At 43.9% G+C, this 124567-nt stretch overlaps 1 protein-coding gene across 2 annotated transcripts; it reads right to left on the bottom strand.

Annotated features, from left to right (window-relative positions):
• Window positions 1–3468: 3468 nt before the first annotated feature.
• On the bottom strand, window positions 3469–78756 carry LOC110490488 (muscarinic acetylcholine receptor M2). 2 transcript variants are annotated; one of them, XM_021563897.2, is made up of 3 exons: window positions 78563–78756; window positions 74266–74416; window positions 3469–5133 (listed from the first exon to the last, which is right to left on the bottom strand). In XM_021563897.2, exon 3 carries the CDS (start codon window positions 5067–5069, stop codon window positions 3552–3554), a length of 1518 nt encoding a protein of 505 aa, XP_021419572.1. In that variant the 5' UTR covers window positions 5070–5133; window positions 74266–74416; window positions 78563–78756; the 3' UTR covers window positions 3469–3551. The 2 variants fall into 2 exon arrangements, with proteins under 2 accessions (XP_021419572.1, XP_036800773.1); XM_036944878.1 differs by lacking the exons at window positions 74266–74416; window positions 78563–78756 and adding an exon at window positions 13628–15763.
• Between the last annotated feature and the right edge of the window lie 45811 nt (window positions 78757–124567).

Raw genomic sequence — 124567 nt, 5'->3', positions numbered from 1 at the left:
GCTTAGCCTGAGCTGAATCAGACGTTCCGTTCTGGGAAGCTAGGAGGCTCTTACCAACACCAACCACTGAGACGTGTGACAGATGACACCCAGACATGGGTCCACTTATCAACCTGACGGATGGCTGGATTGTGAACTTGGATGGATGCCTCTCGCACACTGCTGGGCTCGTGCAGTCAAACAGATTGACTGAATTATACGTGCCAGGCTTCCAGAGGATAACCTGCATTTAAATAAGGAAGATTGCAAGGATTCAGATGATCTTCATCCTCTTCCACTTCCTTTGCCATCACTATTTCCATTAAAAGCAGAATTTATTAATAATTACTCATGACCTAAATGTTGTGTTATTTTGACGCCTCTAGTGAATTTGCAGTAGGTTGCGTTGTCTTTTATCTTTCCAATATTGGGGGCAATGTTAGTCATAACAATGTCATTAAGGGGGAGGAGACACTGGGGGACAATGTCAGAGAGAGAGAGAGAGAGAGAGAGAGAGAGAGAGAGAGACATATATATAGAGAGATAGATAGATAGATAGATAGATTAGATAGATAGATAGATAGATAGATAGATAGATAGATAGATAGATAGATAGATAGAAAATGCAAATATGATGTTCCTTATGTTTCACGGGCCTTTAAACAATGCCCTGATATAGTGGACGTCACAGTCACACAAAACGGGATCAGGAGGAAGTGGGACACTAAGTGGGATGGGAGGGGAGGGGCTGTGTAAACCGAGCACGTAATAGCCAATCTTTAATCTCCAGTAGGTGTTCCACATCATTTTATAATCTGATCAGGCTCATGGTGAGTTTCCATTAAAGGCCTGTCCCATATCTCTCTTTAAGGAGACTGCCTTAAGGGGCTGATCAATGCGGGTGTCATTTTCTGTTAAGCCCCCCTAGCAACCAACGTGGCGACCATCCCATGGCTGCTTTATATTCATTACTTAAATTGGAATACATTAGCATGTTAGAGATACATGGACTGTGTTGGAGATCAGCATACGGTGTGGACGACATATATGGACACAAATAGTATGGCACAAAACCATGGGAATTCTAGTGTCGTATTATTTCTAACATCATTAGACTGTGATCTCAAAAACACATACATAAACATTACATATGACTTCATCTATATTCATGTGATGAAACACACACACACACACACACACACACACACACACACACACACACACACACACACACACACACACACACACACACACACACACACACACACACACACACACACACACACACACACACACACACACACACACAGATGTAGATTAATTAGTACATCTAACATCGAGTAGCCCTTATAATTCACAAGGCCATGGCCTGTGATTATTGGTATATAACCCCATTCTGGGGTAACAACAGAAACATGCACTGAAATAACCTCTAAATCTATGACACTCTATCAATCACTCTACAACCTTGGTAACCCCTACCTAACGAATACAAACCACCTCTGATGACAGCAAGACAAAATACAATCCTCTTCAATCTTTCTCTTCATTATCAGTCAGGACTGACATACAACAGGCTCGTCACAGGCGGTAACATCTGCAACACAGCGGGATTAAATTCTGTTGAAAATCCAATCTCAGAGGAATATCCAACTCACCCCTGGAAAAGCACAAGATCCCTTCCTGTATAATTGAATAGGCTTTGGCTCCAAGCCCCTGCCAACTGCCACCCTCTGAATGTATTTACAAGCTCCAAGCATCAACACACTTGTAGAAAACAGGTTCATTAAGGGTTCTGAAGCTGTCCCCATAGGAGAACCCTTTTTTGTTGTCCATGTTGAACTGGGTGGAAAGGGTTCTACATGGAACGCAAAAGGATTCTACTGGATCCAAAAGGGTTCTACCTGGAACCAAAAGGGGTTCTCACAGGGTTCTCCTACGGTGACAGCCAAATAACCCTTTTTGGTTCTAGTTAGCACCTTGTTTTCTAAGAGTGTAGACCATATGACAAAAAAAAAATTCTTAATATACAATCAAATAAACATCAAATTCATAATGTAATGAATTGTTAGAGATCAAATCGCTGATCATCTAAAAGTATGTGGAAAACGAATAGCAAGCTAAATAATGTAATTGAACAATGCCTTTTTGGATGTATTTTTACATGATCTATTTATTTGTTTACTCATTTTCCACCTTTTTCTTTGGTGGGAAGAATCTACTTTTTCAAACAAGTTTCCTAACCTCAGTCCTGCGTTGTGGTGAGAGGTGACCCTGGCCAGGCCTGGTCTCTGTCCTGCTATGCCCTTCAGGGGCCACTTATGGTCCATCCCTGGAGATAGGAAGGCTCCCAGCCATATTACTCAGTCGTATATGAACATGTCAGAGAGGCAGTTTAGACAAGCTGCTCTGCTTTGTGTGCCGCCAACACAGAGTGCCACCGGCATACAGATAACAGTTTGTAGTATGTTCTGTATGTCCTTGTGCTGTCTTTACTGGCGGACATCTTCACTGAAACTGTGTGATGGATCATTCTGTCACGCTCAGACTGATGCACACACACACACACACACACACACACACACACACACACACACACACACACACACACACACACACACACACACACACACACACACACACACACACACACAGATTTTGCGTATACATTGATATATACAGGTTTCTTTTTTTTACACTGAATTTCAAACGGGAAGTTTGTGAATTCAGTCAGCCCTATTTTCCCTTAGAATTTTGTCTTGTGCAGTGCAGAGCTCTCTATCCAACTGTCCTTTTCAAGTTCGGTCTATTTGTTCTCCTGGCTGTGTGCTTCTTTGTAAGTTTTATGTCTCAACAGTTGCATCACAAATCTCATTCATCAGAGCCAAACCCAACATGGCTGTAGGATACATGTTCTCTTATGAGCCGTAGAGTAAAAACAAAGGAAAGGGACCACATCATAAACCTCTCTCTCTCTGTCACTTTCTTTCTCTCTAACTCTCTCTCTCTCTCTCTGTCACTCTCTAACTCTCTAACTCTCTCGCTCTGTCACTCTCTCTCTGTCACTCTCTCTCTCCCTCTCTCTCTCTCTCTCTCTCTCTCTCTCTCTCTCTAACTCTCTCTCTCTCTCTCTCCCTCTCTCCCTCTCTCTCTCTCTCTCTGTCACTCTCTCTCTGTCACTCTCTAACTCTCTCTCACTCTCTCCCTCTCTCTCTCTCTCTCTCTCTCTCTCTCTCTCCCTCTCCCCCTCTCTCTCTCCCCCTCTCCCTCTCTCCCTCTCTCTCTCTCTCTCTCTCTCTCTCTCCCTCCCTCTCTCTCTCTCTCTCTGTCACTCTCTAACTCTCTCTCTCTCTCTCCCTCTCCCTCCCTCTCTCTCTCCCTCTCTCTCTCTATCTCTCTCTCTCTCTCTCCCTCCCTCTATCTCTCTCTCTCTCTCTGTCACTCTCTAACTCTCTCTCTCTCTCTCCCTCCCTCTCTCTCTCTCTCTCTCTCTCTCTCTCACACACACGCACGCACGCACACACACGCACACACACGCACACACACACACACACGCACACTCGCATCTATATTCATCTAGCTGACCTAATGTTTTTGTATTGGCAGAGGAGGAGATGTTTGAATGTCTTTTTGAAAGTGACATTGCAGAGGGCATAGCAGGCGGGGTTGATGGTGCTGTTGATGTAGCACAGCCAGTAGCCGATAGTCCAGACTGTGCTGGGGATGCAGCTGGAGCAGAAGGTGTTGATGAGCACCATGACATTGTAAGGGGTCCAGGTGGCCACAAAGGCCACCAGGATGGCCATGATGGTACGGGTCACCTTCTTCTCCCGAGACGGTGGTGCTTTCTTCTTCCTGGGCGGCTGCTTGGTCATCTTCACGATTTTCCGCGCCACATGGTTCTGCTTCTCCGCGGCGGAGACGATCTCCACCGTGGCGTTGGAGGGCGTGTAGCAGTCCCCCTTGAGAGAACTGGTCTTAATCTTGATGCAGGTGAGTTTGGAGCCGCCTGCCTTGGCCCGGTGGCGGGTTGGCTGCTGAACGAGCTCGGTGTTGCAGTTTGCTCTGGATGGCACCGCTTCTTCTTCTTTGTGGTTGGACGCCGCTGCACTGCCAGATGTAGAGTCGTTGGAGCTCTCTTTCTCCTCTCCGTGGGCACAGTTCTCCCTTCCCCCGTCTTCACCCTCCATCTCCTCCTCTCCACCCGTGGTGGACGGGCCCTTGCCGTTCTGTTGTTTACCTTCGTGCTGGTTTGCCACGTCATCTGTGGCTTGGGTCGTGCCCTGCTCTGTGTCCTCTGCTGTCAGGTTGTTGTTGATGGGCTTGGCAGTATTACTGGCCCTTGCCTGCTCGTGGGACAGGGCCTCTGGGTTGGGCCCTGACGGCTTCCTGGTCTCCTTCTTTACCCGGCTTTTACTGGCTATAGAAATCTGTATGTAGAGAATGACCATGATGATAACGGGCAGGTAGAAGGCTGCGATGGCTGTGCCGAAGGTGACTGCTGCATTAGAGAAGAACTGAATGTAACACTCCCTCTCAGGCACTGTCCGCCCGCCCACGATGAACTGCCAGAAAAGGATGGCCGGGGCCCACAGAATGAAGGACAGGACCCAGGCAGCAGCAATCATCATCCCTGCCATCTTGGTGGTCCTTTTGACAGGGTAGCTGAGGGGCTTTGTGACACAGAAGTATCTGTCAAAACTGATAATGAGTAGGTTCATGACAGATGCGTTACTCACTACATAGTCCAAGGCTAGCCACAGATCACACACCACAGGCCCTAAGGGCCAGTAGCCAATCACTATGTATACTGTATACAAGTTCATGGAACACAGCCCGATGATTAGGTCAGCACATGCAAGGCTGAATAAAAAGTAGTTGTTGACAGTCTGTAGGTTCCTATTGACCTTAATGGAAAGCATGACCAGGATATTTCCAATAACGGTGACCAGGCTGAGGGACCCAGCCACCAATACGATGAACACCACCTCCACAGTCTTGTATGGGCTTTCGGGTTCAGTGACAGGCCCTGCGTCAGTGCCTTCTGAGGCATTCCAGTAGGTGAAGTTGGTGAAATTGAACATCTCCATTGCATCTGGTCTTGGGGATGTTCTTCTATTCAGTTGGAGTTCAGGCGTTGAATCGCCTTTGCACCTATGGAGGGAAACAGGAAAATAATGGATTAGATAATTAACTATCCTACATGCATACATCAAAATTCAAATTTGGGGAAACTACTGAAAACTAGGGCTACTTCCACACATATAACATAATTAACATTTATCTTTATTTAATAATAATGAATGTGTGCGACAAGATGATTAGCGGAGATGTGCTATGAAAACAAAGTTGTTTACAAACAACGATGAGGACTAATCATATTGTCGAGTTAAAACAAGACATTCAACAACTTACTGGTGGTATACTGCTGTTTAAAACAGGCCTGGTAAACAAAAACTATTGTAGCCTACATGGGAGGAGATACTTTCAGCAGGACAACGAGACAACCAGAAGTTGGAGAGGAAGCTACATACTGACAACAGTTACAAGAGAAGACCCTTTTAGTCTTAACAAAAGAAAACAACACCGGAAATGAGATGTGTTTCCACCTATTGTTTACAAAAAAACAATTGAATTGACAGACCAATTCATTTTTCTCTTGTGTTGTGTTAGGTTATCCTACATGAAATGAAATCTATTACTGGTAGGCAGTGATTATGTGTTGGCCTAACAGGGCCATGCAGACCTAGCAGGAGCTCCCCTCATCTACAGTACCAATACACTCTCTCACTATGCTGTTCCTTCCACCATTTCACTTGATGCTTTCACCCTGTACCTGATAAGCTACGTGTGTTTCAGGCAGGTAAGAGCTGGTAGTATTATATCCAGATGTGTTTCAGGCAGGTAAGAGCTGGTAGTATTATATCCAGATGTGTTTCAGGCAGGTAAGAGCTGGTAATATTATATCCAGATGTGTTTCAGGCAGGTAAGAGCTGGTAGTATTATATCCAGATGTGTTTCAGGCAGGTAAGAGCTGGTAGTATTATATCCAGATGTGTTTCAGGCAGGTAAGAGCTGGTAATATTATATCCAGATGTGTTTCAGGCAGGTAAGAGCTGGTAGTATTATATCCAGATGTGTTTCAGGCAGGTAAGAGCTGGTAGTATTATATCCAGATGTGTTTCAGGCAGGTAAGAGCTGGTAGTATTATATCCAGATGTGTTTCAGGCAGGTAAGAGCTGGTAATATTATATCCAGATGTGTTTCAGGCAGGTAAGAGCTGGTAGTATTATATCCAGATGTGTTTCAGGCAGGTAAGAGCTGGTAGTATTATATCCAGATGTGTTTCAGGCAGGTAAGAGCTGGTAGTATTATATCCAGATGTGTTTCAGGCAGGTAAGAGCTGGTAGTATTATATCCAGATGTGTTTCAGGCAGGTAAGAGCTGGTAGTATTATATCCAGATGTGTTTCAGGCAGGTAAGAGCTGGTAGTATTATATCCAGCTGTGTTTCAGGCAGGTAAGAGCTGGTAGTATTATATCCAGATGTGTTTCAGGCAGGTAAGAGCTGGTAGTATTATATCCAGATGTGTTTCAGGCAGGTAAGGGCTGGTAGTATTATATCCAGATGTGTTTCAGGCAGGTAAGAGCTGGTAGTATTATATCCAGATGTGTTTCAGGCAGGTAAGAGCTGGTAGTATTATATCCAGAGGTGTTTCAGGCAGGTAAGAGCTGGTAGTATTATATCCAGATGTGTTTCAGGCAGGTAAGAGCTGGTAGTATTATATCCAGATGTGTTTCAGGCAGGTAAGAGCTGGTAGTATTATATCCAGATGTGTTTCAGGCAGGTAAGAGCTGGTAGTATTATATCCAGATGTGTTTCAGGCAGGTAAGAGCTGGTAGTATTATATCCAGATGTGTTTCAGGCAGGTAAGAGCTGGTAGTATTATATCCAGATGTGTTTCAGGCAGGTAAGAGCTGGTAGTATTATATCCAGATGTGTTTCAGGCAGGTAAGAGCTGGTAGTATTATATCCAGATGTGTTTCAGGCAGGTAAGAGCTGGTAGTATTATATCCAGATGTGTTTCAGGCAGGTAAGAGCTGGTAGTATTATATCCAGATGTGTTTCAGGCAGGTAAGAGCTGGTAGTATTATATCCAGATGTGTTTCAGGCAGGTAAGAGCTGGTAGTATTATATCCAGATGTGTTTCAGGCAGGTAAGAGCTGGTAGTATTATATCCAGATGTGTTTCAGGCAGGTAAGGGCTGGTAGTATTATATCCAGATGTGTTTCAGGCAGGTAAGAGCTGGTAGTATTATATCCAGATGTGTTTCAGGCAGGTAAGAGCTGGTAGTATTATATCCAGATGTGTTTCAGGCAGGTAAGAGCTGGTAGTATTATATCCAGATGTGTTTCAGGCAGGTAAGAGCTGGTAGTATTATATCCAGATGTGTTTCAGGCAGGTAAGGGCTGGTAGTATTATATCCAGATGTGTTTCAGGCAGGTAAGAGCTGGTAGTATTATATCCAGATGTGTTTCAGGCAGGTAAGAGCTGGTAATATTATATCCAGATGTGTTTCAGGCAGGTAAGGGCTGGTAGTATTATATCCAGATGTGTTTCAGGCAGGTAAGAGCTGGTAGTATTATATCCAGATGTGTTTCAGGCAGGTAAGAGCTGGTAGTATTATATCCAGCTTTGTTTCAGGCAGGTAAGAGCTGGTAGTATTATATCCAGATGTGTTTCAGGCAGGTAAGAGCTGGTAGTATTATATCCAGATGTGTTTCAGGCAGGTAAGAGCTGGTAGTATTATATCCAGATGTGTTTCAGGCAGGTAAGGGCTGGTAGTATTATATCCAGATGTGTTTCAGGCAGGTAAGAGCTGGTAGTATTATATCCAGATGTGTTTCAGGCAGGTAAGAGCTGGTAGTATTATATCCAGATGTGTTTCAGGCAGGTAAGGGCTGGTAGTATTATATCCAGATGTGTTTCAGGCAGGTAAGAGCTGGTAGTATTATATCCAGATGTTTGGGGGACTGGCTCTGCAGCTCAAAGAAAATACAAATTGATCCATGTGTTTTCAGGCCCCTAGTATTTTACCTTGTTTCGTGGCCTGTAGTCTATCCCGTTAGCCTGAATCGGACAAAGCTACCAGTGTCACATTCTGACCCTACTTCTTGTGTTATTTGTTTGTTTTAGTTGGTCAGGACGTGAATTGGGTGAGCATTCTATGTTTTGTGTTTCTAGGTTGGTTTTCTGTGTTCGGCCTAGTATGGTTCTCAATCAGAGGCAGGTGTTGTTAGTTGTCTCTGATTGAGAATCATACTTGGGTAGCCTGGGTTTCACTGTTGTTTTGTGGGTGATTGTTTCCGTGTCTGTGTTTGTTCGCCACACAGTACTGGTTCGGTTTTGTTCACGTTTATTGTTTTGTATTCATTGAGTGTTCAGTTTGTTTTATTAAACGATATGGACACTTACCACGCTGCGCATTGGTCCTCCTATCCTTCTCGCTACTCCTCCTCAGAAGAGGAGTAGGAAAACCTTTACAACCAGTCTCACGGTAAAGTGTTTGGAGGGAACATGCTCTCAGAGGGAGGCTCTGCACGTTTGCTACATCTAATAGTGGTTCAGCTGATGGGCAGGGCGATCTCAATTGGTGTACAGCATCTGACTGAGTTACTCAGATTGTCTCTCTAATTTGTCACTTTGAGTAGTTGTTTTGTGATACTGGATGGTTCAGGGACCTGTTTGACTGTCACCATGCACAATTGGTTGATGTGAATGGGACTTAATGAGGAGGTATTGGCTGACAGGTCATTAACTGACACTGAACAGCTCCTTCTATCTTAGGTCCTTCTTTTAGGCTTTTTCCCCTTTAACAGTTGAACACAGCCTCTGAATAACTAGCGATACAGTAATTTACTTATCTGCTCTGACAGAAATCCCTAATCATTGCATTAGGCACAGAGCTAAGCTGGACTAATCCCCATCAAATGTGTAAGTCCACCTATTTATATGTTAAAACATCCAAACAATACAAACAGGACACACTTGTGGTACACTAGAGAGAAGTGGATTAGAGAAAGGAAGTGGATGATTCAGTGAGGATAGACTGAGGATGGGGTAGTCAGTATGTCCCTCGGCACATCTTTGTCCACCTCCAGCTAACATAAGCCTCGTCCTACACCTGAAATCTCTGCCATAACAGCCAAAGCTTTGCCCTTCCGGAATCAAATAGAGACAGTCACAAATCCCCTCTCTGCAGATCCATGGCACATAAATGTTGCTTAAGGGCCTCTAGAGAAAGTCTTCTTCTAAATGTCTCCTCACCTTGTCATGGTGACATCACCCTGCTGAAGACATTGCATTCACACTCTAGGGAGCCCAGCCAGTCAGTATTTGACATTTCCCTTGAGAGGATGGGACACAGATGCCTCATGCCTGACCCGGGGCTGCAGTCTGGCTGCTCATTTGACTAAATGGGTAACACTTTATTTATAGATGCTCTACAGACTATCAGTAACATTTCAACTAACTATCTACTAACCCTAACCGTAACCCTTATCCTAACCCTAAACTTAAGCCTTACCTTAACCCTTATTATAAACCTAACCTTAACCCTAACCCTAACCTTAGCAGGCAGTTGCTTATCAACAGAAAATGTGTTGATAGTATGACCATCTGTAAAGTATCCACACTATCCAAATAAAATGTGACCTAGATGGTATTCAACAAGTAATATTTATTTTCTCTCTAAAAGCTAAGGGTCCAAATCATTGACCTTATAAATAAAGTAGTCAAAAGTTTTTCGTCCCATGTTCATAGCACGTAATGACGACATCAACCTTGTGACTACAAACTTGTTGGATGCCTTTGCAGTTTGTTTTGGTTGTGTTTCAGATTATTTTGTGCCCAATAGAAATTAATGGTAAATAATGTATTGTGTCATGTTGGATGCTACCATAATTACGGATAATCCTGTGAATAATGATGAATGAGAAAGTTACAGTGTCAAAGATCACACCACCAAGACATGTGTCTTGCCCAACTCACGCCTCCCCCTTGAGCTTAATGAGCTGGCCTAGATTATCCCTGCTTCAGGCCTATTACCAATGGGCATTGCCCTTCCAGCCCAGTCCCGATCCCAGCATCCCACTGATACCAGTGGCGTAGAGCTCGGCGGCCGACAGCTGGAGTGGAAGAAACCTTTTTACTAAAAACCACTCAGTGGGGTGTCCAGCTCAGGGGCAGGACGACCCATAGTTCATCAGGCTCTCCCAGGACTATAAGACCAGGGAAACTATAAGACCAGGGAAACTATAAGACCAGGGAAACTATAAGACCAGGGAAACTATTCGACCAGGGAAACTATTCGACCAGGGAAACTAAACGACCAGGGAAACTATAAGACTAGGGGAACCATAATATCAGGGAATCTGTAGGACCAGGGAAACTATTAGACCAGGGGAAGCTTTTTAATTTTTAATTTCACCTTTATTTAACCAGGTAGGCTAGTTGAGAACAAGTTCTCATTTGCAACTGCGACCTGGCCAAGATAAAGCAAAGCAGTGTGACACAGACAACAACACAGAGTTACACATGGAGTAAACAATAAACAAGCCAATAACACAATAAACAAATCAATGACACAGTAGAAAAAAGAAAGTCTATATACAGTGTGTGCAAAAGGCATGAGGAGGTAGGCAATAAATAGGCCATAGGAGCAAATAGTTACAATTTAGCAGATGCAAGTAGAGATACTGGTGTGCAAAAGAGCAGAAAAGTAAATAAAATAAAAACAGTATGGGGATGAGGTAGGTAGATTGGGTGGGCTGATCGGTTAGCTGCTTAGATAGTTCACAAGGGTAAGGTTGGTAAGGGAAATAAAAGTCTCCAACTTCAGCGATTTTTGCAATTAGTTCCAGTCACTGGCAGCAGAGAACTGGAAGGAAAGGTGGCCAAATGACGTGTTGGCTTTGGAGATGATCAGTGAGATATACCTGCTGGAACGTGTGCTACGGGTGGGTGTTGTTATCATGTCCAGTGAACTGAGATAAGGCGGAGCTTTACCTAGCATAGACTTATAGGTGACCTGGAGCCAGTGGGTCCGGCGACGAATATGTAGCGAGGGCCAGCTGACTAGAGCATACAGGTCGCAGTGGTGGGTGGTATAAGGTGATTTGGTAACAAAACGGATGGCACTGTGATAGACTGCATCCAGTTTGCTGAGTAGGGTGTTGGAAGCTATTTTGTAGATGACATCGCCGAAGTCGAGGATCGGTAGGATAGTCAGTTTTACTAGGGTAAGTTTGGCGGCGTGAGTGAAGGAGGCTTTGTTGCGAAAGAGAAAGCCGATTCTAGATTAGATTTTTGATTGGAGATGTTTAATATGAGTCTGGAAGGAGAGTTTACAGTCTAACCAGACACCTAGGTATTTATAGTTGTCCACGTATTCTAGGTCGGAACCGTCCAGGGTGGTAATGCTAGTCGGGCAGGCGGGTGTGGACAGCGAAAGGTTGAAAAGCATGCATTTGGTTTTACTAGAGTTTAAGAGCAGTTGGAGGGCACGGAAGGAGTGTTGTATGGCATTGAAGTTCGTTTGGAGGTTGGTTAGCACAGTGTCCATGGAAGGTCCAGAAGTATACAGAATGGTGTCATCTGCGTAGAGGTGGATCAGGGAATCGCCCGCAGCAAGAGCGACATCATTGATATATACAGAGAAAAGAGTCGGCCCGAGAATTGAACCCTGTGGTACCCCCATGGAGACTGCCAGAGGTCCAGACAACATGCCCTTGGCCAGTTCGATGAAAACGGCTGCACAGTACTGTCTTTTATTGATGGCGGTTATGATATCGTTTAGTACCTTGAGCGTGGCTGAGGTGCACCCGTGACTGGCTCGGAAGCCGGATTGCACAGCGGAGAAGGTATGGTGGGATTCGAAATGGTCAGTGATCTGTTTATTAACTTGGCTTTCGAAGACTTTAGATAGGCACGGCAGGATGGATTTAGGTCTGTAACAGTTTGGGTCTAGGGTGTCACCCCCTTTGAAGAGGGGGATGACCGTGGCAGCTTTCCAATCTTTAGGGATCTCGGACGATACAAAAGAGAGGTTAACAGGCTGGTAATAGGGGTTGCAACAATGCGGCGGATAGTTTTAGAAAGAGAGGGTCCAGATTGTCTAGCCCAGCTGATTTGTACGGGTCCAGATTTTGCAGCTCTTTCAGAACATCTGCTGTCTGGATTTGGGTGAAGGAGAAGCTGGGGAGGCTTGGGTGAGTAGCTGTGGGGGGAGGCGGAGCTGTTGGCCGAGGTTGGAGTCGCCAGGAGGAAGGCATGGCCAGCCGTTGAGAAATGCTTATTGAAATGTTCGATTATCATGGATTTATCAGTGGTGACCGTGTTACCTAGCCTCAGTGCAGTGGGCAGCTGGGAGGAGGTGCTCTTGTTGTCCATGGACTTTACAGTGTCCCAACATTTTTTGGAGTTAGAGCTACAGGATGCACATTTCTGCTTGAAAAAGCTGTGTGTATTGGTTCCTGACTTCCCTGAACAGTTGATATCGTGGGGACTATTCGATGCTATTGCAGTCCACCACAGGATGTTTTTGTGCTGGTCAAGGGCAGTCAGGTCTGGAGTGAACCAAGGGCTACATCTGTTCTTAGTTCTGCATTTTTTGAACGTGGCATGTTAATAAGACCAGGGGAAAAATAAGATCAGGGGAAAAATAAGACCAGGGAAACTATAAGTCCAGGGGAGCTATAAGACCAGGGGAGCTATAAGACAAGGGAAACCATAAGACCAGGGAAACTATAAGACCAGGGAAACTATAAGTCCAGGGGAGCTATAATACCAGGGAAACTATAAGTCCAGGGGAGCTATAAGACCAGGGAAACTATAAGTCCAGGGGAGCTATAAGACCAGGGAAACTATAAGACCAGGGGAAAATAAGACCAGGGAAACAATAAGTCCAGGGGAGCTATAAGACCAGGGAAACTATAAGTCCAGGGGAGCTATAAGACCAGGGAAACTATAAGACCAGGGGAACTATAAGACCAGGGAAACAATAAGTCCAGGGGAGCTATAAGACCAGGGAAACTATAAGACCAGGAGAAAATAAGACCAGGGAAACAATAAGTCCAGGGGAGCTATAAGACCAGGGGAGCTATAAGACAAGGGAAACCATAAGACCAGGGGAAAAATAAGACCAAGGAAACTATAAGTCCAGGGGAGATATAAGACAAGGGAAATCATAAGACCAGGGAAACGAGAAAAAAAGTGAAGGGTTGCGCGTCACCAACCCTTCACCTGTGGACCTGGAGGTACTCCCCGTTATGGGACCTAGTGTCTCACGAGACTAAATGGTATAGTCACCATGTCATGACTTAGCCTAACTAACATCATAGACATTGCTACACACACCCCAAGCATGGGCCCACACAGTAACAGAGAGGAAGCCCTCTGTTTTATTTCGGTCAGTGAGGAAGAGGAAATCCACTCCCTGTTTTTATTTAAGCAAAGCCATTTACAATCAGTCTACTTGTCCTATGGATACCTTTGTCAATCCTAGGGTATCCAACCCAATCCTGTTCCTCCTAAAGAAACATCCTAATTATATGACCCTGCCCGTGTGGGTAAAAGAATGGAGGCTTACCTCTAACTGATGTCTTAGAAGAATTCAGAAAAAGGCTCAGCCCCCAACAACAGTGTTCCCGAAAAGTGAAGAACAAAAACAGTAAATCATTAGCAAAAAAATCCCCAAAAAGAGAGAGGTCCAAAAAATAGGCCCTGAAACAAAGCAGACCCCTTCTAACCTGCAAAGACATACAGTATAATCATGCCTCCATTACACACTCCTCCCCACAAACCGGTTACATCAAATTCATACAATACTGTAATTTCCGCTCATTCAATCACTCCCTTAAAACTGGTAACATCTGGTCCATAATGGACTGCCCCTCCTCAAACCCCCAGTCCTCGTTGTTATTCTTTGACGTCTCCTTCCAGAAGGACGTCAAAGAAGGGGGTTAGTGGAAGTTCACGTTTCACTGCACACCCCCCCTGTTCTGGTAATTCCCCGGGCTCCACTTTTGGCTGAAGGTGAAGGTGCTGACGATGGAAGTGAGCCTGCTGATGCTGCAATCCCTGGCTGACCGCGGGCGGAGCTGCTTGGCCTTCTCCTTCTTTTTTTTCTGTTTTTCACGATGAATTCCCGCCTTTATGGCCTTTTGCTCCCTCTGACCGAGAATTAGCTGTAGCTCAGCAGGAGTGAGAGTTACATACAACCCCCGAGTCACGGCACATGCTCACCTCTCACCATTACCAATAACAGGGGAGGTTAGTATGTCTTGGGGGTATGACCGTTGACCCTGTGTAACTTTTTCACTCATCATTATTCACAATTAATTTCTCCATTGTTTTCAGCATACAATATAGCTCAGTATTTGAATTCTTTATTTTATACAGTCTTTATTGCTCATCTTTATCAAGGGTGTCAATCATTTCTGAACTCACTTTATATCCCCCAGTGATTGGTGCTGAGGCACAAAACGTGACAGAGAGATAATGGTGCCATCCCAGCCTGTGAGGTGGATAATGACTCCCTTGCAGTCGTTGACTTTGTTTTCTATTGCCCTGTCATGTACACCGTTTTCTCCTTGGCTAAAACATATTTTTTAATGTTAGATTATCTTATGAATATATCTATATTTGTATTGCCTTCCTGTGATTTGTGGTGTAGTCCCATCTCCCATGTCATTGATTTCCACTGTCCCCATTTCCCCATGTTTAGTGTGTTTTTTTAAACGCCAAGGAGAGCCAGTTGCCACTGTGGGGTGGATGTGTGAATACATGAGTTGAGTATTGTTCCACCATTGGACTTTGCTGCTCCTGGAGCTGGATCACTAGAGCTGAAAATTGCCTGTGCCCCTTTGGGAGGCAGGGAGGGCCAACCTCTCCCTTTTTCTGCATTTGTGTGGGTATCCTTCCCTTTCTCTTCACTGTCTAACAAGTCAGATCACCAGTATGCAAAACCAAAAGAAAAGTTTTCTTCCGAAATCTAATAAATCAAATTGATCGTTTTGACCAAGATTTTTTTTTTTAGGCATACTTTCCAGGTCACATTTGTTAGATTCACAAGAGATATTCTGTCTTCACCTATGTCTTGGGAGACACACAAACATCATTTCATCTGGATTCTGTATAAAACATGCAAGGGAATGTGATTACAGATGTGCGGGTTATTTAGCTGCACTTAAAGTGATGCATTATGCTGACTCCCCAGGGTACAGATTCTCATTCCCATCTCCGAGCACTGATTCAAGGTAAAGCCCAGGGCAGTTACCCCCTGTTTCAGATGATTAGATGCGTTTTTATTGCCTGCTCTCCATGGGAATACACAGGGTTAAGGCCTTTGTTTACTGCGCTGTTTGTGGTGAGGCATGCATGGAATACACAGGCCTTCCTCGCTGCACCACAGCCGGAAATTCTTTTCAGGATAATAAAATGTTTTCAGTGTACACTTAAATGACTAAAATCAGATATAAAGTAGGTAGAAAAACAGATAATGAGAACTAACAATCTCCTAAATTAAAGTCAAGGAGAACCCCATTCATTTTGTTATAATGTTTGAGTCACTCAGCATAAGAACATGACAGAAGCCGTGGCAAAATGTATAGAAATGCAGGAAATAAGCTTTAAAACACATCTCTGCGGCCAAGAGAACGGCCTCAAAAATGTTAGCTCAAATATTTTTAAATCATGGTCAGATTTGCCAAATGGAGGGCGAGGGTGTCACGTTCTGACCATCGTTCTTGTGTGTTTTCCTTGTTTTAGTGTTGGTCAGGACGTGAGCTGGGTGGGCATTCTATGTTGTGTGTCTGGTTTGTCTTTTTCTATGTTTGACCTGATATGGTTCTCAATCAGAGACATTGTTTCTGATTGGGAACCATATTTAGGTAGCCTGTTTTGTGTTTCGGGTTTTCATGGTTCTTGTTTTTGTAGTTTATTCATGTATAGTTTCGTTATTAAAGAACCATGAATTATAACCACGCTGCGTTTTGGTCCGCCTCTTTCACCAGAAGAAAACCGTTACAGAGGGAGAGCTCTGTGGGCAGTAAAGGTGTTCTAGAGCTTTTTTCCCTCTCTGGTTGCACATGTGACATGCTTGTAGAAATGAGGTAAAATTAATTAAAGTCCCCAGCCATCTGGAGCACACTTCTGGATGAGCATTTTCTTGTTTGCTTATGGCCTTATACAGCTCGTTGAGTGCGGTCTTTCAACCAGCATCGGTTTGTGGTGGTAAATAGACGGCTACGAATAATATAGATGAGAACTCTCTTAGTAGACAGTGTGGTCTACAGCTTATCGTGAGTTATTCTAACTCAGGCAAGCAATACCTCAAGACTTCTTTAATATTTAACATTGCGCACCAGCAGTTATTGACAAATAGACCCCCCCCCCCACCCCTCGTCTTACCAGACGTAGCTGCTCTGTCCTGCCACTACATGGAGAAGCCAGCCAGCTCTGTATTATCTGTGGCGTCGTTCAGCCACGTCTTGGTGAAACATAAGATATTACAGTTTTTAATGTCTCGTTGGTAGGACAGTCTTAATCGTAGATCATCCAGTTTTTTTCCAATGATTGCACGTCAGCCAATAATATGGAGGGAAGTGGTGGTTAACCTACTCATCGGCAAATTCTTACAAGGCACCCCGCCCTCCTCCCCCTTTTACTCCATCTTTTCTTCAAGCTGATTACGGAAATTTGGGCCTTCGCGTCGGAAAACATCTTCATCCAGTACACAGTGAGTAATCGCTGTTCTGATATCCAGAAGCTCTATTTGGTTATAAGAGACGGTAGCAGCAACATTATGTACAAAATTAGTTACAAACAATATGAAAAAACAAACAAAAAAGCACAGCTGTTTAGGAGCCTGTAAAATGGCAGCCATCCCCTCCGGCGCCATGTTTCCTCAGCATGGAAATGTCTGAGCAGGTGTGACAAAGCATACAGTTCACAGGCGCCGCTGAAGTGGCAGAGTGGACAAAAAGCACGAGGGGTTAATGGAGAGTTGACAAGCAGTAAATGACATTCAAGCCTGTGGAAAAACACTCTGGGGTGTGCAAACACTGTCTGCTATCCTCTCCAGAGAACACCTCCTCATCAGCTTTGGTCAGTCCCCACATTGAGGGTTAACAGAATCATTAAAACACCTCTGCTCTCCCTCCATTGCTTCCATTGCTTTAGATCACGTGTCAAACTCATTCCACAGAGGGCCGAGTGTTCCGCTCCAACCTTGGACTTGATTGATGAATTAAGGTCACCTATTAGTACGGAACTTACATCACCTGGTTGTCTAGGTCTTCATTGAAAGGAAAGAACAAAAACCAGCAGACGCTAGGCTCTCTATGGGTTGAGTTTGACCCCCTGCTTTAAATAAACCCTCTCTACTCCTTAGAAGATGAAGAGCCCACAATCTGACCTTTACATGCCACTTCCTAGAAATTACATTCATCCTGATTTACCACAAATGATACTTCCGGTATATCAGGTCTGTCAGTTTAAGGTGCCCTCTATTTCTCTCCCCTGTCTGCACGGCTCTCTGAGAATGCACATAGATTTGCCTATTGATATTCTGGCTAGTTTTCTACAGCAGTCTCCAACGCCATCTGTGAAAAATGACAGTGTCATGTACGACCTCTGTCATCTTGTCAGACCACACCACCAATAGGGCTCTGCTGATTTACAGCATTAGAGGAGGAGCTCTTTATACAGGAACAACTTAGCAAATGCCACAAAATAGATCTTGGACAATGTAATTCAAAGGTTCAACTCATAGGTCATTCCTGAAGATGAAGCATTAGCTAACTATAGGACTAACTAATGTTGTCCTTCCTAACCCAGTTATGCAAATCACCACAGTATGACAGTATGAATATGCAAAGTTGTTTTTGTCAGATGAAGGGCAAGAGAAATATAATCTATTCCCTTAGCCTACTTTCACTTGGTAACAGTTTCTGAGCCAGGTCAAAATTGCTATGAAAAACCAAGATGCACACAGCCCAAATTCTAATGACAAAAAAAAACAAAGTCCTCAAGCAGATGAGTCAATTTCCTCCTGTCACATTGTGTCCCTGTGTGACTGCCGCCACTAGACAAACACAATCACGCTACTTACCCAAATGCTACCAATATTTCCTTTCACTACACGTTACTGCATTCATAATTTACCTGCAACTGAAAAATACTGGATGTATGTTTCCTGTGTTAGATGAGCAGTAATTAGCAGTCTTTCCATTCTTTGTTTATTGGTGAAGTTCGGTGCATTTTCAGTAATCTTGCGATCATTTAAAATCTAAACTAGATACCATGTTTTTGGGGTTAGGACAACCATTGTTTATGCACTGAAAGAATACAGACCTGTACAAACAGGGATACTTCAGTCAAATTAGGCCTATGTTCAGACTTCATAACACAGCAAGACTTCTGACACGGCAGAAAGTAAGAGTTATTACCTCTAGTTAAATCTTGTTTTGGCTCATCCTCTGTGGAAAATGTCCCAGGTGTCATTGTTGGCAGAAAGATGTGCCATTTTTTCCACTGGGCTACAAGGACAGTAGCGGCACCCCTGAAATAGCTCATTATCAACAGGCAGACATATTAACGGTAACATCTGGCAGCCAGGTCATTACTCTGCTGGAGTGCCGTAGGCGACAACTGCCAGGACAGGCATCATGTTTGGGAGGGGGTAATGGCACGGAAAGAATGTGCACAATGGTAACTGTCACTGGTACACCTTGATGGGCTAACACTCTAAAAACAGACACTTCCCATCAGCTTGTCACTATATTTACAGTATTCTTCCCGGCAGTGCTAACGACTGGCAAAAAAACTAATATTAGTTTTTGAATCGAAAGATAAGTAAATCCTGCTGTGGCACGTAGCAAGATATAGTGCTGGGTTCAGCCTCATTGGAGAAGACCGAGGTATCCTGGAAAACAGAATCACTACAGGGTTGTGCTTGGCTGAGGCTACGGTCATGAAACCCATTACACTTGGTAATGTGACGCTCTACATGGCCACTGTCATCAGTTGAGCGTATCTCCCAGGTACTACGCTCCCGTAGAGAATGACAATATATCCCGTTTCCTTTTTTATACTGCTGGGGGACTCTCCTGTTGTCCACAGCCATCCATACTATGCATGGCAATGAGTGGGCCTGCCACTGGCTCATTGTGGTTTTCACACGGTGCCGCACCGTCTCTCCCCTCTCTGTCTCATGGGTGTTTGTGGCTCAGTAGTCGTATCAGGTTGCAGAAATAACCCATTGGCCCTGCCCTGCGCTGGGGCCTCCTCTATAAAGCTTGGTTCCATTACGCCATGTTCTACTGTGAAGGTCCAGAGCCAGCTGTCTCAAGGGTACAGGGAGAGGAACAGGTGTCTGGATCTTTTACAGATGCTGGGAACAAACTTGGAGCAACATGGAACTAGGGAATTAATGGAAACAATTTGGTCTAGTAATTAGATTATGGAAATGAATCACACCTGGTGTGAAGGAGCACATCCTCCAATCTGATGAACAAAGTCTTCAGTGATTATGAATAGAGCAATCTACAGTACACTACATATACACAAGTATGTTGCCTATTTCAGCCACACCCTTTGCTGACAGGTGTATAAAATCGAGCACACAGCACACAGCAATGCAATCTCATTGTCAGTAGAATGGTCACTGAAGAGTTCAGTGATTTTCAACGTGGCACCGTCATAAGATGTCACCTTTCCAACAAGTCACTTGTTGGAAAGGTGACTCTGCCCTGTTCCAGTGAAGGGAAATCTTAACGCTACAGCATACAATGACATTCTAGATGATTCTATGCTTCCAATCTTTGTGGCAACAGTTTGGAGAAGGCCTTTTCTTGTTTAACATGACAATGCCCCTGTGCACAAAGCGACGTCCATACAGAAATGGTTTGTTGAGATTGGTGTTGAAAGAACTTGACTGGCCTGCACAGAGCCCTGACCTTAACCCCATCAAACACCTTTGGGATGAATTGGAACACTGACTGCGAGCCAGGCCTAATCGCCAAACATCAGTGCCCGACATCACTAATGCTGCTGTGACTGAATGGAAGCAAGTCCCCGCAGACAATGTGGAAAGCCTTCCCAGAAGAGTGGAGGCTGTTGTGACAGCAAAGAGGGAATCAATCACATATTAATGGCCATGATTTTGGAACGATACGTTCGACGAGCATGTGTCCACATACTTTCGGTCATGTAGTGTACGTAAGGACTTTGGAATGTGATGATTTGGCGAATCGTTAGTATGGTGGTTTTGAGGATCTATAACGACTCTAGTCTCATTCTGTGCATTGCCTTTTCACTGCATTAGCTCATCTCTTTCTCTCTCTCTCTGAATGTGTTACATTGAGGACATCAATTGACTTTGGGTAATGAGCCCTTATCGTACGAGTGCAGTCAGTTGTTGTACAGTGCATGGTTCAGTCTCATAATGTGTGGGATGTGGAGGACTCAATGCACAATCCACTTTATGGGAGAGACAAGGACAAGAGATATGCATTCAGGTCAAGATGGAATGCTTCCTTTAGTAGATTAAGGCCATTCGAAATGCCTCGTCTGAGTGGTTTTACTCTCAGCACCAAAATACCAAAGTCATGACTCGTGGAGTACTTTAAGGTTTATGCAAATATGAACTGCCAGGACATCTTGGTGATTGGATGAGTCAAGTGTTATTTGAGAGTGCACAGTGAATTGCACACCGGATTCAGCATGGTACTCAGGGGACAGTCTTTCCCAGAATGTGTAATTAAATGTTAACTTTCTGGTAGGTACTATGATTTACCTGTCATACAGCACAAGCGGAGTCCTCTCACACATACAGTGCATTCGGAAAGTATTCAGACTTAAAATAAATAATATGTATGTCACAGCCTTATTCTAAAAATGATTAACTAAGTGTTTTTCTTCATCAATCTACACACAAAACCCCATAATGGCAAAGTGAAAACAGGTTTTTCAAAACAGAAATAACTTATTTACATATGTTCTCAGACCCTTTGCTATGAGACACGAAATTGAGCTCAGGTGCATCCTGTTTCCATTGATCCTCCTAGAGATGTTTCTACAACTTGACTGTAGAAACATGATTGTAGATTTGGAAAGGCACACACACGTCTATATAAGGTCCCACAATTGACAGTGCATGTCAGAGCAAAAACCAAGCCATGAGGTTGAAGGAATTGTCCATAGAGCTCAGAGACAGGATTGTGTCGAGGCACGCATTTCTGCAGCATTGAAGGTCCCCAAGAACACAAAGGCCTCCATCATCCCCGGGCGTCGAAGACGTGGATGTCGATTAAGGCAGCCCCCCGCACCTCTCTGATTCAGAGGGGTTGGGTTAAATGCGGAAGACACATTTCAGTTGAATGCATTCAGTTATACAACTGACTAAGTATCCCCCTTTCCTTTCCTTTCCATTCTTAAATGGAAGAAGTTTGGAACCACCAAGACCCTTCCTAGCGCTGGCCGCCGGCCAAGCTGAGCAATCGGGGGAGAAGGGCCTCGTTCAAGGAGGTGACCAAGAACCGGATGGAGCTCCAGAGTTCCTCTGTGGAGATGGGAGAACCTTCCAGAAGGACAACCATCTCTGCAGCCCTCCACCAAATCAGGCCTTAATGGTAGAGTGGCCAGACGGAAGTCACTCCTCGGTTAAAGGCAACTTGACAGCCCGCTTGGAGTTTGACAAAAGGCACCTAAAGGACTCTCACACCATGAGAACCACGATTCTCTGGTCTGATGAAACCAAGGTTGAACTCTTTGGCCTGAATGCCAAGAGTCACATCTGGAGGAAACCTGGCACCATCTCTACGGTGAAGCATGGAGGTGGCAGCATTTCAGTTTTTATGTTTAATATATTTGCAAACATTTCTGAAATCCAGTTTTTGTGTGGTATTGTGTGTAGATTGATGAGGGAAAAAACAATTTTACCCATTTTAGAATAAGGTTGTAACGTAACAAAATGTGGGAAAAGCCAAGGGGTCTGAATACTTTCTGAATGCACAGTACATAATCAGTATAATGGAGTTTATTCTACTTCAATCACACATGGAATCTTAACCTTGTAAGCTGATTGAGTAACAGCAATCATTTAAATTCACACCATTGATATAATAAAGCATTAAAACGTTTTTCTCAAATATAGGCTTCCTCTTTAAAGAGAACACAGGACGCCTGTGTCGTTCTCCTTGCCATGATGTCACTCTCACTCCTTCTCTGTGAATCAGCGTGGCTGTCTACTCAATCTTAATTGCCCTGTATAGTGTTCTGCCAGCATCGCCGTCACCACGCTCCTGTCCTCTCCCTGTCCCCTCTCTGTGTCCTGCTTGTGATGTATTGCTCCTGCACTCTCCGTAGATGGAAAGTTCTGCTGCTCATTAAGATGGAGGAAGATAGCAGGAGTGGAAGGAAAGGCAGACGAAAGGAAGGAGATAAAACATGGGCCTGTTGGATTTGTTCCACTTCATTGTTTTCGTATTTTCAGCCTCTTCCTCTACCTTTCTCCTTTGACGCAGAGCTTGACGACAAAGCCAAGCTACATTGTCCTTGAGCAGGTTGTTCCATTCACATGAATGTTCTTGCCTGCTTTCCTAGCTCCTCCCGTTTGCACAGGTCAGATAGAATAGATGTATAACACATAGGAATAGGTCTAGGGAAAATGTGCTATAGTTAAAGGGAATACCTATAACCATACTACCCTGTTCACATTACTTGGCAGTTTTTCCAACAGGTTCAAGTTGTCTCTGAACCGCACCTTTTGTTCTGTAGCTTGACTCATTTTGTTACCGCCAGGTACAATCCAGGACACACACTTGCAACCTGTCTAGTTCCCTCATTGGGTTGTGGGAATTGCGGTTCAAGAATCATTGATGTATGAAGGTTTTCTGTGGTCATTGACCTGCAGTAGAATCTGTCTAACACTTGTAAAGAGACAACTTCAACTGTGTCAGATAAGGGAGGAACAAAATGTGCAACATGCCAGACAAGTGGGCGACAACATTCCCTTGCAGTAATCTCCAGCCCAAAGCCCTGTGGGGTGTGATGTGTGACTGGAAATGAAACAGGCTGAAGGAAGCTAATCCACGGAATACAACCTTGATCCAAGCATCAGATTCCCAATGCACAGCACACAGACACTAAGACTTTGAGAGGCGATGTCAAGACAGGTGGGAGCAGAGAGGGTGATCGTGAGAGTAATCACTTAGGTAGGTCTTATCTCTGCTTCATCTTACTGTCATTACCTCTCATTCCCCTCCCAATGCAACAGCCTCAGTATAGATGAATACATGACAGGTTGTATATAACCCGACCACGCATGCTGCTATTAGCACAGACTCAAAAAGAAGATGGAATTCACACGGTACCTCAGAGCCTGTTAATGGGATTTCTCACATTGTATGCTCTCCTGACCTTAAACACGCCTGCATAGTGTGTTAATCAGCTTCCATCAGTCCCTCAACATTGTCTGCTCTCCTGACCTTAAACACGCCTGCATAGTGTGTTAATCAGCTTCCATCAGTCCCTCAACATTGTCTGCTCTCCTGACCTTAAACACGCCTGCATAGTGTGTTAATCAGCTTCCATCAGTCCCTCAACATTGTCTGCTCTCCTGACCTTAAACACGCCTGCATAGTGTGTTAATCAGCTTCCATCAGTCCCTCAACATTGTCTGCTCTCCTGACCTTAAACACGCCTGCATAGTGTGTTAATCAGCTTCCATCAGTCCCTCAACATTGTCTGCTCTCTTGACATTAAACACGCCTGCATAGTGTGTTAATCAGCTTCCATCAGTCCCTCAACATTGTCTGCTCTCCTGACCTTAAACACGCCTGCATAGTGCGTTAATCAGCTTCCATCAGTCCCTCAACATTGTCTGCTCTCCTGACCTTAAACAGGCCTGCATAGTGTGTTAATCAGCTTCCATCAGTCCCTCAACATTGTCTGCTCTCCTGACCTTAAACACGCCTGCATAGTGTGTTAATCAGCTTCCATCAGTCCCTCAACATTGTCTGCTCTCCTGACCTTAAACACGCCTGCATAGTGTGTTAATCAGCTTCCATCAGTCACTCAACATTGTCTGCTCTCCTGACCTTAAACACGCCTGCATAGTGTGTTAATCAGCTTCCATCAGTCACTCAACATTGTCTGTTCTCCTGACCTTAAACAGGCCTGCATAGTGTGTTAATCAGCTTCCATCAGTCACTCAACATTGCTTATTGTTTATTTATTTTGCTCTATTGGACCCAACATTATTACACTTGGCTACATATTTTCACCAATACCAGGTATTCTTGATCAAGTCTTCTCAAAAAGATGCTAATGAATGTCCTAATACTCATTGACAATGTCAGAACAAGCTTTCAAAATTGCTCAAAAACAAACTCCAATTAGCTCAGTCTCGAAAGCCCCACTATATATTTCACAGGCACTGTCATAAATTAATCATGCTGTATATTAAACACTTCAGTTTCCCACTTTTCTCTCAACTCATTTGCATTACAGAGAGGAATGCAGGAATAGCTGTCCAAAACGGTTACTGCTTCGTTAAATGATGTTCACAGAGTTTACTAATAGTGACTGATTTCTTAGACAATGATCACATAGTTTACTTTTCAAACATGAACGTCCACAGGGGAAGAAGTGCAACAGAGATGTTTGAGCAAATCCTATAATTGAGCCAGGTAAGCAGTACGATCAAGGGACTTTCCACTGAGAAAGATCAGCCTCTGTATTTATGAAGTCGATATAGTCTTGTCTTAGGTTTTCATGGGACCACAAGCAAACAGTTCTTCAACAGGGACGGACAAACCAATAAGCCGTGAAGCCAGAACAAAATCAGCCTTATTAATTAGGAATGTGGATGCAACAAGAACTTATGATGCAGCGCTTTGGCAATTTGAAGACACAAGGTCTCGGCCGCAAAGTTAGCCTCCCTCAGCTCTCTTGCTCTCTCTATCTTTCACTGTTAGTCTGTAATGCTTTTGCCAATTGTCCTTTGTAAGAGGATGAGCAGAAGAGAGAGGGGGGGGGGGGATTCATTGGCAAACATCCAGTCAAGATAGGGTAAACAACAAACATTACAAACTGATATTGATCAAAGTCTAAGAAACGAGACAGTGCAAGCAAAAGGTTGGACATTAAGAGAAATGGTCGATCCACGGGGGGAGAAGAGCTGGATGGAAATACTTCATAACAGTAGCCTGTTTTGTTTTCTGAGATGGGGCTGTGAAAATGATGTGGCATTTTCCAAGCTAAATGAGCTCTGAGGAAAATGGAGGCTACATTGTCGTATTAGTCAGTCTCATCTGCGGCTACAGTACGTGATCGGCAGAGACCTATAAATGATAGACGTTAAAAGCTGTTTTATGTGACAATGGAAGTACCTCATAGCCTCACAAAGGCCAGTAGCCCCTTTTGAACATGGTAACACAAGTGATGAAAAATGAAAGAGGCAGAATTCTCTTTCTCTAACTTTTAAGCTTTGAACACAATTGACCTATTACTCCGGTGGGGGAGATAATAGATTCGGATTAATTCAAATGCATGCAGCCCTTTCTGCAAAAGCCAGACGAGGATCCATCCTTCACAGAGAAATTGCTGTGATTTTGATCCCCCTCTTTGTAATGCAATTCAGATGAGGGTAACTGAAAAATGATAATTGACCAGAATGAAAAAGTCCTTGTCTCTTGAGATTAAATTCACTTCTGTCTCAGCCATTGGTGGCAAGGCCAACTGACCAGTGTAATGGTAGTGAATCAGTCAAACACAGAGAAAAGTTGACAAGCTGAACTGTGAGGTACTTCCATTTTATCTGTAGTCTAACATCCCTAATATTTCTGTTAGAAAAAACATGATTTTAGTAGTTTTCTTACATAGTATGATGGTAGATGATCTATTATTGTACAACACATTCGGTAATGTATATAAGTGTTTACAGTATAGCAGCACTTCCTTCACACGCAAAAAATATGAAAATGACCCTTTTAAAAAATAGTTAATCTTGTTTCCTTTATGTTAGTAACATGTGCTCTCCCCAGGAACGCTAGCTGTTAGATGTTCCAGTGTTACCGGGAAAGCATCAAAAGGAACACGGCAATGCAACATGTTACAGTGTTACCGGGAAAGCATCAAAAGGAACACGGCAATGCAACATGTTACAGTGTTACCGGGAAAGCTTCAAAAGGAACACGGCAATGCAACATGTTACAGTGTTACCGGGAAAGCATCAAAAGGAACACGGCAATGCAACATGTTACAGTGTTACCGGGAAAGCATCAAAAGGAACACGGCAATGCAACATGTTACAGTGTTACCGGGACAGCATCAAAAGGAACACGGCAATGCAACATGTTACAGTGTTACCGGGAAAGCTTCAAAAGGAACACGGCAATGCAACATGTTACAGTGTTACCGGGAAAGCATCAAAAGGAACACGGCAATGCAACATGTTACAGTGTTACCGGGAAAGCATCAAAAGGAACACGGCAATGCAACATGTTACAGTGTTACCGGGACAGCATCAAAAGGAACACGGCAATGCAACATGTTACAGTGTTACCGGGAAAGCTTCAAAAGGAACACGGCAATGCAACATGTTACAGTGTTACCGGGACAGCATCAAAAGGAACACGGCAATGCAACATGTTACAAAAAGGAACACGGCAATGCAACATGTTACAGTGTTACCGGGACAGCATCAAAAGGAACACGGCAATGCAACATGTTACAGTGTTACCGGGACAGCATCAAAAGGAACACGGCAATGCAACATGTTACAGTGTTACCGGGACAGCATCAAAAGGAACACGGCAATGCAACATGTTACAGTGTTACCGGGAAAGCATCAAAAGGAACACGGCAATGCAACATGTTACAGTGTTACCGGGACAGCATCAAAAGGAACACGGCAATGCAACATGTTCCAGTATTACCGGGAAAGCATCAAAAGGAACACGGCAATGCAACATGTTACAGTGTTACCGGGACAGCATCAAAAGGAACACGGCAATGCAACATGTTACAGTGTTACCGGGAAAGCATCAAAAGGAACACGGCAATGCAACATGTTACAGTGTTACCGGGAAAGCATCAAAAGGAACACGGCAATGCAACATGTTCCAGTATTACCGGGAAAGCTTCAAAAGGAACAAAGAAATGCAACATGTTCCAGTGTTACCGGGAAAGCATCAAAAGGAACAAAGAAATGCAACATGTTCCAGTATTACCGGGAAAGCATCAAAAGGAACACGGCAATGCAACATGTTCCAGTATTACCGGGAAAGCATCAAAAGGAACAAAGAAATGCAACATGTTCCAGTGTTACCGGGAAAGCATCAAAAGGAACAAAGAAATGCAACATGTTCCAGTATTACCGGGAAAGCATCAAAAGGAACACGGCAATGCAACATGTTACAGTGTTACCGGGAAAGCATCAAAAGGAACAAAGAAATGCAACATGTTACAGTGTTACCGGGAAAGCATCAAAAGGAACAAAGAAATGCAACATGTTCCAGTATTACCGGGAAAGCATCAAAAGGAACACGGCAATGCAACATGTTACAGTGTTACCGGGAAAGCATCAAAAGGAACACGGCAATGCAACATGTTCCAGTATTACCGGGAAAGCATCAAAAGGAACAAAGAAATGCAACATGTTACAGTGTTACCGGGAAAGCATCAAAAGGAACAAAGAAATGCAACATGTTCCAGTATTACCGGGAAAGCATCAAAAGGAACACGGCAATGCAACATGTTACAGTGTTACCGGGAAAGCATCAAAAGGAACAAAGAAATGCAACATGTTACAGTGTTACCGGGAAAGCATCAAAAGGAACAAAGAAATGCAACATGTTCCAGTATTACCGGGAAAGCATCAAAAGGAACACGGCAATGCAACATGTTACAGTGTTACCGGGACAGCATCAAAAGGAACACGGCAATGCAACATGTTACAGTGTTACCGGGAAAGCATCAAAAGGAACAAAGAAATGCAACATGTTCCAGTATTACCGGGAAAGCATCAAAAGGAACACGGCAATGCAACATGTTACAGTGTTACCGGGAAAGCATCAAAAGGAACACGGCAATGCAACATGTTACAGTGTTACCGGGACAGCATCAAAAGGAACACAGCAATGCAACATGTTCCAGTGTTACCGGGAAAGCATCAAAAGGAACACGGCAATGCAACATGTTCCAGTGTTACCGGGACAGCATCAAAAGGAACAAAGAAATGCAACATGTTACAGTGTTACCGGGAAAGCATCAAAAGGAACAAAGAAATGCAACATGTTCCAGTATTACCGGGAAAGCATCAAAAGGAACACGGCAATGCAACATGTTACAGTGTTACCGGGAAAGCATCAAAAGGAACAAAGAAATGCAACATGTTACAGTGTTACCGGGAAAGCATCAAAAGGAACAAAGAAATGCAACATGTTCCAGTATTACCGGGAAAGCATCAAAAGGAACACGGCAATGCAACATGTTCCAGTATTACCGGGAAAGCATCAAAAGGAACAAAGAAATGCAATACGTGTATTTTTTTTTCAGTCAGACTGTCTGGGCAATTCAAAGGCACTTTATAAGCATTTCGAAGTGTTCACCTACTCACTGTACTTCTTGGAGCACAATTTTGCGCTTTTGTGCTTGTAATATATCCCAACTAATAGTTATATCTTTCTTAGACCATCAATGGAGTAAAGAAAATGTTCCAACTCTGCCATTTGCCTGAAAGAAGTCTGCAACCTTGATTTCCAAGTAAGTAACCTTTTCACTTCTATCAAGTTGAAATGTCATCCTAACAGAAGTAGCTGTGTTTGCTGGTATACCTAAAGATAGCTCTGCAATGCTGCTATAGGGCACCACCATTCACCGGGTCAGATTAAAAAAGGGAAGGAGCGAAAAAGACTGGAACCATGTGCAGGTAAATGAATTGAAACTTTTAGTGTAGGTGATTTGATATGGTATAGCTGTGTGTATACTGTACACTGTATATCTCTGGTAACGACACAGGCGTCACACATCAGAAATTACATGCATCATTCAAGTTTAAAGTTTTAATGACACATGCGCAAGTACCTTTGAAATGCCTTTCTTTGCTAGTTCTAACCCAGTGGTCACCAACCAGTCGATCACCAAACATTTCTGTAAAAAACCCAATGATAAAGCCTTGCATTCCTATTGGTTTTATTCTATTCACAGTGTTGATGGTAGGTGCATTTGATTCAGCAGCCCTAGCTCCGGGAAGGCAAAGTGTTCACATTTTCAACCATTTCATGTGTCTGGAGGTAGAACTCCGCCTTCCCGGCAGGCCCACTGAGCAAATCAAGTGCACCTATAGGCCTACCGCTTGCCAATCAGATAGCTCATATCACCTTGTCTGCACAGTTTCCCCGAGCCATAGACTGTAAAAAAGATGCCTGGAAGGCAGCGAAGTTGATAATGTGAGACTTCAAAACGTTTAAAACCATTACTAGAGAGAGACTCAACGAATACAACAAAGGAGCTGCTGTTTTTATGAGTAGGTTCATGTTTAAGTTGTTATTCAGCACTGTCAACACTTTCTTCAGCACTTTTATAAGCCATAAAATGGGCATTCTCCCTACTTCCACTCACGCTACAACCATCACTGCAGCTGTAATGAATGAGTAGCAAAGTGTTTCAATAAGCTCGGGTTGTTATTATTAGTGCCTTGTGTCTTTTTACATATCGAAGAACAGTTCACTTTCTCTGGTCATAGGAGTAACAACATGAATTGGTGCATGAAGCAGAAGTAATAGTGTGACTTCAGTTTCGTCATCAGCTGGAAGACTGTGTCCCCTTCTCTCAGGGGAGGGCGGGAGAGAGGAGGGACGGTAAGTCTGGGGAGAGGCAGCCTCACTGCTGCTCACTCCATTCCTCAGATGGACCCATCAGATGCAGGCCATCAGTCCAGTAAAACAATAAGCACATTGTGATGCTCACTCAGCTGTGCCTCACAAGTAATACCACACAAACTCTATTACCAGGGTGATCATATACCTACAGTTTTGAAATACAGTTTCAAAATGGTCTGAGAAGAACAACATTGGCAGGGCAATCCAAGCTTAGCCAATATGTAGTGATAATGTATTGGGTCTATAACATACCGCACAAACCTCATTGCTACAGAACTGTTTTTAATTGGTTAATGTTGCTTGCAATTGGTTAAATATGCTTGCATTTTGACTCAGAAAGTGATCTTGACTCAGAAAAGGTTAGTGACCACTGCTCTAAACTCAACAATGCAGTAGTCAATAACAATGTAATACCAAAAATAACAACAACAACAACAACAACAATAACAATAACAATAACAAAAACACAAGATATACAAATAAGAAATAATAACACAATAAAGTAAGTAAGCATACTATACACAGGGTCAGTTCCAGCACCATTTTTATTTTACCCCTTTTTCTCCCCAATTTCGTAGTATCCAATTGTTTTTAGTAGCTACTATCTTGTCTCATCGCTACAACTCCCGTACGGGCTCGGGAGAGACGAAGGTTGAAAGTCATGCGTCCTCCGATACACAACCCAACCAAGCCGCACTGCTTCTTAACACAGCGCCATCCAACCCGGAAGCCAGCCGCACCAATGTGTCAGAGGAAACACCGTGCACCTGGCAACCTTGGTTAGTGTGCACTGCACCCAGCCCGCCACAGGAGTCACTGGTGCACGATGAGACAAGGATTTCCCTACCGGCCAAACCCTCCCTAACCCGGCGATGCTAGGACAATTGTGCATCGCCCCACAGACCTCCCAGTTGGTTACGACAGAGCCTGGGCGCAAACCCAGAGTCTCTGGTGGCAAAGCTGGCGCTGCAGTACAGCGCCCTTAACCCCTGCGCCACCATTTTAACAATGTGCAGGGATACTCTAGGCTCTGCGTGTTCATCGTTTAAGCTAAAAGTCACACATTACACTAGGAATGACTCCTGCTGAGAACCTCAATGGGCCAAAGGGGAAACACACTGCTCTCTATTCTGGGCAGTTGTGAGATGCATTGCTTCCTGTTTACCTCAATGCTAAACTAAGGCACCTGTTGAAATCCTTCAACTTTTATATTCACCGGTTTCAATCACAGCACCAGGTATTCCTGCTTATCTCCACACAACAAACAGTGCTTGAGAATGACATGTCTCCCCAATAAAAAAGAGCAGATTAAACAAGTACAGATATTTATTTTGAGGTGAGTAATGGATATTTAGCATTCTTTAAAATGCTCCCTAGGTTGTGTTGGTTTGCTTTAGAGCTTTTGATCGGTTTGTTTATTCTCTCATCATGTCTCAGCGTGATTTCTCCTTGTCCCCCGTTGAGCTGTGCCAAATGAAGTGTAGCTTCTGCCACCAGCTACTTACTTCCAGGAAGTTTGGGTTTTACTCAATGCAGATCCCCTCGCAGAGGGAAACATGGATTTCTGTTTGTTTATGTGTTATGAATGCTTGGCAGCTGCAACATTTTAGGAGTCAGGCCTCAAACTCCTCTCTTGTAATGTGTTCTACTCAATGTGAAACTATGAGGTAAGGTTAACTATGTACATATAAAGTGTATGGTGTCGATAGAAATGGATATCTACATGTATGACTCCGGTCCGTTCCCAAGTCATCATAGACCCCTGAGGGACTGTGAGGTGTAGAAACATGCTGATAGTAGAATTTAAGCCCAGTTAGACACGGGTGCTGTCAGCATTGCCAGTGAAAAATGACAAGATTTGTTCATTTGACCTGGCAAGTCAGTTAAGAATAAATTCTTATTTTCAATGACGGCCTAGGAACAGTGGGTTAACTGCCTTTTTCAGGGGCAGGACGACAGATTTTTACCTTGTCAGCTCAAGGATTCGTACAGCACGCTAACCACTAGGCTACCTGCCGCACCGTAAATTTCCCCATGAACTGGATATACGTATGAGGAGGTTCTCCAGCAAGAGAGATCTTGCTCATGAGCACAGTGCCTCAATTCAGCAATTAAACATCTCCTATGTTTGGTATGTCCTTGTAAAAACCCTAACCTCTCCTATGTATGATAAGTCCTGGTAAAAACCCTAACCTCTCCTATGTATGATACGTCCTGGTAAAAACCCTAACCTCTCCTATGTATGATAAGTCCTGGTAAAAACCCTAACCTCTCCTATGTATGATAAGTCCTGGTAAAAACCCTAACCTCTCCTATGTATGATACGTCCTGGTAAAAACCCTAACCTCTCCTATGTATGATAAGTCCTGGTAAAAACCCTAACCTCTCCTATGTATGATAAGTCCTGGTAAAAACCCTAACCTCTCCTATGTATGATACGTCCTGGTAAAAACCCTAACCTCTCCTATGTATGATACGTCATGGTAAAAACCCTAACCTCTCCTATGTATGATAAGTCCTGGTAAAAACCCTAACCTCTCCTATGTATGATACGTCCTGGTAAAAACCCTAACCTCTCCTATGTATGATACGTCCTGGTAAAAACCCTAACCTCTCCTATGTATGATACGTCCTGGTAAAAACCCTAACCTCTCCTATGTATGATACGTCCTGGTAAAAACCCTAACCTCTCCTATGTATGATACGTCCTGGTAAAAACCCTAACCTCTCCTATGTATGATACGTCCTGGTAAAAACCCTAACCTCTCCTATGTATGATACGTCCTGGTAAAAACCCTAACCTCTCCTATGTATGATACGTCCTGGTAAAAACTCTAACCTCTCCTATGTATGATACGTCCTGGTAAAAACTCTAACCTCTCCTATGTATGATACGTCCTGGTAAAAACTCTAACCTCTCCTATGTATGATAAGTCCTGGTAAAACCCCTAACCTCTCCTATGTATGATAAGTCCTGGTAAAAACTCTAACCTCTCCTATGTATGATAAGTCCTGGTAAAAACCCTAACCTCTCCTATGTATGATAAGTCCTGGTAAAAACTCTAACCTCTCCTATGTATGTAATGTGCTTTTGATTTGACATCCCTGGGTCGCTCGTCTTTTCAGTTCGCTCCACCTAGCGACTGGAACAAACTGCAAAAAACAGTTTTATCTCCACCTCTTCATTCTAAGACTCAATCATGGACACTTTTACTGACAGCTGTGGCTGCTTCGCGTGATGTCTTGTTGTATCTACCTTCTTGCCCTTTGTGCTGTTGTCTGTGCCCAATAATGTTTGTACCATGTTGTGTGCTGCTACCATGTTGTGTTGCTACCGTGTTGTTTTCATGTTGTGTTGCACCCATGCTGTGTTGTTGTTTTGTGTTTTTTTTTATCCCAGCCCCCGTCCCCGCAGGAAGCCTTTTACCTCGTTGTAGGTCGTCATTGTAAATAAAAAAATTGTTCTTAACTGACTTTCCAGTTAAATCAAAGTAAAAAAAAGTCTAAATAAATAAATAATTTATAAACCCAGATTAAAAACCCTGCACTTTTTTTCACTCTCCCTCTCTCTTAGCCGATCCGTCTCCCAGGTTAGCTAACTGTGCTTTCTCATAATCTGATTAGGACATCCCATTTGAGGTCTGATTAATCAGCCTAATAAGGGCTCTCTCTCTCTCTCTGAGCCTTCGTCCCCGTTAGCAGATTAGCATCAGGCTGTAGCTGTATGATTGGGCCTAGTGTAGAGACTGACTGTGTTGAATCTGTTCAGCACCGATGTGATGAGGAAGGCTAAGCAGCCAACTCTTAGGTGGCCTATTGATCCGATCATTTCCAAATGAAGAAGGCTAACAAAGCGTAGGTTAAAGGTGGGGTTTCGTCTTGGCTGCCGTTGATTTCACATTCCCCTCATCTCAGGATGAAAGCAATTGCTGTATTGGCTTGACAGCAAACAGTCATTGTGGGTGGTGTTTTGGCCGTGAAGGGAGGTGAGTTTAGGCTCATCAGGCGTAGATGACAGAGGTATGAGAAACATTCAATAGTAGATTGGTTACAGGAGCCAGCCAATACAAATGCTTAGGAATCAGGGTGAGTGCAGTCTTTCAGATCTGGCATAATGTTAGTGTTACAAATGGATAATATCATGGCCTAACACACTGGGCGCACCTTGGCTGGGACAGAATGCAGGACATTTAGAAGGGCAGTGTCGGGGGAAGAAATATTGTTTGTTTGGGTGAGGTAAGGAAATTTGATTATTCCATCTGGCTGTGACCCGGTGTTATGAGTATTATCATATATATTATTATACTCAGTTATTCATTTATTCTGGCAGTGATGGAGCGGAGTGTGGTTTTAATCTGCCAGCGTCCCGTTGTCACACTTTCATGCTGTGGTTGGTTTGATAAACTGGTGCTAAGAGCTTGGTGCTATGCATGAGAAATGGGAGAGAGGGAGTTGGCCGCTACCAGGCAACTGTCCAGCTGGACAGTTCCCTGCCCCAAGTTTGGCATTGGTACACTGCTTCCTTATCATATGTGACTGGGTTGGAAAGCGAAAAATAATGGATATCAAGCCAGTATACAAGTTTTACATGAAACTATTGAGGACTCCTTAGTTGCATTTTACAACCATCCCTCTTGAGCAACCATTGTGTTATCTAAAAGGAAAAGGTCAAATGTATTACTGTTACAGGAATTATATTCCTCTATGTTTTAATACCCAATTAAAATCAAACACTCTGTCAATTCCTAAGAATTTGTAAGACTCTTATTTGCATAAAATGGACAGAGACCAGTCTCAAAAATCAACCAGCAGCGTTTATTCTCGAGAGTACTGAACATGATACAGTTTACCACAGGTTATAAACTGAAAATGACGTCATTAGTTTTCAAACTGTCCTGTCTCTTCTTGACCCTGGTACAAAGGCTGTATAGTTCTCAAGCCTTCCCACATCGTCTATCCTGATTTAGATTAGTTACGACCGAGCCAAGGCCCGCCTGTGTATATAAGCATTCTAGCCAGTCTGGCGATATAGTTCATTCATTTCTACCAAGGAACAGACAGTCATTGTTCTAATTCTTGATTATATTTATACACATTATATTCAGTACTAGGATTAAAAAGAAAATTCATACATATACAGTAACATAATAGTATTCCGATTAGTCAGTCCTGATTGAAATGTATACATAATTAGTCATTATTGATAAAGATTCCTTTAACATATTACCCAGGTTTTCAATATGCATGTTTTACACTTAGATTGGAGTATTGTCTTGGGTCACAGGCCCAAATCTGCAGTGTACAGGAAATGAACCGCAATATATATATATATATATAAAATATCAGGGCATTGATTCACTCTCTCTCTCTCTCGTGTCTGCCTGTGTATAGCTGAGTAGCAGGGTTAGTGGGCAGCCCTCTCTATTCTGAGACAGAGTCATGAAAGGATCATTATCAGTGACCCCTGCAGTAAGAAAAGCACTGGCTTCAGTGATGGTTCACTACAAGCAAAGGGGCCAGGATTCAGTGATGGGTCACTGCACGCTCTTAGCACAGTGCTTTCAAAATTTTTTTCCCCTCCCGCTGCCTTCACAAGTGGGGGCAGTTTTCTCTCACCGCAATTTTCACTGGAGTAATTACAAAGAGTTTCAAAGTGAAAATCTGTCAAGTTACAGCAAATGTGCAGGGTAATTTATACTTCATATTCAGTGGGTTTGAATTATAATTATATTATTTTGTTGGGAAAAACTATTTGGGTTTTGTGATTAAATGTTTTAAAACCTTTAGAAATGCCTATTGATGGATGGCATAGGCCCTAGGGTTACATTTTAGAAATACTTTAGAAGTATTTATCTCTCAGCCTAATAATCCAAGCAATCAGAAAATGGAATGCCACGTGTGAGTGTTCGGGTGTCACAATGAGGTGCATGGTGATGATTCCATCAATGTTGACATCTGGAATCCGTGTGGACATATGATAGTGTATTCTACATGCTCGTGTAGATGGGAGACTCTGCACTCAGCGGATGTTACAGATAATCTGATTGACAGTTGGCTCCTGGTACCAGCCTGCCCCATACTGATACCAGTTCAACATTGATACCTGAGAAAGGTTGTCTACCCATGTTCTCTGTTAACTTTGAGGGATGGAAGTGCTGTATGTATAGGTCACACATGAATCTAGAAGCATTAGAAATATCTCTTGCCATACAGGTTGATTGATATACCAAAGTTTTATTTTATTTTATTTTTATTTTTTTTCATGTGGGAATGAAAGCTGGTGACCAGATAGGAGCGCCTCCAGCGTATATTTTGCATATAAGGCAGCTGTAATTGTAACGATCACTCTGGGAGTCAGGAAGCAAGTGGTGAGTTTATTATTAATAATAATGATGATCATCATCATCATCATCATGTGTAATCAGGGTAGTTATGGAGTCCAGGTGTGCCTCATGATGGGGCGTAGGTGTTCGTAATGAGGGTTGCCAGGTTTGTGTAATGATGGGTTGCCAGGACCGGTGGTTAGTGAACCGGCGACGTCGAGCGCCGGAGTGGGGCAGCGGGGGTAGACATGACAGTAATATACATCAGATTCATGAGCAGACAATGTTCCCAGCTCTGACCAAAGCGCTTTCTATTTCTACCTACCTGTCAAAAACACATTTAAAATGGGGAAATACCGAAAAACTAGGTCTAATGCCTTTTTCCTTTGGCACCTATTTGGTCACAGAGAAAGGGCATCAACAAGATCACATTCCATACTGCGATGTGTTAATTATCTGGTAGATTACGATGTTAGGATTCAGTCTGTGCCTACAGCCCTCTGTTGGGCAGCCAGTGAGCTCGGAGAATGATTCATCAGACCATCAAGCATGTCTTTTGAAGGACACTCAGAGCAGATAGCTATGCCAAAGCCACAAAGAAGGAGATTCAGACAGCCCTATTGGATGACACTAGGAAATATTGTTCTTGAACTGCCGACGTGGATAGATAAAAATACATACTGTCCCTCTCGTTGGCGTTGTGTCAGAACACTAACACAGTTTATTAGCCTGAATATGACTAGGTGTTGTGATGCTAATGGGGTTGAGTAATGCTCAGAGAAATGCAGCAACATTTGGCCACTGATATTGAATCCCTAAATTGCTCGATGTGCCTTGCCCATCGTCATTTCAATATAGCCTATAATATCTTTTGATAAACTCAAATCTTATATGGTTTCACAGCCGTCAAACAAGTACTCCACAATATTGTGCAAAAAAAATCCATACAACTAATTTTCATATGCCTTGAGCTAGGCCTATATATTCTATTCCTAATTGCACTTCTCTTTGGGGTTTTCTCTCATCAGACCCACTGATTGGCTGAGATGATTGGGGGCCCAGGGTAATGGCTAGTGAGAGGATAGCAATTTTCCATTATGCCCAAGTCAAAGAGAGGGCATCTGAGAAATGACCACATATGTGAAACGTTGATCACATCCAATTAAGTCAGCCTCTCCACTCCCCCTGCCTGCATGGCCTGCCTGCCCTGCCTGGCCTGCCTGCCCTGCCTGCCTCCCTGCCTGGCCTGCCTGCCCTGCCTAGCCTGCCCTGGATAGACAGAGGCCTCGGAGGCTACCCAGCTCATCTTATTCTCATCAAGACTATCCCCCTGTTTCCCTCTACCTCAAAGTCACTCATCTGTCCACATATTCATTCATTTCGTCATTCTGTCAATTTGTTATTTATGACAGGTTGGCTTATTCATTAAATACACAGATTGATGATCAGCCATTGAAGACTCCCTGGAGGCACCAAGACTATAAAGATCCATCCTTTCTACTATATTCCATTACAAAATCCATTGCCAGTGGAAGGAACCACTACTCCATCACACTGCACAGTACAGGGATGGCCAATGCAGGATAACAAACCCCTGTCAGCTGAAGGTTAACCAGCTCCAATATAACAACAGAACGAGACAATTAGAGAGGGGGAATAGAGTCATCTCTGGCACTCTTCCACCCTCTAAGCGTTGGGGGAAAAGTTCCTTGACAATGTCCATCCTGTTGCATCCATTCAGAAGCAGGGATTACTTAATGCGATTACCAGGGCCGCCAAATCAGCCGTGGTGAACAGAGCCACGTAATTACAGCCGCGAGACGAGGAAGGTGTTTGACAGAGATTAGGAAAGGTGAACTGCAGTGTCTAAAAGGAACACGATACTTTTAAAACGAAACACTTTCACTAAAAGTTCAGGAAGAGTGCGTTTATAGATACAAAGAGCTTCTCGACAGGTAGATGTTTTGTCTCCTTACAAAGATCACACTGTGTCCTATGCTGCTCTGGAATGTAAGTACCTTTGATAGTCTACATTCTTCAACATAATGCTGAAATGATTGATGATGGTAATCATAGTAGGCTATAGCTGGTTTGACCCAGATCTGACATGACCAGATTAGTTTACCTGAAGGGAAGTATGACAGTAGGTTTGCATCCTCAATGAGTTCGGCCTTGACAAACCATGACAGTTAGTCAACCACCCCATTCACCCTGTTACTCCCTGGCTAGATGTCTTTCATATGAGGAATGGTATTCATTCTCTCCCGTCATATGGGCATTGCCATTTCATTTGCTAGCGAAGGCCCTCCTGTGGATACGATTACATGTCTTGAGTTTCATTGATGAAAATGAACTCTGGGAGATTGAGACCTTCTTAATGATACATGGATGAACATTTGATTTGTAATTACGCAGACTGAATTTGCTCGGTGATATGAGCGCTATCATGTTGCTTCTCCACTAAATGGATTGGATGGGAGAAGTAATTAAGTGGTTGCCTGTCTCTGAGATTGTTTAACCATTTTAACTACATGTCTAAGCAGTCTATCATAAGGCCAGCAGCTAAACTGCCCTGCACCCTCCGTTAAAGTAATGAGCAAGATATCAATACTCTATTGCTTTTCTAAATAAGTACTGATGACCGTCTGTTAAGGTGTTGACAGTAAGATGGAGAGGTCACGACCCTTTAAGGTGCCATTAGCGTAACACTACAGGGACTCTATGTGAAGCAAGTTTATGTTTAGCGTGCACATGGCTGGCCGATGTGGAGAAACATTCAACACCTTGTTTTTTAGTTTGGTCTTTTCCTCCCTTAAGCACTTCCTTCAGAACACGTAATTACTTTCCCAGTTTTTCTTCAAGTGTGCCTTTAAGCTTTATGTTGAGTCAAGCGGTTGGCAGCTCATTTGAATTGGGAGACATCACTTGCAATGTGTGTGAAGTAGCATTGCTTCAGTTACTTCACTTTGCAATAAAGGAGCTTAATGCCCAGGCGGCTACAATAGTTGTTTTCTTTGGTTTGGGACAGAGGAGGCTGTGAATGGCTTAGTAGTCTTGTGTGTTGGTGACATGCTACGCTTGTTGCTTACATTGGAATTTAAGAATAACAGAGAAAAGGGTCATGTTTAAGTGTTAAATTAAACATCAACTTATCAGTCGAGTTTGAAATGTATCCTATTGGCCTCCCGGGTGGTTAAGGGCGCTGTACTGCAGCGCCAGCTGTGCCATCAGAGTCCCTGGGTTTGCGCCCAGGCTCTATCGTAACCGGCCGCGACCGGGAGGTCCGTGGGGCAACGCACAATTGGCCTAGCGTCGTCCGGGTTAGGGAGGGCTTGGTCAGTAGGGATGTCCTTGTCTCATCGCGCACCAGCGACTCCTGTGGGGGGCCGGGCGCAGTGCGCGCTAACCAAGGTTGCCAGGTGCACGGTGTAGCCTCCGACACATTGGTGCGGCTGGCTTCCGGGTTGGATGCGCGCTATGTTAAGAAGCAGTGCAGCTGGTTGGGTTGTGTATCGGAGGACGCATGACTTTCAACCTTCGTCTCTCCCGAGCCCGTACGGGAGTTGTAGCGATGAGACAAGATAGTAGCTACTACAACAATTGGATACCACGAAATTGGGGAGAAAAAGGGGTAAAAAAAATAAATAAAATAATTTTAAAAAATTAAGAAAAATAAATGTATCCAATTGGCCTAAAGGACAGTACATTTGAACTATCCCAAACCCATCCCAGGGGGACAAACAGTCACCCCAATGTGCTCGTATACAGGGCCACATTGTTCTCAACATATTATATTCGGGTACATCTGAGTTAATTAAACGTTTAGGTCTGCATATGACACCACAGGGACAGTGGTTCACAATGCAGGTCGGGGCTCTCAGAAGAGTATGCCGCCGCATCATCTGGTACTATATAATCTGGCTTACCTGCAATAAATTAATTATGTATCTATCTCTGTGACTGTAGCCTGCATCTTACCCTCATCCAACCACTGCCAATCATTATTTATTGGGGGAGGGTGAGAAGGAAGGCAGACAATGAGAGTATAAGGGAGTAACAGGAAATCGTGTCCAAAGTGACACCCACAAGGTCTCTGATTTACAAAAAAAGAAGATTCACTTATAACAAGGAGAGACATGAGGCCTATCGCCAAAGCAGTCGGCCATCCATCAGCGATTTCTCTCATTTTCTCAGGTTGCCCAATTCGAAACACACACGATGATGTCAGTTTATCAGGATGCCCAAGTCAAAACATACACGATGATGTCAGTTTATCAGGATGCCCAAGTCGAAACATACACTATGATGTCAGTTGATCAGGCTGCTCAAGTCGAAACACACACGATGATGTCAGTTTATCAGGCTGCTCAAATATAAACAAACGATGATGTCAGGCATGAATCAAATGATGACACCTCACATTCCGAACTTAGACGGGTGCCCTTTCTCCATTCCCAGAGCTGGCCACTGTCCCTGCGGTGTCTCTGAGAACCACTTTAACCACTATAAATATGAGTACCTTGCATGTTGAAGCACGTTGGAGCATGTCGGAGCATGTTGAAGCATGTTGGAGCATGTCAAAGAATGTCAAAGCATGTTGAAGAATATTAGAGCATGTTGAAGCATGTTGAAGGATACTGAAGAATGTTGTAGCATGTTGTAGCATGTTGTATCATGTTGGAGCATGTTGTAGCATGTTGGAGCATGTTGTAGCATGTTGTAGCATGTTGTAGCATGTTGTAGCATGTTGGAGCATGTTGAAGGATACTGAAGAATGTTGTAGCATGTTGTATCATGTTGGAGCATGTTGTAGCATGTTGGAGCATGTTGAAAAATGTTGGAACATTATGGAGCATTTTTAAGGATGTTGGAGCATGTTGAAGCATGTTGGAGCATGTCAGAGCATGTTGAAGAATGTTGGAGCATGTCAGAGCATGTTGAAGCATGTTGAAGAATATTAGAGCATCTTGAAGCATGTTGAAGGATACTGAAGTATGTTGTAGCATGTTGTATCATGTTGTAGCATGTTGTAGCATGTTGTAGCATGTTGGAGCATGTTGTAGCATGTTGTAGCATGTTGGAGCATGTTGGAGGATACTGAAGAATGTTGTAGCATGTTGTATCATGTTGGAGCATGTTGTAGCATGTTGGAGCATGTTGAAAAATGTTGGAACATTATGGAGCATTTTTAAGGATGTTGGAGCATGTTGAAGCATGTTGGAGCATGTCAGAGCATGTCGAAGCATGTTGAAGAATATTAGAGCATGTTGAATCATGTTGAAGGATACTGAAGAATGTTGTAGCATGTTGTAGCATGTTGTATCATGTTAGAGCATGTTGAAAAATGTTGGAACATTATGGAGCATTTTTAAGGATGTTGGAGCATGTTGAAGCAAGTTTAAGCATATTAGAGCATGTTGAAGCATGTTTAAGGATATTGAAGAATGTTGGAGCATATTGAAAAATGTTGAAGCATGTTGTAGCATGTTGTAGCATGCTGTAGCATGTTGTAGCATGCTGTAGCATGTTGAAGAATGTTGTAGCATGCTGGAGCATGCTGTAGCATGTTGTAGCATGTTGGATCATGTTCAAGCATGTTGGAGCATGTTGAAAAATGTTGGAGCACTATGGAGCATTTATAAGGATGTTGAAGCAAGTTTAAGCATATTAGAGCATGTTGGAGCATGTTGGAGCATGTTGGAGCATGTTTAAGGATATTGAAGAATGTTGGAGCATGTTGAAAAATGTTGAAGCATGTTGTAGCATGTTGTAGCATGTTGGAGCATGTTGAAAAATGTTGGAGCACTATGGAGCATTTTTAAGGATGTTGGAGCATGTTGGAGCATGTTGAAGGACATATAAACTTGTGAGTTGTGACTTGGGTTCTGTCACTGTATGTAAACTCAGTCCAAAAAATAATTGTCCTCTCACTGTCAACTGCATTTATTTTCAGCAAACTTAACATGTGTAAATATTTGTATGAACATAACAAGATTCAAACAACTGAGACATAAACAGAACAAGTTCGACTGATGTGTGACTAACAGAAATGGAATAATGTGTCCCTGAACAAAGCGGGGGTCAAATTCAAAAGTAACAGTCAGTATCTGGTGTGGCCACCAGCTGCATTAAGTACTGCAGTGCATCTCCTCCTCAAGGACTGCACCAGATTTGTCAGTTATTGCTGTGAGATGTTACCCGACTCTTCCACCAAGGCACCTGCCAGTTCCCGGACATTTCTGGGGGAATGGCCCTAGCCCTCACCCTCCGACATGCTCAATGGGATTGAGATCCGGGCTCTTCGCTGGCCATGGCAGAACACTGACATTCCTGTCTTGCAGGAAATCACATACAGAATGAGCAGTATGGCTGGTGGCATTGTCATGCTGGAGGGTTATGTCAGTATGAGTCTGCAGGAAGGGTACCACATGAGGAAGGAGGATGTCTTCCCTGTAACGCATAGCATTGAGATTGCCTGCAATGACAACAAGCTCAGTCCGATGATGCTGTGACACACCACCCCAGACCATGACGGACCCTCCACCTCCAAATCGATCCCGCTCCAGAGTTCAGGCCTCAGTGTAACGCTCATTTCTTTGACGATAAACAAGAATCCGACCATCACCCCTGGTGAGACAATACCGCAACTTGTCAATGAAGAGCACTTTTTGCCAGTCCTGTCTGGTCCAGCGACGGTGGATTTGTGCCCATAGGCAACATTGTTGCCGGTGATGTCTGGTGAGGACCTGCCTTAAAACAGGCCTACAAGCCCTCAGTCCAGCCTCTCTCAGCCTATTGCGGACAGTCTGACCACTGATGGAGGGATTGTGCGTTCCTGGTGTAAATCAGGCAGTTGTTGTTGCCATTCTGTACTCGTACCGCAGGTGTGATGTTCGGATGTACCGATTCTGTGCAGGTGTTGTTACACGTGGTCTGCCGCTGTGAGGACGATCAGCTGTCTGTCCTGTCTCCCTGTAACGCTGTCTTGGGCATCTCACAGTACGAACATTGCAATTTATTGCCCTGGCCACATCTGCAGTCCTCATGCCTCCTTGCAGCATGCCTAAGGCACGTTCACGCAGATGAGCAGGGACCATGGGCATCTTTCTTTTGGTGTTTTTCAGAGTCAGTAGAAAGGCCTCTTTAGTGTTATACATTTTCATAACTGTGACCTTAATTGCCTACCGTCTGTAAGCTGTTAGTGTCTTAATGACCGTTCCACAGGTGCATGTTCATTCATTGTTTATGGGTCATTGAACAAGCATGGGAAACAGTGTTTGAAGATCTGTGAAGTTATTTGGATTTTTACAAATTATCTTTGAAAGACAGGGTCCTGAAATAGGAACTTTTCTTTTTTTCATGAGTTTAGTTAATAATTGCATTGGCAGTCATTTTTTTGTTTTACTTATTCATGTAAATACAATTTGATGATCTTAATCTAACCTTGGATTAAATAATGATATGAGAGAAAGTTGAGGTACTCTCACCACTCAGTTTCTTGTGATTCCTATTGATCTCTGTAGTGTTAATCCTGTATGGAAGGTGGACATTTCGAATCCCCAATTCATTAGTAAGAACCAGAAGTCACCAAAACGTCCATGTTTTTCTCCTGAAATAACAGCGTGCATAACTTCCCTTTGATTTCCAGTTGTTACCAGTGATTATGAATGAGCTGGGAAAAAAGCTTGTTGTTCCTCCTCCTTCACCATAACAACCTGCACATCTAAAGGACTGCTGTATATGCACTATACCCTGCCTGGAACAATCCACTTTCATTCAGAATGCAGTGGAATGAGGAAATGAGAGTTTCGGGGGAAGGGTAGGGTGCTGTCTCTTATTTTTAGACTCCTTGCTGATCACTCACTTTCTGCCATCTATAAATTACCACGACAGCTGTTCCATTGATATGCTTAACTAGATCATTTATGACAGTAACGGTTGTCATTAATTTAACATCAACCCAATGTTGTACCTTTTGTAGCTCTTTGTAAATGAGCAGATAGTTATTTGGACTCACATTTTTCTGGACCCCTTTAATACTGGAGGAAGTTAATTATTTAAAATGGAGATATCTCTGGGAATGCAAGGCAGGGAGCCAGCTGTGACCCACCCTGCCACACATACTTCTGCTCTCTCTCCCTCTCTCTCTCTCTGTATCCCTGTCTATCAGCACCAGAGAGCGGATGTTTTGGATGCCCCATTTGTTAAACTGAAATTCTTTCTATGAGGAAGAGGCAGAGAGAGTGGGTGAATCCATTGTAGCGCTGCAGGGCCTCCGAGGCTGCATGTCACTCGGGTTCACCATGTACATGTTCACTATAACCCAAAATGTCTGCGCTGCACTTTGCCAAGATCAGACTCTTCCGAGATCAGACATGAGCGCCACACTCTGAGGGCCAAGTGTCTCGATAAACCTCCTGGCTGGTCTTCCAGCGTCGGCTTCGACATCTCTAAGCGGGGAAGTCACCCAGAAAATTACATTTTTACAAGTTACACACTCACTGGCTGTCACATGCAAATTGTAGTGTGCGTGACTCCTTTACATTTCTTAACTCACTCGGAAGGAAAGCTAAAGGCTTGTAATGGAAGATTATGTATACATACAATTGGTGTTGAACACATACGCAATATTTGTTCTTGGGCCATTATGATTGTGGCATTGTAATTATAATAGTGGTGATAAATGGTAATGACCCACAAGTGTATGGCCTTATCGTGTTCCCCCTGCTAATGCCCTTGCTAACAGACTCTTGTTGGAGTCCCTTTATGGCTGCACACTCCTGTCTCAGAAGACAAACAGCCTGGATAGATAATTCAATATGTTTTCTTATTAATGTACAGCTAGGGGCCCATTTAGATTGACTCAAAGCTACATGTCTTTCCAAGGCGGATTTTGGGCTTCTTTTCTACACTAAACTTTAATAAGAAATAGCTGCAGGAAGAGTAGACGTGGCATATCCAGTCACTCTCATTGGGTGTTACAGGTTGTAGCATATCCAGTCACTCTAGTTGGGTGTTACAGGTCGTAGCACATCCAGTCACTCTCTTTGGGTGTTACAGGTTGTAGCACGCCAGTCACTCTCTTTGGGTGTTACAGGTTGTAGCACACCAGTCACTCTTGTTGGGTGTTACAGGTTGTAGCACACCAGTCACTCTCATTGGGTGTTACAGGTTGTAGCACACCAGTCACTCTCATTGGGTGTTACAGGTTGTAGCACACCAGTCACTCTCATTGGGTGTTACAGGTTGTAGCACACCAGTCACTCTCATTGGGTGTTACAGGTTGTAGCACACCAGTCACTCTCGTTGGGTGTTACAGGTTGTAGCACACCAGTCACTCTCATTGGGTGTTACAGGTTGTAGCACATCCAGTCACTCTTGTTGGATGTTACAGGTCATAGCACATGCAGTCACTCTCTTTCAGTGTTACAGATGCATATTTTGGGACAGTCCTGTTGGGCTACTCTTTACCAGTGCTGTGGAGCACTCTGAAACAGATCGTCTGCTGTGTGACTGTACTGTACACCTCAGGTGTTGGTGGGATGAGCCAATCTCATACCTGATCTAACTTTTATTGGACAGCTATCACTGTTCCCTCAGCAACTAGCCTCTTATTACCCATCAGTGACCCCGATCAATCCACTGATGATGCAATAACCCTTTTCATTAATTCAAGTGGGATTTTTGGCTATTTATATGCCCATGTGGAAACTTCCTTAATGTGTTAGATGCTCGTCCAATCATGGCTCCACCTTCTCACTGTGTGGAGGCCAAATCTATAGGACATGCATAATTCACTGAGCGTATCTGAACTCTGGGAATATATTCATCCCCACAAAGGGAATAGATGGCAATGTTTGATTGGTCACATGTTGAGTTGATAGGAACTCTCATAAATCCTATGCCTTTATAACAGTCCAATGGAGGTTGGAGACATTCATTTAATATACTGTATATTAATGTTATGTAGAATAGTATAATATTCTGCCGAGTGGTGCAGAGTTCTAAGGCACTATATCGCAGTGCTTGAGGCGTCACTACAGACCCGGGTTTGATCCCAGGTTCTGTCACAACTGGCCATGACCTTCATGAGGTGGCTCACAATCGGCCCAGCGTCATCCGTGTTAAGGGAGGGTTTGGCCAGGGGGGCTTTACTTGGCTCATTGCACTCTAGCGACTCCTTCTTGTGGCCCGGGTGCTTGCAGGCTGACCTCGGTGGTCAGTTGAACAGTGTTTCCTCCAACACATTGGTGCGGCTGGCTTCCGGGTTAAGCGGGCGGGTGTTAATAAGCGCGGTTTGGCGGGTCATGTTTCGGAGGACGGATGACTCGACCTTCGCCTCTCCCGAGCCCGTGAGGGAGTTGCAGCGATGAGACAAGATCGTAATTGGATCGCAATTGGATATCACAAAAATTGGGGAGAAAAAGGGGGTAAAATACAAAATAATATTATAGCAACCCATATTATGTGTTGATACACTGTTCACAATTATGGTGATACTGAATTCCGCATGACAAATTAGGACTATTTCCAGCATTCGTGTAAGCCTGTAATTGTGTTTAGCGGCATAGCCCAATCAAGCAGATATTCTGAGACATTGCCCTGTGAAGAAATCCCCACCGGGCCACTCGCATACCTGACTGTAATCAATGACTTGGTTCCTGTAATTACTGTTTACCTTGGCTCATTATTCTCCCAGCTTTAATTAAACCATGCAATAGTCTTCATGCCGAGGAAATGTGACCTTAATTGGGTAGTTTCTATGGCGCATATATCCTGCAACGGTGGTATTGTACACTGAAGGAATAGAGGTCAGAGATCAAAGCCGCCTAAGGCAGAAGCTTTTCAATCACCCTCCCACACATCTGTCCTCTCTCTTCTCTCTTTGCCGTTGTGTCCATTTAGAATCTCTTTATAATTGTCCACCGGGTCGACCAGAAACAAAAGATGAACAATAGTTATTTGGCAGACTGAGCCACAGCAAATTGCTCACACATAGCGGTTCAAACAGTAGAGGGATTCATATCTTGACATTTAGAACCTTATTAAAAGAGAGGAGGGAAATGACCCAAGCACGGGTCAACCACTTATTACAAACACACACACATGCACGCACAGGCATGCACACACACACACACACACACACACACACACACACACACGCACAGACACACAAACACAGGCACGCAAAAACACAGGCACGCAAAAACACAGGCACGCAAAAAACACAGGCACACACACACACACACACACACACACACACACACACACACACACACAAACACAGGCACACACACACACACACACTCAGGCACACACACACAGGCACACAGACACACACACAGGCACACACACACACACACACCCACACACACACACAAGCACGGTAGGGCAATAGAGATTAGTTTGTCACATCTGATTTATCTAGTGAGAGAATGCCTCACGGCCACTTGTTTCAATCACAAATAAGCAGGCTTCACTGGACATAAACCCATCGGCCGAGTGGTGACTGGCCCTTTATGCAACAGACCTGATAAGGCCACATAGAGCTAGTTGTATAGAAATAATAGTTTGATATTGATTTCCATTTCTTCATGGTAGGGTGTTCTGTATAGAACTCTGTAAGCTGATATTGGTATGAGAGGGTATAAATAAACGGTGGAAACAAGTCCTAATGCTCTGTGGCCTGGAGTAGAGATTTACAGTATAATAAGGAAATTGTTACCATTCAATAATCTCCACTACCCTAACATCCCCACCCCCTGTTTCTCCAAATATTCTCAGGGTGCTGTGTGGTATGGCCTTCCATTCAAGGCCTATCAAATAAGATGACATGAGAGACATTATTTGTCATCCCATAGTGACTGCCAATGCTGTTTCTTTCCTGTGCTCCATTCATTAAAATGTTCTCTGTAAGTACAGTGCACCTAAAAAAGAACAAGATTGAGGACAGCAGCAGACATTTCCGTTTGCCGCCCCCACACTCTTCTAATGATACACCGCCAAGTCATATTTGTGCATGTAGAGACTGCTGTTGGGACATATTCAATATAGAGTACATCAAGCATAACAAAAGCCAGGGTTTAGTAGAATATTTTCCAATGTAAATATTACTGCACCATCTCTATTTAGAAAAGGGAGCCGGTTTGAAGACATTTTCTTCAGGAAGATACAGCTGAAATACTTCACAAAGTTGTAGACAGACAATGGATAAGTCAAAAGTGTCTGTAACTATAAATTAATCAATAACCACTTGCAGTAATGAGCTCAGCTAGCATGCTTCTGGTGTCCTCATATTGAAAAGCAGAAATTTCGTAATTTCGTTATTTTCCATTGATAGAACTGTAGGTGACATACAGACGTTGCCAGGTCCGGAATCCAAACTGAACTCCAGCCATTGTTATCTCAGGCTGCTGAGATATATGGTGGCGTACAATTCCACAGCATTCTAACCCAGCACATTGAAATATGCCAAATCTGCTCACTAGGTGTTAATCACGTGAGCGTTTAAGTATGCAACCTGCTTTAATTCTCCCATTTTCATGCCTAATTGGCTATCCAGCGCACACATTGACAGAAGCAGAAACCCGTGGACACTGTAGATGAGAGGCTAAAGCAGTGTAAACTAAACAGAGATCACTGAAGCAAGGATCTCCGGCTCCTGGCAGACAGTTATTTAAAGGTGCTGCTCTCTTTTCCTTCCTTCTGTTTCTTCTACTTCTAAAGACTCAACTCTCCATCTTCCTCTCACCTCACATCTTCATTCTGCCCCCTCCGTCCGTCTATTTCACATAAGTCAAAATATCCCTCTTGAGACATGTCCACATCTGCCACTCCCCCATCCTGATTCTGTCTCAGATTCCAGACCCCATACTCAACCTCTTTACGTCATGGCACAATTAGCCAGCTGAGAATTTTCTCATTGTGTCATTAAGATTCCAGCGATGGACAGCCAGCCTAGACATCAGCTGAACATAAGGGGGTAGCTAGGAGGGAGAGGCGTTGGATGCCTCCCCTGGAGACTTCCAGAGACCTGGATTATGCAGCAACAAGCGGCTTCAGTCATGCACACATAGACTTGGACCTTCACGGAGTAGGCTTGCTCATTTCAGCAAAGTGTGGCCCTTAAGATTACCGGGGCCAAATGACACAGGAATCCATTTTAAAAACACACTTATGAGGAGTAATACAAAGGCGACGTTGCCGTATAACCATGTACAAATGGGCTAGTCCTGGAATACTCTCTCCCTCCACTGAGCCCCTCTGAAGGAGAACACAGGCCCCTGCACGGCAGAGCAGTTTTACCCAGTAATCATGTGTTTCTCTGCCAGTCTTCATCTGTTATTTTCAGCCTGACAGCTTAATGTTGGGAGAAAGCAATTTCACCTGATGGATGATCATAGGAGGAGAAGAGGCGGAATCCCCGAAATTACTCCGTGTTGAATTATGCAGAGCAAATCCCATGAAAACCCAGCCTCTCCAACACCTGCCTTTGAGAAGAAATAACCTTTCAGTCAGTGCATGTGCTCAACAGTATGTTATTACAAGCAGCACTGAGGACCTCTCACCCTGCATGTGCACAGGCCTTATTTATTTCCATGGTGTTTTCTTGTCTCTTTAAATCACCATGTCTGCCTGTCATTGGATACACTAGTCCAGAAGTATGAAGGTGTGATGTACTGTTATATTTACTATAAGTCACACCAGGATTGATTCATTGCTTCCAACCCATTCACATTCGAGGAACCATCCGCACTGTGTCCCTTTGTCCAACGCTCTATTTCTACCGGGACAATAAGCTCAATATGGGCCTCCTCAATCTTGTCACTTTAAGCGCAATCAATGCGACTTTCCCTCCGACTGAATGCAATTGGATACCAGCTCTCCTCTGCTTCTCTCTCAGTGGATACAACATAACAATCAATACAGTCTGCTGAGGGAGAAACACAGCAAAAACAAACTAAGAATGCCTAGGGCTGAATGAAATGCTTCATGAAGCATTTTTGGGGGGGACATCACCGAATTTGAACAATTAGTTTTATGGGTCATCCCTCTTCCTAATAGGTGAATAGTCTTATGACACATCTTCGTGGTGTTGATCAATGAGCGGTCAGTGGGTTGCAGAGTCCTCCACTCCAATGAGATGGAATGAAGTGAGCCTTGGACCACAACCCTCAGTAATGGAGATTCATCTTCATGAACAGTTCAGCCTCCTGTTGGGGGAGATGTATAGGTGCAGGGTGTTTGGGTCTACAGATTAGTGTTAGTTGTTTGTCTTAAGGATTCCATTGAACATTGTACATGTGTGGATGGTGTTGGGGGAAAATGGTTCTGCTATGTAAACACTTGAGTTGAATAGTACTAAATCTACTGTATCAACTGGTAACTGTCCAATACCCTCTTCACACACCGCACAAAGGAGTGAGTTGCTGCTGGCTCCTTATCGCTTTGGATACTAGAGGTCCAGTACAAGGCCAAATTCTTCTTCTATCTGAATAGGCTTTACAGAACTCATTACTCCCCTCTCTAAGACACGCAGGCTGTGAGAACCTGTTCTTGTTTGTTCAATGCATTAAGGAAGTGGAGCCAAGTCCCCCTTATCTCTCATGTAAACTTGCCTTCCCCTAGGAGAGGCAAGCAGCTCTTCGTGTAGAAGAAGAAAATCATGACTGTGTGATTCTGTAACTTTTCAGTTCCTCTCCGGTTTATCCTGAGTGTGATCTCCCTTACAATTGCTTGAATAAACTTCTATTAACTTGATCATGAGCTCTGCCTGATCCTTGGAATGAGTATTCATCAACACTGTAAACATATCTGTGTGTCTGTGTGTGTGTGCCAGGTTTACGTGTGCCTCCCTGTCTGGCCTTGGAGCCGGGCTGAAAGCAGGGCAGGGTTGGAAGGTTACTGGTTGCTAATTGGAAGGGCACTCCCACTGAGCTCTCAGTCAGCACTTGCGCTGCCCTCTCCTGTCAATCCCTGCCAGGGAGCCGACGAGCACAGCACCACACTGACCTGACAGTCCTCTGGGAAGTGCTCCCTCTCACACGGCAAACAAACCACCGCTTTGATGCTGCAGCTCCACCGACAACACTACTGTTGAGAGGCAAATACTGCCACTGCATCACCATTTACACATAGACCTATCTCCATCTGAGATGCAGAAGAGCTTTGAACTGAGAGGGAATGTGTGACTGGCAGGGTGGACTGATACTGTGTCCTCTGTTGATATGAAGCACTATGCGAACACATTGCTCTTGTTATTATGAAGCACTATGCTAACACATTGCTGTTGCTGATATGAAGCACTATGCTAACACATTGCTCTTGTTAATATGAAGCACTATGCTAACACATTGCTGTTGCTGATATGAAGCACTATGCTAACACATTGCTCTTGTTAATATGAAGCACTATGCTAACACATTGCTGTTGCTGATATGAAGCACTATGCTAACACATTGCTCTTGTTAATATGAAGCACTATGCTAACACATTGCTGTTGCTGATATGAAGCACTATGCTAACACATTGCTGTTGCTGATATGAAGCACTATGCTAACACATTGCTGTTATTTTTATGAAGCACTAGCCTAACTAATTGCTTCACACATTCACTCTTTTGTTTCAAAGGTTCATTTTGACAGTGTTATGAGAACTGCTCTCTGAAAATTGGAGAGCATCCATTTACAGCTGTAGTTGGAAGTTTACATACACTAGGTTGGAGTCATTAAAACTCGTTTTTCAACCACCCAAAACTATAGTTTTGGCAAGTCGGTTAAGACATCTACTTTGTGCATGACACAAGTAATTTTTCCAACAATTGTTTACAGACAGATTATTTCACTTAGAATTCACTGAATCACAATTCCATTGGGTAAGAAGTTTACATACACTAAGTTGACTGTGGCTTTAAACAGCTTGGAAAATTCCAGAAAATGATGTCATGGCTTTAGAAGCTTCTGATAGGCTAATTGACATAATTTGAGTCAATTGGAGGTGTAACCTGTAGATGTATTTTAAGGCCTACCTTTAAACTCAGTGCCTCTTTGCTTGACATCATGGGATATTCAAAATACATTTCCAAACACCTGAAGGTACCACGTTCATCTGTACAAACAATAGTACGCAAGTATAAACACCATGGGACCACGCAGCCGTCATACCGCTTAGGAAGCAGACGCGTTCTGTCTTCTAGAGATGAACGTACTTTGGTGCGAAAGTGCAACAGCAAATGTCCTTGTAAAGATGCTGGAGGAAACAGGTACAAAGTATCTATATCCACAGTAAAACGAGTCCTTTGTCGACATAACCTGAAAGGCCGCTCAGCAAGGAAGAAGCCACTGCTTCCAAACCGCCATAAAAAAGCCAGACTACGGTTTGCAACTGCACATGGGGACACAGATTGTACGTTTTGGAGAAATGTTCACTGGTCTGATGAAACAAAAATAGAACTGTTTGGCCATAATGATCATTGTTTTGTTTGGAGGAAAAAGGGGGAGGCTTGCAAACCGAAGAACACCATTCCAACCGTGAAGCACGGGGGTGGCAGCATCATATTGTGGGGTGCTTTGCTGCAGGAGGGACTGGTGCACTTCACAAAATAGATGGCATCATGTGGAAGGAAATTTATGTGGATATATTGAAGCAACATCTCAAGACATCAGTCAGGAAGTTAAAGCTTAGTCGCAAATGGGTCTTCCAAATGGACTATGACATACTTCCAAAGTTGTGGCAAAATGGCTTAAGGACAACAAAGTCAAGGTATTGGAGTGGCCATCACAACGCCCTGACCTCAATCCCATAGAACATTTGTGGGCAGAACTGAAAAAGCTTGTATAAGCAAGGAAGCCTACACACCTGACTCAGTTACACCAGCTCTGTCAGGAGTAATGGGCCAAAATTCACCCAACTTATTGTGGGAAGCTTGTGGAAGGCTACCCGAAACGTTTGACCAAAGTTAAACAATTTAAAGGCAATGCTACCAAATACTAATTGAGTGTATGTAAACTTCTGACCCACTGGGAATGTGAAAGCTGAAATGAATCATTCTCTCTATTATTATTCTGACATTTCACATTCTTAAAATAAAGTAGTGACTCTAACTGACCTAAGACAGGGAATTTTTACACTCATTAAATGTCAGGAATTGTAAACTGAGTAAAACTGAGTATAAATGTATTTGTTAATACAGGTAATGAGTGGAGAACAGGAGGGATTCTTAAAGAAAAACCAACAGGTCTGTGAGAGCCGGAATTCTAACTGGTTGGTAGGTGATCAAATACTTATGTCATGCAATAAAATGCAAATTAATTACTTAAAGATCATACAATGTGATTTTCTGGATTTTTGTTTTAGATTCCGTCTCTCACAGTTGAAGTGTACCTATGATAAAAATTACAGACCTCTACATGCTTTGTAAGTAGGAAAACCTGCAAAAATCGGCAGTGTTTCAAATACTTGTTCTCCCCACTGTATATCACACACATATTTCAGATAATGAAATACAACCTGCCAGCCTGTTGAGGAGGACGATAATGATCTACCGACCGTGAAGTCTATAAGATTTTATTTCCGATAAAAATTCATAAAGACGATCTAAGCAAACGACAGGCAATATACCAGGCCAGACATATGACTTTTCAAATAAACATTAAGGTATGTACATTTCAAATCCATAACGACACAGCAGGGTGTATGCCTCACTGTCAGTTAGAAGTTAACTAGTTCTGTGTAGCCAAATAAAGGACTTAGGATTTAGGGTCTCCCTTAAGTTGCTGTAACTCATTGGTTGAGATTTAAACACGACCCGTGGCTGTGCACATTTTTAAGCCAACCTAAGGCTGCGCAATTTCACACATGAAAATACACAGAGCTCATGCATTAAATATCTGCTTAGCTCAGATACAGGATGGATGTTAATGGCCCAAGCTTGAGGGTGTGAGCTTTGGCAAACAGATAATCTTCTCTATTTGCGATGAATAAAACTGGATCATAGGCCATATGTAACTTTGCTTGACAAAGAACTTCAAATGCGAGCAATATGCACACTTTTGAAGCTCCATTTCCAATATATTTGACCAAAAGTCTTTCTCATTCAAAGACAAAATGGACAGGTTTCCTTGGGTCAGATGTGAAAGTCCATTTGGAGTGAGGAGCCATTAGCGTGCAGTCATGATCCAACACTCTGTTTGTCGTCACATTCTGGGTGTCTTTGTTAGATAAAGCACAAGCGAGATTAATGGAGCAGGGGCCAATGCTAACAGTAGAGCCACCTTCACATACCAAACATTAGTTGTGAAGAGTTTCAAGATATTTTAAGGGAGAAGGAGTGGTGAAAGGGAGGTATTTGTTGCTTGAATACTTTCATGAGTAGAACTGATAATTACAGTTGTGTATGATGGCCAGGGACTTTGTTCAAGGGTGGAACATGTAACTGCCATGGGATTTGCTCTCTCAGCCCTACTGCTTGAATTATAGTCTCCTTCTCCGACCCTAAAGCACCTGTAACCCACGATTTACATAATACATACACTCCACTAGACTAAGCTAATTATGATACGCAAAAGTGGCTTTGGCTGTCTCACATGTAAATGAGCACGGTCTAAGTTCAACATGCCACATCTATAAAAACCATGCCACTTTGAGAGCATTTCCCCCGAGCACTCCGTTACCCATAGTTCCCTATATGGTGCTAACAGGCAGCCTAACAGGCAGCCTGATGTTTAAATGCTAATTTTGTGTCGCAGCACCTTGCAGAAATCAAAAGACTTCTGAAAGCTCTTTACCAGCCGCCACATGCCTGTTAAAAACACTCCTGGGACTCTACCTTAAGTGGAGAATGAATGTAACACCTGCTTGTGAACCGAACCGCAGGCTGCTAAAGAACACAAGGTATTCAAATAAGGAATAAAAAAGACAACAGTTATTAGATGAGACATAAGTCCTGTGGCTACGGTCGTGTTTTGTACACTGTCATCCCAGAGCAGATTCAAATATGATATCGTGTTCTGTTTATGGGACGCGGGTGTGCGTGTTACGACGCATTCTGCCGGACAATATCCTACTCTGCCTGTTATGAGTAATCACACTGAAACAAGAAGGCAGTGAAGAACTCACAAAGCCCCTCAGAGATGAAATGGCACCCTTGAGGCGTGGCAGGAGTGATGGACGTAATTTTCTCTTCAATGCAGATAACGTAACGAGTCCATATGTAGAACCAGATCGTTTCACTTCGCATTGTGCAAAGTCACATTGTCCAAATGATTTGTCCCCTGGTGAAAATGTGCTTAATGATCTTTGTTTCTGTGGCTATAATTCATTAAATTAGTCTAATAGGAGACGTCGTTAGTTCGATCAGACACACGTAAAGGAAAGTACACTCTGGTGAGAGCTGATCATGTGGAACGGGTTGGAGGAATTTGCATCACTGTGAGAAGTTCTTATTCCTCTGGTTAAGGTATTTCTGGCTCTTCAGGGAACACCTCAATTCTGACAGTGACGGTCACATGATGACGATACTGGAAATTCATTGAGATTACATGACATTTTGACATTTTGCCCATTTTGCTGATGGAATATTAGAAACCATTCAAGGCCTTACATTGGTGTTTTGCACATCCTCGCTATTTTGAACATAAGCTATATTTCTCAACATCTGGTTAGTTCCTGATGCAGATTGCTAGCTGACTAAACATACAAGTGAGGCAGCTTGTAAAGTACAGATATGGTGATGAAAGACATAAGGAGGCAGCTTCTGCTGACTTCCAATAAAGTTGAGTTCTTCTTCTCTGTCTGTGGCGCTCTTCTTCTTTGTCTGTGGCGCAAGCTATATCTGTCCTGGTTGGAGAGTTATCTGTGTGTCAGTGAGAATGCCCATCAGGGCAGTGAAGTGTGGTCTTTGGTTCTCCCTGGATCCTGTCTGGCTGTGGCTGCTGTCTTTGTCCATACTCCATCACCTTAATCTTCCCTCATATTTTACCCTGCCCTCTGGGGAGGGGGCTTTGATTTAATAAAGCTGCCTGCCTGTCCCAACAGACTGTGATCGCTGATTTACTCTGGGCCTGGCTGGTGCATCGCTGTGTGTGTGTGTGTGTGTGTGTGTGTACAGGAGGGTCATGTGTAAAAATGAAAGTGTGTGTACGATTATGTGACTGAGTGGTTTTGTGAGGTCAGAGCTGGTGTCCTTGTGTTGGGTGTTGAACATAATGATCTGAACTACTGTAGTAGGTTAGAGGTCATCTGGTGGTTGAGGCAAGGTTTAGATTATAGCCTATCACTTGTACATACTCTATTACACTTTGTAGCTGAGAATACGCAACTCAAGATTGAATTGAATCTACTAGGGTTTAGCTGCAGAACATCTGAAACTAATTACAATCTAGACTTTACCCCCCTGTGATTTTAGTGGTAAACAGAAGCTTTTGAGGTAAACAGTAAATTAAATTGATTCTGATTAGGCAGATTTAAGATATTACGTAAAAGTAAGCTTATGCTATTTCTACCACCAGTGCCTGTAAATTTAAGCTGTTAGTTTAAGTTACCCCATTCAACCTTGTAAAAAAGCTGCTTTCGGGTAGCAGATATAACGGAGAAACTACACCCTACTCCTTTACTCTCTCAGAATCACCCTTATAAATATGTCAGCGGCTCCTCTCTCTCCCCTGCCGGTAGGTAGAGTACAGGTGGTGAAGTAGGAAGGCCCAGAGGGCTCTCTGTACTGAGAGGATGCCTACCATCATCACCTCTCCTAGGTCAGTACAGCTCCAGAAGGGCCAGGGGAGCTGCGGTGCTGCGCTGGCTATAAGACGTCTTAATGAGGCCCTCTGTCTCTCTGACATGCCTCTACTGCGTCCTGACTGGGTGACAGAACCATTTATCTGGGAAATCAGCTTAGCCCTCCCTGAAGAGGGGTGCAGACTGCAGATAGGTGCGGAGCATGCTCACACAGTATAGCAGACCTCCATGGGTGTCTAAATAGGCTGTTTCCATATGCACTGGCTTACTGTGAGTTGACGTTGCACAACAGCTTGCTATGACATTGTGCAGAGAGCGATAATCTCAAGAGAGATGTTAATACGCGGCAAATAGGAGACATGATGTTATACTTCAAATTGTCTCTGGTATAACCATGCAAATGGTTTCATCGCTATTCTACCCAGGGGGTGCCTTGGAAACCCCCCAGGTAGAATAGTTTGCATCATGAACAATGGGGGATTGAACCCATTTATATTATGTTTTTAGAGTCATTGCAATTTCCCCTCACACACTCCCTGGTGAAATTGATGTTTTATGTCCAAAGACTCTAGCATTTCCATTTGATATCCCTTAGAGACTAGTTTAATTCTCCTTTTACAGAAAAATATGCTTGCACCGCTATGAACTATGTTAAGTGCTTTGAAAATACCTCATAGAAAGCATAACCCATTAAACAGACCTGCCAGTGTTTCCATTTTGAAATTCTCGGGATGGAGCACCCACAATGCAATGTTCTAGTATTCGGCGTCCCTCAGCGCCAACTGCCAGGGCCTGTTCCAAGAATGGGCTGCTGCTCTATCACGGTTCAGTACGACGAGGCTTGCCTCTCAGGGTTCTGGGGCTGTTATAGATCTTAGGGTCTATTCTTAAATGTTTGTCAATGAGAATCACCGATTTAGCAGACGTCTTAACCAGCTCTCCCTGTTGTCTACTTTGTTCCTTCCTCCCAGCTGTAGTGCTTGTCTTTGCTCGCTTCCTTCTTTAACGTCTTGATTATACCATTTGGAAAAGCTGCTCGTCAATCAGCCTCTGCTGGTGTGTGACGATAGGCTACATCTCTGCAATGCAGAGCTCTCACTGCTCTCTATTCCACATCTCTGTATATTTGTTAAAATGATGGATATCTTTGTATTTACTTGAATTGTTATTCTCAGACTGCCTTCCCTAGATATTGATCAACCTCAAATGCTCTCAGCAACCGTTCATCCGTCACAGATGAGTTGCTTGCAGTTGTCTAAGAAAGTGGTGCATGCTATTTTACAGGCACATACCGTACAGATGCGTTTTGGTGTTTTTCTCCATGGGTGAATATGTCTGCAGCAGCTTGTTTATTCCGACGTACCGGCTCAGACACCGGGGGCTGGAGTTGACTGTGTTCAGACAACACATCTTCTCGGCTGCTCCCTGTATGAATACCAATGCAACTGAATCAAAGAGATTGATTAGAGGGGTATGTTGTTTAACCCCAGGGCCGAGCGCTCCAGTTATTAGTTTGTTTACTTAGCCATTAGCATTGCTTTCTGTTTTTCTCTCCCACTCAGTATGTCCCAGTATATTCCTGCTTTGTGTTAACTGCGCTCATTAAGGAGAACGAGGAGGCGGAAGGCCTTTCCCGTCACGACGCCAGCGAGGTGATTTAGAGAATGACAGAGAATGACAATGCAAACATCTTAGTAGTTGACCCTGGCGCAGGTAGAAAACTTGGCTGGCACTTGTTGTCCTTGACCTTGTCACTCATAGAGTTGTCATACCTATGACTGATACAGGTTCAGTTGAAGCTGGCCAAGTGAGCAGTCCCTACACTGATACCATGAATTACGGAATGGTATTCCATGTTTTCCTGACTGACTACATCAACTCTTTTTTTGTGTGTGATTAATTTAGCATGCGGGAGGAAGATTATGTTGAAACAGGTGTTGATCTTGTGTAGTGCTGTTTGGAAAATGCAATGTGTTCTATTTTGGACTTCTAATATTCTTGATTTGATTTAGAGACTCTTCTCTCATCAACTGAACAACAACGAATTTGGCTCTGTACATAACACTGGAGATGACTGGCAATCCTCAAGCATGACATCCATACAGAAACTAGCCAAATGGACTGAAGGATTCATTTATGTTGGTGGAAGAGGGGTGATTGCTTTCTGAATCTTTCTCTGGAACTGGCGTATATAATTGTTCACAGTCATAAAACCTCCATTCAACCAGTCTTCTATTGCAACGTTTCAATCAAACGCTCCCCTCTTGTACGTTTCCCATGTAATCTGTTTATGAGGCAATTTCAGATTTATGCGTAAACAGCCCAACAACTGGACAATTAGCTCAATGCCAGATGAATATCAAAGATGATTTGTCCCCCCTGGCTGCCGTCTGACTACTAAAATGGCCAGTTGGAGAATGGACCCCCCATTTTAATGGCTAAAGGAAGCAGGCAGTGAATACTACAGGCTAGTAAACCGGCCGGATAATGACATTCGGAGGTCAGGGGATTTTTTTTTCTTCCCACATATTATCTAAAACCCGATAAGCAGGTCTGTTCACTCTGTGCTCTCGGACAAAACCATGCAGCCTCTGCATATTTATTCAACCTCATCCCATCCCCCTAGAAATCCCTGCTATTGAAAAGTGGGCTTTTACAGTGTTCATCATCCTTTGGAGGAAAGCAGTCTATTCTGCTGAGCTCTGACTTTACACTGGGATAAAAAGATTTCTGCCTTAAGTTCAGGGGAGCGCCTGAATGGTGCGAGGGTTAGCCAGCCACAGGAGGGCTTATAAGAAGTGAATAAATATTCAATCCAAGTCATAAAGGTTAGCTCACACATTATGGCCAACCACTGTCTTTCACCATCCAGGTCAGTGAGGTTTGATTGAACTACGACCCCTCTTTGATCAGGCTAATCTTGATGGCATTACTGGACTTTCCTTTCAAACCTACCAGTATTAAATCTATGTAAATCAGACCTAAACATCTGAAGGCTGTGAGAAATAGGAACGGTGCGTGTGGAGCGCTGTATGAACTCATCATCAGGCAGTAGAGTGAATCAACGGTGGCACTCCCAGAGGTTTAGTAGCTGATGGGAAAAGAACGGAGGAGGGGTTTTCTCTGAGATAATAGAATTACATTCACAACTTGAAAGAATTCTGGCGAGGAGTCCTTCTAAAATTACATTTCCCTCTGCAAGAGGAATAGCAGGGGATATTCCTGGAAAAGCAGGCGAGGATATCTGGGTGAAACAAAGTTTACAGGATGGAGAGGACGTCTTCTCTCTCAACTCTGATGTAATACTATCTGAGGTCAGAGGTTACTACAGTGACAGAGATTTAGGCTATTCTGTTCCCTTTGAAGTTTACACGATGCAATTCTCATAGCTTTCCTGTGAACTCCTGGCAGGAACATATAGGAATATACAGCTTTTTTGTGTGAATGAATGCATTGTTTACGCTGTTGATTTGTACTCTGTGAGAACTTGTACAGTTTGTATGTTTGACGTTGCAATTGCTGCAATACCGATGGCATCTCATTGGCTCTTATTAGATATTGCTATTTTGCATTGTTTGGTTCCGTTTCCATTGAGAATTGGTTTGTGTTTAATGGATGAAACACTTATTTTAAAATTGACTTTTTGTTTTCTAATTTCCTGCCATAACAATGGCCATAGTAAATGCAAATGCTGTTGTCTTGAGAGAAAGTATGGGAATAACTACTGAACCTAGTAAATGTATTTCGCTTGTTAATGAGGTCAGGACATCCCATCTCCAACATCAGTGACACTCCCACGGGCTAAGACCAGGACATTGTGTTGCCATCTACAGTGAACAACGCACTGGGATGGATTATCAGAAAACAAAAGGAACTAGAATGTTTAGTATTCAGAAGGTCTGGTCACAATCTGCCAATGGCAAAAACAAATTTGTCCTCAGTCCTCTCCCCACCTCGGCCCTATCTTCAGGCCCTTCAGATAAATATCCCAACACATTCCTTCAGCATTTATTATTTCACTGTTTTCCACTGTAATGTTTATCTTGCCCGTGCAGAATAGCCCTCTGCTGTCATGTCCATGTGGGAGAATTGAATTCTTCAGTAAGTGGTGAAGAGGACGTTCCTGCATGGCACTGATAACTTTCTGCATTTGACCACGTATTGTGTCGAGCCGAGTGGCTCCTGAAAGCAAAAGTACTGTAAGTTGCTTCTTCCCGAAAGGACGCTAAATAGATTCAAATGCGGACAAAAGTTTTGAAAAGGAAACAGATGAGATTGAATTAGGGCAGACTTGAAATGTGAATGCGATTTTATCTTTAAATTTCCATATTTTGTTGCCATGTTTAGGTACTCTTCAAGGAAATAAAAACAATTTCACACACGCTTTCCGTACAAAAAAAATGAATTCATAATGAAATCGGAATGCATAATGCATTACCTATCCATTGTGATCAAGTTTGGAAGGCATGTTTCGAATAGTCAGCAGTTTATTTCTCAGACTCAGGTTCTAACAATGGAAAGTTCTGGGACTCAGGTGGCTTTCTAATGAATTAGTCAAGCCTTGATATGAAAACCTTGGCTGTCAACTGGATGGCACCCAGGTCTGCTGCTTTTGCAAACGGCAAGAGAGAAAGTTCTGGAAATGCTCCATTGACATCCCGGTGATTGGTCATTTTTTGCCTCTGTCTCGCTATTTATTTCCATCTCTCACTCTCTTAGCTGGCAATCCTATCTACAAAGTCATATTTTTCTCTGAATGAAACTTTCAGGGCAAAAATAATAGCTTAATAATCATGAACTCTGTAATCTGAGTAGGTTTATGTGTACGTGGGGTTTTGACCCCAAAAGTGTGAAATACCACTATTGGAACTGGCCAAAACAGGTGGCTTAGACACCATTTCCATGCATCAAGTCACCCCTCCCAAACTCTCTCCATTCCGCAGCCATTTTCCGGAATGATTTCTGAGGATAATAGCACTCACAAATCATCCGCTGGGCAGTGGAGTCTGGGAAATTGATGTCCCTTCATTTCAAAACAATGGAGGTGCCTTATGAGGGGGCTCATGATGTCATAACTTCAGGGGCTGACAGACTGGGCAGGGAGAGGGAACGTGGCCCATGGATGGGTGCAGGGCCAACGGAACCCTATGCAGGTACGACTCAATCAATCCCTGTACTGGGGAGACGCGGGGCTGTGGTCCAAGTAGCCAGAGACATGCTCAATCACATCTCCTCACAGTGAACAAATTGACAGCCTTTACTCTGGGTATCAGCCCCTCCTAATCCCCCCAGTCTGCCAGCCTCTCTTTCTCCTTCCCAATCTTACATTCACAGAAACAGGTAATTCAAAGGACAATCTAAGACCATGTACCTCTTTATTCTTCACACTGCCTGCCCAACGCCTCATTGGGTCAACCGGGCAAAGCATTGAGATAAAACGTTTTTCAAAGTTGCATGATGTGAGTGAGTGAGTGAGTGAGTGAGTGAGTGAGTGAGTGAGTGAGAGAGTGAGAGAGTGAGTGAGTGAGTGAGTGAGAGAGTGAGAGAGAGAGAGGTGTTATCGCAGCAGTTTGGTTTTATATGTCTCTCAGTCCACCAATATAGAGTCAGGCAGGCTAATATCAGTGTGGATTAAAGAGCTGCTGGAGATTGTGTGAGAGACATTGACTAATAAATAATTAATGCAGGCCAGTGGAGGAAGACGATAAATCTCCCGTTTTTGAGTCCTGCATGCAATTTAGATGTCTGGGCATCGTTGGAACGGACGTTCCACTGATTTAAACCCACAGATGAAATGAATAAAACGTCATATTTAAGGGGAAATTCAAATCATCAAACCCCTTCTGTGTTCTTTTGATTAATGTTGCTCCCCTGTAGGTTTATGTGAGAGCAAGGGTTACCACACCTTCCTAAGAAAATATTTAAAAAGCCACTTACATACTGGATTACTCCAAACCACGGGTGAATTGGACGTTGATTGACTTGGCTGGGTTCCTGGCTACACACCTGGTCTCATACATACGTTTTGAACGAGTCACCCCACGGTAGTAGAACATTTTCACACCGGAGGCACTGTGTCCTGCCTCACCAGATCCAACCATCACTTCAAAGAGACAGGACAAGGGTGATCTTTGCATGACGGATGGGGCTTTCCTGGCTCTAAGCACTGGGGAATGAGTCGCTATGCATATCTGGGTCTCGCACACCATGGCATTCCAACAGTCACAAATAACACAGACACTAGAACGTCACCCAATCAGGATGGAACCAGCCCCCACCGCCGTTCAATGTAAAATGGATGCCTGGTCTGGTTTGTGGAGATCATAGCAAGGCTGGCAGGATACGCATCCGGGGGAATGTGAGGAGACGGTGTGTGGAGTAATGACGTGCTTTTCCCTGTGCTGTCACCGAGGCTGTGGCATGGATGGCTGCTTTACAGACTCTGAGCCGGGGACTGATGGCAGAACGTGAAGAAAACAGACGGGGGAATCTCTGTCTGCTTACGTTCGTCAGCGAGGGTCACTGTCATGACCAATCCTCCAATGTAAATGAGGCTAACCGCACCGTCTGGAGACACACACACACACACCTATCTTTCTCAGAACAGAGCACATCTCCAGGGCTGTCAGACAGGGTCGTGAGGTTAAGGGAGGTTGGCGCGGCAGAGCAGGCTGACTGTCAATGCTGTTGACAGCAAGATGGATGAACCAATACTTGAGGGAGCAACGGGCCCACTTTCCCTGTTTCGTTAACACACTGTCCTGTTAGGCATGGATGTCTCCCAAATGTACTAACCCTCCTTCATCATCCTTCATGACGTGCTATCATCCACCTTCATTTCTTAAGACATCAGTATACACTCATACACATCCTATCATAAACACCCTACTCCCCCCCCCCACTCCCCCTCCTCTAAACCCAAACAGTACGCTTTTCCCCCGTTCAGGCCTCCGGATCCATATATGAGAAGTTATTGGGCCAGGCCGGCTGGAGGTAGCACAGTCATTTCTCACCACTCTGTGCCTCGGAGGAGAGTCGGTGATCCCAGTCAACATTAACATCAGCTTTCTGGAGCAGGGCCTCCATTAAGAACCAGCTGCATGGGAAAAGCCCATCACTGCGCTAAGAGAACACACAAGGGGAGGGAGGGAGATGGAGACAGACAGGAAATATGAGGCGACTGTGGGGAGAGGAGAGGGAGAATAATGAACAGAAACAGAGGAGGAAGGAAGTCAGGTTGCGATGGAAAGGAGAACAACTGAAGCAATAAATCACAAGTTAATAGATCACTGGAAAGACGTCCCCAAGGGATCTCTTTCCAGAGCCACGAAACTACACAGCTTAATTCTCAATTAACTCGGGTTAAGAATCCGGTTCCCTTGGGATTAACCAAGGTATGTGATGCCTGATGTGATGGCAGACATAATGATTCTATCCAGCCTGTTTAACATCATTTTGCTCACAGGTTGATACCGGGGAGTCACTGTCAACACACTAGGAGACAGGAGGCCAAATTGGTTTGGATCTATGGAGATGTATTCCAAATCAGGTATAAGTCAACTAGGAAGGCTGATGCAGAGTAATAGTGTTACTACTGTACCTTTCCATCATAGACAAAAAGTGGTTGCGTTTGATCCTCAAAGTCTAAGCCACTGTCATCCTGTTCACACAGGTTAAAATGTTATTTATTTTTTAAACAATGAATGATTCTCATTCATGCCACCTAGGTTTAATGCTCTCTCCTGACATTATCGCTGAGCAGAGTTTGAGTGCAGTTTGTCATTCCACTGCCCAAAACTGAAGCTGTCACACGCCTCCAGACTTCAGTCAATAAGCAAGACCATGGTGAGTCACCACTGGCTCGCAGAAATGTTCTCTCACCATGCACATAATAATGAGATGGATCTGAGTGACATTAAAGGCAAAATGAGGCAGTTGGGTCGACAGCACCACTCTGCCAACACCAGCCAATTCAGAACCAACGTCTGTGGAGTAAAGAATGCATTGAATGCACTTACGTTTAGCCTACTACATCTACACAGTGTTTGTCTGATGGAATAAAGAAGAGCAGATTTCGCATTCAACTTTTTTCTGCATGTATTCATCTTTATACAAGCCTATTGTTATATATCCACAGACTTTCTGTTATTTACAGAAGAAAGTAGTTACTCTTTGGCAACCAATCCCTCCCTTTTCCCTGTAGTGCCGTTTAACTGCAACAAAGACAGCATTGCAGCCTGTTTATACTCACAGCGGGATTTGCTTGTTGAAACGAGCTGCAGGCTTTTCTCTAATGAAAGCCAGGAGTATTTAAGGATGGGAACTGACTAGTAAAAACTGCAAAACAGGATTTTGTCTGTACCTACCGCCACCTCAGTAGGCCAATACGTCACAGACACACTCCTCACACGGCATCTGGTCTGATATATCTAGGATGATATACCATCCTGACTGATGAGATAGACCAGTAGGACAATACCCAAATACCTTCCACCTCCACAGAACACGTTGAAATGGTCTCCTGCATTCTTACTGCTCCCATTTATCTCTCGACTCTGAGCTGAAGCCCCTCTGATTTTGTCCTTGAGTTCCTTTTTCATCGCTCGCTTGCCTGTTCACTGTTCTCTACTCGTCTTCGTATCACCTGGCCTGACAAGCCCAGAGTTTTTCTCTGGTTGTGCTTGTTCTTTTTCTTCAGCGTACTGACTCTTTCTGGAGAGGTCTGTCAGAGGGTGTGAATTACGGGGTGCGGAACGACACCGAGAATATATTCCTGACACACTGTATTCTCTGGGCTCCCTCTGCAACCTTGTCTCTGTCAACTCAAGTAACAGCATATCAGACGGGGCCGTTCAGTTTGACACGGCTAGCTGACTCAACGGGGAGTCTAAAGATAATAACGGAAATAATAAATCCTTTCAAAAACCCACAGAACTCGCATATAAATACCACATTGAATCAGCGGGGGGACGGCCGGGCACAGTTCCTAAAACGCACACAAATGGCTGAAATACACTCTTTCTCCATGGCATTTATTCCAAATGTCAATTCAGCCACCTGGAAAGAGTTTTGTCCACAATGGTTTCTTCATGAATGTCGGGTCGAGTCATGGATCTGTGTGCAGCAGGTCTATAGGCCAAATGGCTGGTCGTTTCTCTCACTGACAGCCTGAGGTTGAGAAAGTTAGCTAGATATCTAGGTATTGGATGATCCGGACATGTTGTGCTTATGGCTTAGTCTCTGAAATCTCATGTCTGGAGTCGTCCTGGTCTTGTTTTGATCGTGGAAGTATCTCATGACCCTGTTTCCTCTTCGTCCCAGTCGCTCTTCCTCCTTGGGATATATCTACAACCTCCAGTGATTTCCCTCCACTGTCCCCCCGGGCACAGCTAGACACACATCTTTCCTCTTTCTGAGAAATAACAAGAAAATAACAGACATCTATGAAATGCCACCCAAGACTAACAAGACAGCGGTTTTTACAACCATTAACTGGTTTACGTTTACGTAGAGTTAGACAGAATGGACAGCCGCAGTAAATCTAACCAGCTGAGCACATAAAAGAACTGGGCTTTACTACACAACATAGTGGATAAAGACACAAAAGGTGAGATGAGTTATACCTGAAGCTACAGTATAAACAGGTCTGCACTCACAAATGCACAAGAATCAACTGAGGCACTGCTGAATCTGTAACCTCAAATGATCATTGCCTGCATTATTAGTATTACTCGGTTTTAACACGCGTTCAACATGATCCACCACTTCTGGGGTAGGAATGTTGGGCCAGTAACCGAAAGGTTGCTGGATCGAATCCCAGAGCTGACAACAACAAAAATGCAGAAGACACATTTCAATTGAATGCATTCAGTTGTACAACTGACTAGGTATCCCCCCTTTCCCTTTCCCTTTCTGCTCCTTAAATTAGCCAGCATCTTGGACAGGAGCATTTTTCTCTGCTATGATTCCGTCATTATCTTCAGTTCAGGGCCTGTGTTTAGCTGGTGAGAGCGTGTGGGCCTGTACAAAATGGAGCTTTTGTGTGAAGCAGTAGTCTCTCCACTACTCTAATTGAAGTTTAATTTCGCACATTGCCTTTTTTTCTTCTCTGACACTGGGATAGGAGAAGCACAATTGCTTTGTAAAATTGCATGGGCAATTTTGCTTCTTTGACACATTCTGCAGTTCTGAATATTCCCTAAAAAAAAATGATAGTATTTATGTTGCAAGAGGCTCGCAACAGGACTAAATGGAAAAATGGATTGATGCTGTAATTTCGTGCCACTTCCTTTCAATGGTACGTTTTGGCAGTATCTACTGAACAGAGAACTAAATAAAACATTCTAGTTTTGACGAGAGTGGGGGGCATTTAGGGCTCCTTAATGGACGGAGGACAGGACCAGGGCAAAGGTGACAGAATCACAGAGGTTTACAATAATAGGATTTGTAATTAAGATGTTTAGGCCTTTTAGGAAGACAATTGAATTTAAAGTGTGAGAATGACCTTTAAAACCATGTTAGTCCTTTAAATAGGGGCTGAAAACACTTAGTTCTTGAAAGTGAATGGCTGAGAATGGGAAAACAACAGATCCACTAGGACAGGGGAAATGCTGAATTAATTAAAGAAATACACATGATTAACCTATCACCTTGGTAGACATGTCAACCTTTGTGGGGAGCCCAGTATCCAGGAGAAAGAGGGCATCATTGTAAGGTACACTCTTAGAAAAAAGGGTTCCAAAAGGATTCTTCAGCAGTCCCCATAGGAGAACCCTTTTTGGTTGCAGGTGGAACTCTTTTGGGTTCCATGTAGAGCCCTCTATGGAAAAGTTTTTACATGGAACCCAAACGGGTTCTACCTGGAACCAACAAGGGTTCTTCAAAGGGTTCTCCTATGGGGACAGCTGAAGAACACTATTAGGGTCTAGATAGCACCAGATGATGACAGTGATCCAGGGAATGTTGAATGAAGAAAAAAGGACCGGCAAAGGACGGGCGTGTGTGTGTGTGTGTGTGTGTGTGTGTGTGTGTGTGTGTGTGTGTGTGTGTGGTGTGTGTGTGTGTGTGGTGTGACTATGAGTGTAAGTGTGTGTGTATCTGTACGTGCTTCCTGGAGTGTGTAGGTCAAATGTTTGAGATGCTATAGTTCTTTCTGACATAACACAAACCCATTCAGACAGTCTCACTGGTCCTGTTAGTGGCTGTGAATGATTAAAGGCCCAGTCCTGTCAGACTCTGCCTGAAAGAGCTCAAACTCACCAGGACTTTAGGGAGACATTTTTCAGCCTCGTATCATCGTCCCTCTTCCTGTCTCATTGCTCGTTAGTGTTCATGACCCGAAAGAGGAGAAATTGTCACAAGGCTCACTCACAAACATCCACAGGGTCAGCAGCAGCAACAGCAGTAGCACTGTAGTGGAAAACGTCCCTATAGAGCAGTATATTCTGTCTGGGCAGAGTTGATAACAATAACAGCCAGATGAGCCAGGCTGGCTGTATCATTATCTACCTACTGAGTCTAGGGGGGGATTGGGAAAAATAATCACCCCTTAATACAGTACTTTCCCCTCTTGGACTCATTCTCTGTGACCCTCGCCATCAAATGTAACTCCAATAGCCAACCTGTGTGTGAGAGGTCAGAAGGCAGGGAGGGAAAACCATTTCTCCATGTCTTCTGTCATCCAATCTTCCAATCCTACATCATGGAGGAATTAGATCTGGCTGGAAAATTACAATGTCACTGCTCCGCCATGGTTCCAACGGGAGCGGGGACTGCTGAATGTTTATGGAGCCAATAATAATGGAGCTAGAAGAGCAGGGCCGGATTTATCCGGTACCGAGGCTTAGTGCAATTAAGCACCGGGAATGGCAGCCGGAATTATTACTGGATGAGTGGCAGGACTTATGAACACCTGAGGCTTCCTCAGCTGTGTCTGAGAACCGAAAACAGGCAGAAAAATATATTGTGATATCGATGGCACTAATACTTAGTAGTACTACTATTACTAAGCAGTCTTGGTTCTCTGTTATGGTACAACAAAGGATTCGGCACTGTTTACAGACAGCAGTGGGGAAGCTCGTTCTTCCATCTCTAAGCTGTGTCCCAACAATAGCTGATAGGCTAGCTGCTAGCCCACGGGTAAATGCAGTGAACCCTCTTGATTAGAATGGAACAGTGTCACGGTGCACCACAAAAACACTGCAAACTTTTAGAAGCCTGCCTATTTCAGAGGGAGGGGACCAGGAAAGAGACTTAGAGAGAGAGAGAGAGATACATTGTGGATGATTCATTACAATGATATCAACAGATCTTACAGTTTCTCCGGCCATGATTAAAGCATGTTGACATTTATTGGAATGAATCTTGTCCTGGAGGTGGAGCTGAGCGATTTCCACTAGATGGGCCAGCGGCAAAGTCAAAATTGGCTATATATTGTTAAGAAACCATGAAAACCAAAATGTGCTTTTTGGTCTGAATTTAAGGTTAGGGTTAGGCATAAGGTTAGCAGTGTAGTACAGGTTAGAGTTTCGGTAAGGGTTAAGATTACGGTTAGGGATGCGTTTAAAATCCGATTGTATGACTTTGTGGCAGTGCCAGCTAGTGACTACCCCGCAGAGCTTCCTCCAGTACATGAGTCATCCCAATAAATGCCAACCTGCATGATTTAATGTATTCAGGTCTCCCCCTGTGGGACACTAAACAGATCACCTAGAACCAATTTTGAAGAGTTATGGCTTCTGATGTATTCTATCAAGCTTTTACACTACAATCATCACTGGGTTCGTCTGAGGTAGTGTAATTCACCACCGTATAGACTAGAGAGCCCTGAAATACTAACCAGCAAGCTTGGGTTTTACAACCAATTACAGGGTCACTACATCTCTTCAACATTTGTTATGCACAGAAGAAGAAATACGACATACCGCTTAGTTCAACGACCTTCTATAGTCTTTGTAGGAAATGCAATGACACTATTTTATTTGATCCATACTTCACAGTGCTAGACGAAGATCTGGAGGAGCATCACTCAGTGCTGTGGAGTTCCTCCGGTACACCCCATATAAGTTCTGACTCCTTCAACGTCAGATAAATAACCCATCACCTGCTCCAGGTGTAATGACTGCTGTTATGACAGCACAATTCAGCTGGATTGTATTTGCCGTGACAGGTTTGATTGTCCGATTTTTTCGATGTTGCTTGAGCTGAATCGCAGGCTTGCGAGAACCCTATTGTTACAGGATATAGGCTACAGAGTTGTATCAGGAAATCATGCAACGTGCAACGTAAGTACTTATTTGGAGCGGAGATGGGCATGCTGTATCTCAACACATCTCTGTGTTCTGAGTGATGGTGACTAGCATGGTCAATGTAGCTGCTCAAGAAACCGTCTGGAGAGGACTTCCTTACCACTCCATTGTGCTCAACACGTTAGAGTGGAAGATTTGCACATGCTCTTATTCCATTCTCCCATTTTAGCTTAATTACATACTCTTCCTTAACAAGCCTCCATCGCTGCTGCCTCAGATTATCCATACAAAGCAAGAAATACAATTTTATTTCACTACTGCTCGATTAGCCCCACCACCGCACCACTGCTCGATTAGCCCCACCACCGCACCACTGCTCGATCACCACCACACCACTGCTCGATTAGCCCCACCACCACACCACTGCTCGATCACCACCACACCACTGCTCGATTAGCCCCACCACCACACCACTGCTCGATCAGCCCCACCACCGCACCACTGCTCAATCAGCCCCACCACCGCACCACTGCTCGATTAGCCCCATCACCACACCACTGCTCGATCACCACCGCACCACTGCTCGATCACCACCGCACCACTGCTCGATCACCACCGCACCACTGCTCGATTAGCCCCACCACCGCACCACTGCTCGATTAGCCCCACCACCACACCACTGCTCGATCACCACCGCACCACTGCTCGATCACCACCGCACCACTGCTCGATCACCACCGCACCACTGCTCGATTAGCCCCACCACCGCACCACTGCTCGATTAGCCCCACCACCGCACCACTGCTCGATTAGCCCCACCACCACACCACTGATCGATTAGCCCCACCACTGCTCGATTAGCCCCACCACCACACCACTGCTCGATTAGCCCCACCACCACACCACTGCTCGATCACCACCGCACCAATGCTCGATCACCACCGCACCACTGCTCGATCACCACCGCACCACTGCTCGATCAGCCCCACCACCACACCACTGCTCGATTAGCCCCACCACCGCACCACTGCTCGATTAGCCCCACCACCACACCACTGCTCGATTAGCCCCACCACCGCACCACTGCTCGATCACCACCGCACCACTGCTCGATCACCACCGCACCACTGCTCGATCAGCCCCACCACCACACCACTGCTCGATCACCACCACACCACTGCTCGATCACCACCACACCACTGCTCGATCACCAGCACCACCACACCACTGCTCGATCACCACCACACCACTGCTCGATCACCACCGCACCACTGCTCGATCACCACCGCACCATTGCTCGATCACCACCGCACCACTGCTCGATCACCACCGCACCACTGCTCGATCACCACCGCACCACTGCTCGATCAGCCCCACCACCGCACCACTGCTCGATCACCACCGCACCACTGCTCGATCACCACTGCTCGATCACCACCGCACCACTGCTCGATCACCACCGCACCACTGCTCGATCACCACCGCACCACTGCTCGATTAGCCCCACCACCACACCACTGCTCGATCACCACCGCACCACTGCTCGATCACCACCGCTCGATCACCACCGCACCACTGCTCGATTAGCCCCACCACCGCACCACTGCTCGATTAGCCCCACCACCACACCACTGCTCGATTAGCCCCACCACCGCACCACTGCTCGATCACCACCGCACCACTGCTCGATCACCACCGCACCACTGCTCAATCACCACCGCTCGATCACCACCGCACCACTGCTCGATCAGCCCCACCACTGCTCGATCAGCCCCACCACCGCACCACTGCTCGATCACCACCGCACCACTGCTCGATCACCACCGCTCGATCACCACCGCACCACTGCTCGATCACCACCGCACCACTGCTCGATTAGCCCCACCACCGCACCACTGCTCGATCACCACCGCACCACTGCTCGATCACCACCGCACCACTGCTCGATCACCACCGCAACACTGCTCGATTAGCCCCACCACCGCACCACTGCTCGATTAGCCCCACCACCGCACCACTGCTCGATTAGCCCCACCACCGCACCACTGCTCGATTAGCCCCACCACCACACCACTGCTCGATCACCACCACACCACTGCTCGATCACCACCGCACCACTGCTCGATCACCACCGCACCACTGCTCGATCACCACCGCACCACTGCTCGATTAGCCCCAACACCACACCACTGCTCGATCACCACCGCACCACTGCTCGATTAGCCCCACCACCGCACCACTGCTCGATCACCAACACACCACTGCTCGATCACCACCGCACCACTGCTCGATCACCACCGCACCACTGCTCGATCACCACCGCACCACTGCTCGATCACCACCGCACCACTGCTCGATCACCACCGCACCACTGCTCGATCACCACCGCACCACTGCTCGATCAGCCCCACCACCGCACCACTGCTCGATCACCACCGCACCACTGCTCGATCACCACCGCTCGATCACCACCGCACCACTGCTCGATTAGCCCCACCACCGCACCACTGCTCGATCACCACCGCACCACTGCTCGATCAGCCCCACCACCGCACCACTGCTCGATCACCACCGCACCACTGCTCGATCAGCCCCACCACCGCACCACTGCTCGATCACCACTGCTCGATCACCACCGCACCACTGCTCGATCACCACCGCACTACTGCTCGATCACCACCGCACCACTGCTCGATCAGCCCCACCACCACACCACTGCTCGATTAGCCCCACCACCGCACCACTGCTCGATTAGCCCCACCACCACACCACTGCTCGATTAGCCCCACCACCACACCACTGCTCGATCACCACCGCACCACTGCTCGATCACCACCGCACCACTGCTCGATCACCACCGCACCACTGCTCGATTAGCCCCACCACCGCACCACTGCTCGATTAGCCCCACCACCACACCACTGCTCGATCACCACCGCACCACTGCTCGATTAGCCCCACCACCGCACCACTGCTCGATCACCACCACACCACTGCTCGATCACCACCGCACCACTGCTCGATCACCACCGCACCACTGCTCGATCACCACCGCACCACTGCTCGATCACCACCGCACCACTGCTCGATCAGCCCCACCACCGTACCACTGCTCGATCACCACCGCACCACTGCTCGATCACCACCGCTCGATCACCACCGCACCACTGCTCGATCACCACCGCACCACTGCTCGATTAGCCCCACCACCGCACCACTGCTCGATCACCACCGCACCACTGCTCGATTAGCCCCACCACCACACCACTGCTCGATTAGCCCCACCACCACACCACTGCTCGATTAGCCCCACCACCACACCACTGCTCGATTAGCCCCACCACCACACCACTGCTCGATCACCACCACACCACTGCTCGATCACCACCGCTGGGTTACTGCTCTAAAGGCCTCCGTCCGTTGATTCAAACACACAACCAACTAAATGTAAACTTTTAAAAATACACCTTTGCTCCTCGCTGCTATATCAAATGCACCCCTGGTGCCAGCCTCTCGAACTTTCCATTAGAGCCTGGGTTCATTTAAAAGTGAGCATACATGGTGCGTACATGGTGGGAATGTATAGGCAAAGCTAGGAGTGCATTATGTGTTAATTTTGCAATTGTATTAAACAAGTGACTAATCATCATGCCTGTTCTGCTCCCACCCTCAGCGGGGAAACATCCTGTTTTCAGGGATACAGTATTTTCAAACTAGCTTCCTTTCCCCTTGAAAACAGAATGTGGCGACCCCGCTCAGGTGTTTATTTTATGCCTGCTACCTTAGTTTGCTCTGCTTCTTAACAGCTGCTCTATCAAGTGAGGCAGGGAACCTGTAGGACTTCAAGAGCTGTTCAAGTGGCCCCTCTCAAGCAGATACTTGCTGCTCTCCTAACAGACCATAACTCTATAGATGGCATATATGCAAAACATGAAATCTATCTAGGAAAAGTTGAACTACCTAATAGGTTCTGGAGCAGCAACAACTTAAAAATCACACTAGGTCATTAATCTTAATTACAATTGTCCACCATACCTGTTAGTGGCATCGGCTCACTGCATGTCATGAAGGGGTGAGGAACTCCAGCTGAGCTACTGTACAGTAAACCTCCACTTCCACTGTCAAACAGTCTCCATTGTGTTCAGCCCAGGAAGAAGTCTCCGGATGGGGTCAACTTGGGGTGCCCCTATAGAGAAAACACACAAATAGCATCTCACTGAATGGTAACTCTCTGCCAAATAAACATAGCCCGTCAATATGTCCCACCTTTAGGGGGATGACTTTGAACAAACTCCACATCTATCTCATAGTTGGTGTAGATATGTTGGAGAATGAGTGTAAAACAAAAATGAACAAGTATAAAAAACATCCTCATAGGTAAAAATGAATAAATGAATAGCTCCCTACACACAAACTCAAATCCCATTCTTCCTCTTTACTCACATTGTTAGTAAGCCAGCATGTCATGCACAGCAGCCAATATGCAACATAACATATTCACACTGATACAGATCTCCAAGTCTATAGAATATAGGTTATGAGCCCTATACAGCGTCTTACCCTAAGGGTTAGTACATGCTTTTACAGTACAGTATGAGATAATCATGGTCATAAACCACAACGGCATAGGGAAATTATGCTTACTCTTAGTGGTTGCGTCTCTAATGTGATATCGATCATGTATAATGATGGGAATATATTGACAGTCCGATCCAACAGGTCCCAGACGTGCTCAATGGGATTGAGATCCGGGCTCTTCGCTGGTATGGCTGGTGGCATTATCATGCTGGAGAGTCATGTCAGGATGAGCCTGTAGGAAGGGTACCACATGAGGGAGGAGGATTTCTTCCCTGTAATGCACAGCGTTGAGATTGCCTGCAATGACAACAAGCTCAGTCCGGCGATGCTATGACACATCGCCCCAGACCATGACTGACCCTCCACCTCCAAATCGACCCCGCTCCAGAGTGCAGGCCTCTGTGTAACTCTCATTCCTTCAACGATAAACGTGAATCCGACCATTACCCCTGGTGAGACAAAACGGTGATTCGTCAGTGAATAACACTTTTGCCAGTCCTGTCTGGTCCAGCGACGGTGGGTTTGTGCCCATAGGCAATGTTGTTGCCGGTGATGTCTGCCTTACAACAGGCCTACAAGCCCTCAGTCCAGCCTCTCTCAGCCTATTGCAGACAGTCTGAGCACTGATGGATTGTGCTTTCCTGGTGTAACTCAGGCAGTTGTTGGTGCCATTCTGTTGCTGTCCCGCAGGTGTGATGTTCAGATGTACGATCCTGTGCAGGTGTTGTTACACGTGGTCTGCCACTGCGAGGACAGCTTTCCATCCTGTCTCCCTATAGCGCTGTCTTAGGCGTCTCACAGTACGGACATTGCAATTTATTGCCCTGGCCACATCTGCAGTCCTTATACCTCCTTGCAGTATGCCTAAGGCACGTTCACGCAGATGAGCCGGGACCCTGGGCATCTTTCTTTTGGTGTTTTTCAGAGTCAGTAGAAAGGCCTCTTTACTGTCCTAAGTTTTTATAACTGTGACCTTAATTGCCTACCATCTGTAAGCTATTAGTGTCTTAATGACCATTCCACAGGTGCATGTTCATTCATTGTTTCTGGGGCATTGAACAAGCATGGAAAACAGTGTTTACACCCTTTACAATGAAGATCTGTGAAGTTATTTGGATTTTTACGAATTATCTTTGAAAGACAGGGTCCTGAAAAAGGCCCGTTTCTTTTTTTGCTGAATTTAGGTTACTCGTGCATGTTATTTTGCGAATATTGCGCAAAGGCAATACAAATAACCATTCTGTTAAAGGCTCTTAATTGTGAGCACCAGAATGCACCCTATCAGCCAAGCTGTACCAGAACTAAATACACTTTGCAAGAACCAAACCACTACCAACAATTATTCAGTATTCAATTGGTCTAGTGTTGTCTGCCCAGTCTTTATCTCACAAAACCAATTAATTTCAACAATGAATTCAGGGTAACATTGTTCCTAATAATTACCAGTGCACTTACGCAAGTAAAAGAGAGAGTGCAGAGTCCGTGCCTTTATGTTATAAATGATGACCACGCTTTTCAACCTGCACCTGGACCTCAAATGCATCAAGTGCACTAATTAATAAAACACACCAGACACATTAACAAGAGGTACATTTGCATCCGCCTTCAAAGGGTTCGCCCCCTATCCAATCTGTTAAATGGCCAACGTCATTTAGAATTGGGAGACCAATAAGTAATGCAAGCACAGATTCTTCACCTATAAAATAAATGTTTTTTTTTCTCATCACCTATCAACTCGATCAAAAACAATCATATTCCACAGGTTACAGGCGGGACAGTCGAGACAGTGTGTCTTTAACCCGATCTGATAAATGCATATCCTTATGTGAGTCTATGGGGCTATTTATGAATAGCCAGGCACGTTTATTCTCCCGCAGTGTGACCAGAGTTTTATTGGAGATCACAGGGACCCATACATCACATGGGGATGGTAATCGATGCAAAGCATATTTTTATTTTCCAACCTCAAAAGGCTTGACACGACTGTGACGTTATCGTGAGGAATTGCACCAGCTTCCAGCGACCTCAAAACACAAAAGCAGTGGCTCATTTCAAAACTTGATTTTGACGCAATTTCGGAACACATCATGCAACCTAGATAATGGGGCAAGCCCCCTTATTTGATCTGTTGAGAAATATGGAATCGCTCACTGATTTCATTACTGTTAATGCTGTCAGTTGTACAATCATACAATCTGCTAATCTGTGTCAAAACGCACCAGCCATTTTCCAAACTCATCCTTCGGGGTTGCTCGCGCAGTGCCAAGCGCGCTTTTACGCGCACATTCAGTGAGACATGCAGCTTCATCACAGTTGAACAAACCCTGTTGTTTGTCGTTAAAACGATCCCCTTCTCCCATCACCACTGCAAAACAACCATGAGTAAAGTCATTGCGCATTGGGTGAAATAATTGAAAATCCTCTCTTGAACATATGAACGTATGTTCATGCAGCGTGCTGTCCATTTATAGTTATGATGGTGGGATGCATAAATTAATGGAGTCTGACGACGAAATCGACAAACTATTCCCTGTCTTCCTTTGTGGGGTAGGGGACACAGCAATACCATTCTGTATGGACAGAATCGTATTTGCACGAGGTATGAAGGTTTCCAAATCAAGGACATCGAGTCAAAATCATGAGTCAACTTCCGAATGCTTCATACTTCACTGCAAAATGACTACGATTCTTTTATATTTTTATTTAAATATATAAACACATTAACATATACAAAACACAAATCAATGGCATATTTAAATGGTATACCCTCTTTGTGTCGCACAATAGAATAACATCTTAGAGCAATACAGTTGTACTAGCCCAAGCGGGAAATTCGATACTGTTGAACTTGCTTTGAAAAACAATTTGCCAACTCTCACGAAATGCTTTCTGTCTTGCTGGAGAGGTGCCTGGCACGGGGATGCGCAATACCATTCCTATAGAGAAAGGAACCGCTCCATGGATGGATCGGCAACAGACATGCAAATGCTGGAAAATGTAACATTCCATTTATGATCATTGTAATTATTAAGACAACTAATGAAAGATGTATTATCGTAACATTGTATACCACATTTGTATATATCGTTTCATTTTTGTTGGATGCAGAAACAATCCACTGAAAATAAGATATGGATCATATGAGAATAAAATAGTTTTTACTTTTCCAAAATAAAAGAGAATCATTCCAATATTGACGACAACAGAAGGTAATAGAAAACAATCTCCATAGCACTATGATCATTTATTTATTTGCTAAGCTGAATTTCATTGCGCAATGTGACAATTCCATTCCGCATCATGGCATGGCACAATATACAGATACCCATGTCTAAAGCGCAAACCATCTCCACTCCCATGTCACTGATAAACACGTTTATTACATCCCCCGATAGGAAATATGACTCCTATGCGACATTGTCTATTGTATAGCATCGGTTGATTCAGTATAATGTGGTGAATGCCCAAGAAAGACCCTCATATACCATAGGTCAAGTCGAACTTTGCTTGTAGCGCACAAAGTTCTGTCACTATCCTGCCACGACTGATGCTGATACATTATGCATGTATCCCAAGTAAATTGATATAAAAACTTCCAAAGGTACAGACTACTATAAAGATTGCACAATTACATTACACACGAATGTTATGCCCCGGTACACTGACTGAGCGAATTTTTATCGTGTGCATTTCTCTCCATTCTCTAACCAAACATCATTAAGTTTTGCGGGACATATGTTGTTGAGTTAATTACCTGCTCTCAGGCTTTTCTGCTACTCGTGCAGCGGGTTTCCTTCACCCGGTGCTCTCTGGAAGTCAGTTGGTTCGCTTCATCACACGGCTGCAAGTCTGAGGACATGCTTGTAGAGTAAAGCTGGGGAGGCAAAGATAGCTTCTTGGCTGGAGAAAGTGGCGAGGGAGGAGATAGCGTATGTGAGAGACAGATAGAGAGAGCGGGAGAGTTAGAGGGGGGCGGTGCACAGTGCAGCATTTCATAGAATATTTGTTGCCGGTGAAATCCACTGCGTACCTGTCTTGCTTTTTGACGAACAAAACCAACGGTGATGTTATACACTGATTGTATGCAGAGTTGCAAACTGAGTGATAATTATATTGTATACTACACAAATGATATATGTCCTATCATGGTTGCATTGTTTGTATGTTCCAAAAATTGATTTGAATTACTTGTGAAATGGCGTCTGGGTAGCCAAGGCTGTTCGTTTCAGCGGATTACGTGAATGCCTTTCAGCACCATGGAGAGCGCACACGACGCCTGAGCAAGAAAACTGGGGGAGAAAGTCAATAAGAAGGCAAAGCTGCTGGCTGATCGTTTTCAAAACACACCTCTGCAGAGGAGGATATAAAGGAGTTTAGCCATTTGCCCGTACGTGCTGAACTGCACAGCACTCTCAGTGATATGAGATTTGTTTAGCCGCTGGTTATAACGATTTAACCTACCCCAGAACAATGCCTACTCATGCTCTATGAGCGCAGCTTTGACTGCGCACAGAGCCGTCAAGACCATAGGGAGCACATGGGCGTCCTCAGATTTGTCCTGTTTCATTTTTTATTTATTGTTGTTGTTTCTTTGTAATAATACTAGCTACCAAGCAATTTTGATGGCTTACAGGCTATCAATCAAGTTAGAGTAGCTAGCTTGTCTAACTATCTTAACTGGCATGATTCTGACAAGGTTGGTACACTTTAGAAAAGCAAGCAATTACAAAATGTACTGAAGAAGACTCACATTCATATACATCTTTTACCCCGATTTTAGCAGAGATGCAGAGAAGCATATTTAGAAGCATATACAGACAGCTCAAGAGGTATGTTTAGACATGCATATAATTAAACATAATGATTATGGGTCAGGTGTTTCAGGTGTTTGAAAAATGCAAAATGCTCCAACCAGCACCCAGCCACCCTCATGTACAGTGCATTCGGAGTGTATTCAGACCCCTTGAATTGTTCCACATTTTGTTATGTTACAGCCTTTTCTAAAATGTATTAAATAGTTTTTCGCCCCTCATCAATCTTCACATAATACTCCATAATGACAAAGCAAAAACAGGTTTTTAGAAATATTCAGAGCCTTTACTCAGTACCTTTAGGTATGACGCTACAAGCTTAGCACACCTTTATTTGGGGAGTTTCTCCCATTCTTCCCTGCAGATCCTCTCAAGCTCTGTCAGGTTGGATGGGGCGCGTTGCTGCACAAATATTTTCAGGTCTCTCCAGAGATGTTAGATCGGGTTAAAGTCCAGGCTCTGGCTGGGCCACTCAAGGACATTCAAAACTTGTCCCGATGCCACTCCTTTGTTTGTCTTGGCTGTGTGCTTAGGGTCGTTGTCCTGTTGGAAGGTGAACCTTCGTCCCAGTCTGAGGTCCTGAGTGCTCTCGAGCAGGTTTTCTTCAAGGATCTCTCTGTACTTTGCTCCATTCATCTTTCCCTCGATCCTCGACCCTTTTGGTAACTCCAAGCGGGCTGTCATGTGCCTTTTACTGAGGAGTGGCTTCTGTCTGGCCACTTCACCATAAAGGCCTGATTGGTGGAGTGCTGCAGAGATGGTTGCCCTTCTGGAAGGTTCTCCCATCCCCACAAAGAAACTCTAGAGCTTTGTCAGAGTGAACATCGGGTTCTTGGTCACCTCCCAGACTAAGGCCCTTCTCCAGATCTGTATCTCGACACAATCCTGGCTTGGAGTTCTACTGACAATTCATTCAACTTCATGGCTTGGTTTTTGTTGACATGCACTGTCAACTGTGGGACCTTATATAGACAGGTGTACTGTATGCCCTTCCAAATCATGTCCAATCAATTGAATTTACCACAGGTGGACTCCAATCAAGTTGTAGAAACATCTCAAGGATGATCAATGGAAACAGGATGCACTTGAGCTCAATTTCGAGTCTCATAACAAAGGGTCTGAATACTTATGTAAATATGGTATTTCAGTTTTTTATTTGTAATACATTTTCAAACATTTCTAAAAAACACTTTTCACTTTCTCATTATGGGGTATTGTGTGTAGATTGATTAGGAAAAAAAAGATTTAATACATTTTAGAATAAGTCTGTAACGTAACAAAATGTGGAGAAAGGGAAGTCGCCAGAATACTTTCCCAAAGCACTGTACTTTGTGCCACCTCATATTTTTGGGGTGCCCGACGACCCTGAAAAGCTGGTGTTAGTAATGCTCTTGTTAAATCTGTTATTAATCAAGTCTGACAAGAACCAGGAAACATAGGACAACAGTCTGATGCATGCTGCGCACACACACACACACACACACACACAGTGTCTTACACACGTGCGTAAAGAGTGTCACCCCAAACAGGTGGATTAAAAGAGGAGAGAATGATCAAGAACAGCATATTGAAGTGGCACACTAGAGACAGCTGAAAGGTTGGCCTCAATTAGAGGGTAGATGGAGAGAGTGTCTTCTGTTGATGGACTGTCTTTCATCAAATTAAGATGTGTTAAAGACACGCACGTGAACCCAAAGATTAATTAAGGGGCTATTCTTCCACTCTGTATGTATTCAGAGCCCTACTGTATGTTCTCAAGCACAGTGTTGCAAAATATAGAGGATCATGTGAGTGAAAACTTTCTTCCATCAATCCAGTCCAGTGTAATAACCCAGTAATGCTCTTCTTTCCCAAGAGCAGGCCTTGGGGAGGTGGAGTATAGTGGGGAGTCCCAATGGAACCCTAGAGCCCTGTCTGCAGCCGTGTCATGATTGACATCAGGATATCAACATGGCCCTCTTCAAATACTCATGTTCAAGTGCTCCCCTGGTTGACACAGTGTGTTTGAGTTACTGGACACTCATTAATCCTGGGGCTCAGAGAATCTTAATTTGACCTATATTGTGATAGCTAAATAATCCTGCAGCAATACTATTGTCATTTTTTGTCTATAATGTTGCTTGATCGGTAGTTAGGCTATTAGCTGGCCGACAGTAGGCTACATGAAAAGTGCAATGCTGTTAATATAACCTTGTGTTAGTGTGGAATTGCAGCTAATTTATTTAAAATCAGAAAGATCATCTGCATTGGGGTGCAGGAAAATTGTCAGCAACAAAAGAGTGATCAAGTTAGTTTTTTTTTTTTACAATCGCTAGGAGCCATTTCTCAATACTTAGGTCACTTTTTCAAAACTCTTCACACTGTGTGCACAACAGCAGTATATGTGGGCTAAACTGTGGATCATTTTTCATTGCTTTGGCACAAAATGCATTCAATGACTACATCTTTCAAATTTCATAAATTATTTTCTCACTCAGACACAACCACCACAAAAACTCTATGCAGGACAATTTGCACATGTTTACATACTCTTTTCAAAACTGTTAAACTTAAGTTCAAAACCTAACATAACACAACATTGAATAAGACAGCAATTTGCTACATTTCTACAGTAATACCGTGTTGAAATATATTCCAAATCTAAAAAATGAAATACTATCAAAACAATTAGACCAACCACAGCTGATTCCCATCGTAGCTGAACACCTACCCAGGTCTTTCAATTGTATTACCGTCTATACAAAAGGGGACATTTTAGGAATAATGCTGTACTGTAATGTAAACATGGACCCAGCCAGAGATAGAGAAGTGGCTGACAGAGGAAGAGTGGTTGGGAGAGGAAGAGGAGTATGTATGCGTGGTGGAAGAAGGCAGAGGAAGATCAAGAGCTATAGTCTCAGATGAGATTAGGGCTACTATGATTTCTAATGTAATAAATGATTGTATATCAATGAGAGAGGCTGGTCTGAGAGTGCAGCCAAATCTGGAACTCTCAACAGTGGCATCTATTGTGAGAAATTTCCAGCAAAACAACAGGTAAGATGTGCATTCTGCAAGGGCATCTGAGTGAAATATTCACAATGTAAGCATAAAACTATTTCTAGTTTCCTGAAACAACATCAAGTCAGGAGGAAGCAGTTGTACACCCTTTCCTTTGAGAACACAATGGCATGTTTTTAGTTATAATGAAAGCTACCGTGATAGCCTAACTCTTATGTTGCCTTGTGGATTCATTTTAGAGAGTCATGGGGATTGAAGCCAGGCAAACATCCTACATATTCATCTTTGTGGATGAGGTTTTAACTTGGCCAAAACACGGAGGCGAGGAAGGAATGTGATTGGGAAAAGAGCCACAGTGGATATCCTGGGCCAGAGGGGTGCCAACATCACAATGTGTGCAGCAATATTCTCTGATGAATTGCGGTTACACAAACCACTAATTGGGCCAAAAAACACAGAGCATCTCATTTCATTCCTGGATGACCTCTATGGAAGGTTGTGCCAGGTGAGGAAAGGGTTGCAGTGAGGCGAAATCAGCCAACGTTTGTAATTGTATGGGACAATGTGGCATTTCACCACTCCGGTGCAGTCACAGAGTGGTTTGCAGCCCATCCCAGGATGGTGTCACTTTTCCTTCCACCTTACTCTCCATTCCTCAACCCCATAGAGGAATTATTTTCCTCCCACCTTACTCTCCATTCCTCAACCCCATAGAGGAATTATTTTCCTCCTTTCTTACTCTCCATTCCTCAACCCCATAGAGGAATTATTTTCCTCCTTCCTTACTCTCCATTCCTCAACCCCATAGAGGAATTGTTTTCCTCATGGAGGTGGAAGGTTTATGATCACCATCCACATGATCAAATGTCCCACATGGACACAATTTTTCAAGTTTTAAAATGTTATATATATTTTATTTATTTAACTAGACAAGTCAGTTAAGAACAAATTATTATTTACAATGACAGCCTAGGAACAGTGGGTTAACTGCCTTGTTCAGGGGAAGAACAACAGATTTTTTTTACCTTGACAGCTCGGGGATTCCATCTAGCAACCTTTCAGTTACTGGTCCAGCACTCTAACCACTAGGCTACCCGTCGCAATGAATGCTGGATGACTAAACCGTAGAGAGGTGTCATTCTTGTTTTATAAAGACATTTTACAAAAGAAAACATTGTGTAATGCTACCGGTTGTTAGTGTTTTTTAGGTTATTGTTTTATGAGTGACAAAGTGTTGGGTGACATCCTTTGCTAGTGTTATGGAATAATTAGTTGATTTCAGACATGTATGAAGTGTTTTGGTAGTTTTAGTGCATTTTGGATGTGAAATTAACTGCTGTGCCAAGCTGAAAGTTGGTTAGGAGAACTGTGTGAAGAGTTTAAAAAAAGTGACCTACGTATTGAGAAATGGATCTTAGCGATTGTAAAAAAAAATGTAAGATCCTGTATCTGTAGCCGTCAATAAATGCCCCCAGAGAGAATGGAGGGAGTTGCACTTACAGGAGACCCCAAAGCAATGCTCTCTCAAGGAGATGAGAGGCAATGAAAATCTGTTCAATTTCTTAACAGCAGTGTAACTTACATGTCAGGTGGAACTCTTTGGGCCTTCTTTATCATTCATCACAATTAAATAAAACTTAATGAATGTGTCTTCGTAGTCTCACATTGACCAGTTAAAAACTACAGTAATAATGGCCTAAATGTGATTCATCTCAACTAACGCTGTAGGCAACATTCTAGCAAGGTTTCAAGAATGTCACTGGAAATATGGAATATGTTGTCATTTTCTCTTCCGCTGGACACCATGCCCTTGGGCTGTTCAGTCAGAGTCACAGTCCTGTATCCCTTTGGGGAAGGATAGTAACATATGATTTCCCTTTTCCCTGCTCCAGTATCAATACATATCCTGGAGGGCTGCGATGTATGCAGCTATTTGACCCAACCTAGTGCCAAAACACCTATTTCTACTTTTCAACGGATCATCCAGACCTTGACCAGCTAAAGCAGGTGTGATAACCATACACACACTGTGGACTATCGGGGGCAGGGGTGAAGAGCACTACAATACTGTTGGGCAGTGCATCCTAGAGAGTACACATGATATTATGGTACTATCATATATTTTTACATGAACCTCTAACATCAGCAATACATTGTAACGTACGTATACCCTCAGTGAGCCCCTGACCCAGAATCCTCAGGGTATGGTGTTATAACAGATAAATGAGCATGGAGCAGTTTGTCTTATTCAGGCCTGACAAGTCAATGACAAATTGAGCTGCTCTGAATCCACCTGGGATCTTGGCGACGAGAGGTGTAAAGGGAGAAAGAGAGAGAGTGAAACGCTACATCTCACAAAATATGCACAAATCAATGAAGAGGCAGGTGGAAGACATTTACATGGAAGCCAGGGACAAGCATCTGACACAATTTGTTCTGCTAGGTTACTCATTGGTTTAATCCACCACTGAAAAGGAAGGACATTGGTTTATAACCAAATCAAACATGTAATATAACATAGTTAAGTGCAAAACATCACATAAAGCGAAGGGGATGAGATGTTGAAATTATTCATCCAATTCCATTGGTTATACAGCTCTTGCTGCTTGAAGCATGACCAATCACATTTCCCGAAGTCTCCCGCCAGCTAATAAGCACTCTGCTGAACAGAGCTTGTTGACACATGGGGCCTGACTATCATGCAATTACAACACATATTAGCATGAATGCATTGCTGTTGCAACATGGACGAACATTGCTTTCTTCAGAAATAAGGTGCAATGTTCTTTAGTTCCCGCATTCCCTAATGGTCTCACTCAAATTTCTGACTGGTGGGTGACAGTAATGAGTGTATGTAACGTTTCGTTAGCATCAGCCCATAATAGGTGTATTTTGGTGTCAGTCAAGTGCTCTCAGCTTCAGCAATAAGACGCATATGCCTATAGTGTATAGTGTGTTTACAGTAAATAATACTGTACATATTCGTATCTGTCACATCTGTCACGTATCTGTCACTTCTGCCAAAGTCAGTCCCTCTCCTTGTTCGGGCAGCGTTCGGCGGACGAAATCACCGGCCTTCTAGCCATCGCTGATCCACCTTTCATTTTCCATTGGTTTTCTCGTCTTCCCTCACACCTGGTTTCAATACCATCAATTACATGTTGTGTATTTAACCCTCTGTTCCCCCTCATGTCCTTGTCGGTGATTGTTTATTGTAAGTGTTTGTGCACGTCTGTCCTGGTGTGCGTCGGGTTATGTACCCATTTGTTGATTGTTCTGTTTTCCGCTGGGTTTTGTTATTAAACTGCGCCGTTGGAAACACAGTTTTTGCTCTCCTGCGTCTGACTTCTCTGCCGCCAGTACACACCCCTTACAGACCGGCTGGACAACCTGCTGGCTACCCATGGGTGTTCAGATCAGGGTCTGTTTTTTCCATCCCCACGCACCCCCTCTCCAATACCCATGGAGCTGGGAGGGGCAGGGCGCAGGGAGTCCGGAGGGGGATCCAGCTCATGCACCATCTGTGGTCACACTGCCGGGTCGGTGCCGGGTTGGTTTCGCTAGGTATCGAGGCAGCAGGCAGGGCACTCTGGCATCACCCCAGGTGAGCCGCCACCATTCTCACCCAGAGCCCTTTTTTGCTCATATGTTTGTGTATGTCACTTTCCCTGAGTTTTCCCCACATTGCCTGCATAAGACGCTCATCGATTCAGGCGTGGCTGGGAATTTTATTGAGAGCATTCACCCATAGTTTAGGGATCCTCACTGTTCCCGTGGCTGTGCCCTTCCCCGTTCACGCTTTAGATAGTCGACCATTAGGGTCAGGGTTGATTAGGGAAGTCACTGCTCCTCTGGGCATAGTGACGCAAGCGGGTCACAAGGAGAGAATTAGTCTCTTCCTTATTGACTCTCCTGCATTTCCCGTGGTGCTAGACCTTCCCTGGTTAGTCATAACCCCACTGTTTCTTGGACACAGAGGGCTCTCACGGGGTGGTCGCGAGAGTGCTCGGGGAGGTGTTTAGGGGTTTCCGTTGGTGCTACTATGATGAAGAGTCCAGACCATGTCTCCACCATGCGTATTCCCCCTGAATATGCAGATTTGGCTCACCTTCTCCAGAAAAAAGGCGACTCAATTTCCACCCCATCGACGTGGCGATTGTGCGATAAATCTCCTGGTAGACACTGCATTTCCCAGGAGTCATGTGTATACTCTGTCACAGGTGGATACGGTGGCTATGGAAACATATGTCTCCTAATCCCTGCGTCAGGGGTACATTCGGTCCTCCACTTCACCCTCCTCCTCAAGTTTATTTTTTGTGAAGAAGAAGGATGGAGGTCTGCTATTGACTATCGAGGTCTGAACCAGATCACTGTGAGGTATAGCTACCCTCTACCACTCATAGCCACAGCGATTGAGTCAATGCACGGTGCACGTTTCTTCACCAAACTAGATCTCAGGAGCGCTTACAACCTGGTGCATATCCGGGAGGGAGAGGACTTGAAGACGGCTTTCAGTACCACCTCAGGGTACTATGAGTACCTCGTCATGCCATACGGGTTGATGAATGCGCCATCAGTCTTCCAAGCCTTTGTAGACAAGATTTTCAGGAACCTGCACGGGCAGGGTGTAGTGGTGTATATTGATGACATTCTGATATACTCCGCTACATGTGCCGAGCATGTGTCCCTGGTGCGCAGGGTGCTTGGTCGCCTGTTGGAGCATGACCTGTACGTCAAGGCTGAGAAATGCCTGTTCTTCCAGCAGTCCATCTCCTTCTTCTCGAAGAAGCTCAGCCCGGTGGAGCGAAACTATGACGTGGGGGACCGGGAGCTGTTGGCTGTCGTCAAGGCATTGAAGGCGTGGAGACATTAGCTTGAGGGGATTACCACCATAATCTGGAGTACATCCGGGCGGCAAGGAGACTGAACCCTCGCCAGGCAAGGTGGGCCATGGTTTTCCCCTGTTTTGTGTTTACCCTTTCCTACAGACCAGGCTCCCAGAACGTGTAGGCAGACGCATTGTCTCGGCTGTATGACACAGAGGAGCGGCCCATGGATCCCACTCCCTCCTGCCTGGTGGCGCCGGTAGTGTGGGAACTGAACACGGACATTGAGCAGGCGTTACATGCAGAGCCCGCTCCCGTCCAGTGTCCCATCATATTTTCTACAGCTGTCGTCCTACGCTACATGTTTTAGACAACATGGTCTCGTTTTGTAGCTGTGTTCGACAGTATGTTCTAAACCTCTGCGTCTCTGTCTTCATGGCTCCTTTTGTTGTCTTGTTGGCCATTTTGTAGAGGTGTCCATCCATCTTCCATATTTCCAGTTTCCACCGAAAAGTCTTGATTCATTTTATTTCAATCATTGAATCCCTCCCGTTGCATAGTGAGGAGACGAGCGGCAGACAGGGCTGACAACAAGCTTAGGGTTCATTATCCTCCATTCACCATCTCTGTTTCATTCTTCAATGTCCCTAAATTAGCTTATTAGCAATTCTTTAGATGGAGGGCTGGTTTATAGCGTCTTAATTGAGAGTAATTAATTGAAGTGATAGCGATGGTAGGTTGGACAAAGCACTGAAATCTGCCTGAATAGATGAACCATGGATCTGTCGCTAATGGTGACCGCTCAGGAAAGAAGCCTTCAAATATTTATTCTATTGTTTGAGATTGCTAGAGGTCAGGAAGATCTACATATCTGGAACATTTCACTGTATACCAAAGCTACTGTATCGATTATTAAATGGAATGTTTTCACAATAGAGACAAATGGGTGTCTTCATAAACAGTCTTGCAGTCAGTGAGACGAATAGAAGAATAGACAACAATCAGCCTGTTTATTGTCACTGTTCACCTCATATGAGTGTCATATGGGGGTACCACAGGGTTCAATTCTCGGGCCGAGCCTTTTCTCTGTATATAATGAATGATGTCGCTCTTGCTGCGGGTGATTCCTTGATCCACCTCTACGCAGACGACACCATTCTGTATACATCTGGCCCTTCTTTGGACACTGTTAACCTGTCTACGATACTGGTTCCCAATTGGGAATCAACCCTCCCACGTTCAGCTGAAACGGTGGCGCATGGAACGCAAAAATATTCTTAAAAATATTTAACCTCCACACATTAACAAGTCCAATAGCTCAAATGAAAGACAAACATCTTGTTCATCTAGCCAGCAAGTCAGATTTCTAAAATGTTTTACGGCGAAAACATAGCACATATGTAAAACCACCACCAGACACAGCTCATTTCAATAGCCAAAACATGCAATCAACAAACGCAGGATTAAAAAATAAATCGCTCACTAACCTTTTGAAAATCTTCATCAGATGACAGTAATATGACATATTACACAGTACATTTTTTTTTTTTCAATAATATGCCATTTATATCCATAAATGTCCATTTACAGTGAGTTCACCTTCAGAAATTACTCAAAAATGCCCGCAGGAAATCTATGTAGCGCGGCAAGATAACGTAAATAGACATCATAAACTTTGACTAAATATACATGTTCTACATATAGTTAGAAAGATACACTGCTTCTTTATGCAACCGCTGTGTTAGATTTATTTTTAACGTTACAGAAATCGCACACTATTCCATATGCTGAGACAGCGCTCAGTTCCAAGCTACATTTCCACGTAATGTTGGAGTCAACAGAAACACAGATTTAAGCATAAATATTCCCTTACCTTCGATGGTCTTCGTTCAGAATGTTCTGGAAGGCTTCATACTTACCCAATACATCGTTTGGTTTCAAGTCTTGCGTCTTTGTATTAGCTACTGCTAATAACATCAGCTGAAATGCACCCAAAACGTCCTCTGGTCCGGATAAGTTGCGCATCAAAACTTCAAAATTACACATTATATGTCGACTAAACAGGTCAAACTAAGTGCAGAAGCAAGCTTTATGATGTTTTAGACGTGCAAAACAAACTTCAATTCAATCGGCCATCGTCTGCCCTTCTCTTGAGTGCTGGAAACAAAGGAATGGCTGGGACCAATTCGCGCCCATACGCACAGCCTATTCTCTCGTGGCACGCACTAATTTCACTCCCATAGGGTCAATTCTCGCGGGATTTGAACGATTGGAAGCTCTAATGAAAGAGGACATCTAGCGGAAGAGATAGAAAGTGTCCCCAGAATCATAGCTGGTTGGGAAGGGTGGGGGCCATGACGTCAAAGTTGCTCCAACTTTCATGGCCACAAAAACTAGTTTGGAAGAATGCCTGCCCTGTGAGTTCTGCTATACTTACAGACATAATTCCAACGGTTTTAGAATCTTTAGAGTGTTTTCTATCCAATAATAATTTTTATTTGCATATATTAGCAATTTTTGACAGATTTTTTTTCCAGTTTACTAGGGGTACCCAATCTCTCCAAAGGGGGCGTATGTCTGCCATATCCTTAACAGGTTTTAACAAACCTGCAAACGAGCTTCAATGCCATAACACTCCGTCCGTGGCCTCCAACTGTTTTTAAATGCTAGTAAAACTAAATGCATGCTCTTCAACCGATCGCTGCCCGCACCCGCCCATCCTAATGGCATCACTACTCTGGACAGTTCTGACTTAGAATATGTGGACTACAAATACCTAGGTGTCTGGCTAGACTGTAAACTCTCCTTCCAGACTCACATTAGGCATCTCCCATTCAAAATGAAATCTACAATCAGCTTCCTCTTTCGCAACAAAGCCTTCTTCACTCACGATGCCAAACATACCCTCGTAAAACTGACTATCCTACTGATCCCCGACTTCGGCGATGTCATTTAAAAAATAGCCTCCAACACTCTACTCAGCAAACTGGATGCAGTCTATCACAGTGCCATCCGTTTTGTCAAAGCCCCATATGCCACCCACCACTGCTACCTGCATGCTCTAGTTGGCTGGCCCTTGCTACATATTCGTCGCTAGACCCACTGGCTCCAGGTCATCTATAATGCTTTGCTAGGTAAAGCTCTGCCTTATCTCAGCTCACTGGTCACCATAACACCCACCCGTAGCACGCGCTCCAGCAGGTATATCTCACTGGTCATCCCCAAAGCTAACACCCACTTTTTCCGCCTTTCCTTCCAGTTCTCTGCTGCCAATGACTGGAACGAACTGCAAAAATCACTGAAGTTGGAGACTTATATCTCCCTCACTAACTTTAAGCATTAGCTAACTGAGCAGCTTTCCAATCGCTGCAGCTGTACATAGCCCATCTGTAAACAGCCCACCCAACTACCTACCTCATCCCCATATTGCCTTACCTCCTACATTTGCACACACTGTATATATATTTTTTCTATTGTGTTATTGACTGTACTTTTGTTTATCCTATGTGTAACTCTGTGTTGTTTTTGTCGCACTGCTTTGCTTTATCTTGGCCGGGTTGCAGTTGTAAATGAGAACTTGTTCTCAACTGGCCCACCTGGTTAAATAATTGTGAAAAAAAAATATATATATGAATGTGTGTTCATACCCCAAGTGCACACCTGCTGTACCTCTAGTTTTTCTGTTCACAAACAAATGGAAGGAGATCCTTGTCTGTATTTGCTACTTTGGATCATAAGGCTATATTGGGATCGGATTGGCCTGTCATATTCAAAATAGTCAAGTTGTTTGAACAATGACACTTAGCAGTGCAGCGCACTGAGGAGTTAAAGTCTGTCTGTATTGTGGTGTTACTGTTGAGGTCATTTAGTCTGAGCCTGGTAAATACACCTTATGTGTATGTTCTGGAAACTCTTAGAGGTGACTTATCGAGACAGTTGCCGCGATAAACTGCACATGAGCCAATTTGGCCTATGCTCCCCTCCGAGCTTAGTGATGTTTCTGCCGCGGCTTAGCCGTCTTAGACTACCCTATTATCTGAAGAATATAAAACATTTGCTGCAGTGGTAAGACATCTTGTGTGCACAATGAAAAGTGTGTCCGTGCACGCAGAAGGGGGGATATTTAAAAGTAAAAACTCCCTGTCTTTTAAAATCAACCGCAGCAGAAGGCTTTGCCATTTCACTGCAGACTGCGAAGACGGACAGAAAAGTCTACAAGCCCAGAATCAGTGAAGAAATCAGGAAGTGAGAGAGCCTTACTAGAATATCTCTTTGTGGGGTACTTACCATGACAAGGACACTGCCCTAATTACTAGTTAGAGCAGGAGTTTAAAAACACTCTGCGGCATAGTTGCATACATGTGAGGATAGTAATGGCACGCTGACTTGAAGAAAAATCTCTGAAATAAACTGTGTCCATTGATACAGAACCACATCTGTATGTCATGCTCTCCAAAGACAGCATATCCTTATTAAAAAGTTTGAAAATAAACTTCATTTATCCCAATGAGTCCCACCGTCGCCCCAGCATGATTTTAGACTTCTACCACTTTTAAACATTCTGTGTTTGAGCTACAGCCTTCTGGGTTGTGCCATTGGATTTGCCTATTTATTTTGCACCAACCATTGTGTGATTAACAGTGGCTGAGCTAGAGAAGTGTTTGTGAGAGAAGGGCGGATCCCGAAGGGGCCCGGGGCCAGGTCATTTTTACAAAAAACGTCGGTAGAGTCAGAACAGTTTGTGCTGCAAACTATCTATGAAAAGCTATTTTGCTTTATGATGCTCACAAGCTTTACAAGAGTTGTTAGAAGGTAAGAGGTTCTTCTACATAGAAGATCATAGGAAATCTCTGCACATAGTGTCTATAACACTGTAATAAGCTCACATAGTTGCTGTCACAAACTCCACACAGTTGTCACTGACTAGTTATTCATTTCCCACTAAGCAAACACTTAATTTTCTTACAGCATTCATCTAAATTCATTTTTTATCAGGTTTTTGCTTCGGCTGATATTTTCGGTTTTTGAATTTTGTCAATAAAACTTAGGAATGCAACTGTTCATGTCAAATTGCATTCTGCTTGTAGCCCTGGTGGTCCTAAAAAGAAAATGATAAAAAACTTCATTGCGAGGCTAAATATGCAGATAAATACAAGTATCAGAAATGAAAAGCCAATTTTTGCTGGGGTCTCAGGACTGATAGGGTTAACAACTATCTGCCAGTAGTACCTGTCAGCAAAAGGACAGTGGCTTCATAAACATGTGTTTCTCGCTACAGATTATGTATCATTCAGTGATGATATTCTCTTTGACCGACTTCATAGGAAACGGCAGACACACATAACAGACTCATAAAAATGCAAATGTTCTGTTATGAGAAATGCTGTCCTGCATCCGCTCATATTGTCACTTGGACAACAACTCACAGGAAATGGGAATGGGCACTATCCCGTTGTGCCAAATTGTGCATATCAGTGTTAGGAAGATGGGATTTAATTTGGAACCAAGGTTCAGATTGTTGTAATCAACCCCAAACTATAAGGAGCTCTGTCAGGCCTGGCAACCACACTATAGGTATCATTTAGGATCGGAGAATGGAAGAGAAAGTAGGGGACAACCAACAGTCACAGTCAAACACGAGTGCAGGTTATTTGTGACAAACAGGGGCTGAGGATTGCATAGAAAATGCAGCTTGAGGGAATAGCAGCCTTTTTATGCGATATTGCGCAATTTTTTCTCTCCCACTGATCTTAACTTTTTTTGTCCATAATATTACCCCCATCGTTTCCTATGACCGAAAAGAGCTTCTGGATATCAGAACAGCTTCACTAACCTTGGATGAGGTCTTCTACTTCAATGAGTCAGAGGCGAATGACATCATTTATTGATTATCCCGGAGTAGGTCCAAATCTCTGACACTTGGAGGAGGAGGCGGCGTTATAGAGGCCAGCGTACGGGATACCTGATGAGACTACGTCGGAAAGAGGATAAACCGACTCTACCCTCCGTTCTACTGGCGAACGTGCAGTCACTGGAGAATAAACTGGATGAGCTCCGTTCGAGACTATCCTATCAACGTGACCTGAAGAACTTCAATATCCTATGTTTCTCAGTCGTGGCTGAACGAGTTCCTGTACAATATCAATCTAGCTGTTTTTTCTATACATCGGCAAAACAGAATGGCAGCGTTAGGGAAGCTCAGGGGAGGGGGTGTATGTATTTTTGTTAACAACAGCTGTTTCGTAATCTTTAAAATTAAGGAAGTATCGAGGTTCTGCTCAACTTAGTTAGAATACCTTATTATAAGCTGTAGACCATTCTATTTACCAAGAAAATGTTTATTTCTATTTATAGCTGTCTATAAATAGACAGCAATATATAGCTGTCTATTTACCACCACAAACCGATGCTGGCACTAAGACGGCACTTAACAAGCTGTATAGGGCCATAAACAAACCACAAAATGCTCACCCAGAGGCGTCTCTCCTAGTTGCCGGTGATTAAATCAGTTTTACCTAATTTCTACCAGCATGTCACCTGTGAAACTAGAGGCGAAAAAACTCTTAAAAGTAAAGGTTTCCTTCACTACACACACAGAGACTAATACAAAACTCTAGATCTCCTTTACTACTCACACAAAGACTCATACAAATCTCTAGAGCTCCTTTACTACACACAGAGACTAATACAAAACTCTAGATCTCCTTTACTACACACACAGACTCATACAAAGCTCTAGATCTCCTTTGGTACACACACAGAGACTCATAAAAAGCTCTCCCTCGCCCTCCATTTGGCAAATCTGACCATAACCTTATCCTCCTGATTCATGCTTACAAGCAAAAACTCAAACAGGAAGTACCAGTGACGCGCTCAATACGGAAGTGGTTACATGAAGTGGATGCTAAGCTACAGGACTGTTTCGCTTGCACAGACTGGAATATGTTCTGGGATTCCTCCAATGATATTGAGGAATTTATCACATCTGTCACTGGCTTCATTAATAAGTGCATTGACGACGTTGTACATATGCCAACTAGAAGCCATGGATTACAGGCAACATCCACACTGAGCAAACACACCAACACAGTCGTGAAGAAGACACGACAATGCCTCTTTACCCTCAGGAGGCTGAAAAGTTGTGTCATGGGTCCTCAGATCCTCAAAATGTTCTAAAGCTGCACCGTTGAGAGCGTCTTGACAGGCTGCAGCACCACTTGTTATGGCATGTGCTTGGTATCTGACCGCAAGGGGCTACAGAGGGTAGTGCGTACGGCCCAGTACATCACTTGGGCCGAGCTCCCTGCCATCGACGACCTCTATACCAGACAGTGTCAGAGGAAGGCCCTAAAAAAAGACTCCTGCCACCCAAGTCGGCAAGTGGTAACGGACTTGGACCAAAAGGCTCCCGAACAGATTCTACCCCCGCTCTATAAGACTGCTGAACAGTTGATCACCTATCCTATGTATGTGTATTTTTTTTAAATGGCTACCCAGACTATTTGCATTGACCCCCTTTTTTTTGCACGGACATTCTTGCACTGGCTCTATGCACACACTGGACTCTACCCACTCACTCACACATACTACACTGACACTCCTACACACACAAAACACACACACGCATATTGACGCCACACACTCACACATAGACACACTGTCACACTCTCCAAGTGTTCTTCTGCTAGTCTGTTTATTATCTATCCTGATTGCATAGTCACTTTCACCCCTTCCTAGAATATTACCTCAATTACCCCTGCACTATAACTCGCTATCGGTACTCCTTATCACGTTCGTCATAACAGGGAGACCAAGGCGCAGCGTGATTGGAATACATTCTTCTTTTATTAAAACGAAGACCACTTACAAACTAACAAAACAACAAAACAAACGTGAAGCTATAAACAACTAGTGCTGACTTGCAACTACACAGACAATAACCCACAAAATACCCAAGGGATATGGCTACCTAAATATGGTCCCCAATCAGAGACAACGATAAACAGCTGCCTCTGATTGGGAACCAATCTAGGCAACCATAGACATATAAGCACCTAGATATACAAAACCCCCTGGACATACAAAAACCACTATACAATACAAAAACTACACATACCACCCTCGTCACACCCTGACCTAACCAAAATAATAACGAAAACAAAGATTACTAAGGTCAGGGCATGACAGTAACCCCCCCTCCCCCCCAAAGGTTCGGACTCCCGGCCGCGTACCTAAACCTATATGGGAGGGTCTGGGTGGGCATCTAACCTTGGTGGCGGCTCTGGTTCTGGACGCCGACCCCCTTCTTTACACTGGGTCCGCTCTTGTAGCACTGACCCATGGATCATCGTCAGAGGCTCTGGACTGCGGATCCTCGCCGTAGGCCCCGGGCTGGGGACCCTCGCTGCGTGGATCACCACAGGATGATCTGGACTGGGAACCTTCGCTGGAGACCCCGGACTGGGGACCGTCGCTGGAGACCCCGGACTGTGTCCTGTCGTTGGAGGTTCCGGACTGTGGCCCGTCGTTGGAGGTTCCGGTCTGTGAACTGTCGCCCGAAGCTCTGGACTGGGTACTGTCGCCGGACACTCTGGACTGGGTACTGTCGCCTGGACGCTCTGGACTGGGTACTGTCGCCTGGACGCTCTGGACTGGGTACTGTCGCCTGGACGCTCTGGACTGGGTACTGTCGCCTGGACGCTCTGGACTGGGTACTGTCGCCGGCCGCTCTGGACTGGGTACTGTCGCCTGGACGCTCTGGACTGGGTACTGTCGCCTGGACGCTCTGGACTGGGTACTGTAGTATCACCGTTCCACTTTCACTGCCTCTAACTCCTCCTTAGGACAGCGATACTCCTGGCTGTCCAGGGTCCTGCTCCATCTAATATCTCCTCCCAGGTCCATTTCCCCATTAAGCGCTGTTCCTCCTTTTCAAGCTGCTTGGTCCTGGTTTGGTGGGTTATTCTGTCACGTTTGTCATAACGAGGAGACCAAGGCGCAGCGTGATTGTAAAACATTATTATTTTATTAAAACAAAGACCACTTAAACAAAACAACAAAACGAACGTGAAGCAATAAACAACTAGTGCTGACATGCAACTACACATAGACAATAACCCACAAAATACCCAAGGGATATGGCTACCTTAATATGGGTTCCCAATCAGAGACAACGATAAACAGCTGCCTCTGATTGGGAACCAATCTAGGCAACCATAGACATATAAACACCTAGATATACAAAAACCCCTAGACATACAAAAACCCCTAGACAATACAAACTACATACACCACCCTCGTCACACCCTGACCTAACCAAAATAATAAAGAAAACAAAGATAACTAAGGTCAGGACGTGACCCTCCTTGTATATACACGTCTACACCTGTTATATTTGGTGCATGTGACAAATACAATTTGATTTAATTTCTGAGGCGGGCGGGGATAGATGAAATAGTTTCAGCCCAACTTGGGGTCCCTTTGTCTGAAAACTAAATGAGAAGTAACAATCAATCGTGCCAAGTGGAGCAAGACAGGTATAAGGAAATAAAAAAAGAGTCCCTGTGCATGTAGCAGTTGTTCCCAGACAGGAAGAGACACATTCATCAGCCAGCTCTGGTCTCGACAGTAGGCATGACTGAACAGGAGCCATGGAACCATCTCCTTAGAAACCCATTGTTATCCACCTTTCTCTGGCTTGAAATACAAAACCAGGCTTCCCATCACAAACAATATGGATGACTATAATCTATACTCACTAACTCAATACAGATCATTTCTCAATTTAGAAAGAACAAAATATTCCGTAATGTGTTCCATTTATGATGTGGTTTGTCATACTTCCATGATCAATTAAGCAAAAAACTAAATCATTGCTGTAATAGGCTTTTTCTGTCGCCACCACATCAACACCAATGTAAAAAAAGAGATTTCCTTTTATGATGTGCCTCACTGCTTGTGTACATGGAAGTGTGTTGCATGTGTACAGCCATTGTTAAAGTTTAGCCATATGGATGTGGAGGTGTAAAAGAGATGGTGCTCTTGGCCATGAGTTTAAATCACTTGGCATGATGGCAATAACAAACCATTGGAGAAGGCAAGAGGGATGGCCAGGCCCTTTATATTCCACTAATGATGCAGTACATTTGAGTGGTGGTAAAATTAAGCATGTTAAGCACGTCTATAGAATCTGAAGGGAAATCATGCATCACAATTAATTGGGAATCAGGGAGTTGGTTGAGTTTGCCATTTTCTACTCATGGTCAGGTTTTTAGCTATAGCCCTTGTATCCGTTTATTACCTCCTAGGTTTAACGATCACGGAGGTTAGCAGTCCATTCTCCTCTTCTTGGAGAACAGAGGAGTTTCCTAGGCAGTCTTGACAAGCCCTAGGCCAGGCTATCTCAAGGGTGAGGAGGGATGGAGATCTAATGAGGAAACCTCACATCACGGCTAGAAGACCGGTGACGTCGACCGCAGAGCACCGCACGAACAAGGAGAGGCATCGACTTCGGCAGAAGTCGTGACAATAATAATAGCTGGAATGGAGTAAATGGAAAGGCATTGAAACATGGTTGATGTTTTTGATACCATTCCACTTATTCCGCTCCAGCCATTACCACAAGCCCATCCTCCCCCATTAAGGGTGTCACCAGCCTCCCATGGTCTGGACTGTATCTAATTTGGCATTTAGGAGCAGTTAGATTTGTGCCTTGTCTGTTTACTTTAAATCAAAGCCAGATATCAGTCACATTTGGGTATAAAATAGCCTACGTTTGTGCAGCAGAAAGTCATGAGACTGCACCGCATTTTGGCAAACCGTTTTCTGGTGTCATCTCACATGAACCTCATAAGTATGGTAATGCCTTCTATCATTCTGCCACAGGCTGACAAATTCCATCATTACTCATCATACGGCATCCATTCTTGGTACATACAATATCCCTCAAGATATGTTCAAAAGTATTTCTTTTTTTACACTGATGACATCTTAATGCTATTGTGAGTGACAAACGTGCTGTAGTTGCTGCTAGATGTGTATACTGCAGAAATGCACACACAGACATAGACATAGCCAGACACATGACAAACAATGCAGGATTGTATTACGTCATGCAGGCTTTTAGTACACCAGACAGACATTACACCTGTTGATTTATGTACATTTATGTACAGTTCCCATTTCCAGATTCCGTTTCTTCACCGCTATTTCTAGTCCCTGCAGTATCTCTTCCTGCCTCTCCTTCCCCACCCTATCTTCTCTCCCCTTTCATCCTCTTTCCCTCCCTCTCTCCTTCACTTCTTCCTTCTCTCTCTCCTTCACACTTCTTCCTCTCTCTCTCGTTCTCTCTCTCTCTCTCTCTCTCTCAATTCAATTTAAGGGCTTTATTGGCATGAGAAACATAAGCGAAATAGATAATAAACAAAAGTGAAATAAACAATAAAAAATGTACAGTAAACATTACACTTCCAAATGTTCCAAAATAATAAAGACATATCAAATGTCATATTTTGTATATATACAGTGATGTAATGACGTGCAAATAGTTAAAGTACGAAAGGGAAAATAAATAAGCATAAATGTAGGTTCTATTTACAATGGTGTATGTTCTTCACTGGTTGCCCTTTTCTTGTGGCAACAGGTCACAAATCTTGCTGCTGTGATTGTACACTGTGGTATTTCACCCCATATATATGGGAGCTTATCAAAATTGGATTTGTTTTTGAATTCTTTGTGGGTCTGTGTAATCTGAGGGAAATTTGTGTCTCTAATATGGTCCTACATTTGGCAGGAGGTTAGGAATTGCAGCTCAGTTTCAACCTCATTTTGTGGGTAGTGTGCACTTAGCCTGTCTTCTCTTGAGAGCCAGGTCTGCCTTCAGCGGCCTTTCTCAATACCAAGGCTATGCTCACTGAGTCTGTACATAGTCAAAGATTTCCTTAATTTTGGGCCTGTCACAGTGGTCAGGTATTCTGCCACTGTGTACTCTCCGTTTAGGGCCAAATAGCATTCTAGTTTGCTCTGTTTTTTGGTAAATTCTTTCCAATGTTTCAAGTAATTATCTTTTTGTTTTCTCTTGGTTGGGTCTAATTGTGTTGCTGTCCTGGATCTCTGTGGGGTCTGTTTGTGTTTGTGAACAGAGCCCTCTCTCTCTCTCTCTCCGTTACAATCTCAAAGACCCTGAGTCTGGTTACTGGGATGGTTAGTGGCCATGGTGAATAGCTGATTGCTCATTCCCAATGAGTCCCAGGATCCCTCCGTTCCTGACAGCTAATTGGGTGGATCTCTGGGCTGTCTGGAGGGACTGCTCTTAAACGCTAGTAAAACTAAATGCATGCTCTTCAACCGATCGCTGCCCGCACCCGCCCATCCGACTAGCATCACTACTCTGGACGTTTCTGACTTAGATACGTGGACAACTACAAACACCTAGGTGTCTGGCTAGACTGTAAAGTCTCCATCCAGACTCACATTAGGCATCTCCCATCCAAAATTAAATCTAGAATTGGCTTCCTACTTCGCAACAAAGCCTCCTTCACTCACGCTGTCAAACATACCATTGTGAAACTGACTATCCTACTGATCCTCGACTTCGGCAAAGTCATTAACAAAATAGGCTCCAACACTCTACTGCAGCAAACTGGATGCAGTCTATCACAGTGCCATCCGTTTTGTCACCAAAGCCCCATATACCACCCACCACTGCGACCTGTATGCTCTCGTCTGCTGGCCCTCGCTACATATTCGTCGCAAGACCCACTGGCTCCAGGTCATCTATCAGTCTTTGCTAGGTGAAGCTCCGCCTTATTTCAGCTCACTGGTTACCATAACGCCACCCACCCGCAGCATGCACTCCAGCAGGTATATCTCACTGGTCATCCCCAAAGCCAACACCTCCTTTGGCTGCCTTTCCTTCCAATGACTAGAACGAATTGCAGAAATCGCTGAAGTTGAAGTCGTATATCTCCCTCACTAACTTTAAGCATCAGCTATCTGAGCAGCTTACTGATCGCTGCAGCTGTACATAGCCCATCTGTAAATAGCCCATCCAACTACATACCTCATCCCCATATTGTTTTTATTAATTTTTTTGCTATTTTGCACAGCAGTATTTCTACTGGCACATCATCATCTGCACATCTATCACTCCAGTGTTAATTTGCTAAATTGTAATTACTTCGCTACTGTGGCCTATTTATTGCCTTACATCCTTTCCCCATTTGCACACACTTTATATAGATTTTTCTATAGTGTTACTGACTTTTGTTTATCCCATGTGTTACTCTGTTGTTGTTTTTGTCGCACTGCTTTGCTTTATCTTGGCCAGGTTGCAGTTGTAAATGAGAACTTGTTCTCAACTGGCCCACCTGGTTAAATAAAGGTGAAAAAAATAAAAAATAAAAGGGAAGCCAGCCAGGCCAGCAGAGTCCTGCAGCGACCAGGGAGAGACTCACTCTGCACCACTGTTCCTTCCTGCCACTCCCCCCCCGTCCAACATCTTTAGGAATCCTCTTTACCCCACTAGTTTGGCCAGCACTCAGGACATTCAGATAGAGTGCTCGAGAGTGAGGCGGATCACTTCAGATTGGCACAGCGGTATAACCTCACTGTTGGACTTTGAGAATAACTTGTAGATGTGTGATACGACAGTACAGAGAAAGGAGTAGGGGAGTGATGCAGGCTATAGATGGGGGGAAACAATCACTCTGCAGTAACGCAAACAGCAACAGTGCCTCTTAATGTCCTTGTATAGTGACAGTCCCTGGCATGAGGGTACCCCTAACATCAATGTTTAAGATGGCTGTAAACGTTATATAGGGCTTGTGTTTGCTCTCGGCCCTGAGCAGATAACAGAGCCTTGAATAAACCCACCTCCTCCAGGAAATGTGTATATGAACAAGTAAAGTCGGTGAGATTCTTTGAGTAGTTAAACAACTTTCATGAGTCGATCAATTTCACGCTTGGTGAGAAGAAGATGCAATGGTAAGAGAGAGGAGTTTGTTTTTTTAATGAACGATGTGGGACGTCGAGCTGTTGGATCAATATTACTGTGTGAATCCTGGTCGAGTTTCGCATTGTACATTAGTCAACACTGAAAGGTGTAAATAATGTAGCTGACTTGTAGACCACTGTCTAGACTGTCTGCTCAGTCTGATACATCTATTTCTCACCTTCAGGTTCAAAGGATATAATTCCTTTTCCAGTTTTCTCCTCTGAATGCGCTGACTGGAACTGCATGTTTTGTCAACTAAGTCAACTGCATTGACAAAGTATGTATTATCTACAATTTGAGTCTGATAAACTGTTTGGCACTGAATTGTTGGAAGCACTTCAGTTTAGGTATCTATTTCTGTCCTACGCAATGCTGTATATCAACCAGTTTGTGCAAGAGATGTTGGTATTTTTGTGGTTTACTATAGACACAGAACTCACCTTAGACCACTGTTTGTTGACTCATATGAAAAACCCACTGTATACATCATGCTGTAAAAAGATGTATAGGAAAACTGAGAAAGCAGATAAAGAATGGGATGTGAGAAGGTGGGATCGTCATAAATCGTATGGATTTCCATGTACACCTTTGTTGTTTAGTTTACACTCTTTCAATTCCTCCCAAGAAATGATGGCCCAACCTGACTCTGTGTGTGCATGCGTGTGTGTATGGATGTGCAATTGTGTGTGTGTGTCTGCATGTGTGTGTGTGTCCCTGTTTGTCTAACTCAGGCTTCATCCGTGTTACGAAGGTGGATATTGATCCTGCACCTGCTGCCAACTCAAGCCAGGCTTGTAACTGCGTGTGCATGTCACACATGGATTGCCCAACGAGTCGAAAGCCGAACTCTTCATTGAGACAATGTTGAAACAGCTATCAATGGGCGAGTCAGTGACACATTTTCATTTTTGAATAAATAAATGAAAGAGAAGTAATTTAATCTATGGTGGGAGATATTTTTTATTAAGTGTATCATTAATGCCGTCTTTGGTGTGTTTTATCAATGAAGGAAATGTACCTTTTTTCCACTACTATCGATAAAATCCTTGTTTATAGTCGAAATGAAGTTACTGTGCGTGAAGTTGCAAATGTGTCCCGTTATTACTAAATGTGTGCAGTGTGATACATATTTTAATATTATTATTTTTAACACATAACATTTTGGAATAATAAAATGAAAATAAATAAAAGGTATTTTTTTATTTATTTAACTAGGCAAGTCAGTTAAGAACAAATTCTTATTTTCAATGACGGCCTAGGAACAGGCAATGTTCAGGGGCAGAACGACAGATTTGTACCTTGTCAGCTCGGGGATATGAACTTGCAACCTTTTGGTTACTAGTCCAACGCTCTATCCACTAGGCTACCCTGCCGCCCCCTGCCGTATGATGACTCAATCTTTGCGAGGGGGAGGGAATATGATTTCATTGGTCCTCAACTCACAGTTCAGACACTTCATTCAGGATTAAATGGCGTTAGCCTTCCCTGAAGCATGTTAGAGTTTAGGATTTGTTGCCATAGAAATGTACCTGGCTAAAACATGAGCCACCTTTGTGTCAACGGTTATCCCGAGTTGACCAAAGTGAGCTAGCAAACTCCTCTATCCTGTTTTGTGGTATACCCCTGGCCTCTGAACAGAACATAAAGTTCTTAGCAGCACTAGAAGTTGGTCCTAATCATGCTCAGTATGCAGCGGAGCCTTTTTGCAGTCTCATAATCTGCTGCATGAACGCAAATATTGGATATTTAAATGAAGTCAACAAATGTATTGTCCCCACTTACGTTGATTCTGGGTAGTTGATGTAGCTACAGCAGAGAATACCCAGCCTGCTCTTCACCAGATAAGAAAAACATCTTATGGTGAACATTGATCCATTCTCCTACCTCAAGTCTTCTGAGCAATTACCTGATTAACCCAGTTAGTTTATTATGGTTCTCTTCCTGTGGAATGCTTAGGTAATGGCTAGGGTATGCTTGGTTTGGCTTGCACCAGGTCTATCTGTAACAGGAGAGAGATAGAGAGACAACAGAAAACTTAAAATAAAAATGTGAAGAAAATCATGAGTCAACTTCAGGTCTTATCTGAGCTCCATCTCTGTCTACTCACTCTCCATATCCCCCTCTGCCCTCATAGAAGACAGTCTGTAAATGTAATTGCAGAATGAGTAAATGGCTACAGATGTAGGATCATAATTTGATCAGCCTGTTGCATGAGAACTTTCCTGATTAAATAGTCTATTTGCCGGGGGGCTAGGGTCAGTCTGTTGTATCTAGTGAAATTCCCCTGTCTTATCAGGTGTCCTGTGTGAACTTAAATATGCTCCCTCTAAATAATTATCTCCCCTCTCTGAGCCCTAGGATGATGCCTCAGGACTACTTGGCCTGATGACTCCTGGCTGTCCCCGTCCCCAGTCGTGCTGCTGATCCAGTTCCTGCTGTTTTGCCTGTGGCTATGGAACCCTGACCCGTTCTGCAGACGTGCTACCTTGTTGTGGTGTAGCTCCAGCGTCAACTTTTCTGCCTGTGGCTATGGAACACTGACCTATTCACCAGAAGTGTTACCCGAAGTGTTACCTTGTTCTGGAACTACTGTTCTCTCTCTCTCTCTCTCTGAGTTCCTGCCTTTCTAGGGAGTATTTCCTACCTGTATTGCTTGCTGTTTGAGGTTTTAGGCTGTTTTTTTGTGTAAGCACTTTGTGACATCTCCTGATGTAAAAAGGGCTTTATAAATACATTTGATTTGATTTGATCCTGCAATGCCAGAAATGTAAAACTTGTTGTGCAATTGAGGTTTCAAATGGCTTCTGAAAGTTTGTATTTTCCACTTAGAAATGTACAACTTGAAAAATGTATCATCACCTATAAAGATTTCCATTAATTATAAACCGTATAAATATTAAAATGTCCTGTTGCTGCAGGGTTATTTTCCTGCTGTAGCAGACTGGCTCAAATTAAGTTCATACATCTGTATGATCAACAGTGAGCCATTAGCATGACACTACAATGCTCCTGGCTTTGCACTCTGATCTATATTTGAACTGCACTACAGAACTGTAGCATTTACACTTGTTTGGGGATTGAAGGGAAAGAGGGATCAAGGAAATATAGTAACCTACAACAGTAGCTCTTGCCGCTGGTACAGAACATTATCCTTTATGAGACAACTGGGCTATGATGGCTAATACAGAATACCACTACTTGTCTGCCCCCACCAACATGTTCATGGGTAGAAGGATAACAAATTTTGTCAAATTTCTACATTTTACCTAACCCTAACCCTTTTCCTAACCTTAACCTAATTCCCCTGACCTCCTATGTTAATTATCCTAACCTGCTGCGTAAGTTCTCCTACCCTGCTACAATAAGTCAAATCTGACAAAAGCTGTATCTAGTCAAAACCCACCAACGTTGTTTCTGATAGTGGTTAGGTGGTATATAATAATATACAATAACAATATATAATACTAACATATACGTAGACTATTAAGTATGGAATGAAGATACTTTTAAAACAATAAAAAGAAAAGCAACAAAACAAGAGATGATGCAAAACAACTGTCTAACTCCTGAATGAAAAAAGAAACATAGAGATATGTTTTTCTTTAAGCTAATCTTGTAAAAACCTGTTAACTACCGTGGTCCGGAAGCATCAATCCACCTGAATGACAGGCCAGATGAAAAGTACCTCAGCCAAAGCCTTTTTTTCTCATTCTCGCCTGTCTTTTCCTCCCTCCTAGTTTCCGGCGATAAGAATGCACAGAGTAATTACAGCCCAGGGTTACTGGTTTTACGTCAATAACGCTTCTTTGGCTGAATAAAATAGGAAAACGACAGCGTGTTCCCAGACAGATAAAAAAATCCTTTGGTCTTCACTTTTCAGGCTTTTAATACAACACATTCTTCGATTGCCGTGGCTGTATTTATTATGCAAGAGGAAGTGACCACTCGAGAGCTTCCCTACATGAAGGTTAAGTGATAACACAGGGCATCACACAGTCAGGAAATGGCAAATATTTGCTCTTATTGATTTAATGTATAATAAACATCTAGGAGGAGTTACTGAAATCTTGTCTCTATAGCTCTGGACTGCAGTTCATAAAATAATTAAACTGTTTCACCTATTTCACCTTGTCCAATAGCATCCAATGGGTCACCAATCTGCCTCCATTGAATACATTGACAGTTATCCAAAGCATTACAGGGATTTTTTACAAGCGTCCAAGTCAACCCTGTGTACACACGGTGTAATACATTATCAAATTACTCTAAACCCATTCGGTTGGATTACGATATGGTAATATCAGGTTTGTGTCTCTCCCTCCTCTGTTTCCTGTCGGAGGACGGATAATAAAAAGCAGATTAAAGCAGTCTCACTTTTTATTGTTCCACGGCAACTCTCCGTGAAGGACAATAAAGAATGGAGGGAACATACAGTACGTTTGCATACCAATGAGCTGTGACTGGGTCCCCCGTGGCCCCGCCGCGCTCAACCTAACCGGCTTCCTGCAGCGGCTTCAGAAGCAAGGGCTTGTGGGTAGACAGAGAGCACTGCAGTCAATTAAGACTTTTAAGAGCCCCTTTATTCTCCCATAATTCAGGGAAGCACTGACCTCAGTCTACTTTCATAAATCATGATTCTCCACATCAGAGTTTTATTCAGCAGCCTAATGTATTGACCTCAGCGACAAGCTGATTGAAGATGCTGAAGTAGGAAGGGGTCCTTCCCCATGACTAGAGTGTGGTTTGAGGTCTGAGTTGATGGAAAAGCACCAAAGCACATTGTTCCATTGTGACAGCTGCTATCACAGTAGCAGACAAACCCAGGCAGCAGCCGCACGATTAAAGCATAGCTGTTAATGGTGTGTACTCTTGGTGCCTTGCAGAGGAGAATATGATGGTCTCAAAGAATATGCTTGTCTCATTAGTTGAGAATAATGAAAACTAATGAGCACAAGGCAAGACAATAATATTATTGATTGCTTTAGAGGGAAAAGATGGCGTTGTTTTCCCACAGTACTGTATGTGGAATACATGCAATATCATTGTTGTAATTGTCACGACTCCTGTGTCTGGGGCATTTTGTTTGAGCACCCAAAAGTGGGGTGGCCGTGGTTCACCGTGTGTGCATTAAAGGAGCACTTTATTGAACTCTCTGCTTTCCTGCGCCTGATTTCACCCTCACGACACCCAGGACCTTACAGTAATGGACCGTCTAATCTAACAGCCATGTGGTAATGTCCATTGTAAAGTTTAACCGATCGGCCTAATCTTGCCCTGTTGATGTTTGATGACAATTAAACACTTTATACTCAATTATGTCCTCATGAAGTAAATTATGTTAGGGTGTGTTCATCTCTGTATGAATTTGTATTGATGTGTGTGTGCGCGTGTGTGTCTGTGTGTGTGCACTCTCCCACACACCTACTTGTGTGTGTCCTACACAGGTGATCGATTTCAAATTTCAGTCCCTGATAACGTCTCCGATCACTTCACTTGATCGCTTCGGTGGCAAATTATGTATGAGAATATGAAGCGCCTCAAATTGATCTGTGAAAATGCTGCACCAGGATTACTTGTAATCGCTCCGGCAGGAACACCCAGGTCCGCTCGATAGGTCTGGGACTCAGGCTGAGTATCACATTATACAAGTGCCCGATTCAATGGGGGCAACATGGGAGCACTACTCAGATGTCCTGATGAATTTTCGATGGAGACATAATTGTGTTGTGTTTACCTGTGCATCGGAGTGGAAGATGACTTAGAGGCCTGGCCTGGCTCCAGTCATGTGGGCCTAGATTTATAAAAGCAGCCAGAATGAACACAGGGAAATTCCTGCTCACTACAAGTCACCACCATCAACTCAAGGCAGAGCTGCCCTGAAGCTTGATGGCCCACAAGGGCACCGCATGCTACATTAGACGGATGGCAGGCTTCCAGGTTAGCTCACTCATTTAAGCATGTATTATTAAACAGGATGGTGGGTGGTCTCTATCACTCTCGCACCAGGAAGTAGAATTGTCATAGTATCAAAAATTATAAGCTTTAAGGTCATGTAATTCAGCAGCTGTCAGAAGGTCAGAAAAATACATAACATGCTAGGGCCATAAATAGCAATATTGTTGCTTTTACATAACTAGGCCTTCAAATAGTCATATTGTTCTCATTGCATATCAATCAGTTGATCTGGTTTCCAGCTGGTGTTTCCTCATATGCCACCATGTACAGAGGGTTTAGTGCATATTTAACTTCTTATGGCTGCAGGGGCAGTATTGAGTAGCTTGGATGAAAGGTGCCCAGAGGTGCCCAGAGTAAACGGCCTGCTCCTCAGTCCCAGTTGCTAATATATGGATATTATTATTAGTATTGGATAGAAAACACTCTGAAGTTTCTATAACAGTTTGAATGATGTCTGTGAGTATAACATATCTCATATGGCAGACAGAAAACTGAGAAAAAATATAAACAGGAAGTGAGAAATCCGAGATTGGTCGATTTTCAACCCATCCCCTATTGAATTCACAGTGGGATATGGATGAAGTTGCACTTCCTAGGGCTTCCACTAGATGTCAACCATCTTTAGAAACTTGAATAAGGCTTCTACTGTGTTGTGGGGCTGAATAAGAGCTGAATGAGTCAGGTTACTGGCAGAGAGCCATTTCCTGGTCACGCGCATTTCACATGATAGCAACCTGCTTTCCATGGCTTCTCTACACACAAAGCAATTCTCCGGTTGGAACTTTATTGAAGATTTATGATAAAAACATCCTAAAGATTGATTCTATACTTAGTTTGACATTTTTCTATGACCTGTAATATAACTTTTTGAAGTTTTTGTCCGATGTTATCCAAACGCTCGTGCAGATCAGGCATATGTGTACCTAACGCCCTAACAAAAGTAGCTACTTGGACATAAATAATGGACATTATCGAACAAATTAAGCATTTATTGTGGAACTGCGATTCCTGGGAGTGCATTCTGATGAAGATGATCAAAGGTAAGGGAATATTTATAATGTAATTTCTGATTTCTGTTGACTCCAACATGGCGGAAAATTGTATTTGCTTTCTGAGCGCCGTCTCAGATTATTGCATGGTTTGCTTTTTCCGTAAAAAAAAAATGAAATCTGACACAGTGGTTGCATTAAGGAGAGGTATATCTATATTTCCATGTCTAACACTTGAATTTTCATCGACATTTATAATGAGTATTTCTGTAAAAGGTTGTGGCTCTCTGCAATATCACCGGATGTTTTTGGAACTAGTGAACGTAACGCGCCAATGTAAACTCAGATTTTTTAAATATAAATACGAACTTTATCAAACAAAACATACATGTATTGTGTAACATGAAGTCCTATGAGTGTCATCTGATGAAGATCATCAAAGGTTAGTGATTAATTTTTATCTCTATTTGTGCATTTTGTGACTCCCCTCTTTGGCTGGAAAAATGGTTTGGCTTGGTTGTGCCCTAACATAATCGTTTGTGGTGCTTTCGCTGTAAAGCCTATTTGAAATCGGACACTGTGGTGGGATTAACAACAAGATTACCTTTAAAACAGTATAAGAAACATGTATGTTTGAGGAATTTTAATTATGAGATTTGTTGTTTTGAATTTGGCGCCCTGCACTTGTTGGTTCTGCATAACTAGGCCTTCAAATAGCGATATTGTTCTCATTGCATATCAATCAGTTGATCTGGTTTTCAACTGGTGTTTCCTCGTATGCCACCATGTACAGATGGTTTAGTGCATATTTAATGCAGTTTCTTTATGCAGTGCCTTACTCAATTCAATAGGATTTGACTATAACACTTATAGAATGAGGTAGCAGTTTTTCCACAGGTCTTATTTGGTAGCTAATTGAACAAATTTACTGTCACGCCTGCTCCCGCTCTTCCCCCCTGGTGCTCAAGGGCGCTAGGCTCCCAAGCGTTACACACTCTTGCCAACATCAGTACGAACACCTTTCTTCCCCCGTCACGCGCATCAGCGATTATTGGACTCAACTGGACTCAATCACCTGTATCATTACCTCCCCTATATCTGTCTGTTCCCCGCTTCAGCATTGTTTGTCGAATGTCGTTGTTTTGCCCGTGTGCTGACGCTGTGCTTGTCTTGTTTCATGTCTGTTCCTTATTAAACGTTGACTCCCCGTATCTGCTTCTCATCTCCGGCGTCGGTCCTTACATTTACTGTAACAGTAAGGCCACTTAGGAGGCAACAGGCCATAAGGACTTCGCTCTGTGACAGTTTTGACTGATAGCCCCGCTTCCCAGTTTCAATTGAGTTCACCTCTGAAGACTCTAAGGTTACATATCCACAGCCATTGGAGGCTAGGAAGTCCCGCCTACATTTTCCTTAGCTCGTCCGACTGTCTGTCAATTTGTGGTGGAAGGGTAAATCACAAGCTGCATAGCATTGGGAAGCTGAGAGTCTCACACATCGATAGGAAGTAGTCCTATCGTTCTATGACAATCACCAGGGGTGCAACTTTGGTTTTAGAATTGGGGGCGACACAACTTTATTTTTTTATACAGCCTACCCGACTGGTTGGAGGCCTCCGCATGGTCCTAAAGCACACAGTTGCCTCGTTTTGTATCACATTCCAATGATAAAACTGGGTGGTACAAAAATGCTAGTGCAAGTGAAAGTTGTGCCCCTAACAAACACACATGGTTTTATATCGAATTAGATTATTTTTAAATAAAACATTAGTTGTAGATGTGAAACAAAACAACTTTATCTTCATTTAAGATGTATAACTTTTATAGGACATGAAAGCTGAGATCGTAACGAATTTGTAGAGTCGCTAGCCAACTCACGGGGGGTTTCACAAGGGGAGGAAGAGGAATGACTGAAAGCTGTGACACAAAAATAAGGAACATTTCCCCTAACCACTAGTTTTATGATGAATTATCACAGTAATAAGGCAGCTGAAATCTTATAGGATGTCATTTGTAAAGTTGATCGTAAATGCACTGTATGTAGATTATCCCCCTCAAAACTCAAGCCCTATTCACCCATTGTTCATGAATAGGAATTTAATCATATGTGATATTTCATATTTTCATCATATTTGTAATATCTAGCTTGTGTCTTCAAACCTCAGTACATCTCATCAATATATTTTTAAAAATTACCAGAAAGGTGAGATTTTTATCTTTCTTGCAATATGCAATGTATAACTTGTTATTGTTATGGCCCTCTCATGACAAGTAATTAAAACCGGGCATAGGTGTATTGGGTCATTGTCCTGTTGAAAAACAAACAGTAGTTCCACTAAGCCGAAACCAGAAGGGATGGCGTAACGCTGCAGAATGCTGTGGTAGCCATGCTGGTTACGTGTGCCTTGAATTTTAAATAAATCACAGACAGTGTCACCAGCAAAGCACCCCCACACCATAACACCTTCTCCTCCATGCTTTACGGTGGGAAATACACATGCGGAGATCATCCGTTCACCCACACCACGTCTCACAAAGACACAGCGATTGGAACCAAACATCTCCAATTTGGACTCCAGATCAAATGACAAATTCCCACTGGTCTCATGTCCATTGCTCATGTTTCTTGGCCCAAGCAAGTCTCTTCTTCTTTTTGGTGTCCTTTAGTAGTGGTTTCTTTGAAGCAATTCAACCACGAAGGCCTGATTCACACAGTCTCCTCTGAACAGTTGATGTTGAGATGTGTCTGTTACTTGAACTCTGTGAAGCAATTATTTGGGCTGCAATTTCTGGGGCTGGTAAGTCAAATGAACACATGTTCTGCAGCAGAGGAAACTCTGAGTCTTCCATTCCTGTGGCGGTCTTCATGAGAGCCAGTTTCATCATAGCACTTCATGGTTTTTGACTGACTTTCATGTCTTAAAGTAATGATAGACTGTCGTTTCTCTTTGCTTGTTTGAGCTGTTCTTGCCATAATTTTAACTTGGTCTTTTACCAAATAGGGCTATCTTCTGTATATACCCCCCCCCCCCCCCCCAAACACACACACACACGCAAACACATTAAGAAGGAAAGACATTTCACAAATTAACTTTAAGAAGGCACACCTGTTAATTGAAATGCATTCCAGGTGACTACCTCATGAGGCTGGTTGAGAGAATGCCTAGCTTGTGCAAAACCGTCATCAAGGCAAAGGGTGGCTATTTGAAGAATCTTGAATATAAAATATATTTTGATTTGTTTAACACTTTTTTGGTTACTACATGATTCCATAAGTGTTATTTCATAGTGTTGATGTCTTCACTATTATTATACAATATTATAAAAAAAATAAAGAAAAACACTTGAATGAGTACTCTGTTCTAAAACTTTTGACTGGTAGTGTACATGTCATCATTCGGTCAATCAACGCCACTGGATACTGTGTATAAAACCACAACAAGGGCTAAATATCTATTAAGATTGCAGTGTGGGTGAAAATAAATGCCAAATGACATAATTCAATCAGACACCTCTGGAATTGAAGGAGAACATTGAGAGATGTTCCTATTTACTGCAGACAAATGAATATAAAGCAAGACAAATGTCAAAAGCGATGATGACAAGCACAGCTTAGAGTGCGGCGAGTTCTGAAGAAAAATCTGAAAAAACTGAGAGGAAGCATTTCAGCCCCTAATGAAATTGATGGCAGTCCACATCTGCGATTTACCGCCATGAAAGCAGGCCACACTGCCAATTCTATTAATCTCGTTCAAAGATAATGATCGACAACTATCAGCCATAACAGCAACCATTGATGCTGAATATGGAAAAGAAAGGGGACAGAGATGAAAGGTAAACAAACAGAGTGTTGTGCAGTGGCTGGGTTTAAATGACAGGGTCAGCCTCTTCATTGTGTAATGCTCTCCAGCACCAACTCAATGGAGTAGCTACAGGTGCAATCCCCACTTCAGCACAACACTCATGAAAAGGTTCTTATTATGACACAAAGCCAATAGTAGTCCCCTTAGCATTAGATGGCTTTCAGCACACATTAGATTAATTAATCCTATGATGGCTGTTAGAGACAGAAATGATATCAAGGAGGGGCTGAACTCACTGACTTGGCCTGGCTATTTAGCTTGCTCATTAATAAATGCAAGAAGCCATGAGCGAGAGGTGTTTGCGGGTGATCCCAACCATGCGACAACGTGAACGTGATTGGTTCCTTGTTTCTAGAATAGTAGCTTGTTTCTAGAGTAGTAGCTTGTTTTTAGGGTAGTAGCTTCTAAAGTAGAAGCTTATTTTTAGAGTAGTAGCTTGTTTCTAGAGTAGTAGCTTGTTTCTATAGTAGAATCTAGTTTATAGAATAGTAGCTTGTTTCTAGAGTAGTAGCTTGTTTCTAGAGTAGTAGCTTGTTTCTAGAGTAGTAGCTTGTTTCTAGAGTATAATCTAGTTTATAGAATAGTAGCTTGTTTCTAGAGTAGTAGCTTGTTTCTAGAGTAGCAGCTTGTTTCTAGAGTATAATCTAGTTTATAGAGTAGAAGCTTGTTTCTAGAGTAGTAGCTTGTTTCTAGAGTATAATCTAGTTTATAGAATAGTAGCTTGTTTCTAGAGTAGTAGCTTGTTTCTAGAGTAGCAGCTTGTTTCTAGAGTAGCAGCTTGTTTCTAGAGTATAATTGTCATGTATTGTCATGTTGTGTCTTGTTTCTGTCCTTTCCCTTCACCCTGTCTCCCTCTGCTGGTCGTTATTAGGTTACCTTTTCTCCCCCTCTTTCCCCCAGCTGTTCCTTGTCTCCTCCTAACTACCTCGTCACCCCTTTTCCCACCTGTTCCATTTTTCCCTCTGATTAGTCCTCTATATCTCTCTCTGTTTTTGTTCCTGTCTTTGTCGGATTCTTGTTTGTGTTTTTCATGCCTGAACCAGACTATCGTCATGTTTGCTGCAACCTTGTCCTGTCCTGTCGGAATCTGCCGGTCCATCTGAGCCTACCTATGTTTTGTTATTAAAGAAGTTCTGTTTACGTTAATTCGCTTTTGGGTCCTCATTCACGCACCGTAACAGAAGAATCCGACCAAGAATGGACCCAGCGACTTCGGATCCTCTCCACTCAGCCGTCGAGATCCAGGGAGCGATTCCTGCTCGACATGCCGTTGAGACCCTGGCCACCCAAGTCTCCAACCTCACAGAACAGGTTCACCATCTCCGCCTCGATCCACCGGCCACTTCCAGGGCTTTCGAATCTCCGGAGCCCAGAATCAATAACCCGCCGTGTTACTCTGGGGAGCCCACTGAATGCCGCTCGTTCCTCACCCAGTGTGATATTGTGTTTTCTCTCCAGCCCAACACTTACTCCAGGAGCACTGCTCGTGTCGCCTACGTCATATCTCTCCTTACTGGACGGGCTCGTGAGTGGGGCACGGCAATCTGGGAGGCAAGGGCTGAGTGTACTAACCAGTATCAGGACTTTAAGGAGGAGATGATACGGGTTTTTGATCGATCTGTTTTTGGGGAGGAGGCTTCCAGGGCCCTGTCTTCCCTATGTCAAGGTAATCGATCCACAACAGACTACTCTATTGAGTTTCGCACTCTTGCTGCCTCCAGTGGCTGGAACGAGCCGGCTTTGCTCGCTCGTTTTCTGGAGGGTCTCCGCGCAGAGGTAAAGGATGAGATTCTCTCCCGGGAGGTTCCTTCCAGCGTGGATTCCTTGATTGAACTCGCTATTCGCATTGAGCGACGGGTTGATCTTCGTCACCGAGCTCGTGGAAAGGAGCTCGCGTTCTCCGTTGCCCCCCTCTCCGCATCACTACCATCTTCCTCTGCCGGCTCGGGTGCTGAGCCTATGCAGCTGGGAGGTATCCGCATCTCGACTAAGGAGAGGGAACGGAGAATCACCAACCGCCTCTGTCTCTATTGCGGTTCTGCTGGTCATTTTGTCACTTCATGTCCAGTAAAAGCCAGAGCTCATCAGTAAGCGGAGGGCTACTGGTGAGCGCTACTACTCCTGTCTCTCCTTCAAGATCCTGCACTACCTTGTCGGTCCATCTACGCTGGACCGGTTCGTCAGCTTCCTGCAGTGCCTTAATAGACTCTGGGGCGGAGGGCTGTTTTATGGACGAGACCTGGGCTCGGGAACATGACATTCCTCTCAGACAGTTAAGGGAGTCCACGGCCTTGTTCGCCCTGGATGGTAGTCCTCTCCCCAGGATTCAGCGTGAGACGCTACCTTTAACCCTCACTGTTTCTGGTAATCATAGCGAAACCATTTCTTTTTTAATTTTTCGTTCACCTTTTACACCTGTTGTTTTGGGCCATCCCTGGCTAGTTTGTCATAATCCTTCCATTAATTGGTCTAGTAATTCTATCCTCTCCTGGAACGTCTCTTGTCATGTGAAATGTTTAATGTCTGCTATCCCTCCTGTTTCCTCTGTCTCTTCTTCACAGGAGGAGCCTGGTGATTTGACAGGGGTGCCGGAGGAATATCACGATCTGCGCACGGTGTTCAGTCGGTCCAGGGCCACCTCTCTTCCCCCACACCGGTCGTATGATTGTAGTATTGATCTCCTTCCGGGAACCACTCCCCCCCGGGGTAGACTATACTCTCTGTCGGCTCCCGAACGTAAGGCTCTCGAAGATTATTTGTCTGTAGCTCTTGCCGCCGGTACCATAGTCCCCTCCTCCTCTCCCGCCGGAGCGGGGTTTTTTTTTGTTAAGAAGAAGGACGGGTCCCTGCGCCCCTGCATAGATTATCGAGGGCTGAATGACATAACAGTGAAGAATCGTTATCCGCTTCCTCTTATGTCTTCAGCCTTCGAGATCCTGCAGGGAGCCAGGTTTTTCACTAAGTTGGACCTTCGTAACGCTTACCATCTCGTACGCATCAGGGAGGGGGACGAGTGGAAGACGGCGTTTAACACTCCGTTAGGGCACTTTGAATACCGGGTTCTTCCTTTCGGCCTCGCTAACGCTCCAGCTGTCTTTCAGGCATTAGTCAATGATGTCCTGAGAGACATGCTGAACATCTTTGTTTTCGTTTACCTTGACGATATCCTGATTTTTTCACCGTCACTCCAGATTCATGTTCAGCACGTTCGACGTGTCCTCCAGCGCCTTTTAGAGAATTGTCTTTTTGTGAAGGCTGAGAAGTGCTCTTTTCATGCCTCCTCCGTCACATTTCTCGGTTCTGTTATTTCCGCTGAAGGCATTAAGATGGATCCCGCTAAGGTCCAAGCTGTCATTGATTGGCCCGTCCCTAAGTCACGCGTCGAGCTGCAGCGCTTTCTCGGCTTCGCGAACTTCTATCGTCGTTTCATCCGTAATTTCGGTCAGGTGGCAGCTCCTCTCACAGCCCTTACTTCTGTCAAGACGTGCTTTAATAAGTGGTCCGTTTCCGCCCAGGGAGCTTTTGATCTCCTCAATAATCGTTTTACATCCGCACCTATCCTTGTTACACCTGACGTCACTAGACAGTTCGTTGTCGAGGTTGACGCGTCAGAGGTGGGCGTGGGAGCCATTCTTTCTCAGCGCTCCCTCTCTGACGACAAGGTCCACCCTTGCGCGTATTTTTCTCATCGCCTGTCGCCGTCGGAACGTAACTATGATGTGGGAAACCGCGAACTGCTCGCCATCCGCTTAGCCCTAGGCGAATGGCGACAGTGGTTGGAGGGGGCGACCGTTCCTTTTGTCGTTTGGACTGACCATAGGAACCTTGAGTACATCCGTTCTGCCAAACGACTTAATGCGCGTCAGGCGCGCTGGGCGCTGTTTTTCGCTCGTTTCGAGTTCGTGATTTCTTATCGTCCGGGCTCTAAGAACACCAAGCCTGATGCTTTATCTCGTCTCTTCAGTTCTTCAGTAGCCTCCACTGACCCCGAGGGGATTCTCCCTGAGGGGCGTGTTGTCGGGTTGACTGTCTGGGGAATTGAGAGGCAGGTAAAGCAAGCACTCACTCAAACTCCGTCGCCGCGCGCTTGTCCTAGGAACCTTCTTTTCGTTCCCGTTCCTACTCGTCTGGCCGTTCTTCAGTGGGCTCACTCTGCCAAGTTAGCCGGCCATCCTGGCGTTCGGGGTACGCTTGCTTCCATTCGCCAGCGTTTTTGGTGGCCCACCCGGGAGCATGACACGCGTCGCTTCGTGGCTGCTTGTTCGGTCTGCGCGCAGACTAAGTCCGGTAACTCCCCTCCTGCCGGCCGTCTCAGGCCGCTTCCCATTCCCTCTCGACCGTGGTCTCACATCGCCTTAGATTTTGTCACCGGACTGCCTTCGTCAGCGGGGAAGACTGTTATTCTTACGGTTGTCGACAGGTTCTCTAAGGCGGCTCATTTTATTCCCCTTGCTAAGCTTCCTTCTGCTAAAGAGACGGCACAAATCATCATCGAGAATGTTTTCAGAATTCATGGCCTTCCGTCAGACGTCGTTTCGGACAGAGGTCCGCAATTCACGTCTCAATTTTGGAGGGAGTTTTGCCGTTTGATTGGGGCTTCCGTCAGTCTCTCTTCCGGCTTTCACCCCCAGTCTAACGGTCAAGCAGAACGGGCCAATCAGACTATTGGTCGCATCTTACGCAGTCTTTCTTTTCGCAACCCTGCGTCTTGGTCAGAACAGCTCCCCTGGGCAGAATACGCCCACAACTCGCTTCCTTCGTCTGCGACCGGGCTATCTCCTTTTCAGAGTAGCCTCGGGTACCAGCCTCCGCTGTTCTCATCTCAGTTCGCCGAGTCCAGCGTCCCCTCCGCTCAGGCTTTTGTCCAACGTTGCGAGCGCACCTGGAAGAGGGTCAGGTCTGCACTTTGCCGTTATAGGGCGCAGACTGTGAGAGCTGCTAATAAGCGTAGAACTAAGAGTCCTAGATATTGTCGAGGTCAGAGAGTTTGGCTCTCCACTCAGAACCTTCCCCTTAAGACCGCTTCTCGCAAGCTGACCCCGCGGTTCATTGGTCCGTTCCGTATTTCTCGGATCATTAATCCTGTCGCAGTGCGACTTCTTCTTCCGCGATATCTTCGTCGCGTCCACCCGGTCTTCCATGTCTCCTGTGTCAAGCCCGTTCTTCGCGCCCCCGCTCGTCTTCCCCCCCCCCCCCCCATCCTTGTCGAGGGCGCACCCATCTACAGGGTCCGTAGGATTTTGGACATGCGTCCTCGGGGCCGTGGTCATCAGTACCTAGTAGATTGGGAGGGGTACGGTCCTGAGGAGAGGAGTTGGGTTCCCTCTCGGGACGTGCTGGACCGTGCGCTGATCGATGATTTCCTCCGTTGCCGCCAGGTTTCCTCCTCGAGTGCGCCAGGAGGCGCTCGGTGAGTGGGGGGGTACTGTCATGTATTGTCATGTTGTGTCTTGTTTCTGTCCTTTCCCTTCACCCTGTCTCCCTCTGCTGGTCGTTATTAGGTTACCTTTTCTCCCCCTCTTTCCCCCAGCTGTTCCTTGTCTCCTCCTAACTACCTCGTCACCCCTTTTCCCACCTGTTCCCTTTTTCCCTCTGATTAGTCCTCTATATCTCTCTCTGTTTTTGTTCCTGTCTTTGTCGGATTCTTGTTTGTGTTTTTCATGCCTGAACCAGACTATCGTCATGTTTGCTGCAACCTTGTCCTGTCCTGTCGGAATCTGCCGGTCCATCTGAGCCTACCTATGTTTTGTTATTAAAGAAGTTCTGTTTACGTTAATTCGCTTTTGGGTCCTCATTCACGCACCGTAACAATAATCTAGTTTATAGAATAGTAGCTTGTTTCTAGAGTAGTAGCTTGTTTCTAGAGTAGTAGCTTGTTTCTAGAGTAGTAGCTTGTTTCTAGAGTATAATCTAGTTTATAGAGTAGAAGCTTGTTTCTAGAGTAGTAGCTTGTTTCTAGAGTAGTAGCTTGTTTCTAGAGTAGTAGCTTGTTTCTAGAGTATAATCTAGTTTATAGAGTAGAAGCTTGTTTCTAGAGTAGTAGCTTGTTTCTAGAGTAGAAGCTTGTTTCTAGAGTAGTAGCTTGTTTCTAGAGTAGTAGCTTGTTTCTAGAGTAGTAGCTTGTTTCTAGAGTAGCAGCTTGTTTCTAGAGTAGAAGCTTGTTTCTAGAGTAGTAGCTTGTTTCTAGAGTAGTAGCTTGTTTCTAGAGAAGCAGCTTGTTTCTAGGGTAGTAGTTTGTTTCTGGAGTAGTAGCTTGTTTCTAGAGTAGTAGCTTGTATATAGAGAAGCAGCTTGCTTATAGAGTAGTAGCCTGTTTCTGGAGTAGTAACTTGTTTCTAGAGTAGAAGCTTGTTTCTAGAACAGTAGCTTCTTTCAGGAATAGTAGCTTGACTCTAGAATAGTACATTGCTTTTAAAGTAGAATCTTGTTTCTAAATCAGTAGCCTGTTTCTAGAATTGTAGTTTGTTTCTAGAGTAGCAGCTTGTCTCTAGAGTAGTAGCTTGTTTCTAGAGTAGAAGCTTGTTTCTAGAATAGTAGCTTATTTCTAGAGTAGAAGCATGTTTCTAGAATAGTAACTTGTTTCTAGAGTAGAATCTAGTTTCTAGAATAGTAGCTTGTTTCCAGAGTAGCATCTTGTTTCTAGAGCAGCAGTTTGTTGCTAGAGTAGTAGCTTGTTTCTAGAGTAGTAGCTTGTTTCTAGAGTAGTAGCTTGTTTCTAGAGTATAATCTAGTTTCTAGAATATAATCTAGTTTCTAGAATAGTAGCTTGTTTCTAGAGTAGTACCTTGTTTCTAGAGTATAATCTAGTTTCTAGAATAGAAGCTTGTTTTTAGGGTAGTAGCTTGTTTCTAGAGTAGAATCTAGTTTCTAGAATAGAAGCTTGTTTCAAGAGTAGAAGCTTGTTTCAAGAGTAGAAGCTTGTTTCTAGAGTAGTAGCTTGTTTCTGGAGTGGTAGCTTGTTTCCAGAGTAGAAGCTTGTTTCTAGAATAGTAGCTTGTTTCTAGAGTAGAAGCATGTTTCTAGAATAGTAACTTGTTTCTAGAGTAGAATCTAGTTTCTAGAATAGTAGCTTGTTTCCAGAGTAGCATCTTGTTTCTAGAGCAGCAGTTTGTTGCTAGAGTAGTAGCTTGTTTCTAGAGTACTAGCTTGTTTCTAGAGTAGAATCTAGTTTCTAGAATAGTAGCTTGTTTTTAGGGTAGTAGCTTCTTTCTAGAGTAGAATCTAGTTTCTAGAATATAATCAGGTTTCTAGAATAGTAGCTTGTTTCTAGAGTAGTAGCTTGTTTCTAGAGTAGAATCTAGTTTCTAGAATAGTAGCTTGTTTCTAGAGTTGCAGCTTGTTTCTAGAGTATAATCTAGTTTATAGAGTAGTAGACTGTTTCAAGAGTAGAAGCTTGTTTCTGGAGTAGTAGCTTGTTTCTAGAGTAGATGCTTGTTTTTAGAATATTTCATTTGATTACTTTTATGTAACCTTTATTTAACGAGGCAAGTCAGTTAAGATCAAATTCTTATTTACTATAATGGCCTAGGAACAGTAGGTTAACTGCCTTGTTCAGAGTTTTACCTTGTCAGCTCGGGGATTAGATCTAGCAACCTTTCGGTTACTGGCCCTGAACAAGGCAGTTAACCGTGCTTGTTTCTAGAGTAGTAAGTGTTTCTAGAGTAGCAGCTTGTTTTTAGTGTAGTAGCCTATCTTTGATGACAGAATGTTTGAGTTGGAATAAACACAAGCCATTAAAAAAAAAAGATTGTTCTTTCAACATGACATTTGCGACGACGTCTTCTTGTTTGTTGTCTAACAAGTCAGAGGCGTGTGTAGGTTGATTCTGGTGAGCGATTGGATAGCGTGCACTGGTTTATTTGATTACTGACAATTGTGATTAGACTGCCAGGTAGGATGCGTTTAGACAGGCTTCCCAATTCTGATATACACTGAATTTATGACAAAAAATTATCCTATTTACACTTTGCATTAAATTTTGACACTAGAATAAATGTTTGACGTATTGATGCCACATAGGCCATTTTTAACAATACAAGTTGGTTTAGTCACTCTTAAGGCTCTTAAAAGTGCATGCAGACCAGAATTACATTTCTCAAGGTCCGTCTGCTTCCCTAGCTTTGATTAGAATGTTTCATACTATTTTTTACACATCCTCACACTCACAAAGTCATTATTTACAACTTGCTTCTTTTCAGGGCCATTCACATTTTACAGCACTGACCACTAAAGTGGAGAAGCAGCTTGTTTGTAAATTTGTCCTCTCATGGGCCTTTTATCAACAGCATGCCACAGGGAACAATCACTGGGCACTATTCCTTTGTCGAACTGATCATAAAATCGGTGTTACACACCAAGCCTGTGTTAGCTTTTTGAATTGCGTCAAGGACTGCCAAATTAGATTCTGGAAAATATGAAGTCAACAATGGTCAAAAAGACCATAACGATGCCTGCTGCAATAACCTTACTAGCCCCCTCATATTCCCTTAGTATCTGCATTTCAAGTCCTCACTTCATCTTGACTGGTATCCTCCAGTATGTGGGTTGCATACATGATCCAGCTCCTTTAACAATGCGCTTTGCCATGTAAGTGTGGAGCCATAATGACATTTCAATTAGCGACGCCCCCCACGGGATGAATTCACAGTCACTGGGACTCTGGCGAAAGGGAAAGTTGTGCGTCCTGGGAATGCATTATCTGATGAATGGCTTCTTAATGGAACTGCTAAAGAGCAGCGACAGACAGAACAGCTGGGCTCTGGTCTTCTCTCCGTCTTGCGCGTCTCTAAGCACTGATACACAAGTTTTTTTTTCTGCCCAGCCCCGGGAGCTCTGAGTAGGAATCCATTTCTTTAAATTGTGTATATACACACCAGCTATAAAGAAACATAGAGGTTAAAGGGGGTTTTGAGGAGAGGATATAAACCAAGGGCATTTTGTCTCAGATGACGGCTTTAGGCGTTTCAACAGTACAGTGTACTTTTTGCCCCTCGTGGTTTTACTTTGGTTTTTCCTTTTCTGTTTCCAAATTCTATCTGTGATAAATAATTCATGCCAGAGAAATACAGGACTTAACAAGGAATTAGACCAAAAAGTGTTAGATGTTTTGTGGTGGCAGTTTACCTAGCAGCCATACTAAGACTTTGCACCAACTGACAAGGTCAACTCTTCCTGTGTTTCTGGAGTCTGATCCTTCCCCTAAATCCCACTAGGGATTGTGTGTAAATCCTTCTACCATCTGTAGAGCTTTCTGTTGGGAACAAACAGGTACGTGTTATATCAATGGTCTGCTGTGATCTCTGAACTGTGCTGGGACTGGAAGCTATATGAAGTCTTTGTCAGGTGGATTTTGACGGTAAATCTCATGGATGAGCTTGGAGTGTTTTGTTTGTTTGCAGTCAGGCTTTTGCTATGGCCGGGTGTGAGATATGACACATGTGCAGACTGCGGAGACCTCTCTTTGTGTGTCCAGAATTCCTTCTTTGTTGTTTCTCATCGAAATCCCTCTCACCATTCCATTCCTTACTATGCTCATCATCAATCTAATATCATTGAGGCCTTCATATGGGGGCGTCTTGCTTTGAAGCCTTCCATTTGGGGAACACTTTGGGTCCTTTATGGAACCCCTTCACTGCTGATACAATGGAGAGCCCACCCCACTCTGTGAAGGACTGCTTACCAGAGCTGTAAGACCTGCTCTCCCTCTGCAAGCCTCTTATTGTTTAGGATTTTCTGAGATATGAAGCTATTTCCTTATCACTGTTACTGCTTCTTAGCACTGTCTACAGTAGCTGATCTCCCTCTCCCAGACTATCTCTGTGCTTCAGTCTTTCCTCTCTTGGGTGATTCTGTGTTCTCTGGCTCCAGCGGAGCATCCATCGTCACATTACAAGAGGTGGTGAATAGGAGGGCCCGCCACAGACTACACAGGACCCCTAACTCCCCAGATCAATTATGGATGCATCTGTGTGTTCATCTCCGGGCAGGGAATGTACTTTCTATTATAAATACTGATAACGTGTTTCCCCGACTGTCCTCTTTATCCATATCCGCCGGAGTTTCAATAACACCCTTCACAAGTAACAAATAGTAAAACTGTCCCGCTGTTCTTTGAACTGTTCAAAGTACTCCAAAATTCCACTTAGTCCATCTGTACATGAAAAGTTGGTTAGCAACACAACATGCATTGTTGGTTCTCCATTTGAGTGTCTTCGTTCTGGAAATGCAGTGTATATTTTTCGTTATCTGTACGGACCAGTTCCCATCCGACTGAGTGTGTCTCGTCAACAGGCAATGCTGTGACTTGACTTGACTTGACTTGAATAATAACAGGGGAAGTGCATCCTAGATGGTTTTGGGAAATGATTCCCTGTATGTGAGTTCCCTGAGTTATGGAGCTTTGGAGTGTTTGTGGAGAGAGGAATATCTATGAATACAGTGTGAAATTTCTCAGACAGAATTGTGCACAAGTTCTGATTGTATTGCAATGACCACAGATGAAGAAAGATAGGAAATAAATAATATGTTGTCAAGAGGCAATAGAGTCAATGTCATACAGGACATACAAGAGCAAGCCTTATAAGTGAGTCAAGAGGACAAGGGACTGATGGGGGCCTTACCATTCAGGGTGTCTTTTCTCAGTGCCTGTCTTGAAATTATACTTTTTTGGTATGATGGTTTGATGGTATGAGGAATTCCTAAAGACAATAAAACTCCTTTACATACAGTAGTTTACAGTTCACCCTGCACAGGTACAAGTTACCACAGAGATCATACATCCATATACAGTAGTTTACAGTTCACCCTGTACAGGTGCAAGTTACCACAGAGATCATACATCCGTATACATTAGATAGCATCTGAGTTCTCCTCAGGTGACAAGTATAAAATAGATAACAAACATGACTGCAATATATCATTCTATCACACATTCAAGTAGTCAGTCCGCTGGATGGTCCTTGAGCATTGTCTTGGGCCATTTGCCATGCAGAGAGCAGATACATTAGGGCCAAGCCTACACGAGGTCAGCATTGAAACAAGACTCAAAAGCTTTTTTCTTTTTTCATTCAATGCTTTAAAGACTTTTCAGAATAATTTTGATGTCACCCTTTAACTTTTGATATAAAAGATTACCTGAAGCCCCGTCGATGAGAATGGGGGCGTGTTCGGTCCTCCTTTTCCTGTTGTCCACAATCATCTCCTTTGTCTTGATCACTTTGAGGGAGAGGTTGTTGTCCTTGCACCACATGGTCAGGTCTCTGACCTCCTCCCTATAGGCTGTCTCATCGTTGTCGGTGATCAGGCCTACCACCGTTGTGTCATCAGCAAACTAATTATGGTGTTGGAGTCATGCCTGGCCATGCAGTCATGAGTGAATAGGGAGTACAGGAGGGGACTGAGCACACACCCCTGAGGGGCCCCTGTGTTGAGGATCTGCGTGGCAGATGTGTTGTTACCTACCCTTGCCACCTAAGCGCAGCTTGACAGAAAGTCCAGGATCCAGTTGCAGAGGGATAGTACCCGCAAAACACCAGTCTCAACGTCAACAGTGAAGAGGCGACTCCGGGATGCTGGCCTTCTAGGCAGAGTTCCTCTGTCCAGTGTCTGTGTTCTTTTGCCCATCTTAATATTTTATTTTTATTGGCCAGTCTGAGATATGGCTTTTTCTTTGTAACTCTGCCAGGAACGCCAGCATCCCAGAGTCGCCTCTACACTGTTGACGTTGAGACTGGTGTTTTGTGGGTACTATTTAATGAAGCTGCCAGATGAGGACTTGTGAGGCATCTGTTTCTCAAACTAGACACTCCAATTTACTTGTCCTCTTGCTCAGTTGTGTACCGGGGCCTCCCACTCCTCTTTCTATTCTGGTTAGAGCCCGTTTGCGCTGTTCTGTGAAGGGAGTAGTACACAGCGTTGTATGAGATCTTCAGTTTCTTGGCAATTTCTCGCATAGAATAGCCTTAATTTCTCAGAACAAGAATAGACTGATGAGTTTCAGAAGAAAGGTCTTTGTTTCTGGCCATTTTTCAGACTGTAATCAAACCCACAAATGCTGATGCTCCAGATACTCAACTAGTCTAAAGAAGGCTATTTGTATTGGTTTTTTAAGCAGAACAACAGTTTTTAGCTGTGCTAACATAATTGCAAAAGGGTTTTCTAATGATAAATTAGCCTAACTTGGATTAGCTAACACAACGTGCCATTGGAACACAGGAGTGATAATGGGCCTCTGTATGCCTATGTAGATATTCCATTAAAAAATCAGTCGTTTCCAGCTACAATAGTCATTTACAACATTAACAATGTCTACACTGTATTTCTGA

Source organism: Oncorhynchus mykiss, chromosome 15 (assembly GCF_013265735.2).
Source record: "Oncorhynchus mykiss isolate Arlee chromosome 15, USDA_OmykA_1.1, whole genome shotgun sequence".
Taxonomy (NCBI): Eukaryota; Metazoa; Chordata; class Actinopteri; order Salmoniformes; family Salmonidae; genus Oncorhynchus; species Oncorhynchus mykiss.
This window is presented reverse-complemented; position numbering and strand designations above follow the sequence as displayed.

Coding starts and splice junctions, on each gene's coding strand:
- LOC110490488 (XM_021563897.2), bottom strand. CDS start 5,069: ATGGAGATGTTCAATTTCACCAACTTCACCTACTGGAATGCCTCAGAA.